The sequence below is a fragment of the Cricetulus griseus genome, chromosome 8 (genome assembly GCF_003668045.3).
Source record: "Cricetulus griseus strain 17A/GY chromosome 8, alternate assembly CriGri-PICRH-1.0, whole genome shotgun sequence".
NCBI classification, from domain to species: Eukaryota; Metazoa; Chordata; class Mammalia; order Rodentia; family Cricetidae; genus Cricetulus; species Cricetulus griseus.
Window position 1 is genome coordinate 64,034,892 of NC_048601.1, and position 139,049 is coordinate 64,173,940.

Consider the following 139,049-nt stretch of genomic DNA (forward strand, 5'->3'; position numbering starts at 1 on the left):
CTTCCAGTGGGTCACTTTACAGTCACGTGTCCAACTACTTGCTTTCATCGTGGGACTAGCTCCCACCCTGGCCACCCTGCACAGGAGCACTTCCCGAGGAGCCTCCTTAGGGAAAGGCATGACGGGAATCAGATAAGATCCTCCTCTAGTCCTGCTTTTTCTCTCTAGGACCCAGACAGTTGGGGACGATGGGGACACAGCCTTGGAGGACCACATGTCCTGAACTCAGCTGAGCCCTGTCTCAAAGCCAGGACAGGTGGCTAAGGGACATGAGTAACTGCTTCTAGATAAAGCTACCTGAGAGCCACAGGGACACAAGAAATCTCAGCCCCAGGTCCCTGCCTCAGCCTCACAGGACACTTTATCTTCTTTTGTCTAAATCCCTCCCCACTAGTACCAACTCTATAGCATGAGAGGGTTTTTAAAGTAAGGAGGGAGTGGGGGTTAAGTAGCCCCAGGAGCACCCTGGGTGTGCCCTTCCGGCACTTACCCTGCGTCAAGAGCCAGGCAGGAAACTCTCAAGAGCATTGATTGCCTAAGGATGGAGGGTTGAGAAGCCTGGGGTGTGGCTGGAGAGGTTCATTCTGACCCCACTCGAAGCTGACCCCTGCCTCAACATCCCTTGCCCAGAGAGCTGGGATTAAGCAAGACCCCCTTGAGGATGAGCAGAGAGACAGGGAGCTGGGGAAGAGGGCAAAGGAAAGGAACAGGAACCGATATCAGCCAGCACAGGGGAGGCGGCCGGTGTGGCCCTCCTGAGAAGACCTGGGATCAAACACCTGGAGGGCTCTCGAGACTCAGGCAAACACTGAGGTCAACTTGCTCCCACGAGGCCCAGCCCCAGGTCCTCTTCCCCACTATAAGAGCCTCTGTCTCAAGTAGGGTGCCAAGTAGGGGGCAGTTATGGCCAAGTCACGTCTACTGCAGTGGCTGCTGCTGCTGCCCACACTCTGCAACCCAGGTGCAGGTAAGTCTCCACTTACTGAGCCAGCTCTGTCCTAGAAGGACCCCGGGCTGCACATATTCCTGAATTTAAAGACGAGTTAGCTGAGGCCCAGAGAGGCCCTCGGGATTGTCCAAGGGCAGTTGGTGGAGGACTCAGAGATGCCTAGCATAAGCAATGGCCACCCATTTTTCAATGAAACTGGGTTGGTGGTGGGGTGAAGGCAGGGTGCCCAGTGTACCCTGGATCCTGACAAAGGCTGCTCTGACCCCAGCTGTAGCTGTCGGATCGGCCTCATCCCTGGATTGTGCACAGGGTCCTAAATTCTGGTGCCAAAGCGTGGAGCAAGCAGTGCAGTGCAGAGCCCTGGGGCACTGCCTACAGGAAGTCTGGGGGCATGTAGGAGCTGTGAGTAGCACCCACGGATGCACTAGGGATCTGGAAAGCAGGAATCAGGGTGGGCACAAGGGAAGCGGGGCTCCCACAGAGGCTGGGGTGGCGTGGAGGATGTATGATGTAGTATGAGATAAAATGATGGGTAGAGTTGAGTGGAATGAAATAGGTGTGAAGATGCAAAATGGGATGAATGAGGGGGGCAGGCTGACAAAATGTGGAGGAGAGTAGAGTGGGCTGGATGGATGGGTGGTAAGACGGTAAGATGGATGAGTTGGGATGAAGTGGATGGGATGGGACGGGATAAAATGAAATGGATCAAATGGGATGATGCAACAGAGGAGGCAGGGTAAAACGAGATGGGTCCAATGGGATGGGTGGGATGGGACAGAGTCTGCAGAACAGGATGATATGGGATGGTGGGTAGCCACTTACGTCTTAGAAGGAGGGACCTGTCCGCCTGAGTCTGAGAAAGCTGCACTCCCTGGAGCTAGGAGCATGCCCAACTCATTTGCCCCACTTGAGACCCTTTTTCCAGAATGACCTGTGCCAAGAGTGTGAGGATATTGTCCACCTCCTCATAAAGATGACCAAGGAAGACATTTTCCAGGTAATGGGAACCAGATCCTATATGAGTTTAGGGAACAAGGGATAAGGGGCAGAGCGAGGAGATGGAGCAAGCTCCCGAAAGGGGTATTTCCAGGCTGAGGTGAGGCCTCCACACTCATCCAGCCACCCAAGAGTAGATTCATAGAACTGAGCTTAGGGGATGGAAAGATTGCTCAGTGCTAAGAGCACAGACTGTTCTGGAAGACCTGAGTTTGGTTCCTAGCACCCACATCAGACAGCTTACAACTGCTTATCACTCCAGCATGATGGGATGCCTCTGGTCTTGGTGAGCAGATGCCCTCAGGCACACTCATGCACACTCTCCCACACATATCCAGTGTGTGCTGGTGGAGACCTTGCATCAAGGACTCTGGTAGGGGCAGACCTCACAAAGGCCAGGCTAGCCCTCCCTTCTCTGCCCTCCCAGGACACAATCCGGAAGTTCTTGGAGCAAGAATGTGAGATCCTTCCCTTGAAGCTGCTTGTGCCCCGGTGTCGCCAAGTGCTTGATGTCTACCTGCCTTTGGTTATGGACTACTTCCAGAGCCAGATAGTGAGGACCCCGACCTGCCTGCCACACCTGCCACACAGCTCATGTGCCTAAGTGGTCACTTTCCTATATAAGTGGTCCCAACACACACACACACACACACACACACACACACACACACACACACACACACAGTACAGCCACAGGAAACTCAGTTCCTTCATCTAGAAAACCAGATCAGAGTGTACCTACTCTACGACATACTACAGACATTCAGATATTCTCTCCATCCTCTCTCTCTCTCTCTCTCTCTCTCTCTCTCTCTCTCTCTCTCTCTCTCACACACACACACACACACACACACACACACACACACACACACACACGCACACACACATTCTTAGTTAATTCACACAATATGCTCACATGCAATCACACTTTCCCAGACCCCTACCCCAAGGCCCTCCACCACCCATCTCTGTCTTTGCCCCTTCCCTGGAATCCTAAGATGGAGCAACCCCCCCCCCTGCAGCCTGCTCCCCATAAAACCAAACCCAGGCTCAAAGACTGTGGTCCTTGTCCCTGAGCAGAGGCTGGGCAGTGAGAGTTCCCTCCTGATCCTAACAGCCCTTACTTTCCTGTGCCCTAGAACCCAAAGGCCATCTGCAATCATGTGGGCCTGTGCCCACTTGAACAGGCTAAGCCAGAACAGGAGCCAGGGATGAAGGATGCTACTCCAGACCCTCTGCTGAACAAGCTGGTCCTCCCAGTGCTGCCAGGGGCCCTTGTGGCAAGGCCTGGGCCTCACACACAGGTAAACCAGCCCTTCCCACCTCACCCCCCAACAGCCACTGAGACACATGAGCACCCAGAGGGGCAGAGCTGGGAAGAGATAAAAGGGACCAGGCAGAGCTTAAACTAGGAGGCAGAGAAGCCAAGTGGGGCAGGCAGGGCTTGGGAGGTACTTCCCAGCCTTAATCCCACTACACCATGTCCTTCCCCAGGATCTCTCTGAGCAACAGCTCCCCATCCCTCTGCCCTTCTGCTGGCTTTGCAGGACTCTGATCAAGCGGGTCCAAGCTGTGATTCCCAAGGTAAGGCCTCGGTGTGCAGAACCACACAGAGCTCAGGAGGGCCCCATAGCTGCACCTTCCCCACTTCAAACACACCAGAGAAGGCTGTGAGGAATTAGGTGAGGAGACACCCACACATTGCCCCTAGCCAAGGAACCTTGAGGCTTGGGTGTGGGAGAGTAGATCAGGGCCAGCCTTCTCTTCCAGCAGCTCGATATCCAAAGGCTGAGAAGCCCTGGTTGTCACTGTAGAAAAAAATGCATTAATTCCCCCAAAACAGAATGTCCACTAGTAATCTCCATCCCTTCTGTCACCCAATGGTCTCATCAGCTCAGGGTTGTCCTGCCCACAAATGGTCATGCCCTATCAACATTGCTCAAATGGGCAGAAATAGGTAGATCCTTGGAGCTTGCTGGCCAGTCAGCCTAGCCAAATGGATGAGCTCCAGGGTTAGTGAGAGACCTTGTCTCAAAATATGAGGTAGAAGGGCTGAAGATGTGGCTCAACAATTAAGAGCACTCGCTGCTTTTCCAGAGACCTGAGCTGGGTTCCCAGCACCCTGTCAGGTGGCTTCAACCAGCCATAGCTCCTGCTCTGAGGAATCCAGTGCCCTCTTCTGGCACCATGGGTAATTGCACATGCGTGGCATACACATACTCAGATACACACATATACATGAATAAAAATAAATCTTTTTTAAAAGCAATAAGGTGGGACTGACTAAGAAAGGCAGGTGCAGACAGCATCAGAAGAGCTGAGAGGGAACAGACAGCAAAGCAGGAGACTGAAGTATGTTGCCAGGGAAGCTAAGAGAGGAAAGGTGTCTGATTGATCAGAAAACTGCTGAACTACCAGGCAGGATGAGAGCTGGGCAGAGGATGCAGAGTGAAGTGTTCCAGAAAGAGGAGCACGGCGAGGCTTCCTAAGGTCAGAAGCAGTTTTAGCATCCTCTCCAGCCAGCAGGGATCAGAGAGAGGAGAAAGCCAGGGGAGGCATGGGGGGGAGATAGCCCAGAGATGGACTCACTCTCACCAGTGAACAGCTTGGTTACTGATTACAATGACTGTTGGCTTGTGCCACCATAACAGGAGGAGAGCCATGGGTGGGTCGATGCTCACAGGTGGGTGCCTTAAGTGAAGCGTCCCATTTGGGAGGCATCACACTCTGGGCCCTCTTCTTTCCTCAACCTCCTGGCACTTGGGCCAGCTTGCCACATCGACTGAATAAAGGAGTAAAGGAAAGAGCTACACATGTGTGGCCTCTGTTGCCCTTGCTTACAGGTTGTTTGGAATTGGAGAGAGGTGGGAGAATGCTGGCTTTCCCAGGGTTCTTAAAGCCAAGGTTTGGTCAGCTTTAAGGGCCAATGGAAGGAACTGTTTGTCTTCCTGATGGATGACCATGGGGAAGTACGGTGGCCCTGGGTCAGGAAATGGGCTTTAGTTCTAGCTTTGAGCCAGGCTATTAGAAGCCGTGGCCTTGATGCCCTTTTCAAGTGACTCTAAAGCAACTGAAGTCAGATCTTGCGTCAACTGCTGACTCTCTCAGTGACTCCAGGTGCACCCCCTGTGTCCCCTGTTGTCTTGGATGCTCAGTAGCCTGTGGACAGCACCGATCTCCTTCTAGAAGGGAGAAAGGGATGTGCCTGGGGTTCCCTCTCATATGGGCACAAATGAGAGCCTGCCAGAGGAAGGTCCCATGCTGTCCTTTTTTCACCTCCACCCCAGGGTGTGCTGGCCGTGGCTGTGGCCCAGGTGTGCCACGTGGTACCCCTGGTGGTGGGTGGCATCTGTCAGTGCCTGGCTGAGCGCTATACAGTCCTCCTGCTCGATGCACTGCTGGGCCGCGTGGTACCCCAGCTAGTCTGCGGCCTCGTCCTCCGATGTTCCAGTGAGGATGCCATTGGCCCAGGTAAGCCTGCTGTTACCTGCCCCACTATCCTCCTCCTTTGGTTCTCTTCCTGACTTATATCACTACAGTGCACATGTGGGGAAGGAGGGAACATGGACAAGGCGGGGGACAGGAACCAACATCGTTTTTTAACTATTTATCTATTATGTGGGCCTGGATGGTGGCCAGCTTCTACATCTATACACCACGTGTATACCATCTATATCCATGTGTGCCTGGTTCCCACAGAGGCCATAAAGCATGTTGAATCCTCTAGAATTAAGATAACTGACAGTTCTGAGCCACCATGTGGGTTCTGGGAATTGAACCCAGGTCCTCTGGAAGAGCAGCTGGTGCTTTTCATCGCTGAGCCACCTCTCCAGCCCCGAACCAACTGTTACACAAGACAGCTTTGGAAGAAGGATTAAAACAGAGTCTTATTACATAGCACAGGCTGGCCTTAAAGCTTGCTGTGATCGTCCTGCCTCAGCCTCTCAAGTGCCGACATGGCAAGGCATGTGCCACCATGCCCAGCCAGCAGGACAATTTTGACCATTTTCTCTTTAGCCCTCCCTGCTCTGGATCCCCTGGCAGAAGAATGGCCACTACAAGACACTGAGTGCCGTGTCTGCAAGTCTGTGATCACCCGGGCATGGAACACCAGTGAACAGGCTATGCCACAGGCAATGCCACAGGCAATGCGCCAGGCCTGCCTTCGATTCTGGCTGGACAGGCAAAAGGTACAGGGTGGGCACACGGGTAGGATTTATGACCTTTGTGTGATGGTGGCTGAGCCAGAAGAGACTTTGTAGCCAGAGACACACAGGACACTGGACTGGAGCCCAGCCAGGTAGACCAGATGTGGGTCAGACAATGATGGGATTGTCACAACTGTAACTGACTGAGAGACATTGCTGGGCCCAAGTGGAGCATTAGCAGGCCTTCTTCATGGGCTAAGTACAAAGAAAGTACAATTGGTCCCAGTAGAAAAGGGTCATACTGTCCTTTCTTGGTGTTTGCCACACTGTGTCCCTACGGGGGCCACATGTTACCCCCATGGCGGGTAGCATTCTACAGTGCCTCATAGGCACCAGAAAACAAGTAAAGACAAGGCCAACTGGAGCAGGGAAAGAATTTAGCCTTCTCCCAGGATCCTTCCTGTCCCACCCTGCTGACTCTGACTCAACAGGGAGAAGTCCACCTGCACAAGAGGGCTGGAAGCTGGGTATGGTAGTGCTGGTCTGTAATCCCAGCATTTGGAAGGCTAAGGAAGGACAATCAGAAGTTCAAAGGCAGCCTCAGCTATATAAATAGAGTTCAGGGTCAGCCTTGTCCGGAGAAAGGAGACAGACAGGAGATGGAAAAAGTGCTGGGGGGCGGGGCGTGGTGCTGAGTAAGATGGCTCACTGGCACTGCCACCAATCCTGACAAGCTAAGTTTGATCCCTGGGATCCAGATGGTAAAAGGAGAGAATCAACTTCTGTAAGATGTCCTTCTGAGCACACATGTGCCCCACACACATATAAACAAATAAAACACAATTTTAAAGCCAGGTGGTGGTAGTGCACACCTTTAGTCCCAGCATTCAGGAGACAGAAGCAGGCAGGTCTCTGAATTGGAAGTCAGCCTGGCCTACAGAGTGAGTTCCAGGACAGCCAGGGCTACACAGAGAGACCAATACACCAAAACCAAAACAAAACAATAAAATGACAAAAAAAGACTTTTTTTTTGCCAAGAGAACAAGACTTTATTGATCTTCAATGTGCAAAACCAAAATTGCCAACTGAACATGGGGATTAAAAATGACTTTAAACATTAGCATTAAAAATTGACCCTGGGGATTGGGCAGGTGGTTCAGTCTAACAGGACCCTGGTTCAATTCTCAGTCCCCATATCCAAGAGATGACATTCTAGATTCTGCATGGTCACTGCTGCAGACACCATACATTAGCAACTCAAATGATTAACTCTGGCTGAGACTGCCCAGGACCAGGTCTCAGGTATCCTCACTCAAACCCCAAGAAGCCTGGAGTTCCCACTGTAGCTGGTACTGGCATTAACTCTCCCCACCGGACAGTGAGTGAACACTCAGGTCTAGAACAGGAACTGAAGACTTTTCAGGGACAGGGGTCTGGGAGTGGTGCTTCCAGGGGGACATTTTTTTTTTTCAAGACAGGGTTTCAGGCTTTGGAGCCTGTCCTAGACTTCACTCTAGACCAGGCTGGCATGAAACTCACAGAGATCCACCTGCCTCTGCCTCCTGAGGCATGCACCACTATGCTCAGTTTCATGTGGTTCAGGAAGTTTAAACTGAAGGCTTCATGTGTGCTGGGCAAGCATGAACCAATGAGAGGCCAGGCCACTGGTCTCTCTTCCCAACAGCCAGCTCCAGTACCTTGCCTTTCCACAGAAACATGCTGCAGCCAGTCAGGCTTAGGAAAGGTCCTTTTTTTTATTTCATGTGTATGTGTTTTGTGTGCATGTATGTATGGGCACCATGTGTGTGCAGTGCCCAGGGAGGCCAGAAGATTCCCTGGAACTGGAGTTAAGGATGGTTATGAGCTGTTGTTCAGGTCCTCCAAAAGAGCAGCGAGTGCCTCATCCGCTGGGCCATCTGTCCAACCCTCAGGTAGAGTCTTAACAGTCAGCCAGGCACTGACAAGAGACACAAACCCACAGACAGAAGGAACTGAGTGGCCGAGGGAGGTAGAAAGAACTGCAGGATAGGTAGTCCTGTTGTAGACTGCCAACACATTGTGTCTTTCCTCAGTGTGAACAGTTTGTGGAACAGCATGCACCCCAGCTGCTGGCTATGGTGCCCAGGAGCAGGAATGCCCACGAAGCCTGCCAGGTATGCCTAACCCCTTCAGCTGGTCCCAGGACTTCCCTCTGCTCCTGGAGCCCCACCCTCCATGGTTCATGATCCTCAGGGACCCCCATCTCTTGGATCCAGGCAGCCTCGGGTACAGCAGCCTAGGACTAATTCTCCCTACAGAACAGGTTTTGGTCTCAGAAGCAAAGAACACATCCCAATAACGTAGAAGGGGAGGAAACTACATGTTGGGATAGATAGCTGAGGGCTGTGGTATGCTGCTCATTATGGGATGTGGTTGTGTTCTGTGACCAGTGTGCGTTTGGTGGTGGGGTTATAGTATAAGATGGGGTCCCACCTCCTCATCTTTAAGTCCCAGAGGCCAGGGCTTGGGGAGTAGCACAGGGGGTCTTCAAGATCATATCAAGAGTGGCCACTAGGCAGCAGGTCTGAGTGAGGGTTGTCTCCATACCCCCTGTGCTGTCTCTGGCAGGCCCTGGGAGTGTGTGAGGCCCCGGCCAGTCCTCTGCAATGCTTCCAAACCCCGCACCTCTGAGAACTTGGTCTCCAGGTAAGTCCCAGTCCCACTTGGGGAAAGGAGGGGGATTTTACTTGCTAAGGTTTGGGAACAGAGGTCCTCCTGCCCCCTTCTGTGGACTGTATCATCCTACCTCTCCCAGGCACAGCTCCAGGCTCCTAAGGGTCTCCAGTAGTTCCACCAGGAAAGGTTTGTTTGTTTTGTTGTTGTTCTTTTTGATCCAGTTACTCCTTACCCTTCTCAGCCCATTCAGCCCTCCACAGTTTCCATCCAAGACCTCCTCACATCTGGGCTGCTTGACCTTAAGGATATCACATGTTCGGGCAAAACCCAAAATTTCTTAGGCCTCAGGGAAGTCACAATTTCACTGTCTAGGCTGCCATCCCCTCAGATGCCAAAAGTACCATGGTCACCTGAGCTCACCTTCCTCAGGCCAATAGCTTTCCAGGTCACTGTTATCAAAGCCAGAAGTAGCTTTACCACCAGAGTCAGGAAATGACCTGGCAACAGTGATCTCTCAAGTGACCTTGGCAATTAAATTGGATCTAGGTCACAATGTACTCAAAGCCAGCCCCTCACTGTGTGGTCATTTACTATGTGTTCACACGTTTGTAAAACTCAGTCAGTGCCTGTGACAGGGCTCGGCTAGTGTGCAGCCAGCCCCACTTCTAATATGAGGAAGGACTCCAGCACTGTCACAGCCACTGTGGGCAAGGACATTTCAACTCAGTTAAGTCTCTCAGGGACCAATTTAATGTGCCCTTCCCTATCAAGTCTACCTGGAATGAGGGAGGTACACAAAGTAAGAGTCACCTTTCCCCCACCTCCCAGGGCTCCAGGCCTTGACTGCTGAAGCAGGAAAAATGAGAGGTGGCATGAGCTCTGGTCCCAACTCTGCCATCAACAGGCCATGGGGTCCCCAGACAAAATATGCTTTTGAGATATCACTAGTGTCTTAGCTGGGTTTCTATTGCTGTGAAGAGACACCATGACCACAGCAATGCTTACAAAGGAAAACATTTAATGGGGTGGCTCACAGTTCAGAGTTTAGTCCATTATCATCATTGTGGGACATGGCATGCAGCCAGACATGCTGCTGGAGCTGAGAGTCCTACATCTTGATCAGCAAGCAACAGGAAGTGAACTGAGATATTGGGTGTGGCTTGAGCACATAGGAGACCTCAAAGCCTGACTCCACAGTGACCACTTCCTCCAACAAGGCCACACCCACTCCAACAAAACCACATCTCCTAATAGTGCCACTCCCTTTGGGGGCCATTTTCTTTCAAACCACCATAACTAGTGTCGAAGCAAGTGGCCCAATGAGGGGGCTCTGGCTCTTCTGAACTGTTGCCATCACAAACAGTCCTACACTCCTCCAGCCACTCTCCCTGAAAAGGAGCCCTGCCTCCTATCCTAACCCTCGCACTTCCTTCCTCACAGCACCTTGCACCAGATGGCGACAAATCTCAGCCTGTGCCCTCAGCCCTGTGTCAGCCTATATGCCCCACTCTAGCCACAGCCCGACACCAAAGTGGTTTCTGCCTCCTTTGTGGATGAGGTGCAGCAGGCCCATGTCTTCTGGAAGCCTTCAGAGGGGCTTCAGGTCTTCATACCCACCAGAGTCAAGCCCAGCTCCAACAGCTCCTACAGCCCCCAGGGACTGAGAAGAAACTGTCATGGCTCCCAGAAGACAGCAAGGAGAAGCTGGGTCTGGCCACACCAACCCCTTGCTAACGCTTCTATGAAATTCAAGCTTCAGAAGAATAAAACATGGGAACATGAAATATTATAAGGGCTGTGGGTGAGGCTCAGTGGCAGGGCACTTTACTAGCATGCAGAAAACCTGGGCCGAATCTCCAGCACAAAAACCAAAACAGTTTGAAGGTGGTGTGGTAACCCTCACCTACAATCTCAGCACTTGAGAGACTACAGAGAGGATTGTGAGAGTTGAGGCCAGTCTGGGATACAGACTTTTCTTTTTTTAAGACAAACAAACAACAAAACAGTTTAAAAGATAAAGATAGACATTAAATCCTTTCCAAAAGAGAGGAAAAAAAGAAAAAAAAAAAAAACAGGAAGGGCTGGTGAGACACTCTGGTGAATAAAAGTTGATGCCCCAAGGCTGGAGACCTGAGCTTGATCCCCATGATCCACATGGTAGAAGGAGAGCACCAACTTCTAGTTGTCCTTTGACCCCCACATGTGCCCCGCACATTACATACATGCATGCACATTTAATTTAGAAATCAGGAACTTGGGCCAGTGACATGGTTCAGTGGGTAAAGATACTTGCTGCACAAGCCTGATGATCTAAATTTGATCCCTGGAACCCAAGATGGCGGTAGAGTTAACTCCCAAAAGTTATCCTCTAACCTCCACGTTTACACCATGGTGCACATGACCCCCCACCCCCGTTACAAACATACACATAATAATGATAATTTCCTCTTAAGTCAGGAAATCCCTGGCCTGGGTGAGGGTGTGCACTGCATGCTCTGAGCATTATGGTTCCATATTTGAGGAGTTCTGCGCTAACCAAGATAAAAAGGGGTTCTAGAGCTGAGGGTATAGCTTACTGGTAGAGCACAGGTTTAGCATGCTTTAGACCCTGGGTTTTAGCCCAGCACTGAAAACAAAAGGGCATGGAAAGAAGGGTAGATTCTCCTGACTTTTTTTAAGTTTACAAACCTGAGGGTGATTCCATGTCTGCCACAATTATCTAAGATCAGTTAGGACTGCGCATACCAAGGACTAGTTCCCATGTTGGCACAATGCCTGAGCCACAGCTAATAAAAGTCCTGTTCCCTTGTGCAAAATAAGAAAACAGTGTCTTCTAAGGAGCAGCAGGAATCACAGTTTCAGCCTGATGTCATCAGGGTCAGGGCCTACCTCTCTCTTCCTTACGGAGCAGAAGTCCACATCTGCTCCCCCCAGCCTGGTCCCCCTCCTGCTGCCTCCTCTCCCCCACAAGCTTACTTAAGGTGAGCTGAGGGTGCCAAACATCAAAGTAAGCAAGTAAGAGGCTGGAGAGATGGCTCAGCAGCCTAGAGAACTTTTATCTCACTGGGACCCGGGGTTTGATTCCCAGCACCCACAAGGCAGCTCACCACCATCTACAACTCTAGTTTCAGAGGATCTGATACCCTCTTCAGACATGACTATATACAACTGCGATCTTGGAGCCCAGGAAGCAGTCCAGCCTGGCCTGCATAGCAAGGCCTGTAATGTAGGGGGCTGTCTTCCCAGTTATACCTTCCTACATCTGTTTATAAGTCCTAATCCCTTCCTTAGAATCAATTTCAAGATGCATAACTGTGGGACAAAGGTCTGCACATCTGCACGTTTGTACTTTTAACACAGGCTTCCTGTTGAGTTGGTGCTCTGCCCGCATTTTACCAATTTCCAGCCCAATTGCAAATCCGAGGATTAGCAATCCTTCACATTTTACTGAAAGATAAATGAAAACTGACTTCCTGATTCGGCACTGTGTGGTTCATGCCTATAATCCCTACACTTTGGCCTGGGTTACATAATCAATTTTAGGAAAGACTGAGCTAGAGTAAGACCCTGTCTGGAAGAGGGAGACAGGGAGGCAACCTTGCTGGTTGGTTATGTAGTTCATTCTGTAGAGACTGCCAAACCCTGAGTTTAGCTCCCAGCACTGTATAAACCAGATGTGATGGCCTGTAGTCTCAACACTTGGGAGGAAGAGGGAGGATAAGAAGTTTAAGGTAACCCTCAACTCTGTTTGAGGTTAGTTTGAGGTGCACAAGGCCCTCTTGTAATTAACATTTTTTAATTAAAACTTTTTATTTTATATACAAGTGTTCTTTCTGCATGTATGTTGACTATACATGTGTCTGTCTGGTGCCTTCAAAGGCCTGAAAGGGCATTAGATGCCCTGGAAAAGGAATTATAGAAGGTTGTAAGCTGCCATTTAAGAGCTGAGAATGGAACCCTGACCCCCTGTAGAGCAGCAAACATTCTTAAATCAACAAGCCAGCTCTTTGGCTTTGATTACTGAATAAACATCTACATGCTTACAGGTTGTTCACATTTTATCCTTTGTGCAATGTTTGGGCATTCTGACGGATTTTGTTATTATTTTTAAAAAGTTATTTGGGCTGGAGAGATGGCTATGAGGTTAAGAGCATGCACTGAACTTCCAGAGAGCAATTCTAGAGTTCAATTCCCAGCACCTACATCAGGTGGCTTACTACTTACTGCCTGTAACTCCAGCTCCAGGGGTTCCGGATCCCTCAGGCCTATGAGGCTGCCTGCACTCACATGCTCAAACCCACATACAGATAGATACAAAAATAAGAGGAACAAATCTGTTTTTTTAAGTGGATCAAGTGTGTACTTGTGTGTAGGTGTGCATATGAAGCTCAGAGGACTCTGTGGAGGTAAGTTCTCTCCATACACCTTTATGTGGGGTCTAGGGACTAGACTTGGGACACCATGTGGTGCTGCAAGTGCCTTTACACAGTCATCTCTATGGCTCTTCCTATATTACTATCCTTTGTTACTTTTCCTGTCATGTATCTTCAGCGTAGGATGTTTTCCATGTATCTCAAGCTGGCTGTAGGGTCATGTTAAGAAAAATATGGCTTTCCCTTCCTCACCATGGTTCACACTCTGGGTCTGTGAACAAAGGAATTGCATGCTGGGATCATGATTGAAATACAAGTGGCATGTACTTGTTCAGACATCCATGGTTAGTAGCAAGCCACAACAGATCTTAGGCCAACGGTTCTCAACCTTCTTAACGCTGTGCCCCTTTAATACAGTTCATGTTGTGGTGACCCCAATCATACAATTGTTTTGCTGCTAATTCATAAATGTAACTATACTGTTATGTCTTAGGCGACTCCCGTGAAAGGGTCAACCCCCTAAAGGGATCAAGACACACTGCCTTAGACATTGAACAGCCAACTCTGAGAAGTGGGCCCCAAGTGCTTAGGTGATTCTTTCTATTGCCACCTTCTTGGGAAAGTAAGCAACAAAAATTACAGCACCAAGAATGTAGTACCAGTGAATGTGATCCAGAAACACTGAGTGCTTCCTAAGTGACAAGCCTCTCCCCAGGGCTGAGACAAAGGAAACATCTTATCTTCAGAACTTAAGTTTGTTGGAGGGCCAGGCATAGTGACACATGCCTGTAATCCCAGTACTCAGGAGGCTGGGGCAGAAGACTGCTGCAAATTTGAGGGTAGCCTCAACTATAAATATAGCATGTTCTGGGCCAGCCAGGGCTAAAAAGTAAGACCCTATCTCCCAAAATAAATAAATAAAAACAGGCACTCACCATCATTGCTTATCAACCCATGACATTTTGTGTCCTAAGGTCAGTGAGTCCAGAATTCAAAACAAGCATAAATGTCCTTGGAAGTGAGGCTAGCAGCAAAACCCTTCAATCTTTATCTTGGGAAGACAAAGAGCTGCCTGGGTGACGGTCAGTGAGAGGGAGGGATGACCTGCCGAGATCTGTTTTAAAGATCATTTCTGAGCTCAGCATGCAAAAGCTCAGGTTGCCAAGCCTGAAGACTTGATTTTGAACCCAAGGACCCACATAATAAGGAGAACAAATTCCTACAAATTGTCCTCTGACCCTCACACACATGCTGTGGGGCAAGTGCACACCAATACATACACCACCGCATAAATAAATGTAATTTGAAAATAGCTGGGTGGTAGTGGTGCATGACTTCAATCCCAGCACCCAGGAGTAGAGAAGAGGCAGACCTCTGAGTTTGAGGCCAGACTGGTCTACAATGTCAGTTCCAGATCAGAAACCCTGTCTTAAACCAAAACCAAAAAAAACTGAAAATAATATTCTGTGTAGGGGTGGGACAACTTGCAGGAGTCAGTTCTCTTCTTCCATGTAGGTCCCAAGAACTGAATTCAGGTCCTCTGGCTTGTCAACACGCACCTTTTCCCACCAAAACATTCACTAGCCCAAATGAGAGAGGGAGAGAGAGAGAGAGAGAGAGAGAAGAAAAGGAAGCGGGGAGGGGCAGTGATAGACACACACAAAAGAAAATAAACAGGACTTGGAGGGGAAAATGGATGACTCATGGTGCTAGGGAGATGCTCAGTGGGAAAGACTGCCTGGCCCACAAGCATCGAGACTGAGTTTCTGTGGACACAAGCTCACCTATAAAACCACTGATTCCAGGTGAAGGCAGGAGGATCAATGGGGCTTGCTGGTTCAAAGACTAGTTCCAGGTTCATTCTTGTCTCAGAGGTAGGACATCTGACATTCTTCTCTGGCTGGCAGGCAGGCAGGCAGGCAGGCGCACGTGTGCACGCACACACGTACACACACGTGTACACACACACACACACACACACACACACACACACACACACACACACACACACACACACACACACACACACACACAAAATGAAAGGATGACTCCTAAAAAAATCATCAGGGTTTTTTTGTTTGAGATGGGATCTCATGTAGCTAAGAATGACCTTGAACTCATTCTCCTGCCTACATCTTCCATGTTCTGGGATTACAGACACATGCCTCCACACCTGGTTTATGTGGTGGTAGAGATCAAACCCAGGGTTCCATGAATGCCAGCCAAGTATTCTAACTGAGCTACATTCCCAATTAAGTCTGAACTGATTTTAAGACATTCAAAAACAAATCAAATAGGCATGTGGCTTTAAGATCAAGAATTCAGGGATGTGTGGTGTTAGGACTTGCTTATGAGGCACCCCTCCCTAAGAGAGGCAAGCAGAGCCCCAGGCACAGCTAGAATGGCCTGGGGAAGAGATGAACAGTTGAGAGGAGGGGTACTAAAGTCTCAAGAATTTCCAACTTCTATCACCTGTAAAGCAATACACCAAAGCAAAACATATGGGCCACAGCTGCAGAAGCATCCGGGTTCAGACCTGCTGAGGGGGGTGGTGGCCTGTAATCCCAGCACTCCAGAGGTGGAGACAGGACGGTAAATTAGAGGCCATCTGGGCTACAGAGCAACAACCCATCGAAAGGGAGGGAAGAATGGAGGGAGGGAGGGATGGAGGGTAGGAGGGAGGGATGGAGGGTAGGAGGGAGGGAGATAAAAGAAGGGGGGGAAGAAACAGGTTCAAAGAGATGCTGCTGTAATCACCTGCCTCCTGTGGCAGGGCTGCTTTCCCACATCTAAGGCCTGTTTCAGTGCTCCTGCCAAGGCTCAAATCCTCAAGGCTATTGAATCAATGAGTGGCCCAATTCCCTGGCCATTCACCCTCTACTTTGGGCTCCAAATCAGTCTGGCTGAGACTTGCTCTTTCTAGTCCTTTCATTTCTCAGCCCTCCAAAGCAGCACTACAGTCTGAAATCACCTGCTTTTAGCCTTCTAGTTAGGCACAACAATTTATCATTTTTAGCAAAATAGTTTGTTACTTAGAGACAAATGTACTCCAAATGACAAACCACCTACAAGCTGACAGGAAGAGACAAGAAAGGTGCCTACAAGACGACAGACTGCAGGGCAGATAGTCTACAAGTTAAAAAGGAAAATAAACCTCTTAGCAAGTCTAAATGAGGTACATAAAACAAGAGGCTGGCTTAAAAACAGGAGGATATTTAATCCATTCCAAAAGTCCCATGGGAGAGAAAGGAACTATAGGAAAACCATCTACCTATGATAGACAGAAGGATGCTGTTAGCTTCATGTTTATTCCTAGAATCTCAAGACGATGTTTCCAAGGAATTATCTGCTCTTTGATACTTGCAACAATTCAAGAAGGTATCCATCTGTAGGAGCTCTGCCTGCTGATGCTGAAAGGAAGGAGTATCATTTGTAATGTGCTGATCAGAGAACATCTGGAGACAGCACAGGACACCAGGGCAGACAGGATCTTTGATGGTGATGCAGCCAGACCAATAAAAACTGGGCTGGGGCAGGAATCTTCCAGTCAGTCCAGTATCTGTATTTAACATCTTCAGCCAACTCCCTTGGCATTCAAGCCCCCTGCTGGTTGGTTTCATCATTATCCCGCCTCTTCCAAATCTGTCAGAAATGGAAACAGTGAGCTCTTCAGTCAGTCAGTCAAGTAACTATTCTTTGTCAGGAAGCAGAGAGCACGCCACCCCACTGGTACACGTGCTGCATTCACCGAAAATGATGCATACTCTTCCAGAATATTCCCTTTCATTCATTTACATTTTTCCACTTACCCTCAACTTTTCTTCCATTCCTTTTTTAAAATTCTTTTTCAGATTTATTTATTATTTAATGTGTTTTGCCTGCACATATGTATGTATGTACCATGTGCATGCCTGGTGTGCACAAAGGTCAAAAGACAGCTTTAGATCTGCTGGGACTAGAGTTACAGATCTCTGCTAAACTCACAAGGTCACAAACACACTTTGCTCACTTGCTGACTGACAGGCTTCTATACTTTTCCTTTCTGATAATCTGATTGCCTTCTGGGGCCACATAATCTGGTCCCCTCACACTCTTGAAGCACCCAGGCCTGTGAGCAAGACTACATCAATCCCACTTCCTACCTTGGCCCACACCCACCTGAATGTATGCCTCGGACAATGTGATCATCTGGGGCAGGATGTCAGTCACCTGAAGGTCTTGTAATTCATACCACTTGCCGGTGCCCTGCACAAAGACAAGGGTTCGGTTAACCTGCTCTCCAAAACCAGAGGTATAAAGACTTCACAGCGAGAGTCACAAGTATCAGATGGCTACTAAATATCAACAAGAGCCATAACCTTGGCTAGACCGAGTGAATAGTTCTGGCAACCTCAATTCCTGTCAAGGAGTCTTTGAAATAAAATAAGTCCCAAACAATCTGCTTTCTTCTTTGCCCTTTCTCCTCTTTCTCTCTCCCCCCCTCGCTCCTTGTGTGTAGGGATGTCCCCCACAAAGCCCAGTCTAACATCACACTTTCTCTTTAATCAAGGAAGGCCTTGAACTTCTGATTCTCCTGCTTCTACCTCAAGAGTGCTGGCATTACAGGTGTATGGCACCACACCCAATTCATTCAGTGTCTGGAATCAAACCTAAGGTTTTGTACAAGCTGGACACCCTATCACTTGAGCTAAATCCCCAAGACCCTCTTCTATACTTTTAAAGGGGAATTTATGTGGCCTCTCAAGAGGAAAAAGAGAAGTCCTTCCAGTCTCAAATGTTTTTTTTTTTTTCCTGTCAGAAATGCTAAATTAGACAAACCCTGTAGAAAGTACATGAAGCTGGCTGCTAAAAACCTCGAAGTGGGCCAGGTGGTAGTGGCACACACCTTTAGTCCCAGCACTCAGGAAACAGAGGCAAGAGGATCTCTTTGAGTTCAAGGCCAGCCTGATCTACAAAGCAAGTTCCAGGACAGGTTCCAAAGCTACACAGAGAAACCCTGACTCAAAAGAAAAACAAAAAAACCTCTAAGTGGACATTCTCCTCCTTCATACCCTCACCCCAGAAAAAGCAGCAAAGTAAGTCATCTTGGAGGACTCCGCCCATCATCTACACTGTTTTCCCTGGCCAGCAAACCAGTGATACCAACTCAGCCAAACTACCTCACCAAATGCTGGCATGAAATGTCTAATGCATGAAAAGAACTGCGGTGATAGGACACACATGTTGCATATATTGCAGATACTTTAAAGTCCAAAAATAGGGACTACAGAGAAAGTATGGACCTACACAAGCAAGTTCATTTCTGGTTCTAAGACCGGCTAAGCACATGGGCTTTGAGGCCAAGTATTTTGCCACAAAATCCCAACGTTACTGACTTCTGGTACGTTCTTAAACTCTAAGCCTAGGTTTCCTCATGTGTGAGGGATGTGCTTCAAGGACAGTAAACATTAGTCCCAGGGACACTAAGCTACATTACAACAACCTACACTGAAATTCTGTGTTTACAAACATATCCTGTGTGTGCTTTCATTTTCAGCTTTAGACACACTTTTAAAATGTTTTAGCTTAGCTAGGCATGGTGGTAATGCCTCTGATCCTAGAACTTGGGAGGCTAAGGGCAGGAGAACTGCCACAAGTACTCAGCTAGCCTGGGTTACACATACGTTCCAGGCCAGCCTGGGCTACAATGTGAGACCCCATCTCAAAAATAATCATGACAGACAAGGCAAAGAAAGTCTCTAACTTCTCAAACATTAATTTCAATGATTATCAAAGGGTCTTGTTAAATAACAAAGAGCTGACGAAACGTGTCCCAAGGGGTTGGTATTCTGACATTCTAAGGAGCCTGCAAGGGGCACCACAGTAGCTGAGCTGCTGGGGCTCTGACCCTGAATAGAGGTTCTCAATCCTGGCTCAATCAGAACCTCCCAGGGAACTTTAGAACACCTAACACTTCATTCTGCATCCACACACTCTAAGGCATCTCTTAGTTAACCCTGATGCTGATCACGGCTTGGGATAAGTAAGCATGCTACAGGGATGGGCTCAGCACTGTAGGGTCTGTGGCTGCATCCCTGGCCTCTACCCCAGTTGAAAACCAATGTCCACTGTCACAGGGCTAGGACAGAGCCAGCCATCGGTACTTCAGAAACCTCCCAGTGAAGCCAGCCATTACATACAGGGTTCTGAAGGCAGGCCCAGAAAGGGCAAACTCAGAAACCACAGGCACAACACCTGTTCTGCAGCTCTGTGCTATGCCAGCCAGGGGCCACTCACATGGTGAAGCACGTGGATCCTGTAGGAGCCCTCGGAGGGCTTGCCATCATGCACAATGTTGGCAATGAGATCATAAGTGGTGTTCTTGTGGACTGCTTGGACTTCTTCAGATAAGTATTCTCTCAGATCCACATTTCTGGAGATAAAGAGAAACAACAACAGAACATCAGACCATGGCTGTGAAGTTAGGGAAAGTCCCATACAAATGAACCACAGGGATGTTGACTGCTACTTTAGGGTCCTAGTACTGGAAAGGTTTGCAGTGCCACAAAAGTTCCAGTTGGAATTCACGTTTTCCAACAGTGACAACCTGTCACAAAAACACCCCTTAGAAGCATGTCTAGGAGCCAAAGGTGCATGTAGGGTCTCTGCCCATCATCCAGATTTGAATGGGAATTGTGAATTTAGGCTGTTTACACAAGAAATGTAGCTCCACTGTCTCCCCGGAGTGTGATGAGCTGGGGCAGTAGGAGCTTGCCCACAGACCTACCTATGAGTGTAATATGCAGCTCCAGGGTTCAGACAGCACCCTAAGAAAGAAGACTGACCACGTAACACAATCTGTGATCACTGTAACCACCTCAATCTGAAAACCAGGCAAACCATCAGCTTTCTTATTTTCAAGGCTCTTACTTTTCATTTTCTTTCAGTGAAGTAAGAGACAAAATCACTGCAAGTAACACAGCCCACATAGGTAACAAAGGCATGAAAAGGGAGTTTACTCAAGGTTTTTAGACTAGAAAACCAGTAGTGAAGAAAAAAAGTGGGCCCAGAGAGCTAGCTGCCATGTTTCTTTGTATGTGTGGTGTATGTCCTCGTGTACACATGCAGTACATGTGGCAGACGGCTGTGAACACTTGCAGAGGTGACAGGTCAATACCTGGTGCCTTCCTCAATTACTTTCTTCCTCATTTTTGAGGCGAGTCTTCACTGAATCTGGGGTTCAAAGACATTCTGGGCTACACTGTGATTTAGATGAACTTGGACCATACACTGACACCCTGTCTTTTTTTAAAAAAGCATTGGGGGCTGGAAAGAGACAGCTCAGCAGTTAAGAACACTGGCTGCTAGAGCACCAGGCTCAATACCCGGCACCCACAAGGTGGCTCACAACCATCTGTAACTTCAATTCTAGGGGATCCAACATCAACAACATCCTCTCATTTTGAAAGGTACCAGACACACATGTGATGCTTATGCACACATGCTGACAAAACACCTATACACATAAAATACATAAATTTTTTTTTTCTTTTTTTTTTTTTTTTTTTGGTTTGAAACAGGGTTTCTCTGTATTGTTTTGGAGTCTGTCCTGGAACTCGCTCTGTAGATGAGGCTGGCCTCGAACTCACAGAGATCCGCCTGCCTCCTGAGTGCTGGGATTAAAGGCGTGCGCCACCAGTGCCTGGCCAAAATAAATAAATCTTAAAAACAAAACAAAACAAAAAAGTTATGCCAGACATTGTGGCATACATCTTTAATTCCTCAGAAGACAGAGGCTGGAGGATCTCTGAGTTCAAAGCCAGCCTGGTCTACTTACTGAAATCCAGAACAGCTATATAGAGACGCTGTCTCAAACAAAACAAAACAAAAAGCTTTTTTTAAAAAAAATTAAAACATGGTTAGGGAAATTGATCAATTAGTAATGTGCTTACCATGCAAGCCTGGTGGCCTGAGTGTGACCCCTGAGACCATACAGTGGAAAGAGAAAACTGAATCCTGTAAGTCATCCCCAGACCTCCACATATGTGCTGAGGCTCATCCACACCCATGTATGAGTGCACACATATATACAAAATAAATAAAATACAATGTTTTTTAATGAAATAGACTTTGAGTCCTGATCTAATAGACCTCCTGTTTTCTAACTTCTCCAGAGCAAACTTTCCAAAAAGACAAGCTACTGAGGTCAGAACTGCCAAATGCAACTAGTAAGAGGATAAACACCTCCAGGTCCAAAAGCAAAGGCAGTGGGGTAAGAAGTTTCTGCAGCTACTGAGGAAGCACCATCCACACAGTGACCTCTTTCCTATCAGGAACACACTGGTGACTCACAAGAGACTAGCTCTGATATAAAACCTTGATTGGGGGGATTTCAAAGGCAGTGCTTCTGGAGTCCCATTCAAGAGAGCAGACAGGTGGCTTCTGTGTTCCCCACCTGGCACACAAACTAGACAGTGGTGAAAAGCAGGGAGAAAAGTCTGGGGAGGAAGGAGGAGCTGGAGAGATGGCCCAGAGGTTAAGAGCACTGGCTGCTCTTGCAGAAGACCCAGGTTCAGTTCTCTACACCTACACTGTTTGCAACCATCTCTAACTCCAGATCCAAGGATCTGATGCCCTCTTCTGACCTCCATGAGCTCTAAGTGAACACCGTAAACAGACACACATGCAGGTAAGACATTCATAAACATAAAAAAAAAAAAAATAAGAAATATTCTTTTAAAAAAGAAAGAAAAAAAGGAAATTCTCTTGTATTCCTCATTTAGAAATTCTCCTGTGTGGCATCTGCCAAATACTCATAATCCTAGATTCTGAGGACTGAGATGGGGGCCAAGTTCAGCAAAGGCCAGGCCTGAGTTTCATAGCAAGATCCTGTCTCCCAAATTTAGAAAAAAAAAAAAAAAAATTAGATAAAATTTAGATAAAGCTCAGTGATACAGTGTTTGCCAGAACCTAGGATGCCTGGTTCTGTCTCTAGTAATTAAGAGGAGAGGGAGAGGATTCCCCAGGACATCTCTCTCTTCACCATCTACTATAGCACAGATTCTCACGGAGGATGGACTCCATTAGAATAAGCCGGGTGGTGGTGGTGCACACCTTTAGTCCCAGCACTTGGGAGGCAGAGGCAGGTGGATTTCTGGGAGTTCAAGGCCAGCCTGGTCTACAGAGCGAGCTCCAGGACAGGCTCCAAAAGCTTCACAGAGAAACCCTATCTTGAAAAAACAAACAAGCAAAAACCCCTGCCCTACACTGGAACGAGCCTTAGGACTCATCCACTCTAAGTCCCACAGACCAGAGTGCACTTTACCCACTAAGCCATCTCCCCAGCTAATGCTCTCTTTAGACTCACACAGGATTCAGAACTGGAAATATTTTCAAAGGAGAGCAATGGCAATCCTGGTAGTCTGGAGGACTAGAAAGAGAAAGGAGATGAGAGGAAAAGGAGACCAAGAGGTAAGCATCTGGCCACCACAGTCCCAAACTCCTTCATTGTTTTAAATTAGAAAGACTGAAAGTATCAAATTCAAAGACTACCAAATACAGACAAAAACGTAAAACTTCACTTTCAATAGGAATACTGCACATACTCTAGACAGTTGAGCATCCAAAGCCGTCCCTCTGCCAGTCTTATTAGACAGTAGGCTTCCTCCAGCCTCAACACCAGCATGCTGACACACTTATCAGCCTACCATAAGGTTTCTCCACATTCTCAGGGAGGCCTTCAGAGCATGTAAAACACGTCTCTTGGTGCTGGGAGATGGCTCAGCAGCTAAAAGCTCTGACTGTTCTTCCAGAGGACTAGTTTGATTGCTGGAACCCAGGGCTCCCACGTGTTTTTAATTCCAGTTCCAGGGAATTTGATGCCCTCTTTTGGCTTCTGTGGGTACCAGGAGTGCACATGATACAGACACTGTACCCATATCCATTTAGAACATGGCTTTTCAGAGTTGTAAACCAATGGTCTGAATTACAGATCTTTCTAAAGACACTGAGATTTTTCTGACTTAGAAGGTAGCCAACTAAAAGCATCTGGTATCCTTTCAGTTCCTCCAAAATAACCATGAAAACTCAACTGCACAGTAAGTTAAAAGGTCCCACATTAAAATGTGTAATTTATGATAGTATGCTGTCATGCTTCTAATTACAGAACTTGGGAGGTAGAGACAGAAAAATCAAAAGTTCAAGGTCATCTTGGCTTACAAAATGACTTCAAAGCTAGTCTGGGTTACATGAGTCTGTATCTCAAATAAGTAAACAAACAAATAAATGACTACATCTTCGTGAGTAGCCACCTTTGGGTGGTGACATATGTACATCCTTCCAGCAAACCCTTTAATTTCTATAATGTAAGAAACTGTTTCTTGCAATGTCCAACCATAGGGAACAACATGGAATGATATCCAAACTCACAGCCAGATGTGGCACAGCTGCAGACTTGGGAGGTTGAGACAGGAGTTTTAGGAATTCAGGATCATTTGTCAAGTTCAAGGAAAGCCTGGGCTTCATAAGACCCTGCCTCAAAAAGAAAGAGGTGGGCCCCCCCCCACCACAGTGAAGCAGGGTGATACACACGTGATAGGGAAGTTGACAATTGTCGGATTCTTCTCCACGAAAAAGTTGTTCTTAGTAAATCTCTTGATGCAAAAGATTAGATATGGAGGCAGCTTGGTGAGCTGGAAGCGCTTCAGGAAGTTCTCCTTGTAAGTCTTGTATTCCTGGAAAGAGTTTGGTGACATCAGTGCCAGCATTCAACAGGGGCCTGAGCTTTGTTCTGGTTTTTAAACATAGCTCTGCATCACACCTAGAGATCAGAAGACACCTAGTCCCAGAAATCACCAAAGAGGCTAAGATCAGCAATGTGGCAAACACTGAGTAAGATATAATGGGTTGCTTCAGTATATGATCACATTGCTAGAACCAAGGCTACATAAAGAAACCCTGTTTCTGGGCTGGAGAGATGGCTCTGTGGTTAAGAGCACTGACTGTTCTTCCAGAGGTCCTGAGTTCAATTCCCCGCAACCACATGGTGGCTCACAACCACCTTGAATGAGATCTGGTGCCCTCTGCTGGCATGCAGGCAGAAGACTGTATAGGTAATAAATAAAATTAAAAAAAAAAAAAAGAAGTATGTAATTTAAAAAAAAAGAAACCCTGTCTCCAAAAAAAAAAAAAAAAAAAAAGAGTCCAGCATCATCATGATACTGCCCCAACAAATTGCTACTGAGACTGAATTAAGGGTAAGTGCCCATATTATTTAAAAGACAAAACAAAAACAAACAAACAAAAAGAGCAAACTAGACAAATTAAAAGTAATTGTTGGAGCTGGAAGTGGTGGCCCATACTTGTAAGCCAGCCCTTGGATGGAGGAAGGACAATCAAGAGCTCAAGGCTGGGGCTGGAGAAATGGCTCAGAGGTTAAGAGCACCGACTGCTCTTCCAGAGGTCCTGAGTTCAATTCCCAGCAACCACATGGTGGCTCACAACCATCCGTTATGAGATCTGGTACCCTCTTCTGGTGTGCAGATATACATGGAAGCAGAATGTTGTACACATAATAAATAAATAAAATCTTAAAAAAAAAAAAAAGAACTCAAGGCTGGTTCTGACCACACAGCAAGTTCTAAGCTAACTTGGCTAAATGAGACCTTATCTCAAAAAAAACAAAACAAAATATTTTTTTTTAAGATGAGATTTCTGTATATCTTGAGTTTCCAAACATCTAAATTTCCTACCTTTCTATACATTACTCAGAGGCAGGCAGGAGCCATGTAAGAAGGGGCTCTAAAGTTAAGAGTTAAAACACCAGAGAGGCTGGGAGAATTGAAAAAAGATTAGATTAAGTATATGATATTTATGTGGTGATTCTGAAATGTAAAAAGACAAAGAAACTGAGGAGTAACTAGTCTGTAGAGCACTTGCCTTCCACTTCCGAGGCCCTGTTGTCAACACTGAAAAGAAGGTAGGATGCTGGTGATGAGAAAGTTAAAATACAAACCAAGAGAAAAGGGCAAGGATGGTAATTTGGCTACCTTCTCGGTGATGCCGTTGAACTTGGCCAGGATGTTGAAGAGCGGCACCTGGGGGATAATGAGCTGCTCCTTCTCATCCTTGTAGAGTGGGGCAGTGGGAAGGTCCAGTGTCAGGTACATGAACGTGGACTCCACCATTGTCTCTTGGTACTCATCATTATGGAGCAGCTGCTCTTTCTCTTCCGCTGGCTAGAAATAAATGAGAAGACAAAAGAGGAGAGGATTGTGAACAGAATGAAGCAAACCCACAGAAGACACAATGCTCGCACACATCTTCCCTAGTCCAGAGCCCAGGCAGCTGTATTCAGAACCACTGCCTGACAGTATTAATTAAAAAAATGGCATGTGTGCACATGCCTGTGGTCATGCAACTACAAAGGAGGAGACCTTCAGGAGGGGAAAGAGGGTAATGGAATACATAGGACATGAAGCAAAAGGAGGAACTATTTGTGGAAAAGAAACCTGCCAGGAAGAGGGCACTGAGAACAGCAGAGGGCAATAAAAGAGGGTGATTGGGGCTGGAAAGATGGCTCAGTAGTTATGGACACTGGCTGCTCTTCAAGAGAACCTGGGCTTAATTCCCAGCATCTACATGGCAGCTCAACTGTCTGTAACTCCTGTTCCAGGAAATCTGATACCTTTACATCAATTCACATAAAGTTAAATAAATTATATCTTAAAAAAAAAAAAGAAAGAAAAAGAAGTGTAATGACACATGTGTTTGGAAACACCACTCTCAAACCCGTTACTTTATAGGCCAACTTTTAAAGAAAAAACGAATTGCTTTCCTCTTTGGAAGGAGTTTATTTATACACCATACTATTTAAAAAGTTCTCCAATTACACAAGAAGCTCAGCTGAGCCTTCGAAAAACACACCAGTACCACTCATCGGTCAACCTGTTTCAACCAACAGACTACCAACTACAAAGGCTGAAGCTCACAGTCCATGACCACTATGGGCACAGAACCAGCCCTCAGTAGGTGCTTTGTGAACTCCTTTGTGGGGTTCATTCTGTCTGTTCTCTAAGTTCCTGCTTCCCCAAGCCCCTCAGGAAACATGTATCAGGCTAAAATTCTGTCCTGGACACTCACCAGATCAGGATGAGGAAGCTTTTTGGTGAATATTCTCATTGACCCCTGGAAAACATCAGTCACAATAGCTGTGCAAACAAAAAAAAAGCAAAGTACAAAGTCTTTGAGGCCAGAAAGCATGTCAGAACATATTCCCAACCTGTAAATTTCTGGTATAAACCACAACACCCTAACAGTGTAAGACTCAAGCTCTGCCTAAGCACAGAAGCTTCGCTTGGTAACATATGTCATCATGGAACCTACATAATTATTTCTCTAAGTAATTACATTTTATCTCCTCTACAGGACACTCTTTCACCATTGGGCTGGGTCATGAAAGGGGAAAATGTACATTTGAAATGAATGACTTACACAGCTTAAAGACAGAATCATTTTAAAAAGAGAGAGACCTGGAGAGATGACTCAGAAGCTTAGAACGCTTGTTGCTCTTACGCAGAGAACTCAGGTTTCGTTCTCAGCACCCACATGGTGGCTCAAAACCATTCCAGAGGCTCAAACGCCATCTTTTGATCTTTGACCTCTGAGGGAACCAGGCACCTGTAGAAAGTTAAGGCCTACCAGGCCAAGAGATAAGCTAACCTGGAGCTCACCTGGTGCTGTCGGAGGTCCCTAGCCAATGAGAGATGACCACATGATGTCAACGGATCAGAATCCAGGTGCTCGGAGGGTATATAAGGTTCTCCCATTGCTAAATAAACAAGTCTGTTGTTTTTCCTCTCAACTGACTCCTAGTGTCTGTACAGTTGACTCCTCGCCTTCTCACCCCCTCCCACAGGAAGCCATTAGGACCCAGCAACAGGCACCCACATGGTGGCTTGCAACCGTTCCAGAGGCTCCAATGCCATCTTTCACCTCTGAGGGAACTAGGCACCCACATGGTACACATAGCAAAAAGCAGGCAAAACATTCATACTCATAAAATAAATAAATCTTTTTTTAAAATTCAGTCAAAACATCGAGTAGAAGTGGGTGTGGCAGTTCTCAGCAATAAACTTAGCACTTGGAAGGTGGAAGCAGGAGGATCAAGAGTTCAAATCCCACTTTAGCCACATGAGACCCTGCCTTAAAACAAACAATGGAAAAAAACAGGCACAGAGGGAAATGGCTTGACTGGTAAAGAGTTTTCCATCAGGTATAAAGACCTGAGTTTGAACCCTAGCACTCACATATATTAAAGATGGGTAAAGGTGGTCTTCACCTCTAATACCAGCACTGGGCCTCCACAGGTGTACACACACACACCTTCAAAAGCAGCTTTTTTTCTCATGTCCACATACTGCCTTCAAAATGCAGTAACCTACACTGGACACAAGAGAGAAATGACTAAGATGGTAAACAACAATAAAAGCTAAACAAAAACACAAAGCACACGGGTTCCAGTGGGACACAAGTTAGAGACCTGAGAGAATGTGCTTGGCTGAGTTTACCTCGTAGACAGGGCAGAGCTATCTACAGGAAAATACTAAACTTCATCACCAGCAAAGCCATCACAACACAGAAGACAAGAGAGCTAAGTGTGGTGGGACACACCTATTCTCAGGCAGTAGAAGCAGGAAGATTGGGGGTTTGAGGCTAGCCTAGACTACAAGCAAGACTTTATCTCAAAACAAGCAACACACATACAATCACACAATTAATCAAATAAAAAGAAGAAACCAGCAGGGCATGGTGTTGGCACGTCTTTAATACCAGCACTTGGGAGGCAGAAGCAGACAGATCTCTGTGAGTTCGAGGCCAGCCTGGTCTACAAAGCAAGTTCTAGGACAAACAGAAATGTTATACAGAAAAACCTTGTCTCAAAAAAACAAAAAAAAAAAGAAGAAAACTAAACTCCATTATGTCTCCAGAATGACTCACCTGACTCTGCAGTCTATAAACTACAAGCTATAACTGGAATTCAAAATAAACATCTAATGACCACTAAACCAATAGAAGGACAATAATAGGTCAGAGGGACTTGTAGTCTAGTTTTGTGCAGTCAAGGTCTGCTCTAACATTCAACTCAGTCCTTCCCTTCCATAGCTCTAGTATTGGCAGGAATCTACGAGTCTAGAACACAATGCCCCCACTCTCCATTTCAAACCAGGTCAGAATTTCTAGAGCATAATTAAACACATTCCTGAATTGTAAAAAAAAAAAAAAAAAAAAAAAAAAAAAAAAAAAAAAACATTGCTTTGACCAATATGTGGTAGTGCTTTTCTTTAATTCTAGCACTTGGGAGACAGAGGCAGGTGATCTCTGTGAGTTTGAGGCTAGTCTGATCTACAGGACAGCCAGGATTACATAGAAATCCTGTCTCAAAAACAAAAACAAGCTTTGATTTAGTCTGGAGAGATGCCCAGCAGTTAAGAACACATACTGCTCTTACCCAGGATTCAATTCCTAGAACCTGCATCAGACGGCTTACAATCTGTAACTCTAATTCCTGGGCTTCTGACACCCTCTGACCTCCAAGTGCTCATGTACACATGCGGTGCACATAAACTCATGCAGGCACAATAATAAGCACTTTAATCTGAGAAAAATGACACATGCCTGTAATCCCAACATTCAGAGGCGAGGGAGCTTTAACTGATACTCAAGACCTTATCTATTAAGGAACAGAGTGCTATTTCAATACACATATAGAGTACAATAATGGCCAGCTGAGGCTAATTGGCATATCCATTTCTACACATTTATCATTCCCTTGTACTCAAAACAATCACAATCCTCTCTAGCAACTACACTGAGGTATATATAGTTGGTGGCTATCAATCACTTTTACCTACTGTGTCAAAGAACACTGAAAGCTCCTCCTCCAGCTAACTCCTCTGTCTGAGTGAGCCAGGACTCTACTCTTGGCTGCTGGAAGATAACTTCTGGAGTGACAACACACAGCCATGTCTTCTGTCTGTCCTACTTAACCCAGTATCTTCCAGGCATGGCAGCTTAAAATGCCACTGGGGTCAGGCATGGCAGCATATATTTGTGATCTCAGTATATAGGAGGCTGAGTCACAAGGATCACAAATTCCAATCCAGTCTGGGCTAGGCAGCAGACTATTTTTTTAAAGATTAAAAAAAGAAAAAGATAAAACAACAAAACTAGGAAGGAAATAAACTGAGAATAATCATATTCTAACAAAAAACAGAGCAAGGTCTATTCGGGCCTAGTACAGCCTAATGGCACATGCCTATAATCCCAACATGTGGGGTGGAAACAGAGGATCAGGAGTTAGAAGTCATCCCAGTATGGAGACTGAGACAGGAAGAACCTGAGCTCTGGACTAACTTGGGCTCTAGCAAGACTTGATCTCAAAATGGAGGAAACAGTGTAACTGCAATTTTTTTTTCTAGAAAGAAAGAAAATAGGGCTCCCTTTTGACAAGCAGCATGACTTACTCTTCTTCTTCTTCTTGGTGCCGCCCAGAGCTGAGTGCAGAGCATTCAGAAACCAAGACAGGAAGTCAACTCCATCCCCTAGGAACAAAGGAAGAGAGGAACATGCTGAATCTCAGAGCCACGCACTAGCTGGCTCTCCTCATCCTCTCCAGGTACGCAACCCATCCCCTCTACCTGACCACAAACACCACACTCCTCAAGGTCAAACTTACTCTTTAGTCTCTCTCAAGGTACTTTGAGCCACAGCTGGACCCCGTGATTTTTTTTTTTCTGAGACAGGGTTTCTCTGTGGCTTTCCAGGCTGTCCTTTTATAGACCAGGCTGGTCTTGAACTCATGGAGATCTGCCTGCCTCTGCCTCCTGAGTGCTGGGATTAAAGGCGTGCGCCACCACCACCCAGCTGGACCCTGTCATTTTTGTTCCAGAAAGTATCTCATCACCAAAGGATAACAATGAATGACAACCCTGTAATATCCACGTCTTCAGAGTATCTCTGACTTCCTTCCTTCCTTCCTTCCTTCCTTCCTTCCTTCCTTCCTTCCTTCCTTCCTTCCTTCCTTCCTTCCTACCAAAGACTCTTGACCTTCAGGAAGGCAACTTCTAGTGCTATTATGAAGAAAGCATCTACACACATTGGAGAGCAAAGGATTCTGGAACAAGCAACATTAGGCCCATGGTAAGAGTGCCTAAGAAAAAAACTAGGTGGCGACATCTCAAGTCATGTCTGGGATAATGGCTAGTCTCTTACCACATGTCTGTCTCCATTTACTTCCCATCTGCTCATCTAATAAAATCTGTACGGCTGTGTAGTCTTCTTTAACTTCATCTCCCTGATTCCAAAAGCCTGACAGCTCTACAAAATTACTTTCCTCCACTCCCACACACAACGCTCTATTTAACTACAAATGACCAAACCAAGAACTTCTCCATACACCCCACACATCTAGGCAGCTGGTAATGCCCAGGTCGCAGACACTGGGGAATTGTACTTAACTGACAATACAAACTATGACTATGACACAAGAAATTAGGTTAAGTGTAAGTTTATTCTTTTTTTCTTCTTCTTTTTTTTGGTTTTTTGAGACAGGGTTTCTCTGTGGCTTTGGAGGCTGTCCTAGAACTTGCTCTGTAGACCAGGCTGGCCTCGAACCCACAAGAGATCCACCTGCTTCTGCCTCCCGAGTGCTGGGATAAACCCGACTGTGTAAGTTTATTCTTACAGTTAAGATTTTTCTGCAACTCTAACCAATCTTGCTTTAACTTCGCAAAACTGTTAAAAGCTAAAGGGAAGGCTATCAAATATACCCATCCATGGCACACAAAATAATTTTCTCTACAAAAATACTGGATCTTGTTGTAGCCTTAATAGAAAACCATAAGAAAGCTCACTGCTTGGGCAGGGGACCTGAGTTCAGTTCCCAGCACCTGCAGTGGATGGCTCACAACTACCTGTAACTCCAGCCTCCAGCTTTAGAAGATCTAGAATCCAGGGACATTCATACACACATACACACACACACACACACACACACACACACACACACACACACACACACACACACACACACACTCTCTCTCTCTCTCTCTCTCTCTCTCTCTCTCTCTCTCTCCATGGGCACTTGAACACAAATACACACAAGCATACAAACACACATACACACACACACTAGATAATAAATAATAAATAATAAATCTTAAATATCCAAACAAGCCAGGCGTTGGTGGCGCATGCCTTTAATCCCAGCACTCGGGAGGCAGAGGCAGGTGGATCTCTGTGAGTTCGAGGCCAGCCTGGTCTCCAGAGCGAGTGCCAGGATAGGCTCCAAAGTTACACAGAGAAACCCTGTCTTGAAAAACCAAAAAAAAAAAAAAAAAAAAAAATCCAAACAAAATTGAGATCTCACAGTTGGTCCAGAAACAAAATGACTTTATGAATGAATCTAGATGTTGGAAATCTGAAGGTTCATCTAGCACAGGAGGTAGATGTCCCTGTTCAGAAGTGTAAGATGTTACTGGCCTTCTCACAAACTATGAAACACCATGTTCAAATGTCTTTGTAACTTCTGCTCATTTGGGAATAAATCATGGGATTCTGGTCAACATTCAGTCTATTCCCAAGTGTATCTTACTCTGTTACCCTAAGCCCAAGAGTCCCAGCTCCTTATCTACTCATCTTATCATCCCCTAGTGCTCCTTTCCTAAGTACCTGAGAATCTGAAAGCTACAACTAAGCAAGCATGATGGCACATGCCTTTATTTCCAGCACATAGGCTGGAGAGGCAGGTGGATCTCTGCAAGACAGCTAGGGCTACACAGTGGGAACCTGCCTTTAAAAGAAATTAAAAAAAAAAAAAAAAAATGTGTTGGGGGGTGGAGATGGCAGGAGAGATGACTTAGCATTTTAGAGCACTTAACTGCTCTTTCAGAGGGACCCAGGTTTGATTCCCAGCACCCCCATGGCAGTTAACAACTGTCTATAACTCCAGTTTGAGGGGATCTAAAACCCTCTACAGGCATGCATATGGTGTGCATACATATACATACAGACAAAACACTTACACACATAAAATTAAAAAAAAAAAAATTTAAAGCAAGCCAGTGAACTATGTTAGTCATTTCTCAATCAGAATAATGGAGTTTTTATTTTGTTTTTGGATATTTGAGAAAAGACCTCATGTAGCTAAGGATGATCTTGAACTATTTCTACCTCCTAGGTGCTGGGATTATACACAGGCACCATCATGCCTAGCTCAGAATAGTGTGTGTGTGTGTCTGTGTCCATGTGTAGCCCTAACTGTCCTGGAACTCCCTCTGTAGACCAGGCTAGCCTCAAACTTAGAGATCTACCTGTCTCTGCCTCCCAGTGCTGGAATTAAAGGCGTGTACCACTCCTGCCCCACCCAGAATAACGCTTCTTAATCATAGATCTGTTGTCACACTTTTCTAAGTGCTAACTGATTTTCAACCTTAAAATATAACCCAAACTCCTTACAAAGACACAGGAACTGGAAAATCTTTCCTAGCTACTACCCTGGCTCTCCACTGACCTTGGAATCCAAGATGGAGTACTTACTCTGTGCCAGATACTTTTGTGTATCCCAAACTATACCCCCATGCCTGCCTCCCACCAACCAGCCTCCTCTTCTTCTACCTAGCACTCAGGACTCTTCTCGTGTGTTCACCTGAGTCTTTGTTCCATGCTCCCATGAGTAGGAGATCCTGCCTTCTCTTATGATAGCACTTAATACTCTCTGACTACCTTCCTATGCAGTTACTTCCCCCGTTAGCCTGGGAGCTCCTGGAAGAAAATGATCATATTTCTCAATCCATAGCTCTAAAACTCAGCAAGAAAAGTGTAAGATGACCCAACACTGGGAAGGCAGAGACGGATGGGCAGAACAAGAATACTCTGTGAGTTTGGGGCCAGTCTGGTCCATAGTGAGCTCCAGGCTAGTCAGGGCTACAGAGTGAGACTTTGCCTCAAAAGCAAAGGCAAAACGAGAATATGGGATGAACAAATGGATGTGATATGTCACTGCATAAGATCCAGCTACTAAGAGTAACTGGGGACTTCACTCACCGGCAGTTAGAATTGGGATCTGAGAGCTGAAGATGAGCAGAACAAAGTTCCCTAAGTCCCCACTAGGGAACATAACAAAGTGAGCAGCACAGGGGGCAGCTACTAAACAACACCAGGCACTTGCCCAGGTTCTCCCACAAGCAATACCATTCTTCTGACAAATAAAACAGGTTGTGTATTCATTCAGATGCAACCTCTTTGGTCCCTCTACACAGGGCCACTGATCAGAAAAGAATGAAGACCCTAACCCACTATCCATGGACAGTCCCTTCACTTCCCATCAGGGTCCACTGCAAAGTGGAAACTCATGTGATCATCAGCCTTGATATGCTGTCCTCAAGTCAGAGAGACGTGGGTCACTTGTTTCCCACCTTGTTTGGTGATCTGGAAAGTCTTCTTGCTGCAAAGCACAACAGCCTGAAGCATCTCATGAGGAGAAACATGTGCCTTGAAGTTTCGGGGGTTCCAGAGTTTTCTCATCAGCTCGCCAAAACGCTGGACCAACAGGAACATGATATCCCCTGGAGGGCGCTTGATGTTCTTATAATTGTCTTCCTCCAGAAAGTAGTTCCGAAGAGGAGGGACATTTGACAGAGCCTGAAAATCAAGCATTCCAGTTAGCACAAAACCCCTTGCAGGACCCCTTAAGATCAGGCTGTTCAGCTAAGATTCAGATAAAGCCTGTGACAGGCCTAGGATAGCCTTAAAACATCCAAAAGAAACTGACTCTCAGAAAATAATGCCAGAGCTCAGTGTAATGCCTTTCACTGAGTCACACAAAATAAAGGTTGACAAATACTTAGTGAATGTGCACACTATGAAGGACTTAAAAAGCCAAGCACAGAGTCTCAGGTCTATAATTCCAGTACTTGGGAGGCTGAGACAGGATAACTACCACAAGCTTGAAGCCAGCCTGGACTATGTAGTGAGGAGCCTGGGCTACAGAGCAAGATCCTAGCTAAAAAAACAAAAATAGAACAACAACAACAAAAAAAACCCCACAACAAAACACATGCAGAACAACCAACCAACCAAACAAACAAACAAACAAATAAATAAACAACAGCAACAAAAAGCAACAAAACCAAAAAAGTAATTTTTAAGAATACTCAGGGCTGGGCTGGAGAGATGGCTCAGCGGTTAAGAGTACTGACTGTTCTTCCAGAGGTCCTGAGTTCAATTCCCGGCAACCACATGGTGGCTCATAACCACCTTGAATGAGACCTGGTGCCCTCTGCTGGCATGCAGGCAGAAGACTGTATACATAATAAATAAATAAAATCTTTAAAATAAAAATAAAAAAAAAAAGAATACTCAGGACTAGAGAGATGGCTCAGCAGTTTATAGAGTGCATCCTGATATGCAGAGGACCCCCAGGACCCACGTGGCAGATCAGAACTGCCTTCGACTCCAGCTCCAAGGAATCCAACACCTTCCTCTGGACTCCATAAGTACCTGCACTCACACATGCACATGCATCTACATAGAAACAAAGAAAGAGCCAGGTGGAGGTGGTGCACACCTTTAATCCCAGCACTCAGGAGGAAGAGGCAGACGGATCTCTGTGACTTCCAGGCCAGCCTGATCTACACAGAAAGCTCAAGGACAGGTTCCAAAGCTACACAGAGAAACCCTGTCTCGGAAAAAACAAAAACAAAAACCAAACAAACAAACAAAAAACAAAACAAAAGAGAAAGGAAGAAAGGAGGGAGGGAGAGAGGGAGGAAAAGAAATAGAAATGCAACCATAGTGTTTCATTTTGGCACTGCTTAGCAACAGAGTCCACCTCTTATTACCTGGAAAAGTTCAGGAGCCATAAGCCTGGCAGCTGAAAAATCCCTCACCATGTAGTAGCCACCCCTTGACTAGAGAGGAATGTTCTGCTGGCTGCACAAGAAATGCTCAAGTAGAGTCCTCAGACAGACCTGGGGTCTAGCAATAACTTCGGGGGGAGGTGGTAAAAACAAAAAAGCAGTAACTTCTTGGCAATCTTCACACTGCTTCCAGTTACTCCCTCCTCCCCAGTGTTCTTTCTTGAGCCTACCTGCAGCACTGCATTTGCATAGTCGTTGGCTTTTATGTTGTTCAGCCCCACGATCCCTGGCAGGTAAGTGGTACCATCATATGCCCGGGATAATTTGGCTTGCTTGTCCAAGTTTGCAATTTGCTGCTTTGTGAAAGTAGGCTTCAACACGTACTGCCAAGCAAAAGAAAACTCTTAAGTTGTTGTAAACAGGGTATGTACAGAATAGCAATTCCTGCTAAAATTAAAATTTTCTGGTCATGAATACCCCACTACACACCCTAAAGCTCCTACAGACCAAGGTAATGGAATCCACAGTCCTCCACAGAGCTCATCTGCAAGGGGTTCTGTGTCTAATCCTGAATCACTCAAATTCAGATCTGTCTTCAGCCCTACAGCCTGATCAACTTCATAATCAGTGGCTGCCGGAAGCCAGGACCCTAATGACTGTGAAGACAGCCTAAGTCTCCAGTGGACTATATCACATGTATCTAGTACAACAATGGAGCACCTCTTTCCCTGGCAGCACCAGGGTTCTGAGACTCCCCAGGGCTGTGAAGACAGGGAGGGAATCTTACTGGTCACAGAATTATCATCATGAACTTATTGTGAAACTTGCCCTGGCCCTTGGGATAGCTCACAAAACATGCCCCATACCAGCAACCTGGAATACATACTGTGATATCCTCCAGTGAGGAATCGATGATCTCATAGTTGTCAGGAAGGCAGTAAAACTTGAGAGTATGGAGGTTGAGGAAGACGTGGTGGCTGAACTGGACGCTGTGGATGTAGGCATGAGACTTCAAGCCCCGGCCTGTGGGAAGGAGGAAGCGCTGTCAGAGAAAGACCTAGAAAGGCACAGATCAAGTCTGCTACTGTTTCAATTTTGTGTAAAACATGTTAAAAACAAAAACAAAGAAAGTCCTATGTCATTCATGAAATTAATCCCCACATAAACTTCTCACAAAGAGAACCAGAAGGAACATTAAAACATAAGTTAGGGAAATTAGTTTCAACATAAAGCACAAATATAACCCAACTTCATATGTATCAGAAACTAGAGTATTGAAAAATATATTATTCAATACGCAGGAACATAAATACGCACAAACTCACAGATAAACCTACCCTGGGGGCCTGCCTATCAGCTCTGTCTTCAAGTTCCACCTGTCCCAGTTCCGGACAGCCCTGCACCTAAGTCCTCTGTCCATGCTGCAGCTCTTTATGTTTTCTGCTGTTTAGTAGTACTAATGTGAACCCAGAGTTTTGTGCACACTTGGCAAACACTCTAGCACTAGGCTACTGTTGTGGAATATTATTTTAAGATGTATTACATTCATTTATGCTGTGGAATATTTGTTTAATGATGCAAATATATGGTGCATTCTTTTATGTTACATTTGTTTAACTCTGTAAAGCTGTGTTACTCTGCTGCCTAAAACACCTGATGGTCTAATAAAAAGCTGAACAGCCAAGAGGTAGGCAGGAGAGAGTAAAAGGCAGGGCTGCCAGGCAGGAGGAGATATCCAGGCTTGAGAGAAGTGAAGAGTGAGGAAGAGCGAGAAAAGGAGGAGAGGTGGGTGCCAGGGCCAGCCGCCCAGCCAACTACAGAGCGTAAGAAGGGAAGAAAGACACAGAATAAAGAAAGGTAAAAAGCCCAGAGGCAAAAGATAATTAAGGAGAAATGGGATAATTTAAGTTAGAAAAGCTAGCTAGAAACAAGCCAAACTAAAGCCAGGCTTAAGAGTAAGTCTCCATGTATTTATCTGGGAGCTGGGTGGTAGGCCCCTGAAGTGTTAAAAAAAAAAAAATACCAAATACAGGCTACCCTCCCAAGTTCTTTCATTTTGAGACACTGTCTTGCTAAGCTGCCTAAGCTGTCTTAAATTTCCACCTTCCCACCTCAGGCTCCCGAGAAGCCAGGATAACAGTCTGCACCACCCTTCCACCACTCCTCTACTTAGTATCACTCTCCTGGAACACATCCAAATCGGTTTACAAAGGAGTAGTCAGAGAAGACATAGGCTGGGTAGTGGTGGCATACACCTTTAATCCCAGCAGAGGCAGGCAGATACCGAGTTTGAGGCCAGCCTGGTATACAGAGAGTGAGTTCCAGGACAGCCAGGACTGTTTACACAGAGAAAGAGAAATACTGTCTCGAAAAACCAAAGAAAAAAAGAAAATGAAAACAAAGTATAACAACACATATGTATGAAGATGCATATGAAATTCATCAGTTCACATACTAATCTAAAATATTAAAAAAAAAAAAAAAAAAAGGTCGAGAGGAGTGATAATGTCGAATGCCTTTAATCCCAGCACTCAGGAGGAAAAGCCAGGTGGATCTTTGAGTTTGAGGACAGCCTGGTCTACAGAACTAGTTCTAGGACTGCTGGGGCTACACAAAGAAACCCTGTCTTGAAACACCATAACTAAAAAAAAAAAAAAGAAAAGAAAAAAGGCTGGGCATGGTGACACACACCTGTGATCCCAGCATTACATAACACCATAACACCATAACACCATAACACCATAACACCATAACACCATAACACACACACACACACACACACACCCCTTAGGAAGCTGGCAAGATAGTCCAGTAGGTAAAGGCATTTGCCACCAAACCTAATGACCTGAGTTCAATCCTTGGAACCCAGATGATGGAAAGAGAACTAACTCCCACAAGCTGTCTGCTGACTTTTTCACAAGCACACAAATGCAACCACAAATATCCAAATACATACTTAACAACAGTATCCTTAAAATGTAATAAATTTTTAGGAATTGACATTGGGGACAGACATAGTGACAGCACCTATATAATTCCAGCCCTTAGATGACAAGAGACAGGGAACTGTCTCAAGCCAGTCAGGCCAATTTAGTTAGTTGTAGGTCATTCAGGGCTACATACTGAGATAAAACTGACCTTCACATATTTGCCTACCTTCTGTTCTCAGTTTTATTCACTGCTATACAGTCTAGCAGAAATCATTATGGTCTTGTGGGATTTTCTGATCATTTTATGTTTGTTAACCTTGACTTCACATAAGCTCCCTATAAAAGCAAAAACTGTGGCTTTTCTTTTTACACTTCCCCAGCATATATACTATGTATGTACACATTACTCCTTTGGTCTAAATAAGTTAAAATAATACATTTTCAGATAAGAACTTGATAAGTATTCTCAGGAGACGGTGATGGGGAACACCTGCAAATCCCACAGGGGTTTTGGATAGGGGAGGAGGCTCAAGTTCAAGACAAGCCTGGCCTACATACTCAGACCCCATCTCAAAACAACAAAGATATAAATACATAAAACATTACACTCAGAAACCCAGCTCAGTGGTAGAGTACTTGCTAGCATGTTTGAGACCCTAGGTTCAATGCCCAATGCCAAAGGGGGGACAGGGGCTTAGAAACTCATTGCTTGGAGATCTAGTCTTTTTTCATAGAACTAGTTCTTTCTCCCTTTCAGATGTGCTCAACTCTGACAAAGGAGAAAACTTCCAATTTCCTGGGAACAAAGATAGGAATTATTAAACATGGTTCCCAAGAATAACTTAACTTTCAAAAAAAAAAAAAAAAAAAAGACAGCTTCATTTGTGCCATTTATTTACCTTGAAAGTACTTGCCACACACCAGACAGGCATATGCATTAATATGTGAGAGGGAAATAGAACAGAGTTTCTCAAAGTCGAAGTCCAGCACACTCCTGAAAAACAGAACGCAGGAAAAATGAACAGGGACAAGGAGGTGTTGGCTCTAGAAGCCACACATACCCTAAGAGAACAATTCAGCAACAACATAAAACCACATACCCAGCACACCCCACAGCAGGCTCAAAGTGTCTGCATCAAACACAAATGCCCACGACACACTCTTTCATTACATTCAACAACTGTGGATCAATATTTGGAAAAAATAAACATCGGCCCTAAACATAAACGGACTTTTTCCCCCTTTGGCTATTATTCCCTAAATGACAACTATTTTATGTAGCACTGACCCTGTATTTGGGATTTGTAATCTCAGATAAGTTAAAGCAACAGGATACTCAGAATATATGTAAATTTCAGCCCACTGTTCATAAAAACTTGAACAGCCCGATTCTGGCATGTATCAGGAATCTTGGTTCCACTCCTCCCATGGGTATAAGGGACAATCTTTTCAGAGTGGCTCACTCCTTTAATTCTGGCACTTCAGAGACTAAATCAGGAGGACTGCAAATCTGAGGACAGCTCCAGCTACATAAAGACTGCCAGATCAGCCTGTACTATACAGTAAGATGTCAAAAAAAAAAAAAAAAGAACCTTCCTTTATATTCACATTCTTTGCAGGGAAAGCATCAAATAAGACTAAAATAAGAGCCCAACAGCCCTGAGAGAATAAGAAGACATAAAGTGTAAATACATCCTTTTAAAAACAAAAATTTCTTCTGCCAGTCATGATGGCATATACCTATTATTCCAGCATTCATGAGGCAGAAGCAGGTGCATATGTACAGTTTGAGGCCAGTCTAGTCTGCACATTGCACTCCAGGCCAATTGGGGCTACTATTGAGACCCATTTTATTTTTGTTTAAAGAAATGGCCAGGCAGTGGTGGTACATGTCTTTAATCCCAGCACTCTGGAGGCAGAAGCAGGCGGATCTCTGTGAGTATGAGTCCAGGACAGCCAGAGCCGTAACCCAGAGAATCACTGTATCAAAAAATCAAACCAAACAAACAAACAAACAAACAAATAAATAAATAACGGTAAGTGGTTAGGGCTTTTGCTCAGTGGCAGAGCACTTGCCCAGCAAGCATAAGACCCTAACAGACATGCACCAAAAAAGACCTGGTCATTAAAGCACAAAGCAACAGTATGTGACTGCTGAGCAGAAAGGGACAAAAAACTATTATATCCACTGAATCCACAACTGTGAAAAAGATTTAACAGTAAATGTTAACAGATGCACTGTTAACCATGTAGACACAAATGGTTATTGATAACTAAGTTTTAAATTTAAAATGGACAGAAGTATAGCTCAATGGTAAAGCATGCCCAGCGTGAATGTCCTAGATTTGATTGCTGGTACCACAAAGAAACTAAGAAATCAGTGCTGCAACTGTTAAAGGCATATTTCAAATCCTCAAGAGCCCCGTGTAGCCTGTGCTTCCCACAATGGACAGCCCTTATGAAGAGTAATTACTGGTGGAATTGGTGGGACACACCTGTAACCCCAGCACTTAGGAGCTGAGGTAAGAGGATCGAGAATTCAAGGTCAGCCTGGACTATATATCAGGACCTTGTCTCAAAAAACAAAAACAAAACAAACATCTTAATGCAATTCTCAGTTTAGGAGAGTTCTATTGGACAGCCATCCTAGAAGATAGGTTGTGGACAACTGGAAATCAAAGAAAATACAAGATAAGAGGACTATCTCCACTATACAAAAAAAAAAAAAAGGGGGGGGGGGCTGGAGAGATGACTCAGTAGTTAAGAGCAACTGCTGCTGTTGCAGACAAATGAAGTTCACTTCCTAGCACCCACAGGAGGCGGCTCAAAACCACCCTTAAGTTCACTTCCAAGGGAACTATCACCCTCTTCTGGCCTCCACAGGCGCCTGCACACACATGATGCACATTAACTTATGAAGGAACACACATACACATAAATAAATCCTGAAAAAAGTCTTGGCAACTCTTCTTTGAAAATCCCACACTCATGCTCTTAGTTGTGTCTTATTTTCTTATGAGTACCTCTTTCCCTTAACCCTGTGCTTAAGCTGATATTAAAATATCCCAAACCCCAACTCTACTTCATTAACAAAGGAAAAAATTATATTTTGTTTAGTGGATTCTGAAAATCTAGAATAGCACCCAGTAAGTGCTATGGATTCAATAAATATCTCAATTTGCTACTGTTACTTCAGGTACACCATGTATCCCTTAGTTACAAAATACAAATTCAGAAATAGCTAAAAGCGCTTTTTTTTTTTTTTTTTTTTTTTTTTGGTTTTTCGAGATAGGGTTTCTCTGTGGCTTTGGAGGCTGTCCTGGAACTAGCTCTTGTAGACCAGGCTGGTCTCCAACTCAGAGATCCACCTGCCTCTGCCTCCCGAGTGTGGGACTAAAGGTGTGCACCACCACCGCCAGGCCTCTAAAAGCTCTTAATGTGTATGTGTGCTCACTCACCAGGAATTGGTGGCGTATGCCTTTGATCCCAGCACTCCACAGACAGAGACAGATGGATCTCTGAGTTCCAGGGCAGCCTGGTCACAAACTGAGGTCTAGGACAGCCAGAGATACACAATAAACAAACACCCTCACTTGGCCACTTTAAAGGGACAACATGAAAGAACGTGGCAAGAAGCACCATTTTCAAGACAGAAAGGCTAAAAAGGAGAAAAGTTTGAATGAATTGTTCACTGCTGAGTTTGGAGAATTTTCTACAACATTTTTACCATATTCTGTATCTCAAATCTACTGATTTGTTTGTATGGTAATGGGAATTAAACCTTGGATCTCTGACATGTCAGGCTAAGTACTCCACTGCTGAGATATGTTCCCAAGACTTTTCCTCATCCTCTCTGTATCACTGACCTGTTAATGGTATCCAGGTATGGGCAGTGACGACTCCTCCGGTCCTCAGAATCCACTCGGCCATTCTTTGCTGAGAAGAAATCCATCACAGACTTTAAAATGGAAAACTTGTGCTGGGATGTAACTCAGTGATAGAGCACTTAATTAGTAAGGGCAGGATTTGCTCTTACACAGCATCATAAATGGAGGACAGCAGACTACTCAAATCACAAGTACATTTTGTTTTGTTTGTTGCTATTTCCCATGGATATTTCCCATGGAAATGGGAAAATCTGATCAACTAAGATTAAGATGAGCTTTTAATTTTCTTGTAGTGACAACATTCCAAAAAAACTGCAAACTGAGATTAGATCTATTACACACATAACCAACAAGAGATTAATTCACATATTACATAATCTAAGCAAGTGAAGACTGCTTAGTAAAGGTATTTGCCACCAAATCTAATTACTAGAGTGCATGGGAGCAAGAGAGAAGAACTGACTCCCACAAATTGCCCTGTAACCTCCACATGTACACCATAGTACATGCACACGTATATATAAATAAATGTACTACACCTTTTTTTTTTCACCATGTGTGGTGGTGCACACACTACTAATCCTAGCCCTTGAGAGGGAAAGACAGGAGAAATCTGTGAGTTCAAGATCTACAGAGAAAGTTCCAGGCCAGCCAACACTACTTATTAAAACCCTGTAAATAGCCAGGCGGTATAGCTTCTATCGTCTTTAATCCCAGCACTCAGGAGGCAAAGGCAGGCAAGATCTTTGTGAGTTCCAGGCCAGCATGGTCTACAGAGAAGTTGCAGGACAGGCTCCAAAGCTACACAGAGAAACCCTTTGTCGAAAAACAAAGCAAATAGACCCTATAAATAAATAAATAAATAAATAAATAAATAAATAGGGGCTGAAGATATGGTTCAGGGGTTAAGAGCACTGACTGTTCTTCCAGAGGTTCTGAGTTCAATTCCCAGCAACCACATTGGTGGCTCACAGCCATCTGTAATGTGATCTGGTGTCCTCTTCTGGCATGTACTGTATACATGATAAATAAATAAATAAATAAATCTTTAAATAAATATCTAATGAGGTGCTGGGTAGTGGTGGCTCATGCCTTTAATGCCAGCACTCAGGAGGCAAAGGCAGGTGATCTCTGTGAGTCCAGAGGCCAGCCTGGTCTACAAGCTAGTTCCAGGACAGCCAAGGCTACACAAAGAAACCCTGTCTCAAAACAAACAAAAACAAAACATAACCCAATATATCACAAGTATTAAGATAAGTTGAACATCTTAAATCTACCATTTGTCTAAGAATTGTGATGGTTCTGAGAGTTAATCCTACTAGCAAGCTGATTTGTTAGCTTGCCACAGCTTCATGATCACTGATGGAAGGCATGTGATATCACTGACTAAAACCAAGAGTCTATTAAAGCAATAACAATAGCCAATGACATGACATCTTCACCAGTTCCTGGATTCAAGTCACACAAGAGAATAGAAAGAGCCAGTGCTCAAACTGGGTTGCCTTATTAAAAAACCCTGCCCTTAAAGAAGGGTATCCTATCTGCTTGTGAGTTTACGTCCCTTTAGCTCTATTATGGAATAATAATACAATCTGTCTCCCAAGGGTAGTCACTATATCAACATCCTTGACAAAACAATACAGAACCCCTACAACAACCTCCTGCAAAACCCAGGAGAAGCAGAATTGTCTCCAAACTACTGAACTAATAGTCAGTACTTTAATCGGGTGCAGAGAGATCCCGGCTGAACGAGCTTATTCCAGATATTACAACAGGACCCTGCATCTTAGGAATTTTGCAAAAACTGTAGAGGGGAATACCTGTAACGCTATCAGCAGAGCACCTAACTCACGTGGGCTATTCGACAAAGGGGAGCCGTGATGTATCGTGACAACGGTTAATATTAGAACTGTCTTCACCTGAAGACAGTCCAGTCTGGATTCAACCTTGGACAGGGAAGCGTAAGAAGCAAGGGAAAGTAAAAAGCAGGCGAAAACTGGCAGGAGGTGAAGGCGAGAGGAAGGTTATCTCTGGCTACAACAGCAAGTTCCTGAGACCCTGTCTCAAAAAAAGAAAGAAAAGGGAGAAAAGAAGAAAGCAGGCGAGGGTGGAGGGCGCACCCGGCCCGGCCCCGCGCACCTCGCACCTCCCGCTCGGGCTCCGAGTCCTCGTCGGCCTCGCGCTCCCGCTTCACCCTCACGGCCGGGGGCGCAGGCGCCGGGACCTCTCGCGCAGTCGGCTCGGCTTCCCGCTTCACGCGGACCGGACTGCCCCGAGAGCTCGCCGCCTCCGGCTCCCGCTCGCGGTCTCGCTCCTTCTTGATGCGACCCGAGCTACCCCGCGACTCGGACTCGCGCTTCCCGCGGGTGGAACCATGAGACTGCCGCTTAGACCGGCTAGACATCGCCGCCACCGGCTAGGAGCTTCCGCGCTGGCGCCGCGCACGCTGGAGGCACGCGGCCAATCAGGAACCGAGCTGGCCTCTGACGCGCAGCTCCCTACGAGTCGCTGAGAGGGACAATACAGACGGCTGGACCCTAATGGGCACTACTTGCCCAGTTGAGACAATTCTTTATCCATCATCTCTTCACAGATTAAAGAGATAGGAACCTTTCACAGGCTACAGTGATTGTAGAAGAAAGGAAGCTGGCATTCGACACAGTTTGTGTCTCGAAACGACAATCCAGAGAAGTCCTCTGATCCAGAGCTGATGACCTACACAGAAAAGAGAGTCAGTATTCCCAAATTTATCTCCTCCATTCAGGTTTGTACCTGGGAACTTCAATTAGTACCATATTTAGAGGGATCCTGAAATTAGAAAATTGCAAATACTCTGCCAAGGCTCACTTACTGTTTAGCTAATAAAACTCCAAATTCAGTTTTACCACTGAGGCATGCCTTAGTCCCTGCCTATTTGAACAGTTCCATTGAGGTATAATTGACATACAGAGTACCACATATTTGACGAGTGTAATTAGCTAAATTCTGAAGTGTGAACACTTGTGAATCCATTGCCATAATCAAGAGAAGAAACTTGTCTCACTCCAGAAATGTCCTTGTGCCCCTGTGGATTCCCACCCAAACCACTGGGTGACTGCATTTCCTAGAATTTTATACTCGAGAGTTATACAGTGTTAACTTTCTAACTTGGCCTCTTTTACACCTGACGTACAGACAATCTATTCCTTTACATTGCATTGCAATATTCCATCACACAGTTGTACTAGTACTAGTCTGTCACTGTTCTAATAATGAGTTCCTGATTTCCACATTTTGAAACAAGGACTTAAAAAAATATAGACTCAGGCTGAGGCAGAAAGATTCCCAAAGTTTAAGGCCAGCCTAAGCTACATAGTTAGGCTGAGACTATCCTGAGCTCCATAGCAGAAGGAAAGAAAGAAAGGAGAGATGGCTCAATATTATTAGACCCTCAAAAGCCTTGGCTCCTCCCATGGGCACAGTTAAGCAAGTGGTCTGGGCCGGGACAGTGAAGCCCCAATGTGGCTGGAATAGGGGCTGGGTATGGGTGGAGAAAACTTACCTACCTGAGCACTTGTCTGCCTCATTACCTATATGAGACAGGTGTTCTTAGTATGTCCACTTGAAAATAAGCAAGCAACTGGGAAGATGGCTCAGATGGCGAGAATGCTTACTGTACAAGCATGAGGACCTGAATTCAAATCCCAACACCCACGTACAAAGCCTACAGTAAGTAAACTGGGTGGCGCACGCCTTTAATCCCAGCACTTGGGAGGTATAGACAGGTGGGTCTTTGTGAGTTCAAGGCCAACCTGGTCTACAGAGTGAGTTCCAGGGCAGCCAGAGCTACAAAGACAAACTCTGCCTTGGCGTGTGGTGGGGGAGTCTACAGTAGGTATGGCCTGTACATGTCTATATCCTAGCCCTTTGGAGGTGGAGACAAGAGGACCATGGGCTTGACGGCAGCCAGCTTAATCACAGGCTCAATGAGAGACCCTATCTCAAAAGAACAAGTAGAGAATACAGACCAGAGCACCTGGTATCCTCTGGCCACACACACACACACACACACACACACACACACACACACACACACGTACACGTACATACACTGCACACCACAAACACACACAAAAATAAGGAAATTTAGGCACAGTTGGATCAGAGTCAACCAAGTGGCATATATAACATTTTCTTTTTTCTTCTGCCAAAAAGAATGGAATTATGTCATTTGCAGGGAAATGGTGAACCTAGAGATCATGTTAAGTGAATTCAGTAAGATTTGGAAAGATGAATCGCAAACATTGCACGTTTTCCCCATATGCAGAACCTAGATTTAATGCTGTGTGTGTGTGAAAGAACTGGAAGAGGTAAGTTGGAGGTTGAAAGGGAAAGAAGAGGGAGCAAAGGTGATGGGGATGACGAAATCTCACTTTCTCATGAACCGCATCTGCCCTTAAATATACGAATAAACAGATACACACATACATATATATTTGATCTCACAATGAAGCTCATCGTATTGTACACTGAAGAACTAACTTTAAAAGGCTAGAAAAGAAAGCCAACATCTCTAGAAATAGTTTTCAGTGTTCGTGGATGACTCGCATTTTTTTTAATTCCCTGGTACATCAGCTATAAAATCCTTCTCTCGTATTGGTGATACCACAAAGAAAGCGAAACTCCCGCCCTAACAGCGCTCCACTAGACCAGATCGTTCTGAAAGCATCAACGCTTTGCCTACTCCAACTGGAGCCTACGCACCCGGAAGAAGGGCGGGCGACGGAGCCGGAAGTCGCGGTCCGCAGCCGGAAGTCGGGCTTCGCAGCTGGCGGTTTCAGTTCCGCGGCCGTTGTGGCGGTTGCTGCACCTCTGCGCCCAATATCTGGATGGAGGCGGCACGGGATCCAGGCCCGGGGCTGTGCTGCAAGCCCGGCGGGCGTCTGGACATGAGCCACGGCTTCGTACATCACATCCGCCGGAACCAGATCGCTCGGTACCGCCCCGCCCCAGGCCCGGCCCGGCCCGATTCGGCCGGGTGACAAGCGCCTGACTCCCGCTCGGCTCCCCGCAGGGACGACTACGACAAGAAGGTGAAGCAGGCGGCCAAGGAGAAGGCGAGGAGGCGCCACACACCCGCACCCACGCGGCCCCGCAAGCCAGACCTGCAGGTGTACCTGCCTCGCCACCGAGGTGAGCAGCGGCCCACCCGCGGCCCCGCCCCCTGGGCAAGCTCCGCCCTCTGGGCAAGCCCCCCTCTTCTCCGTGTCAGGGGCCCCCTCTCGTCTCAGCCCTTAAAGAAGCCACTGCCTCAGCGCCCCCAGATCTCCGCTTCAGGGCTCGTGACCCCAGTTAAGCAACACTGTTACTGAAGTACATGGGACCCGGCCATGAATCACTGTCCACCCACCGGTGGTGGTCTGCCATGCTGAGTTTTAAGATTCCTGCCACTGGAAGAGAGGAAACCTAGCTGAGATTTAAAAAAACAAAAACAGCCAGTACATGCAATGAAGTGAACCCAGTAAATGGCCTTTCCCCGGTTTTCCTGTGACCATGAACTCACTTTAACAAACACATGACACTAAGTTTGTGTGATGTTACTAACTCATTGAGTCCATAGGACACCATGAGCTGAAAACTGTTACTTCTGTTTCACTGTCCAAAGAGGTAGAATGATAAGTTGTTCAACATCTCAGAGCTAGTAAATGGCAGAGCCTGGATTTGAACCCAGGCAGAGTTCCGCCAATCCATTGAGCAGCTCCCAGTGATATTTGCTGGAGGCATATGCATCTTGTACCTACTTTGTAACAGAACTGTACTAGAGGAGAGCTAGAAAGGGAAGTTAAAATCCTGACTGACAGTTCCCCAAACACACACACTGTGTTCACATACATGCATACATACCCAGAGTCTGTTGGAAGCTTGGAAGCTTTCTTGGTGTTCTTTTTCTGATCATTTCTGTGGGTATTGGTTTTAGCAGCATCCCCTTTTCCCTTTCATTGTGGTTTGCCCTTACAGATGGCTCTGCCCACCTAGTCAACCCAGACTGTGAGGAGTCCGGTGAAAGCAGCAGTAGTGGAAGCTCTGAGCTGGAGCCTCCTGGCCGCCAGCTCTTCTGTTTAGAATATGAGGCGGACAGTGGAGAGGTCACATCAGTTATTGTGTATCAGGTATGCCTTCTGGAAACAGCTGCAGCTTGAAGGTCCTGGGCCCTGATGGAAACTGCTGCCAGTCTCTGAGCCAGTGTATATCTCAGGGCCAGTGGGAAAATGTGTCTTCCACATGGGACTGCTGGGCATTGTCATCAGGTACAACTTTCTCAGCACACAGTGATTCTTAGTTGGGGGGGGACAAAGAGACCTTGTGACCTCAGTTGAGAACCACTATTACAAGGGACTCCTTTGGCCTTAAGCCAAAGAATTCTATGAGAATGCTGTCTAGGGACAGGGCAGGTCACTTTCTTGAAAGAGACCGGCTCTGAGTTTCCTGACTCTTCCTCTGTGTAGGATGATGATCCCAAAAGGGTGAGTGAGGAAATATCAGCACATACACCTCTGGATCCAGCCATGCAAGAGGCCCTCAGGGTGCGCATCCAGGAAGAGCTTGCAAAGCGCCAGAGCCGACACTGACCGGGTTGAAGGCATTCAGGCAGGATTTACTGCACTTGGCACAATTTCACCCAGGGAACTTACCTCTAGTTTGGGGGTATAGGACCAGTCTATTGATCTTCAGGGATCCTTGTCCTCCCTCTCCAGGCTGCTGTGTCCACAAGGGTGTTGCAGGACCACATCTGGCCTACCTCCCAGCAGCCATTCTTTTCTGTATATTGGCCCATTTGTCTGACCTAACATTCTGGAATTTTATGACAGTGTTGGCTAACTTGGCATTTTGGGACAGAGATTTCAGGGAGAATCAAGGCTTTTGAAGCCTTTGCCCACGTGCTGCTGTCTTGATGGGGTTATTTGCTAGGCCGTTTCATGAGCCATATTTGTTATTTTGTGGTTCCTTGATGTTTCTGCTTTCTTTCACCCATCTTCCCTTAGACCAGTTGTCACTTTTCCTTTCTCCTGTCTTTTTGCCATGGGTAGAATCCATTTCTCACCCTCCCAACATGACTGTTTCTCTACCACTCAGGAATTTGGAAGTGGGGGTTCTGGGAGCCTGCCTTCCTACCAAGTTCTCCGAGTAATTCTGATGCCAATAAAACAGGAGAACGTTGTTTTTGAGGCCTATTTGGAAACATATCTCCTTCCCCTTCGATGGCTTTCCCAAGCTGTTCGTATACCCCACTGCTTTGCACTATGTAGAAGACTGTGTAGGAGACCTAGGAAGAAGACGCTGAGCCAAGCTTCAATTATCTGTTGAAAAACCTGCCTGCTGGGAGTGGTGGCACACACCTTTAATCCCAGCACTCAAGAGGTAGAAGCAGGAAGCTCTCTGTGAGTTCAAGGCTAGCCTGGAACAAAGGAAGTTCCAGGACAGTCAGCCAGGGTTCTGTAGAGAGACCCTATCTCAAAAAAAAAAAAAAAAAAAAAAACAAGAAAAGAAAAGAAAAAGAAAAAGAAAAAGAAAGAAAAGAAAAAAAGAAGAAGGAGATAGGTTAAAAAAGAAAAGAAAAACCTGCCTTGGCTAGGCCTACCAAATTCATCCCCAGCTATAAACAGACTACCTTCTGCTCAGAGTAAAGGGAAATTATCAAAACAAACTTGAAACTAACTCTTGAGTTATGGTTTAACAGTCTTGAATTATTGAAGTTTGAAAAGTTGACAATAGCTATAATTGCCTCTTGGTGGGGGGGCTATAGTTGCAAAAAGGAGAGTCCTGAAGAACACCATAGACTAAGTGAAATGAACACTTCTCCACCCCATGCTTTCTTCTTTCCTGCCTGCCAAGATATGTCTGAGCATGGTTATGCACACTTGTAACCCCAGTATGCAGGAAGCCAAAGTAGGAGGATTGCTACAAGTTAAAGACCAACCTAAGTTGTTTCAAGAAAAAACTAAATAAATATAACTTAGGTCCTCTGAGTAAAGATACCCAGACATAGCATTTTTCCAACAGGGGACATGTTTTCCAACACAAGATTAGGCTAAGGTCTGAAGTCCACAACACATTCTGTGAACAGGAATTCAGAGGCACCTAGGATTTCCAGGAAATGAGCCTAACTTCAGCAACTTGAATTGTAAGTTGTAAAAGAGCCTAGCAGCACTGAGACTGCCTGCAACCAAACCCCCTGCCCCAGGGGGTTTGTCCTCTATATGAGGGTCTCAAGAGCATTCTGACTATATCAGCTCAGTTTTTTCCCTTCAAGGACACTTAAGGGCTCTGCTGGGTTTTATCCTACTCGCTGAAAACAGATATAATGGGGCTGGGCATCTACTTTATGCCATGCAAAGGAATTCTGGGGCAGTGAGTTAGGTGGTAAGTTAGAAGGGCCTGGTTGTGGGTGTGGCTGGGAACCTAAATGCTCTAGACCCAGAGAGCTGGTCCCAGGGTCAAGTGCCTTAAGCTTGTCAGGCCTAAGCCCAGTTCTGCTGTCAAAGGAAAAAGCCTTTACCCTGTACTAGTGCACAGGTGCTGTAAGTGCCTTTGGACTTACATGGTTAGATACCATGCAGAACCTCCAGGGTGAAAGAGGTTCTGCCAGACTCCACGCTCTTCATCCAGCAGGTCATTTTTAGCCTCCAGTTAATCAGTCCATTTTCTGACTTGAAACACAGGATTCACTGGAACTCTGGCTGCTTTGGGGGTCTGTGCTCTTAGAGCTTCATTTCCTATTTCCTGGTCCAGTTATTGAACCTAGAAAAAAAGACCCAAAGAGGAATCTTGAGGTGCTGGGGCACCTTAAAATGTGCCTCTATTCCCACTTCTTGAAAAAGGAAGAAATAGAAGAACACAGCATTCGGTATAGGCCTTTTATATGTTTATGCAATCCTCACCAAGACTTCCTCAGATAGGAGACTGATGGAAACTCCTCTAAGCCTTTTTTCCAGAAGCACTTTGCTCATCAGGTGTGTAAGAAAGATTTTTCCAGCCAAGAAAGCATTCTTGATTGTTTGCTAATTTGTCCTGAAGCTGCAAACCTGTACTTACATAAAGGGTGGTCGTTCTGAGCTGGCCTGCTGGAGCCGATGCTGATGTTTCTCCAGGCAGCCCTGAAATGCCCTTCGGGGCTGTGCCCTATGCCTTATGGCTGAGCTGCATTGCTCTGCTGTTCTCTGCTGGGGTCCATGACTGTACCGCTCAGTTTATTTGGCAGATCTGCTTCTAGATGTCTGTTAACCTGTTTCAAAACTCACAGTGGCACAGTAGAAGCAGTGTGCCACGGCCAGGACTTACAGCAAACTGCTTCAGAATCAACACTCATTTGAGGAGATACATTCTTGGCTGTCTTTTTTGATGGCGCGGGGGGGGGGGGGGGGATATAAAGGTAAGGGAGGCTGGGCCAGGTAGGAGGCACATGCCTGTAATCCCAGCTGAGATGAAAGGTTTGCCATATAGCCAGGCATAGTGGCACATACCGTTAATCATAGCACTTGGGAGGCAGAGTCAGGAAGGTCTCTGAGTTTGAGGCCAGCCTGGTCTACACAGCAAGTTCCATGACAGGCAGGACTACATAGAAATACCCTGTCTCAACTTCACTACCTTAACGCCTCCCCCCCCCAAAAAAAAGGCAGGAAGGTCTCCGAGTTTGAGGCCAGCTTGAGCTACATAGACCTTGTATCAAACAAAAAGTCTCATTTCTACTCTCTATGAAATATTTTCCCCTTAGTTCTTAACTAGAATTAAGCTTGTACTTCACAGTTTTATAATTCTTGGGGGGGAGAGAGACAGAGACGGGGAGGGAGAGAGAGAGAGAGACAGAGGGAGGGAGAGAGCGAGCAAGCATGAGTGCACTGGGGTGCACTAGTTTCGCAAGAGGGCTTGGGCTATGCAAGTATAAATGATAAAGCTGGAGTTGTGGCCCATTTGCAAGCATGAAAGTCTTTGTAGTGCAAAAAGGGAAAAGATAAAAGTGTACATGATGAGAGTGGTATAGGTACTGGCGACAGTGTCGCCAGCCAGTGGTCTATGAATGTGAAAGACATTCTGTCTCTGTCATCTGGGGTGCACTGCCAACTAGAGATCAACCCAGATTGAACCCCGTTGGGGTGGTAAGTATTCCAATCTGCAGTGTGTTTGACAAGGTCTGTGAATGTCAGGGTAGCGCTTCCCAGATAACACAAATGAGACCTATGTAAGGACAGATGATTTTCCTACCTCTGAACCTTTTGGGACAATCTCATGGAATGTTGACAGTTATTTGAAACCTAAACTAACTCCTTTGGATTCCTAGCCTATCCCTCGCAGCCCTAGGCATCCAGCCCAAATTTCTATAGGAGTTGGAGTGATGCTAGAAGTGAAAACCCTCCTAGTAAAAGGCTCGTCTCTTCCCAGAGCCAACAGAACAAGAGGCTGGGAATGGTGGTGAACAGTTCAAGAGACTGAGACAGGAGGAGCACTGTACATTCAAGAGCAGCCTAAATTATATAGCAACACCTTATCTCAAAAAAAAAAAAAATAGTATCGGTGTACAGGCTATGTCATGGTGCTAAATGTAGAAAAAGCCATACATACTCATTTCTGGTGTTTCTGTATAAATAAAAATGAATTATGCAAATTGTTTGAAAATCATGGAAGGTACTTTTTTTAACCAATAAACTATTTTTACAGCACTGTTTTTGCCAAGAGTTGTGAAATCACTTGTGTACTTGGGGAGGGAGGGTAAATGCCTGCCCTAAAGTCACTCCACTACTGAATCAGCACTGGAAATCTTACCTCTTGCTGTGCTAACGATTTTAAGAGCTGTTCTGGTCAGAGTATAACAGCTAGATTCACATAGCATAAAAGTTGAAACATCTGATCCTACTGTTGCCCCCCTTAGGCAGCTTCCCCCTTTAGGTGTCCATAAACAACCTTGTCCCCATCAGAACTTGTATCTTAAGAGTAATTCTGTTTATTTGGGTTGACATATTAAACCTAAAAGTGCCTCCAGTGGCACAGCTTCAGAGTTCAGGTAACCTTAACACCATGTCAGAATAGTCAGCAGTGCTTATGGGATCCTCCAAGACCCCCTGATGATGGGATAGAGACACAAATCCAGCTCAATAGGATACAGTGAGTGTTAGAAGTCCATGGCCATATGGTCCTGTAACAATGGTACTGAGACAGGCAGGGCAATAATCAAAATCTGGGCTGGGGCCGGGGGATATATATAAAATTTGGGGGCTAGAGAAATGGTTCAGTGGTTAAAAGCATTTGCTGCTCTTCCAGAGGACAAGGGTTCAATTCCCAGCACACAGCTCCTGACCCCAGCCCCAGAAGATCCACGACAAGCATGTGTACAGACTTCCAGGCAAGCAAAACACTATACATATAAAGAAAAACATAATTTTAAAAGTTCACCAGCCAGATAATAGGGAGTTCCAGCAGTGGGACTACATAGTCCCTACCTTGATGTGAAGAAAAGCTAACCAAGTGTGGTGCTACATGCCTGCAATCCTAGCACTCTGGAGGTTAAAGCCGGAAGGATCATTAAACTAGTCTGGATTACATAATAGGACACTGGGGGCGGAGGGCAGCTTTCAATGATAGTTCATAGTCCCATTTGAACATGTAAGAAAAACGGTGCCTGGTTAGGTTGGAATGTAATGGGACAGGAAGATACTATGTCTGTGTTACTGAGGGATGCACCTTTGTCCCTACAGTTAGAAGCTGGGCTGGATTTTATACCCACCTCCACCCCTGTGAATTCAGCCAAGCTAGTCTTGTCCAGTGATAATTGCATAGCCATATTTCTTGGCCCTGTTTTCACTAAGTCCCCGTGGCAAGACGGAAAGGGCCATTCAGCGGTTTCCTATACCATTTCTGTCCTCCATTTGGATCCCCAAAAGGTTTCTCCTCTTGAAGCCCCAATTCACAACTTGTTCTGTTCTATTTTCCGTCGGCACAAGGAACTTTGTCAAGCTAGCCTTGCTTTCACCAGTCTATCCCCCACTGCTACCAGCCTGGGATCATGCCCCCTTGGGATAATGATAATAATAATGATGATCTAAGTGTGGTCTCATGAGTCCCCACTGCTGGGGCACACCTATGGTGTGCGAGCAGAAGTAGCCACCCCCTTTCCATCATGAAGAGAATGTTGGGAGTGCACTCTCAATTGAAGGGAGACTAATGGATAATTTATTCCTACATAGTCCCGTTTCCTCTTCCCATACACCACCTGAGTCCCTCACCTTCCCCTCTAGTAGTGAGCACCTGGGGTGTGTTCATCATTACTAACCCTAAACAGGCACCTCTATGTATTTAGAATGGATATCCTTTAGTACCCTAAACCTTATTTAAGTGTTGAGTCGTTAGTCGGGAAACTTCTTGGACACGGTGACTTCTGGCCAGTACTCTGTGTAAATAAAAATAAAAATAAAAGCAGCCCTCTTCCAGAGTTTGCTAATGGGGCTGGCCAGAGGGTAGGGGGTGGGATGGGCAAAACCAAAACCAGCGTGCATTGGGTTTCCTAAGCCAGGTCCAGGATTGGTGCTTAATGTCTCATCCACCTGCCTCATGCCTGTCAAGACAGTGGCAGGCTTGGGGCGCCTCACTGAGGTAGGGGAGAGCCTCCCTAAAGCCTTAACAGTCCGCCGAGGCAGTGGAGGAAGGCTTCTTCCAGCCACGTGCACGATGACAGCCACAGGCAACAGTCACGGGCGGAGCTGCAGGGCTAGCCAGCCCGCACTCCCACCGCAGGAATGACAAACGCAACTGCCCACTAGATCTCGGTGTCAGAGGTGTCCGGGCCATCGCCCCGGGCGCCCAGGTCCCCTGGACTTGGGGCACCGCCCACGTTTCCCCCGTGACATTGCCGCGGGGGCTCGGGAGTTGTAGTCTCGGGCGGGGCGCAGGCACCGGGGCCGGGTCTACGCGGACTCCACGTCCCGGCGGGCGGCGCGGCGGGCCTGGGGCCGCCAGGGGCGGGGCCGCTCGGCCCTTTAAACCTTTCAGGGCTGCTCCGAGGGCCGCAGCTGGAGACGCAGCCACGAGGGGGCTGAGCAGGGAGCGGCGGCGGCGGCGGCGGCGGGGCGCTCCGGGGAGGTGCGTACTGGACTTCTTTTCTCTCTTGATTCCAAGGGCTCGCCTTGGGGAGCCGGGCTCTGGAGGGAGGGGGAGCTGTCGCAGGCTGCGGACTCCTACCCAAGCTGGGGTCCCTGTGCCCACGCGAGCAGGACCCGGTCCGGCTTCCCTCGAGAACCCGCCCCTTTGCCCGGGCGCGGTGGTCAGGTGGTTTGCCCGCACGCCAACGCCTCGTAGCCAGCCGCTCTCTCGGTCGGCTCACCCTCCCAGGCTTTCCTTGGCATGATCCCCTTGATTGTCCTAGCTCCAGCCTTCACCAAGCCGGTGTCCCTCAGGCCGGGGAGCGTGGCTCTCTTTCCAGATGTTACAGCCCTGCCTGAAGCTCTCAGCGCGCCGGTGGCATTTGAGTAGACTGCAGAGGCCCCAGATGGATAGCCAGAGGGTGCCACGTTCCAGCTGGGGCTCAGCCCAAAGTCTGGACTCTCCAACGCCCAGGGGGAGCTCTGGATGAAGTGTTGCCCACCCTTCCCCTCCCCCCTCCCCCGCCCTGGCCAGTCACCAGACCCTGGACCTTGATCTCTCTCCCCCACCAGGCCAGGGCAGCTGATGATTGTGGCTGAAATATCTCAAGGTAGCTGGGCCTGCCCCCTCTTCCCTACCTACCTGTTGTCCTTACCCCCAAACTACCACCACCCTGGCTCCACTCCCTCATGACCGCCTGGATCCTCCTTCCTGTCAGCCTGTCAGCATTCTCCATCACGGGCATATGGACAGTGTGAGTAAGAGGGTGTGGGTTGAGGGGGGCCTAACAGGAGCTTGGTGGCACACAAAGTCTGTTGACCTGTTTGTAGGCTCCAGAATGGTAGGTACCCAGGGTCATTCTGCCCGTCTCCAAAGCTTGGCCTGATTCCTGGGCACACAGCCTCTTGAGACAAGCTGGCACCACTGCAGTCCAGCAAGACAGGCTCCAACATATACTTCTAGGCAGGGCAACTTGCGGAGGGTCTTTGGTTGGAAGCAATTGTGCAGGGTCTGCTATAGCATCGATACCCACCTCCTCACCCCATTGAATGACAACATGGACAGTGAGGCTGAAGTAGGCCAAAAGTCAAAGAGCCAGTAGGGGGTGGCTGGGCCTGAAGAGACATGGGGACAAGGTGACAGTCTGCTTTCACAGGTATGCCATGGCCGTGATGAACCGCCACGTGTGTCCAGTGGAGAATTGGTATGGAGTTCTCTGCAGATGGCCTCGCTCTAAAGCTCCCTTTATCTGTCCCTCTCTGATCCCACAAGCTAGATGGAGCCCATAGGCTTCGTTGCTGTTCTCTGACATTGATCTCCACGCATGATGTCCTGTCCAACCACCCACTTCCCATCATCCCTTCATCCTCTTTGCTTCTGCTTCATGAAGGCCTGGGGAGGTCTGAAAGATTTCTCTTTGAAACCTTAAGGCTACAGGCCAAGGTTTTGAGATACTCCTTCCCCCAATCTACCCATATCCTACCTGCCAGGTCCTACAATGAGTCCTGCTCTCCTGACCCTGCTGAACAAGGGGGCCCCAAGACCTGCTGTACCCTTGATGATGTTCCCCTCATCAGGTAGGTCCTGGAAACTGGGCAGACCCAGGTCCCTCCAGATTTCCAGAAACCCTCTCAAAGCAAAAGACTGTCCCTGGATCTCAAGAAGAAACATACTGAGCCAGTTAATACTGCCAAGGCTAGTGGCAAAAGCTATAATCCTAGCACTTGGGAAACAGAAGTAGGAAGATGAATTCAAGGTCTGCCTGTGCTATGTGAGTGAGACCCTGTCTCAGTGAAGAAAAGAGATGGGGGAGCCTGGGCATTGGGCATGTAGCTCAGTTGGCAGAATACTTGTATGGCACACACAAAGCCCAGTAACACATAAAACTAAATGTGGTAGCACATGCCTGCAATCCCAGCACTCTAGAGAATGAGGCAAGAGATCAGAAGTTCAAGGTCATCCCCAGCTAGTTTTGGCTGGCCTGAGCAATGCAAGACCCTATTTCAAAGAAATAAATGCACTACTTGCCATTTCTAGGAGCTGGGCATCCTGCTGAGTTTTATATGCCAGTAGTGCCTTTTAATCCTTCCTTCAGGTTAGCTTCTGTTCCTTTCACCACTTTTGATGTGGAAACAGGCTTGGGGATACTCACTTAAGTCACACAGCCAGCCAATGAAAGTACCCAGATTTAAAGTCAGCACTTCTGAGTGCCCAACACAAGTTCAAGGAAATCCAGACCAGCTGCAGGCCTCAGCAAGGTGCCTCAGATCTGTTGGGCACTGTAGGGAACCTCTTTATCTCTCTTATACATGAGCTCTATTTAAATCAGAAGCTTGCCTACTGAAGGACCAAGCACAGATAGGGCCCCCAGGGGGGCTGGAGGGGTATAGAGGGCCACAGGTTACCTCTGCCTCACTGTCCTCACCCCTCCCCTCAGCAAGTGTGGAACATATCCCCCAGAGAGCTGCCTCTTCAGCCTCATTGGCAACATGGGTGCTTTTATGGGTGAGTGACACCATCAGACCCTCCCCTCATCTCCAGAGAAGCCCAGAAACGTTTACTCTGCACAGCCTGCCCCATCACTAAGGGCTGGTAAGAGGGGCAGCTTCTCTCCAGTTCATTGACGGGCAGATGCTAACTAATCTTCACACAGCTGCCCTGGGTGAAAGCCTGGGACTTTGGGGAATGACACAAAAACAGTTCTACCTACTCCACAACCTTGTAGCTCTCAGAAAGAGGCTGGAGTGCCTGAGCATGCAGGAAGCTGGAGGGCAGGCTGGGAAGGCAAAGTTGGAGGAAGGCAGAGAACTGGCCCCAGCATGACTGTCTTCCCCTAGTGGCCCTGATCTGCCTTCTTCGGTATGGGCAACTCCTGGAGCAGAGCCGGCACTCCTGGATCAACACCACAGCACTCATCACAGGCTGCACCAATGCTGCTGGCCTTGTGGTGGTTGGCAACTTTCAGGTGCCTCCCACCCACCTCCCCTTAACAGGGTCTGACTGCCTGTAGGGGCAATTCCTGGAGACTGATCAAGGAAGGGAGGGCTGAGGAGGGAGAGAGAAGTGATGGATTGGGCAGAAAGGTGGGGCTACTTTATGGAATAGCCCCTGTCTGGACCAGGTGGACCATGCCAAGTCTCTACACTACATCGGAGCTGGTGTGGCCTTCCCCGCTGGGCTGCTCTTTGTGTGCCTGCAATGTGTTCTCTTCTACCACGGGGCCACCACAACCCTGGACCTGGCTATGGCCTACCTTCGGAGTGTGCTGGCTGTCATCGCCTTCATCACCCTGGTCCTTAGTATCCTTCTGGAACAGGGTAGCCAGGAACTCATCCCCTAGCTCAGCCCCCCCCCCCCACTCCCAGGTTGGGGTTAGGGGTGGGATCTTGAGCCCAGTGACTATTGCCCTAGTAGTCTTCTCGTTATGAGGTCTGATCCTTTACCTCAGTCCCCACATCCACTGAACCTTTCCTTAACCCTACTCCAGGTGGAGTCTTCTTCCTCCATGAGAGCTCTCAGCTACAGCATGGGGCTGCCCTGTGTGAATGGGTGTTTGTCCTCGATATCCTCATTTTCTACGGCACCTTCAGCTATGAGTTTGGGGCAGTCTCCTCAGACACACTGGTGGCTGCACTGCAGCCTGCCCCTGGCAGGGCCTGTAAGTCCTCTGGGAGCAGCAGCACCTCTACCCACCTCAACTGTGCTCCTGAGAGTATTGCCATGATCTGAGTCTGGAGGGTGGCTGGCCCAGCCTCCGAAGCACCCACACCTTTTACCTTCTTTGCATTTATTTTGTACCAAAAACAGTTTTTAGAGAGTATTGTTGGGATCTAGGCTTCCTAACTCCTGGAGAAGTGGCCATCCAACATCCACCTGTGCCATAGAGGACGGTCTTGCCAGCTGCCTCTGCTACATGTCCTGTTCCCCCAGACCAGAGTAGTATTTTGTGTTAAAGGTCACCGGTCCTCACTTGCCCTGCCAGCCCTTCAGGTGCCTTCTACTCCCAGTGCCAGAGCCAGACCACTGGGGTTTCCTGCTGCAGGAATTGGGGGCTGGGGCAGCAGGGACCCTTAAGTCTGGATGATGGGAGGAGCATGCCTTAGCCTAAGGGAAAGCCCACCCAGCTGCATTTGGGTTCTTCACTCTGCCCCTCACTTCCTTTAGGGCAAATAACACAGCAGAACCACATGAGTATTTTAGTACTTTTTTATATCTATTAAAAGAATTCTAATTTGCATGTTTGCAGTCTGTTCTGGAGAATCAGAGAGGGTCTGATCCAGTAGGTAGGGATGAAAAGAAGCCCTTTCGTCCAGGAAAGATTCTTGAGGGTGTCAGGTGCCATCTAAATACATCAATAGGGTCTGGAAATGATAGTACATACCAGTAATCCCAGCACTGGGGAGGTACAGACAGGAGGATCTCTTAGTTTTGTATAGACCAGGAGCAGCCTGGTGTCTACACAGCGAGTTCCAAGCCAGCCAGGGTCACATAGAGAAACCCACTCTCAAAACCCCCACCAAGGCTTGGTCCCCTTTATGAGTCTCTAAAAAGGCTAAAGAACTGGATTGGCTTTATAGTCTCATTTCTTTCCCCTACCCAGTCTGGCTTGAACTTTGATTCCTTGATATGGGGGCCTACAGGGACAGGATGCAGAGAGCAACTTTTACAATGTTAAAAGTTTTCTCAGAGGAACTAAAGAACACCCCCAGGATTCCAATGTTAACTAAAGGTTCCAAGGTTAACTAGAGTCTTCCGGAAGGGGGGTGGTGCAAGTTAGTTTATCAGTTTTAAACAGCTACAAAGGGCCAGGCCGACACAGTCTGACTTCTAACTGAGAATACTCAGACCCAAGCCCTGGCTATTCCCAGGGCCCCACCACCCAGAGTCTAGAGGCAAGCAGAGAGAAAGGCAGTCTGGCACCTTGTGCCATTTGACACCTTTGCCATCTTTTTCATTAGCAGCAGGGTTGAGGATGCAGAGCCCTGTTCCAGCGTGTGAGCAGTGCAGCTGCAGGGCGGGTAAAGAAACCTTTAATGAAGATCAAAGTGCAAAGGGGAAGATGTCACAGAGGCTGAGCTCTCAGCCCTAACCGCTGCCTCACGTGTACATGGCTCCGTGGAGATTCTCCAGACGGTGCTGCTGCTGCTGCCTCCGAGCCTGGAAGAAAGACAACAGGCTAGGCAGGGTCAGGCCTGAATTCTCATGGATAGGGCCACTGAGCAACTGTCATAGGGCCTGTTTTCAGGCTCCTAGCATCAACAATGCTAAGCACTTTGCCCCTCACCAAACTAACTTGGAAGGGAGCCAAAGTGAGGAGGTCAAGAGACCTGTCCAAGCCTGCTGAAGTGGAGGGATGGGGTGACCAAGCCCATTGTACCCCCTCCACAAATCCCTAGCCCCTACCTTGTCTTTCTTGTGCTCTTCATAACTGTCATCATCAGTGGGCAGCTCATGGCGGCACAGGGGGCAGGAATTTGTCTAGGAAAATCAGAGCAGTATCCAGCCCTTTCCTGCTCCTGATTCCCACCCCTGCTCTCACCCTTTCTTGAGTCTCATCTCAGTCCATTCCAAAAAACAAAAACAGAAAAACAAAACAGGAGCTGGTATTGAGGCAGGGTCAAGGCTGGAAGAAGTACCTTACTTAGCCAGGGCAGAATGCAGCTGGAATGGAAGAGGTGACGGCAGGGCATCTCAATGACAGTCTCCTCCTCCTCAAATTCCAAAAGGCACACAGGGCACTTGAGCTCTTGAAGAGGAAGTGCTGATCAGGAGAACTGTTAAGGCCCCACCCCAACCTCCCACTCAGACCCAGACTTGGCCTAGAAAACTAACAGGCCAGATTGCGGTAGTGTGGGGGAGATGGCAGGTCTTGCTTATCTGCCCTAAACAGCAAAAAAGAACTTGTATTCTCACCAGCCTTGGAGCTACCGATGACTGTTCTGGGGAGGCTCTCCACCACAGCCTTGGCAGCTGGTGGAGGCAGGTGATGTTCCCAATCCACCAATCCCAAGTCCTCAAAGTCCATCCTATTAAAGAGTGATCTGAGGAAGAGGGTGTGAAATCAGAACTAAGGAAACCACACATTTTTGACTCCATAGTCCACTAGACACTTAACAGACAGAAACACCTGCCCTGGCTAATAGTAATAATGACTAGTACATAACTACTCAGCAGAAAAGAAAAAAAAAAGTGGTGTGGAGGCCTGACGAGGTGTCCCTCCCCCTTAATCACAACACTTGGGAGGCTGCGGGATCGAGGCCAGCCTTGTCTACGTACTAAGTTCCAGGCCAGTCAGGAATACATAGCGAGACTGTCTCAAAACACAACACAAGAAAAACACTAGCACGGCGATGTGATCAGACAACCCTAGCTCGCTGCTCATTTCCATTTTTCTTGAAGTAGCAGTCGCAAGGAAGTCGTTCAGCAATGACCCTGTAAAGCCAAGTTAATTCTAGGGAGGCAGTGAGCTTCTGTGCTAGCTTTGTTCTAGCAAAAATACTATCCATTTTCAGCACATGGGCACAGGCCGTGTCTGCCCCCATGACAAGCTTCTCCGGTGCCTCCCTCTGCGACTCCCACCCTTTCCAGCTCAGTCCTTCCCACGATCCTCCTGCGGGCCTTGCTCATTAATGGCCCAAATTAACGACTCTGAATAATCGCGTCGCTCAGACTAACATTCCATATTATTCATCCCATCTCCTAGGTTACCCGCCCTCTCCGCCAAGCCCCAGCCCAGAAACCTGCTGCCCGGGGCCCAGCTCCAAGCCCCGCGCACTCTCCTCGCGAGCTCCAGCAACATGTTGTTGCGGGCCTCGCGCTCAGGGTTCAACGGCTCGCAGTCGTGCTCATCAAAATAAGACGCCATGGCTGCCGAGTTGCTAGGCTTGTCTGACACAGTTCTAGGTTGCCGCTGCATAGCCGGGTCCGCCCTGGCCAATAAGCGGGAGAGCTTCGAGGGGAGAGCCAATCAGAGTATTCGTGGGGTGGGCACAGTGGCTCGCTGACCGCACACAGAGGCGGAAGTACTGATTCAGCCGCCTCTCGTTGGTCGGATGAGTCAGGTGACCAAAGGAGCCCGAGGAAATTCCGGGGACTTTCCTGCGCCAGCTCAGGGAGCCCTCGCAGTGCAAGTGCAAGTGCAACCGCGAGTCCTTGCATTGAGTCTTGTTGGTTGAATTTACCCTCATGCCCCACCTACTTTTCGAGAGGAAAATTCCCACGCACCTGTTATATTTTAGGCATAAAAATAAGGGATGGAAGGGCTGAAAAGATAGCTGAGCTGACCCAAATTCTAGTTACAGCACCCACAGGGTGGCGCTCAACCGTCCGTGGCACAATTTCCAGGGGGTCCAACGCTCTTTGCGGGTACCAGGGAACCAGGCACCCAAGTGAAGACAGACAGACCTGCAGCAAAACACCCACACACATTCAAAACAAAACAAACAAAAAAACCGTGGTGCTTCATGCCTTTAATCCAAGAACTCAAGGAAGCAGAGGCAGGCGAATTTCTGTGAATGGGAGGGCAACCAAGGCTACAAAGTGTGACCCTGTCTTAATCAATCAATGTAATAAAATAAATATAAACAAAGAACGAAAGGGGAAGAAACACAAAACCATTCATGGTTAGGAAGGATCTCAAGTCGGGCAGTTTATAACCTTTAACTCCAGCTCCAGGTAGCCCCTCTTTCCCCCTTCTCCTGGCTACCTACATTCGACTGGCAAAAGCACACATACACATAGCTATAAAAGTAAGTCCTAAAAAAAAAAAAAAAAAAAAAAAAGAGGTGACAGCCAGAGGATTTCAAGTTCAAGACCAGCATGGGCTGCATAATAAGATCCTGTTTTAAATAGGATAAAAAGAGACATGCAGAAAAAGAAAAGCCCACCTTTAATCCCAGCGCTCGGGAGGCAGAGGCAGGCAGATTTCTGTGAGTTTCAAGGCCAGCCTGGTCTACAGAGCGAATGCCAGCTACACAGAGAAGCTCTGTCTCAGAAAGAGAGAGAGAGAGAAGAGAGAGAGAGAGAGAGAGAGAGAGAGAGAGAGAGAGAGAGAGAGAGAGAGCCTATATCTGATCGCTGTAATTGTGTCATACTGTAGTGAGGTACCTTTGCTTTTCTTTTTTCTCATGGGGGCTTAGTCACAGAGCCTTGAGTCTGTGCTAAGCACCTGCTCTACCCGAGCTGCACCCCTATTACTTTGGGCCCTTTTATATATATGAAACCTGAGTCCCAGAAACTGCTTTTCCAAAGTGAGTGTTGTTGACCTCCTTAACAGGGCAAAGTGCTACATTCCATCTTTCTCAGAAGAGGAAGGTGATAAATCCAGAGAAGGAAACAAATTCCTAGAGCAGGCATGTTGGTATACACCTGTAATCTAAGAATTTCAGAGGACAACTTGGGGGTCTTAGGGAGACACTGCCTCTGACAGTGAGTAATAAGCCTGTCTGACCCTTACTTGAATAAGCTTGGGTCTTCTGGGAAGAAGGACCCTCAACTGAGAAAATTCCTCCATCACTTGAGCCTGGAGACAAAGTCATTTTCTTGATTAATGATTGATGTGGAAGGGCCCAGCCCACTGTAGGCATTGTCATCCCAGGACTCTGTAAGAAAGCCAGCTGAGAAGGGCAGTCAGCAGGGTTCTTCCATGGCCTCTGTTTCCGTTCCTGCCTCAGTTCCTCCCCTGATTTTCTGCCCTGACTTCCCTTCATAATGGACTACAATTATAAGTTGAAACAAACCCTTTTCTCAACCAATTGCTTTTGGTCATGGTATTGTATCACAATAGAAAGCAAACAATGCCAGATGGTGGTGACACAAGCCTTTAATCCCAGCCCTCCAGAGGAGGCAGAGGTAGAGTGGATCTCTTTGAGTTCGAGGCCAGCCTGTTCTACAGAGCAAGTTCCTGGGCTACACAGAGAAACCTTGTCTAGAAAAACAAAGAAAATAAAAATAACAAATAAAAATAAATAAAGCAAACAAGACAGAAGTTGGCACTAGGCCTTAGGTATTTCTGTGACAGATCTGAACATATTATTCTGGGGAAGATTGGTAAGGCTGTCGGAATGCTGGGCTGGAAAAGTTATTAAAGTCTTAGAACTTAATGAACTTGTGGGAATTTGAAAGATAGTTCTGACAGCCATGCAGATGATGGAGACTTGGCTTATGATGTTTCGGAGGGAAATTTGAGAGCCTGTTAAAGACTCTGTTGGGGCTCTTTGTGAGACATATTTGAATTAAGAATCTGTAGCCTGCTGGCAGTAGTGGTGGTGAAAGACCCCACAGAGGCTCAGGCCCCCAGGATCTTGGCCCAGGACCTCAACAACCTCAATCACCAGGTGGAGGCAAAAGCTTGATGCAAACAGCAAGAGGTTTTATTGCAGTTGTTTAATGAGCTAACCTCATGTTAGCTCAGGCCTTTCATCCATCCACCATGGTGGATGGCTGGGAAAAGAAGCTGCAAAGCCACGGCATAGAGATCTTATAGGGCAGTGTAAGGGGAGTGTTTAGGGGTACGCACAGGCTCAGGATTGGTGTGCCTCCAGGCTTGGAGGGTTTGCCCTGTGTTGATAGGTCAACTGGTTGTTATGGCCCAATAGGCCCTCCTAGGGCCGTTGTTATGCTCTGCGTGTCATTGCTGTGCACTTGTCCATAAAGCACACCCAGAGCCATAAAGCACAGCACTACCAGCTAACTTCTGATTGGTTCCTTGCCACAAGGCAGGCATCTGACCTCCTAGTGACCAAGACAAGGTCAGGCAAGCACGTGCTAGGCTGTTATGGCTACTGAAACGGGGAGCTATCTGGGTGTGCTTTACGGACAAGCACACAGCAATGACGCGCAGAGAACCACCCTGGGAGGGCCTATGGGCCATAACAACCAGTTGGCCAATCAACACAGGGCAAGCCCTCCAAGCCTGGAGGCATGCCAATCCTAAGCCTGTGCGTACCCCTAGACACTCCCCTTACACTGCCCTACAAGATCTCTATGCAGCCCGTTCAAGCTGTCTTTCTAGCCATCCGCCATGGTGGGTAGATGAAAGACCTGAGCTAACATGGGGTTAGCTCGTTAAACAACTATAATAAAGCCTCGTGCAGTTTGCATCAAGCTTTCACCTCCACCTGATGATTGGGGTGAGCGAGGTCCTGGGCTGAGATCCTGGAAGCCTGAGCTTTCCGAGGGTCTTACAGAGCTGGTCCCTTCAGTGGCAGTGGCATTGGTGGGCATCGCTGCACACCTTTAATCCCAGCACTTCAGAGGCAGGGGCAACAGAGCGAGTTCCCGGACAGCCAGGAATACCTGAGAAAAACAAACAAAGCAGGAATCTGTGGCTCTGGTCAGCTAGGGCTACAGAATCAGCAGTGATTAACAAGAGACTGACCTGCACCACTGTAGTGAAACCTTAGCTCTACTAGGACAATCCATGCTGGTTAGCTGGAGCTGAGAAACTAGCAGTGATTAAGAAGAGACAAGCATTATTATCATGTTTTGGTTTTTCCAGACAGGGTTTCTCTGTGTAATAATTCTGGCTGTCCTGGAACTTACCCTGTAGACCAGGCTGGCCTTGAACTCACAGAGATCCACTTGCCTTTGCCTCCCAAGTGCTGAGATTCAAGGCCTGTACCAGCATACCAGCCCAGCCCCAACTCCACACTCTTCTTTTTAAATAATTCATTTTTATGTGTATTGATATTTTGTTTGCAAGTGTGTCTATGTGAGGGTGTCAGATCTTGAAGTTACAAGACAGTTGTGAGCTGCCGTGTGGGTGCTGGAAATGGAAACCCAGGTCCTCTGAAAGAACCATCAATGCTCTTAACTGCTGAGCCACCTCTCCAGTCCCCCAATTCCACTGTCTTTACTCAACAGCTCACATTGTTTTTTAAAACAGCATCTCTTATTGGCCTGGAGCTCACAAATTGGGATCTGCTTATCTCTACCTTCCCAGCTCTGGATGTACAACAAAGCGACAATATTGGGTTTTTTGTATGTTTATATGTTTTATTGAGAAAGGGTCTCAGTATGTAGACCAGGCTAACCTCAGTCTCACGGAGATCTGCCTGTCCCTACTTCCCCAGTGCTTAGATCAAGGCTAATGCTATCACACTGGACTATACACCTGGCTTTTTAAAATGGGTCCTGGGGATGTAACTCAGGTCCCTGTGTTTTCAAGGCAAACACTTTATGGGGTTATCTTTCTGCATGTTTCTTGTTTGTTCTTTGTTTTTGAGTCAGGTTTTTTTGTTTGTTTGTTTTAGTTTTTCCAGGCAGGGTTTCTCTGTGTAGCCCCAACTGCCCTGGAACTCACTGTGTAGACCAGGCTGGCCTCAAACTCACAAAGATCTGCCTGCCTCTGCCTCCCAAATACTGGGATTAAAGGTATGCACCACCACCACCTGGCTTTTTTGTATGTTTCTTATTTTTCTAAATGTATTGTGTGTGTGTGTGTGTGTGTGTGTGTGTGTGTGTACACTTAAGTGCAGGTTCCCACAGAGGATGTTTTCCCTGAACCTGGATTTATAGGTGGTTATGAAGTGCCTGGCTTGAGAGATGGGAACTGAACTTGCAAATTTGGGTCCTCTGCAAGAGCACTATGCCTTCTTAACCACTGAGTCATCTCTCCAGTCAACTTTTTGCTTTTGAGACCAGGTCTCATATAGCCCAGACTGGCTTCAAACTAACTGTAGCCTAGGATGACCTTGACCTTGTAATCCTCCTGCCTCTGCCTCCTGAGTGCCGAGACTAAAGATCTCCCGTGCCATCATCAAACCCAGGACTTTGTTCATACTAGGCAAGCACTCTGAAAACTGAGCTGGACTCCCAGCAAGCCCTTTCTTCTTAATTCTCCCATCTAGAGTCTCATTGGTCCTCTAAGAATCCTCAAAATGTCAGAAATGATGGATTTCATTTGAATGGAAATAGGTGCAAAGGTCTGTTTTGTGAGCTGCTGCCTATGTAACATAAAGGTCTGTCTGTGTAGGGCAAGATCAAGGAGGAAAAGTAAAGGAAGGGACTATCTCCTTCGGTGATAGGGCAACAGGTGTTCTTTTCTTTTCTTTTCTTTTCTTTTTTTCTATTTATTTATTTTGGTTTTTTTAGAGAAAGGGTTTCTCTGTGGCTTTGGAGGCTGTCCTGGAACTAGCTCTTGTAGACCAGGCTGGTCTCGAACTCACAGAGATCCACCTGCCTCTGCCTCCCAAGTGCTAGGATTAAAGATGTGTGCCACCACCGCCCAGCCTCTTTTCTTTTTAAGGTTACATTAATTTAGTGTATATAGTATGCAATATCTTTCTGTGTCTGTGGGATGTGTCTGGTATATTTCTGTGTCTGAAGTGTGTGTGTGTGTGTGTGTGTGTGTGTGTGTGTGTGTGTGTGATGTTTCTGTGTCTAGAGTGTGTGTGTGTGTGTGTGTGTGTGTGTGTGTGTGTTGATGTGTGTGTGTGTGTGTGTGTGTGTGGTGTGTGTGTGTGATGTTTCTGTGTCTAGAGTGTGTGTGTGTGTGTGTGTGTGTGTGTGGTGTGTGTGTGTGATGTTTCTGTGTCTAGAGTGTGTGTGTGTGTGTTATAGTTCTGTCTGTGGTGTGTGGCGTGTACAGGTGCATGTGCATGCACATGAGAGAGAGAGAGAAGAGGACGAGAGGGGGCGCACTTTTAACCAAACAGCAGCTTTTACTGAGCTCCAGGGGTGTCGCTGATGGGCCAGTGCAGCAGGCTGCCCTCAAGGGCCAGTCTATGGCATGATGGGAGACAGATGTGCACATATCCAGGATGCCCTTCAGCGCTCACTCGGGTGACCTAGGCAGAAGCAAACGCCAGGATTCTCTGTCCAGAACAGGCCAGTGCAGCCATTCAGCCTCTCCTCCAGGCCTGGCTGGGTCAGTTCTCAGTCCCTAAGGCTGTGCTTGCATACTAGGCCTATGGTTTACTACTGTCCCCATTGCTCGTTGGAAGAAAGACAACCAGCAGCACAATCAGGATGATGAGCAGGCCACCAGCCACTGCCAGCCCCAAGTATATCCGGCACCGAATATTCTCCCAGCGCTTCTTCTGGGCTAGAGTCTTGGTTGTCTTGCTGAAGGCCGAACTCTGTGGACACCCAGAGACACCAAGAGAAAGAGAGTTAATGATTCCCACAGCCAGCTCTCCATCCCTATGCCTTCATCCTCCCTATCCTGCTGCCTCTCCACTCATTGTACTCTGGGACCCTTCCAGCCTGGCTCCTGACCTCAAACACTACTGTAACACTTGACTCTCAACCCTGCTAGCTTACACCCACTTAGCCCATGACCACTAGGAATGCACACAGCTCCAAAGACTTCGTAAGTTTATTTGTTTGTAACACAGGGTCTCATATAGCTCCTGCTTGTACTTAGTGTGTGACCAAGAATGAGCTTCTGATGCTCTGGATTCCCTGAGTGCCAGCATCACAGATGGACCATGGATGGATGTTTCATGCTGTGGTGGAGAGTGAACTCAGGGCCATGTGTGCTAGGGAAACGTTCCAACAGCTGAGCTACAGCCCCAACCCAAGTGTATCTTTGTGAAACCCACTAGCAGGAAACCAGAAGTACCACACTGGTAAGCAAGCAGGCCCCAGACCCCATCTACAACCTCCCGACCAAAACCTAAGAGCTCCCTCTAAGGGTCAAACTTGTCCTGTCCCTCCCCATCCCCAGTGGCCACACACCATGTCCAGGAGCTGGTCCGAGCGCTGCTCCAGCTCTGCCAGCTTGCCGTCACGCTCCAGGACCTTGTCGAAATTGGTGAGCATGATTTCCGTCACTTCGTCCGCCTGCCGCTGGCATCGTTCCAATTCTTTCCCTGCCTGAGCACCAAGCCCAAGGTCAAGGATGCAAGAGTTCCCCACCCAGCCCTGCTCCAGTACCAAAGACCTATACTCCCCACTCCTCTACAATGTCTGGGTATGGCAGATGAATAATAGCGTCCTTTGTGTGTAAAGGCATGAGCTATTCAGGTTAAAGGGCTGCCTTCTGAGCAGTTGACTTCCAGGCTCCTTGTCCATCTGCTCTGGATTTCAGCATCTTAGCTTCTACCTCAAACTGGGAGCTTCCTGGATCTCCACCTTCCCACAAAGCAGACACTTTGCTCACCTGCTACAAGATGGCATCTATCCAGTGGTCATCTGTCCTATGGCTTCCCACTGACCCCAAGAAGTGGCAAAGAGCAGGGAGCCAAGCAAGAAAAAAATCCACTCTGCAGGACTAGAAAGATCATTTGAGACCAGATCACATCAGCATCTCTGCCTAGAACCCCACCTCTCCCAAACAGAGCAGCTCACCTCTCCCTCTTTGGACCTCTGACCAGTCAGGCCAGTTCTGCCTCTGAGCTAACCAGCTCTCCACCTCAGTGACCACCTTCTATTTCCTCTTCTCCTGGGAACCTGAGACCCTCTGGCCTCCAGCCTTTTGGTCAGCCAGATCCATAGTTTGAGATCCATAGTTTTCAATGGGATCCAAGTGACAATCTTTGACTTCTGAGCCTGGGCAGCACAGTTTCACCTAACCAAAAAACCCATTTTGTTTTGGAGGGTTGGGATGAGAAGGGCACAAGTTTCAATCTGGGGGATATGAAAGGGAAAGAGGGGGAGGGGAAGGAAGTGAGGCAAAAGCCCTGCTAGATGCCATGTGCTATGATCATGGGCAGGTCTATTCAGGAAGGCGAATACCAGAGGATTAGCAAACCACCAATTCCTCTCCTCAGCCTAGTCCTTTCCAGCCCATCCCTATTCTATCTCCTTTTCACAGTGTCAGCCCCCGCCCCTTCCTGCCAACCCATATCTCCCATTGTTCACTGCAGACATTCTGGCACTTGACAGAATTCCACTTAAAAGCAGAGAACGAGTGTTGGAAAAGACCTGGTAGTCACAGAGGATAACCTCCTCCACAGGCAAGAATCCTCATCCAGGATCATCACAGCTGCCCTGCACACCACCTCAGGGCATTCCCAAGGCATGAGTCCTCCCTCTCTCCACAGCTAGATCACAAGCTCCCAGAGTGAGGGCAGGGGGCAGCACCCTCCTCCTGCATCCAGAAGCCTGGGAGGCCATCAGGATGCTGATCACTGCAAGGACCTAGTAAAGGGGTCGGTTGCTTTTTTGCCTATCCAAAAGGAACTCAGTCTCAAGAGAGGTTCTCCTGATTTGCTTATCTAGCCCAGCAGAAGTTTCGAGGGACAGGCATCTGAAACCCAAACAGGTCAATATTTACACAAGAGCTAGAAAAACAGCTTGTTTTTAGAGTGGGGCAGGCCAACCAAGAAGGTAGAAGGTGCTGAGAGGCAGGGACACAGGGCAGCGGTGAAGAGAGCAGGGAGCTCATGCTTCCTCCCATTCCTGAGTCACTTGTCATCCCCACCATGACTACTGTATTGTTGGACAAGGCTCCATTGTTTGAACTTCCCCACATCCCAGCACTCTAAACCACAGATTTGGGAATAGACAAAGATTTGAAAATGAGAATCACCACCGGAGGTTGGTGGGATGCTGGGTGTATTTTTGTTTTTATTATTGTAGGGGGACACAGATGTAAGGGTCAGAGGACAACTTACCCACTTTCCCATAGATTTTGGGGATTAGACTCAGGTCAGCAGACTTGTGTGGAAAGTGCTTTACCTGCTGAGCCATCTCAGGGTGTTGTCTGTCTGTCTGTCTGTCCCTTGCCCCACTGTGCAGCCTATGAATGTGTTGTAAGTAGTTTTGCTAATGCACCCAGAGGCCAGAGGCCAGAGGCCGATGCCAGTGCCCTGCTCTGTCACCATCAGTCTTACTCCCTTGAGAGTTGGTCTCTCACTGAACCTGGAAGAGTCTGGCAGCCAGAAAGCCCCACCAATTCTCATGCTTTAGTGACAAGTGCTGTTAGCTACTGAGCCATTGCCCCAGAATCTTCTGCCTTTCTTTATATTTTCTTTTATCTTTTTTTTGGACAAGGTCTTGTATAGCCCAGGTTGGCCTCCAACACACTGTACAGCCAAAAGTGAGCTTGCACTTCTGCTCCTATTAGCCTTATTTCCCAGTACTAGTAGTACAGGGGTGCTCTACCATGCCCAGTTTATGTGGTGCTGGTGATGAAAGCCCAGGGTTTCATTCATGCCCATTCATTCACTCTACCTACTGAACTATATCTCCAGCCCTGCTCTTTTGTTCTGGATGCTGTTATCTTATTCCCACACAAGGGCAACACGGTCTCATATTCTATGGAGAGCTGGCTGTGCCTCCAGCTACAGTCTAGAGCCTTTCCCTGCTACAGCGAAGCCAGGCCTACTGTGTATTGGGAGCCAAGATGGGCTCCAGGTTTAAAAGATCATATATGTTCCAGGGAACACAAAAGTCCCTACCCATTTTGCCCCCCCCCCCAGCCAGAGGTAAAAGGACCCTAACTATGTACATAGGTCTCTGCTGGCAGCATGAAAGATAAATTGCTAGGGAAAGTGTCAGGGAAGAACTGAGCAAACAGAGGACAAGGACTATGCTACCCTGTGCCACCTGTAACTCAGCCAAGGTCCTGGCAGCTGGTAGACACATGACAGATACTTTCTGAATGAATTGTACCTGTTTTCAGGGAGATCTCTCTCCAGCTGAGGAAAAGAAACATGCAATACTATCAAAGGACAGACATACTTTTTACACACTAAGATATAAAGTGCCCTAGCCACCCATGGAGTGAATAGATTACATGGTCAGAATTGTAACCAAAAGGGCAGGTGTTGGAATGGAGCTGGGACATTCTGGCAGAGAGACGGGGACACAGCCCACTAGTGAAGGAACCTGACAGAGGGCGGAGAGGCTGGGTGGGGCTAGGGAAAGCAGCAGAAGTCAAGGGGTGGAAACTAGTGTGCAGGAAGTGATAAAGCACAACCAAGTCAGGTGTGGTGGCATGCATAACTGGGGAATCTCCAGTCCCAGGCCAACATGGGCTACGTAGTGAGATCTGTCTCAAAAACAAGACAAAAGCATTGTCTGTAATCCCAACATTCCAGAGGCAGAGGCAAGAGAACTGGAAGCTCAAGGTCATCTTTGGTCTGGACTACATGAGGCCTCCCCAGGTAGAGGCTGGGGGAGCCCACACACACAGGCTGGAGAGATGGCTCAGTGGGTAAGAGTGCTTGCTGTGCATATATAAGCTCCTGAGTTCGGATCCCAAGCACCCATGTAAAAAGCCAGTTATGGCTGCATACACCCCAATACCCCCAGCTCTGGTAGAGAGCACAGAGTGAAACATTGGTTTTACAGGCTACCATTGTAGCTCCAGGTTTGGTGAGAGACCTTGTTTCAAGGGAATGTGGCAGGATAGAGCAGGATCACAGATACACACACACACACACACACACACACACACACACACACACACACACACACGGAGAGCTTCAGACTTTCAGTCTCTCGTTGATCTATTGGTGAGCCCTCCTCCCTCCCCCCATTTTGTTTTACATACCTGTAGCTGGCATGGAATTCAATATATAGACCAACTAGGCTGCTTGAACTCACAGCTATCTGTCTGCCTCTGTCTGAGACCATGCCTCTTAAAAACAAGAAGAAGGGTGGGGCCAGGCATGTACATAATAACCCCAGCACATGGGGGAGGGCAGAGCACATGACATGGTAGAGGAAGATTCCCAGAACGTACTAGCTCACACCCATATAAAAAACTGTGTGTTCTGGTGCGCACACATAACCTCATTGCTCAGGAGCAATTGCTCATTGCACAGGAGACAGGAGGATCCTATCTCAAAAACAAAGTGTGCTGCCTCGTTCGCCTCAAATTCTGCCTGCCTCTGTTACATCACTCACCAGCTGATGAACCAACACTGAATATGTGACCTTTGTGACCAACTACTTCCTCTTTTGTAAAGTGGTGATAACAATGCTTACCTCATAAATCTCATATTAGCTCAGATTATGTGATATAAACAAAAGCCTAAACAATGCCTGACTGATACTGAATGCTAACTAACATCAATTAGTATTAATGGAGACCAAATTTTCATCTTTTTCTTTTTATTAAAGACTTCCTTTTTTAAACATATGAATTTTTTAGATTTACTTTATGCGAATGAGTGTTTTTCCTGCATGTGTGCCTGGTACACCATGTGTGTGCCTGATGCCCAAGAAAGTCAGAAGAGGAGTCAGACTTCGATGGACCTGGAATTAGGGATTATTGTAGGCTACCATGTGGGTTCCAGGAATCAAATTCAGATCTTCTGTAAGAACAACCAGTGCTCTTAACCACTGACTCATCTCTTGAGCCCTAAGAATTATGTTTAAAAAATATTTATGGAGAATGGAAAGATGTCTCAGTGATTAGAAGCAGTGGCTGGTCTTCCTGTAGACCTTGGTTTGATTCCCAACACCCCTGTGATGGGTACAACCACCTGTAACTCCAGTTCCAGGGGATCTCACAACCTACTCTGGTCTCTTCAGTCACTGGCCATACAAACCACCCCGAATGGATACCGAGGTGGACTCAGGTCCTCCGTAGAAGCAGTAATTGCTCTGGTTAGGCATCTCCCCAGCCCATTTTCTTTTTCTTTCCAGGCCTAATGCAGTCCAGGATGGCCTTGAACTCGTTCCTCGTATACCATCATACACACTTGGCTCCTCCTGCTCCCCACTTTTTGAAGATTTATTTCTTTTTATTTCTGTGTATATGAATGTATTGTCTGCATGTTTGCCTGTGCACCAGGTGCAGGTAGTAACTGAAGAATCAAAAAATAAATAAATAAATAAATAAATAAATAAATAAATAAATAAAAGGTCCGGCGGTGGTGGCGCACACCTTTATTCCCAGCACTCAGGAGGCAGAGGCAGGTGGATATCTGTGAGTTCAAGGTCAGTCTGGTCTTCCAAGTGAATTCCAGGATAGACACAGCTACACAGAGAAATTCCGTTTCAAAAAACAAACAATAAAAAGGTGTCTGACCCCCTGGAACTGGACTTACAGACAGCTGTTAGTTGCCATATGGGTGATGGGAATCAAACCTGGGTCCCCTGTAAGATCTGCCAGTATTTTGTTTTGTTTTTAAGATTTTTTTCCACCGGGTGGTGGTGGCGCACGCCTTTAATCCCAGCACTCGGGAGGCAGAGGCAGGCAGATCTCTTTGAGTTTGAGACTTGCCTGGTCTACAAGAGTTAGTTCCAGGACAGCCTCCAAAGCCACAGAGAAACCCTGTCTCGAAAAAAAACAAAAAAAAAATGTTTTTATTTTTTATTTATTATTATTATTTTTTTTTTGGTTTTTTTCAACCAACGCCCGGCCTATTTTTATTTTTTTAAAGATTTTATTTATTATGTATACAACATTCTGCTTCCATGTATATCTGCATACCAGAAGAGGACACCAGATCTCATAATGGTTGGTTATGAGCCATCTCTCCAGCCCCTATTTTATTTTTAATCTGTGAGTATTTTGGCTGCTTGTTTGTATGTGCTCTTGTGCATGCCTGAGGGAATTAGGTTCCTTGGAACTTGGATCTACAGAGGGGTGGTTGTGAATTTAATCTGGGTGCTGGGAATTTAAACCAGGTCCCTGGAAGAAAAACAAATACTCTTAACTGCTGAGTCCCCATTCCAGCCAACACCACCCCCTCTTATGAAAAAATGTTGGGGGCCTTAGTAAGGACATCTTAGGAGTGGGTGTAGATTCCTCAAGACAGCTGCCTTTTTGTTGTCTTTCTTTGCTTACAAGATGCACAACCAGCCAAGGTCTTCCCTGTTGCACACTTATGCATTGATTTGCTTCTTATCTAAGTGAGGAAACTTCTGTGGATCTTTGAGAACCCCTGCTCTAGACCCAGTATCTGCATTCTTTTCTTTTCATCAGGTGCTACAGGCTATTGAGATCTTTGTTTATTTGTGTGGTACTGGAAATTGAACCAAGGATGTCACACATTGCAGCCCTTTCAGAAATTTAAATAATAAAAAAAAGACATGCAAGAGACTTTCAATAAACTGTCCAGCCTGGCCTGAGACTTGGGGGTCCTCCTGTCTCTGCCCCCAAGTTTTGGAATTACAGGCCTTAAGTCCTGAGCAATAGTTACAGCCACCTTTCAGTGAGCACATAACTTGCCCAGCACTGAGCTAGCTGTGCATGTGGGCATCTGGCTAAATCTTCATAAGAACCCACTCAAGACAATATTATTGTCCCTGTTTTACAGCCCAGAGGTGTTAAGTTGTCCAGAGCCAGTAGGTAACCAATCTGAGGGTAGAATGGTCAGAGACCCAGGGGCCACAAGTCTAAACCCTGTGCTAAACCAGATATGGAGAGAGAGGGGAGTATGAAGCTCCAGCTGATTGGCTGAAGACTGCCAGCCACTTGATGCTGCCAACTCAGCTTGCGACTACACACACCAATTCTGCCAGATGAATGGCTTCAAGAATTATTTTCAGCTAAGCATAGTTGTGGACCTATTTAATTCCAAAACTCAGTAGGCTGAGTTCAAGGCCAGCTGAGTCTACAGAGTGGGATCTTGTCTCAAGAAAAAACAAAAACAAAAAAGAATTATTCTATAGCTGTCCATGGTGTCAGATAATTGTAATCCCAGCACTTGGGAGGTAGAAGCAAGAGCATTGCTGCAACTTCAAGGACAGCTTTGTCTATACAGGCAGTTTAAGGGCTTTATAGCAAAAGAGTTCATTCCAATCAGGCATGGTGGCTCAGCTTTATAAGATGTTGTCTCCCAAAAAACAAACAAGCAAGATAGTAATTTTTAAAAGTATTTATAGTGGGGCTGGAGAGATGGCTTAGTGGTTAAGAGTACTTGCTGTTTTTCCACAGGACCTAGGTTCAGTTCCCAGCTCACAGCCATCTACAATTACAGTATGAGGTGATCTAACACCCTCTTCTGGATTCCATAGGCACTCACGTACATGGTGCACATTCATACATGTGAGCAAACATTCATACACATACAATAAAATCTTTGGTTGCTTTTTTTGTTTTTCGAGACAGGGTTTCTTGTTTCTTTGTAGCTTTGGAGCCTGTCCTGGCACTCATTCTGTAGCCCAGGCTGGCCTCGAACTCACAGAGATCTGCCTGCCTCTGCCTCTGGAGTGCTGGGATTAAAGGTATGCTCCACCACCACCTAGCACAATAAAATCTTTTTAAAAAAACGATATATGGTGCTAGGGAGATGGCTCCATAAATAAAGCTCCCACTGCACTAGCATGAGAACCAGAATTTGAATCCTGAGCACCCACACAAAATCCAAGCAGTTTGTTTGTTATCCTAGTGCTCAAGATGCCAAAAACAGGGGCTCCCAAGGACTAGCTGGTCAGCTAGACTAGACAAGCTGGTGAGCTCCAGGTTCAGCCAGAGACCCTGTCTCCATAAATAAATCCGAGAGCTATTAAATAAGACACTGGACATCAACCTCGGACTTCCATGTGCACCTAAACATGTGTGTGCCCACACATGTGAATAAGCATGCACAGAACACGTGTACACGTGCCAAAAATGATTGCTCACTTTCCATCTTCCCTATCACTGCTTTGTCCTGTGCTAGTGGCACAAAAGAAATGCTGTGTCCTTTTTGTCCCAATGAGTCACAGAGAAGAGAAGGAAGGGGAAAGGGGTGGGAGTAATTAGGTAGTCAGAGGGGTGGATGACGGAAGGGAAAGAGCTGGAGATAGAAAAGGGGACAAGAAGGGAGGAAGAGTTAGCTGATGGAGCTGGAGGAACAATGTATCCCCCAGGCTCGGAACCCCCTTTGACTGGAATGCACCTGTGAGCATCCCAAGGTTCTGTACAGTCAGATAACTAGCCTAGCTCGCCTTCATTTCAGAACTTCTCCCCAGGAGCTGAGGGCCAGCTGGAAGTCCACCCCCTATCTCCTCCCAGCTCTTACCCTGCACTCTCGGAAGTGGGCTCTTAACTCCAGCCCATTCTCAGAGCCTCCCTCAGTTTCCTGGTGTGGCCTCACAGCTTAGGGCTACCTTCCTGTCCCATTTCCCTTTCCTGCCTCTAGTTCCCTAGAGATGAAGCCATCCAGACATTGGCATCTCTAGCCAAGCCACATCCATCCAGCCTTAGAGTACTAAACTTGCTTTCAGTCTGGTCCATCTCCCCAGGAGTCCCAGGGGAGGGGGATCCTGGCATCAGAGGTCTCAGACACCTTTGCCTTAGAAATGGCAGGTCTGCAGCAGGAGTATAGGTGACTCAAGCCAGGATTATGTCATTAGGTAGAGGTTAGGAAAGAGTCAGCCTGTGTCACACTGATAATTTCATGAAACTTTTATAGTAAACAACTTATTTTCTCTTTCCCCGGGGAAAGTGTTTATCTTTCAGCACCCAGCCTAGAGAGGCCTCCACTAGGCATCTACTCAGGTTTCCAACCCTTGGGCCAGCTCTGGCTTCTCTCAGCCCCCGGGGAAGAGCCCGCAGAGGTCATCGCATTACCTGCTACTTCTTAGCAAAGGGTTCTGAGTGCCTGGCAGCAGCAACCATAAACATCTCCTCTAACCTCTCAAGGACCCACTAAGGTAGGTATTGCTGCCCCTACTTTATGGCACGGAAAAGGAAGCTCATGGAGGTTAAGTGACTTGCCCGGGATGGCCGGGAGCTGCTAACTGCCGCACGAGCGTGGGAAGCGCAGCTCGGCTCACTCCGCACCGACGGGGCGCACTCTGATTCTCCTTTCCCGGCTGCCTGCAAAGTTGGGGTCTGGCTCATGCGACCAGCGTGACCCGCACCCCTGGGGTTCGGGCTCCTACATCACACCCCTGCATAATCGCCCTCTGCCCCTGCCCGTCTCACCATCGCCTCCGCAGCCACCGCCACCTCCTGCTTGCCGGCTCCGGCTCCTCTGCCCGGCGTGGCCTCAGTGCCCGCGGCCCTGGAGGAAGCCGCGGGGCGGGGCGGGCCCGCGGGCCAAGGGGGCGGAGGGGGGGCGCCTTCTCAGAGAGGTGCCCGACCCAGACAAACCGAAAGCAGCAACAGGGTCCGTGGGGCGCCTCCTACCGGGCCACCAGCGTCCGATTTCCGATGACACCCCAGCCTGGTAAATTGGGGACCGATGTCTCTTGGATCTGGGACTGCAACAGGAGTTAGCGAGGGAGGCGTCATTCTGTCATACGACAAGCATCTGTGAGTGCTAAGTGCTCCGGATGTCATGAACATGCCAGGATGGGTGCTTGCCACCTTGGTGAGTGCATGCCACCCAAAACTGAAAACACATCAACCACTCCAAAGTTCTGGTTGTTTTCAGACGGAGCAGGCAGTATTCTGAATACATCACATGTCGCCAAGTTGTACACTTAAAAAAGACAAATTGAGGTCTGGCAAGATGGTTCAGTGGATAAAGGCACTTGAAGCCAAATCTATTGCATTATCAGAGTTCCATCCCTGGGACTCACATTGTGGAGAGAACCAACTCCTGCAAGTTGTCTATCTGACCTCCATACACCGGGGTGGGAGGAGGTGGGGGGGCGATTTTTTAAATGCTAAAATTCTGCCGACATTCCTGTGAGCTAAAAGTCTCAGTGGTGTGTGGATGCATGAGCCTCTAAAGTTGCTGGGATGGATCCCAGCCTGAAATAAAAGATGACAACAGCAGCCAGACCAAGTTTTGAACCAGCAAGAGGCAGAGGAAGAAAAAGAGAAGATTTGAGCCAGCCTCCAGAGCAGTACTCAAGCAAAGAATGACTCCCTTTCCCAGAGAATAAAACACAGACAAACTACATGGCAGGCCCTGAAGAGCCTCATAGTGTGAGTTTAGGAGTCAGTCGGAAAACAAACAGGGATTATCCAGCCTGAGAACATACAATTTCCCCTTAGATTCCTGATGCCGGCCATGGGGACTTCTCCCCCGGTCAGAAAGATGGAGATTTTGAAGCAGAGTGATGATGAGGATACTGCAGCTTTTCTTGCATAACTGGGAAAAATTAAAGAGGAGCCAACAAACAGTCCTCTTTCTTAATCTCACTGGCCCATCGCCCAGTGCTTAATCAAAGACTAGAATGTGGGACCGGAGAGCTAGCTGAGTAGTTAAAAGCACTGGCTGCTCCTCCAGAGGACCCAGATTGAATTCTCATCACCCTCATTTCTGCTCACTGCTGTCTATAATTCAGCTCCAGGGGATCTAATGCCTATTCTAGCCTCCAAGGGCACCAATCATGAATGTGGTACATAGTCACATATTCAAGTGATGCATTTCTGCACATAAAAGAAAAAAAATAATTTAAAGAAAAAGTAATTTAAAAAAAATTACTGCCGGGTGTTGGGCCGTTAATCCCAGCACTCGGGAGGCAGAGGCAGGTGGATCTCTGTGAGTTCGAGGCCAGCCTGGTCTCCAGAGCGAGTGCCAGGATAGGCTCCAAAGCTACACAGAGAAACCCTGTCTCGGAAAACCAAAATAAATAAAAATAAATAAATAATTACTTATTTTACATCCTGACCTCAGTTTCCCCTCCTTCCATCCTCCTGGTCCCTCTGCTCCCTTGCCCCTCCCTGTCAATCCAGTCCTCTTCTGTTTCTATTCAGAAAAGGGCAGGCTTCCCATAGATATCAACAACGCATGGCATACCAAGTTGTAATAAGACTAAGCATCTCGCCTTGCATTAAAGCTGGGCAAGGCAACCCAGTAAGGGGAATAGGAACCCAAAATCCAGTGAAGGAGTCAGAGACAGCACTTGCTCCCACTGTTACAAGTCACACAAGAAGATCAAGCTACTAAACTGTCACATACATGCAGAGGGCCTAGGTCAGTCCCATGCAGGCTCCCCAGTTGTTAGCTCAGTTGTTGTGAGTTATGAACCCAGGTTAGTTGTTTCTGTGAGGTTTTTTGTGATGTCCTTTGACCCCTCTGGCTCCTTCCTCCCTCTCTTCAGCAGGATTCCCAGAACTTGGCCTAATGTTTGGCTGTGGTTCTCTGCATCTGTTTCCATCAGTTGCTGAGTGAAGGCTCTCTGATGACAATTGAGCTAGGCACCAGTCTGGAGTTCAGGATGCTGGTCTGGCCTCTCGAAAAAGTAATTTTTTTAAAAGACTGAAGTATTAAGGAAAAAATTAAATTGTTAATTGTGGCTGGGCATATGCTTACCTCTCATGCTGCAAGCTTTGGGTTTGATCTCCAGCATTATATAAGCCAGATCTGCTGGTAGATGCCTGAAATCCCAGCACTGGGGAGCCAGGGACAGAAGGATCAAAAGTTCAAAGTCCTGGTCTGATATATAGTGATTTTTTTTGTTTTGGTTTGTTTGTTTGTTTTGGCTTTTTGAGACAGGGCTTCTCTGTGTAACAGCCCTGGCTGTCCTGGAACTCACTCTGTAGACCAAGCTGGTCTCAAAGTCAGAGATCTGCCTTGCCTCTGCCTCCTGAGGGCTGGGATTAAGGGTGTGTGCCATCACTGTCCAGCTACTATATAGTGAATTTAATGCCAGTGTTACTACACAAGACCCTGTCTAAAAACAAAACAGACAAACTGAGCTGGCACTGTGGCTTATGGCTGTGATCCTAATACTTAAGAGGATGAGGCAGTAGGATTGACTGACTTTGAGACAAGCCTGGGGCTACATAGTAAATTCCAGAACAACCTACTCTTGGCTACAAAGTGAGACTTGGTCTCAAAAAAAAAAGTTTGTCATATGAATTTAACTCCAGTATAAAAAGAAAGCAGCGTCTTGTGGGCAGTGCTAGCTCTCTGGCTTTTCTCTGTTCTAAACTCATCATGAGAAACTTGCAGGCCTGTTCCTATGCTGCAGATGCTGGTGTGCTTTCTGAATTGTGTAGTCTCCTGAGCTCTGTGGAGAAATCACAAAACCAATCTTCCAACTTCCAGACTGCCCTTGACATCCCAAATGAAGCCTCTTAACCAAAGAGTCAGGGACTTTCTTCCCTGGGGTTGAGCCACTGGAAAGAAAGACCACTGGTTTCCAAGCTTGGACGTAGCACCTCAGAACAGGCTCTGTGAAAGAGGGTAGGAGCAGTCATGGCAAAGCAGATCAAGAGGGACTATTTGGTATTTTCCCTGCCCTCCCTGGAATCAGGAGCACGATTCCAGAATCTGGCCTCTGTTTAGTCTGAAACATTTGTCTCTTAACCCTGCCCTTACCTCACATCCTCCCAGCAACAGGTTGTTTCTAATTCTGGAAAGGCTGTGGAGGAAACAGGCAGAGGTAGCCAAGAACCCTTCCCACAAACCAATGCACGCAGGGCCCTGGAAAGAACAGTGGTGACGAAGAACCTGGTGGGGAGGAGGGATCCAGAAGACAGAAAGCTCATTGTGCTTCAGGCCCTGTCCTGTGACATTGACTGTGACTAGCATGGGACTCTGGGGAGAGATGCTCACACCTACCCCCTCAGAACACCAACAGCTGAGATCCAGGACCCTATAAAGACCCAGAAAAGCAAGGGAAGACAAAAGACAAACAACACACAGAATGGCCAACAAAGGAAAAGTAGTTCCTTCTACTTTTGGCTCTGAGTTATACCAAGGCCACAGAAGAGACATGACAGAAGAGGCTCTTGAACCAGGTCCTAAATGACACATCATATCTGCAAACACCCAGGAGGATAGTTAAAGGACATGACAAGATCCAAGGAAGACACTGAATCCTGCACCTTACCCTAAAGTGCTGTGGAGGTTTTAATTCTCCCTGTGATAATATTCCTAGGAAATCCTTCTTCCTATGGCCTGTGACAATGAACAGGAGGGATTGGGAGACAGCTCGGTAGGGAAAGCACTTGCTGTGCAAGCATGGGGGCCTGAGTTAGGATTCCTGTACCCGTGTAAAAGTTTGACACATTCTTCTGTAACCTCAGTACTATGGAGACAGGTAGATCCCTGGAGCTCGGTGGCCAGCCATCCTAGCCAAATTGATGAGCTCCAGGTTCAGTGAGTGATCCCCTCTCAAAAAGTAGTGAGGCCTGGAGACGTAACTCAGTGGTAGAGTGCTTATCTCACATACACGATGCTGTAGTTTCAATCTCCAGTATCGTCAGGAAGAAAAGCAGGCCCGCTAGATAGTAAGGTAGAAAGCAATCAAGACATCTGACATTGACCTCTGGCCTCCTCACACATGCACCCATAGGTACACATGCATTCACCCACACAGATGAGCACACACGCATACATATATATATAAGATGGAAGGGAGGGAGGAAGATGGAGAGACGGCTCTTTGGTTAAGAGTGCAAACTGGCTGGGTGGTGGTGCACACCTTTAGTCCCAGCACTCAGGAGGCAGAGGCAAGTGGATCTCTGAGTTTGAGGTCAGCCTTCTGGTCTTCAGAATGAGTTCCAGGACAGCCAGGGCTACACAAAGAAACCCTGTCTTGAAAACAAAACAAACAAATAAACAAACAAAAGTGCATATTGTTCAACAATTTAGCTGCCTAAAGAAGAACTGAACAAGGACAACATCAATAGTCATGCTAACATGGAAGGGGGGGGGGTCTCTCAAGAGGCCCCATCCCTGGACAAAGAACTAGAGGCACTTGAGGAATTACTGAGAGGGAAAATCGATCTTCCCCAGAGATGAGCTCCTTATTTGGTTATCCAATACTAAGTGGTCAGCCCTGCAAGCATATGCAAGCAAGCAACAGCAAACAGACTCAGCAAGCTGTATCTATGTGTGTGTATAAAACAATAAATAAAAAGAGGCCATGAATTAGAGAGGGAGTAAAGGGAGCATGGGGAGGTTGAAGAGAGTAAATGAAAGGGCAACATAGTATAATTATATTTTAATTAATAAACTAAATTTTTGCCTGGCAGTGGTGGCCCACGCCTTTAATTCCAGCATTCAAGAAGCAGAGGCAAGCGGATCTCTGTGAGGTCGAGGCCAGCCTGGTCTACAAAGGAAGTTCCAGGACAGCCAGGGCTACACAGAGAAACCTTGTCTCAAAAAACCTAATAATAATAATAATGTCTTTTTCTTGTCCAAGGAGAGGGGAAAAAAAAGAGCACAAACTATTCTTGTAGATGACCCAAGTTTGGTTCCAAGCACCCAAGTTGGGCAGCTCACAGCTGCCTATAACTCCAGTTCTAGGGAGATCAAGGGGGACCAAGATCCTCTGGAAGCACCTGCATTCACATACCCATACTTTTTAAAAATCAAAAGTAAGTCCATATAATAGATACACACACACACACACACACATACATACACACACACACACACACACACACACACACACACACGTGTGTGTGTGTGTGCCAGACAGAACTATTGATTCTAGCTGGGTACGATGACTCACATCTGCAGTCCAGGTGTGCAAATCCTCTGAACTGCCATCTTTCTTCTATAAAGTTGTGCTTTCTAGCTTTGCACCATCTTGGTTCTAGATTGGGAGAAACCAATCCAAAGGGGACCCTCAGGAAGAGAGAAACACACAAGGGCAAAGGGTGAAAGAGAAAGGAGGAAAGCGCCTCATACACTTAGCGACAGTGAAAGGTCTTTATTGCCCACCAGCCACCAGCAGTTTCCCAGCCACAAGCAGGGTCCTCTGGGTCTCTCTAACCCACTCTCCGGACCCATGAGATGCAGCCACAGTCCAGCTCTCTCCTCCCAGGGGATCAAGGTGCTTCTGGATTATATGATGTAGCAGAAGGCCCTCACAGGGACAGAGCAGCGTTTCTGTGGAGGAGGACAGGAGAGGGCCCCTCTTGGCACACATGAGGGAGGGTTACCCTGAAGAGGAGGGTGGGATGAACGGGGCTCTTAAGTGGGGATGGTGCCAGTGGCAAAGAGCACAATGAGGATGATGATGACAAAAACAATCACACAGATGATGACAATCATCTTCACATTCTTCCACCAGAACTTCCGGGCCACCTTCTGCGATGTTGTCTTGAAGTGTTCAGACTGTTAGGGACAAGATAAAGTAGTGACCCAATGGCTCTTTCCCTCAGGACAAGAGTACAAATGGAGGCCCACAAGTCATAGGGTAGATGTTTACATCTATACTGAAACAAAGTTGCGGGAGCTAGGGCATAGCTACCCCAAAATTAATTAATTAAGCAATTAATTAATCTTTCCTGTTACAATGGGAATGGAAAGTTTGTTTGTTTGATTTGAAACAAGAGTTTTTCTCTGTAACAGCCCTGGCTGTCCTGGAACTCACTTTATAGACCCGGCTGACCTCAAATTCTCACAGATCTGCTTAACTCTGCCTTCTGAGTGCAGGGATTAAAGGTGTATGCCACCACAACCAGTTATGGGAAAGGGAAAGTTTTTTTAAATATTTTTATAACATTTATTTGTGTCTGTGTGTGTTGCCGTATGCAGCACACTACCCATGTGGTGGACAGAGGGCAACATGCAGGAGCTGGTTCTCTTTTTCCACTCTGTGAGTCCCGGGGATTGAACTCGTGTAATCAGCCATGGTGACAAGAGTCTTTACCCCTTGAGCTATCTCTCTGGGTTTTGTTTGTTTGTTTGTTTTTAACTTTTTGTTTTGTTTTTCAAGACAGGATTTCTCTGTGCAGCTTTGGAGTCTATCCTGGCACTCGCTCTGTAGACCAGGCTGGCCTTGAACTCACAGCGATCTGCCTGCCTCTGCCACCAAAGTCTGGCCATTATTAACTTTTGAGACAGGGACTCACTATGTATCCCTGACTGGTCTGGGACTTCAGAGACCTGTCTATCTCTGCTTGCTGGGTGCTACAATGTATTACCCTCCTACCTTGATAAATCCCTTTCCACAACAATCTGTAAGCTAAGTTCTGGGTTAGAATGCTTGAGCTCATGGAGATTCTCTCTGAGCATGGCAGGGGCCAGGACTTCCCTTCCATTCCTTTTTCTTTCTTTCTAGTCAAGATCTCATATAGCAAAGACTGGCCTCCATTCCTGTGTAGAGAAGGATGACCTTGAACTTTTAAAAATTATATTTTTTATTTATGTTTGTGTGTGTAGTGTGCACATACCAGAGTGGAGGTCAGAGGTTATTTTGTAGGAATTGAGTCTGTCCTTCCACCAAACATGTGCATTCCAGGTACAGTACTCAAGTCCTTAGGCTTGTCAGCAAGTGCCTTTACCCTTTGAGCCATCTTGATGGCCTGGTTTTGAACTTCTGATCCTCTGGCTGCTACCTTCCAAGAGCTGGGGTTACAGGCATGCACCACAATCCTCTGTTTATATGGTGTCAGGGACTGAACCCAGGGTTTCATGAATTCTAGTCAAGAACTCTTACCACCTGAGCCGTGTCTCCAACCTCCCTTCTTTTTCTTGCCCTCCTCCCCCAACTGGCCTGCGCACTGAGGGGTCTTTTACCTATGCTCACAATCTAGGTTTGTTTGATTGGCAGAGCAATCTGGCCTTTGGAGCAGACCCTCAGGCTGGGGTGGGAGGGGGTTACAAGAATGTGCTCCAGATGTGCACATCTCCTGGCTCTATAACACTTTGTCTTCTAGGGACTGTGGAAGCTGGAGGAAGAAGCAGGGCACAACAAAGGTTGGAAGAATAAGAAAATACCTCCTGCTCCCCAAGGTAACTTAGAGTCACTAAGTCTCCATGTACCCAGCTTACGTTTGGGACTCACAGCATGTGGAAACTGAGGCTCCAGCCTTGGCTGAGCAGCTGGTCTGAGCCCATGGCTGCAAAGAGGAGATGGTCTAAGCAAGATGTGTAGGAGATATTATTCTGGCCTTTGGCAGGCAGAGGGATCCTAGGATCAAAGAATTTCACTGCTCTTTCCAGTTGTGTTTTAAAGCAGACTCAGCAGAACTCTATTTTTACAGTCCCAGCCTAATCATGCCTCAAAGAAGCCTAAGAATGCAGCAGTGGACTGAGCTGTCTCAGAAACGGCTCTGCGGGTGGACCCCCCACCCAAGCCCAAATGGACCCACTTACCAGGCTCTGTACTAACCAGTCAAGTAGCAAGGAACCAGAAGTGGGGGCTCAACAATCCCCTCAATAGGCAAGAGGCCAGTAGACATGGCAGTCTGCCATCTCTTCTGCTCATCAGCCTCCACCCCACAGCCTCCCCTCTTGAGATCTCTCCTTCTAATCCCAGTTTGCTCCCCATCTCACCGTGGCTTCCAAGTCCTCAGTCTTGTTTCGGAGATGGTCCAAGTTTTCCCCTCGGGCCAAGATTCTTTCCACATTCTGGGTCATGATATTCTTGACTCCCTCCACCTCACTCTGCAGGTTCCTAACTCGGTCATTTCCGGCACCCCCACTGGCCTCCTCCTGGGTGTCAATACAGGGGTTAATTAGGCCAAGCAGCAGAGGATCCAAGAGGCCACAGGAGGTTGGAAGAACTAAAGTAGATTTTAGCCATTTCCAATACTTTAACTGTTTACAAAGAGAATGTTATTTGTCTATGATCACATGGGTGCACGCACATGTGTGTATCGAGGCATGGAAGGCCAGAGATCAGCGGTGGGTGGTCAGGTGTCACTCGGCAGGTGCCTTCCACCTCAGAGGCTGGGTCTCCCATTGGCCTGGAGCTCTCAGATTAGGCTGACCAGCAAGCCCCAGGGATCAGCCTATCTCTACCATCCTAATGCTAGGAGCCATCACACCTAGTGCTTGTACCATCACACCTGATTTTTTTTTTTTTTTTTTAAACGTGGGTCTGGGGATCCAACTCAAATCTCCATTCTTATGTGACAAAAACTTCACCCACTGAGCCACCTCCCCAGCTTTATTATTTACTTATTTATTTGAGACTGGGTCTCGTATAGCCTAAGAAGGCCTCAAGCTTCCTAAGTAGGATGACCTCCTGTCTCTACCCACCCTGTGCTGAGATTACAGGTGTGCACCACCATCCCTGATTTATGAGATGCTGGGAATCAAACCCAGAGCTTCATGCATTCCAGGCAAGCACTCTACCAACTGAGCCACATTCTCAGTCCTGCAATATATATGCACACACATACATACCTCTGTGTGTGTGTGTGTGTGTGTGTGTGTGTGTGTGTGTGTGTGTGTACCTATCAGTGGGGGTGGCGTGGGGACATGCATGCACACCACAGCACTCATGTGGAGGTCAGAGGAAAATGTTCACGAGTGGGTTATCTTCTACAGTCGGATGGATAGAAGTAGGTGGGATACTGAACTTAGGCTAACATGCTTGCACTGCCTGTCAAGCCATCTTGGCTGCCACATAAGTGCACATAAGTCCCAGAAGATGAGATTTGATTCTGGACTGTCATTCGCCTTCTTTTTGGGATTTACAGGGTCCCTGACAAGGAAAAACAGCGCACACCTCTCCCTACTTCCACTCTCCACAAAGAGGGTCAAGGGGATGACACAGCTGGCATTTCAGTTTTCCTCAGCAGTGCACAGCCAAGCCACCCTCTTCCCAATCCTAGTGGTTCTTACTAGAAAGGTGAGGGCTGGCCAACAGAGCACCCTTGTCTGACCCAACCCAAGTGCCTGTCCAGACAGCTGTTGGTGAGTTGCTCTGGTTCCTGCCTGCTGGGCAGTGTAACTGCGGTTCGGTGGCTGTGGCCCCCAGAAAGTATCATGTGCCGTGCCGTTGGACCACACACTTCTGCTTTCCCCAGAAATGAACGACTGGTATAGGCCACACACCACTGCCTGCTTATGTAGATATCAAACGTCCTCCCTGTTGCGGTCTCTCTATCCAGGAGGCCTCAAGATAAGGCTTTTGAACTAAGAGGGAAAAGGCATGGACTCCTCCCTTAGTGACCCAGAGGCCTCAGGTACCAGCCACCGGTGTGAGCTGAACCTGGATTGTCAGGGAGACCCGGCTTTACAAACCGGGTCTCTCTTGCTAATGTTTCCAGAGGAGCGGCTGCTTTTGGTGGCCGGGCAAGTCCTTCGGGTGGCTGCCTATACACAGTGCGAGGCTAAAGGGGAGAATTCCAGCCTGCTGGGCTGGAATCTGAGCCCCTAAGAGCAGGGGCGCTTGTGGCCCGGTAATGTCACAACACCGGGCTCAGGCCCAGCTGGAGGAGGCGGAGGAGGGGGAGGGCGCGGGCGCAGCAGCTTGGCTTGGAATTCGGGTCCCCCAGCCCCCACCGAAACTCTGATACGAGCCAGCACCGAGGTCACCGTAGGAAGGCAGTGGAGAAGTGTCAGGAACCCCTGGCCCGGAGTGCCGAGCTATTTGTGGACGAGTTGTCAAAAGTAAGGAGACTCAGGCAGCGCTGGCCCAGTAGGGCCAGCCCTCAGACTGCCGCCAACTTAACCTATCTCGACACAGTCAATCCCCAGCCCCGATCTCCCTCTAGCAGCCCCCCTAAATCTCTCTTTTCCTAGTCCCCACGCCACTCACCATGTCTCGGAGCACTTGGGCCTCTCAAAGCAGTACTCGCCTAGTCTGTTTCCACTCAAGGCAGCCACAGCTTCACTTCCTGCTTACTCCAACTTTCTGCCCGCCTCCTGCCCATCCCGCGACTCCAGCCTCTCCAGCTCCTCCTGCCACACCTAACTGCAGGTTTCTCCAGGTAGGCGGCCGCCCTCTGCTGCCCTCCCAGTCTCCTCCCAAACAAAAGCTTAAGCTTAAAGCAACAAGGCACTCCGGACCGGGGCGGGGTGGGGGTTGGGGTGGGGGTGGGGGAGCATCTAAGTTGTCCAGAAGGAGAAAGAAAGGATCAACTAACCCTCCTCAGTTTCCAGAAACCCGTGGCCTCTCCTTTTTACGCTTCAAAGAAGTAACTCTAGTTTTCAGGAATTTAGATTAGCCTTGTTCGGATAGAAACGAATATTCGGGTGAAAAATACCTCGCTGAGCAACCTTTGTCCCCTAGGGCAGTCCTGAGTGAGAAGAAAGCACTAAAATTCCCAGAAAACAGGGCTGGAGAGATGGGTCAGCAGTTAAGAGCACCTGCTGCTCTTGCAGAGAACCAGAGCAGCCAGATGTGGGTACAGGAAACTGTACCCACATCTGGCTGCTCACAAACGCCTGTAACTGCAGCTGGGGGGGGGGATGGGGGATGGCTGGATGCATGCCCTCTTCTGGCCTCTGTGGATATGAGAACACATGTGCATACACACATATACACATATTTGAAATCTTTAAAATTTCTTGGAAAGTTCCAACTTGGCCCTGAGGGAATCTTTGTGGTCTTCTCAGCGTTTTTCAGGTGCTAAGGCTGACCTTAGGCAGTGAGGAGGAGTGCAAACAGCAAGGGCAGGGCACCTTAGCAGTGTCCACCCGGCAGAAGACAGTCGGGAAATGGTGGCTCGCTCAGCCCCTCCTTTCCTTCTAGAGGTCAGCAGTCCTACATTTCCCTCCAAAGGTCACCATGGGGGTTGGTGACCCTGGTCAGTAGTCAGAGGATTGTCCAATGGATTAGGAGGGGGCCTGGGGTAAAGGGTTTTTCCACCACATGTGGCCCTCAGCCAGAAAAAATCTGCTCTTCTCCGGATGGAGTTTGTCAAGACAGAACAATAACAGGGCACCAAGAGAACAGACCTTCTTTCCCACCCCAGAAGAAATAACAGCGCCAAGGAGGAAATCTTAGCTCTCTGACAAATAAGAGCCAAAAAAAAAAAAAAAAAAAAAGGCCTTAATAAATTTAGAATCCCTGTACCATTTTGAGACACTTTGGTGTTTTCCCTTGTGCGTGCTCAGGGACTCATGGCTGCATCCCAAACACTGCACACTTAGTTTTACAGAAGTAAATCAAAGCAACTAGTAAAACTTTAAAAAAAAAATAGATCGTTTTTAAAAGATTGTTTTCCTTATTTTTAATTATGTGTATGTGTGTATGCCTGAGGGCAGAGGTGTCAAGTTCCCTGGTCAGTTACAGGCAGCTGTGAGCCGCATGCTGCGGGTGCTGGGAACTGAACACTCTCTGCAAGAGTCTGCTGTGGGATATTTGTACACTGTGTGAAGATGCTTCAATTGTTGCAATTAAAAGCTGAACAGCCAATAGCTAGGTAGGAAGTATAAGCAGGATTTCAGGGGAGGGGGGAGGAAGAGGAGGAGAAATCTAGGCACGAAGGGAAAAAAGCCAGGAGATACGGAGAGGTAACAGGGGGTGCAAGATGGAAGAGACGTAAGGCCACACAATAGAACGTAGATTAATATAAATGGGTTAATTTAAGTTATAAGAGCTAGTAACAAATAAACCTAAGCTATAGGCCAAACTTCCATAAATAATAACAAGTCTCAGAGCCATTATTTGGGAACTGTCAGGCAGGACAGAAAGAGTAATACCTGCTGAGCTATCTCTCCAGCCCCCTAGTAATATCTTAAAACTGCACAACCCCTTCCTTTCCCAGTAAAGCAAAAGAAAAATCTAGAGTAAACAGGAATGAGATTACAACAGAGAATGTCAGTTCTACACCTGATCTTAGCCATAAGGCCCAGAGGTGACGAGAATGTCAGTTCTAAGGGATTCGATGCCCTCTTCTAGCCTCAGCAGACCCTGTACTCATGTACACAAACACACACAGATATGCACACTTAAAACATAATAATAATAATAGCTGGGTGGATCTCTGTGAGTCTGAGACCAGCCTGGTTTTCTTAACCAGTTCCAGGCCAGCTAGGGCCATGTGATGAGACTGCCAAAAAAAATAATAAAAATTAAATTAAATTAAAATATTTTTAGGTAGGGCGTTGGTGGCACAAGCCTTTATTCCCAGCAGTTGGGAGGCAGAGGCAGGTGGATCTCTGTGAGTTCAAGGCCAGCCTGGTCTCCAGAGCGAGTGCCAGGATAGGCTCCAAAGCTACACAGAGAAACCCTGTCTGGAAAAAAAAAATTAAAAAAGAGTTGTATTTTAAAAGAGTCACCTTAAACTGCAAGGAGGTCTACAAGACCTAACCCTCCTAGGCTGGGTGTGGTTGTAAACGCCTTTAATCCCATCACTTGGGAAGCAGAGACAGGAGGATGTCCATGAGTTTGAGGCTGGCTGGCTGGTCTACATAGTGAGTTCCAGAACAGCCAGGACTGGATAGAGAGACCCTGTCTCAAAAAAAAAAAAAAAAAAGTGGGGATGGGTCTCTCAGCAGCAGAGATTTGCCTAGAATGTTTGGAGTTCTAGGTTCTGTCCTAAGACTTCCCACCCTTCTCTACTTGTGTTGTCCAATACAACCCTGATCACATGTGGTCATTGAGAATTCACAGTGTGGCTGGTGAGAATCGAGGCTATAAAATGCATGTCAACTTTCAAAAACAGCACAAAAATGCTACTTTCATAAATTTCATTAATATTTTATAGCCTGGTGTGGTGTTCCATACCTGTAATCCCAGAACTCAGGAATCTGGGGCCGGGACAAACACAGTCAAGCCTACCTTGGGCTACATAGCCAGACCTTCAATCAGTCAATCAGTCAGTCCACCAATAGAGCAACCAGCGGATGGCATGTTGAAATGACCTTTTGGATGGGTTACACCTGTACTGCCATGCTTGCTGGGTTTGACTCTAATGCTTCCTGCGATGCCAGATGAGGACTCTACCAGCTGAGCTACACCTCCAGCCTCTTTTACAGTTTTGTTTGACAGCAGAAAAAATTGAACTGCACAGCTAATGAAAGCTTTATTATATTTTCTTTGGAGATGGATGCTGGGAATTGAACCCAGGGCCAGTCACGTGCTTGTTAGGCAAGACCCTACTGTCCAGTCATAGCTTCTGTCTCATTTCATTATTTCTAGAGACTTAGAGGGCGTTGGAATCCCTGGAAGTGTTGTGAGCCACCTGATGTGGGTGTGGCCACCTGAACTTAGGGCAGTTTGTACTCTCAATGCCGAGCAACATCTCCAGTTCTCTCTTTTGGATTTATTATTTTTTATTTTATATTTTGAGACAGAATCTCATAATGTAGCTCAGGTGGCCTGAAACTCAGTGATCTTCTCTCCTCAGATTCCTAAATTTGGGGATTATTTGGGGCCAAATGCCCAGGTGTTCCTTTTCCTCCCTCCCTCCCTCCCTCCCTCCCTCCTTCCCTCCGGCTTTCCTCCCTCCATTCTTCTGTCCCTTTCCCTTGCCTTTCACCCCCCTTGCCTCCCACTGAACCGAGAACTCCCCAGACTCTGTTGAGATTGTTTTCCATAGGCTTTTCGTTTCTGGAAAGAAGAGGGCTCTCTGCTTCAGAAGAAATGAAAATCTCAGTAAGTTTTCTGTGCTTTGTGTTCTAACTTTAGTGTGATTTTTTTCCCCCTTGAGACAAGGTCTTATGAAGCTGGGACTGGCCTGGAGCTCACTATGCAGCTGAGAATGATCCTGCTGTGATCCATTAGTACTGGAATTATGGGCTCACAATACAAACCCAGGACTGGGAACTCACCACTTTGTGAGGAATGAGGACAGTAGGTCGAGGCTAGAGAAGCCGAGGCAGTGTTTTAAGGATGCTCTCAGTCTCTAGTGAAGGGGCTCATGAAGGAAACAGACTGCCCCACTGGCCAATGTGTCAATCATTAACAATTAAGGGTCCCTGTGAAACAAAGAGATAGCTACCATTAGTTATCACATCCTGAGGTCTGCAGGTTTTACAACTGGTGGGATCAGGAGGCTATCTGATTCCCAGGCCTCCCCTCAAGACAAAGGGCTTCCTAGGAACCCATGACTCTGGTCACATATTCAACAGACTGAGAGTCAAGGTCCCACTCTAAGCTTATGGTTTTTGCCTTTAAAAACGCCTGGGGGACGGGGCTGCTCTCTAGCCTGCATGCTGAGAGAGCCTGTTTGTACAAACGTCTACCTTTCATTAAAGCCTCTTGCTGTTTGCATCAAGTTTCGGCCTCCTCATGATGATTGGGGTGGCCGCAGTCCTGGGAAAAGATTCTGGAGGCCTGAGCTTCCGGGGGTCTTACACTATAGCCAGAGTCCGCCTAGAAACAAAGCAGAACAAGAGAGAGAAAAAGAAGAGAGATGAAATGAGAAAGTAGGGAAGAGGAGTATTACAGCCACAAAAGGCAACTAGTTTTAGGCTGGTGGAGTTACAAATCAAGATCTCATTTCATAAACAAACAAGCAAAAGGTGGGCATGACAGTTCATGCATGTAATTCTAGCAATGGAGCAACAGGGATAGGGGGATCATGGAGTTGAAGGCCAGCCTAGGCTACATAGTGAGTTCCAGGCTGGACTGGGCTAAAGAGTGAGAGAGTCTCAAAAACAAACAAATTCAACCAAACAATCGTACTTCAGCCTAGAAGCTGGGTCTGGAGAGAGCCAGGGAGTTTAGTTTCCTTTGGATGACAAGCTAAATTCCCCACGTGATGGGATTTTGGTGCTGGAAGGCCTTTTGTTCAGGAGAAATGTGTGGTGGGTCTGTCACATCTAGTACCACTTTCCTGTTTTAAAGGTTTCCTCTGTAGAGCTGTTTTGTAGGAGAGCCTTGTTTTTTGTTCGATATTTAAAAATAAAACTATCTTGGGAAAAACAATCATACAAAATAAAAAAAGGAGGCTGGTGCCAGGCATGGTGACACAGGCCTGTAAAGCCCATATTGGAGGATGGGGTGGGCTACAGTGTGAGCCAACAAACAAAATGAAGCAAACATAAACGCAAGGGCTTGGGGGTAGCTCTGTGATTGTTTTTCTAGCCCATGTGAAGTCCTGGGTTTGATCCCAGCATCACACCCCGGGGTAATGCTCATTCCTTCTTGGACATTTTATATGTTCACTTTCTTCTTTCTACCAGCTCCAGCTGCCCAGTGGATGCCAAAATGGTCTCTGCTCTAGACAACTCTTATCCATTTCCAAACACACCTTTCCAGTCCTATCCATTCCTTTAGAGACTACTTGCTGTGTTCCCCAAACAGACTTTAACCCCCTGGTTAAAGGCAGATTTCTGGGCAGGCATTCCAGGTGTCCGACCACTTTCCGAAGCTTTCAGGAGCCCGCCTTCTCAGCCCCACCCATGCCTGTCCTCTAACACCCATTTTTGCTGAAGGGTTTCTTCACTCCTTGGGCCTGTGGAAATTCTTCTCATACTTCTTTATTTCTGGAATTCCCCACAGAATTGAATTTGCCTCTTCCGCCCTCATCTCTATCAATTTCCTTTTTCACATACATGCTTTTGTATCTGCATGCACATTCTTCGTCTCCAAGACTTACATTTTTTATTTATTGTTGAGATTCTATTATTTTGCTATAGAATCTTAGTTAGCCTTGAATTTATGATAATCCACCTGCCTCAACCTTGCTAGTCCTGGGTTTACCAGCATGGGACACCACGCCCAGTGTATATTTAAATTCTGAAACACAGCACTACTTTTTTTTTTATTCTTTTTTTTTTCTTTTCACAGTACTACTTTAATTTTTTTTTTTAAACCATATATAGAGCCTGGCGTTGGTGAAGCACGCCTTTAATCCCAGCACTCAGGAGGCAGAGGCAGGCTGATCTCTGTGAGTTCGAGGCCAGCCTGGTCTCCAGAGTGAGTGCCAGGATATGCTCTAAAGCTACACAGAGAAACCCTGTCTCGAAAAACCATATATATATATATATATATATATATTTTTTTTTGTTATTTTGGTTTTTTTGTTTTTGTTTTTCGAGGCAGGGTTTCTCTGTGTAGCTTTAGAGCATATCCTGGCACTCGCTCTGGAGACCAGGCTGGCCTCGAACTCACAGAGAACTGCCTGCCTCTGCCTTCCAAGTTCTGGGATTAAAGGTGTGCGCCACCAACACCCGGCAATAATTTATATTTTTATTTTATGTGCATTGATGTTTTGTCTGCTTGTATGTCTGTGTGAGGGTGTCGGGTCCCCTGGCACTGGACAGTTGTGAGCAGCCATGTGGGCACCATAAATTGAACCCAGGTCCTCTGGAAGAAAAGTCAGTGCTCTTAACCTCTGAGCCATCTTCCCAGCCCCAACACTGCACTACTTTTAAAAAAAAATTTTAAATGTATCTCTGACTTTGAGGCCAGCCTGGTCTGCATAGTATGCTCCTGGCAAGCCAAGGCTACATACTGAGACCATATCAAAAGCCAAAACAAAATGGACAAACACAGAACCCCACAAAACACTGAAGCAGCGGTCAGTGGTGCTGCGTGCCTTTAATTCCGGCACTCAGTAGGCAGAGGCAGGCAGGTCTCTGTGCATTCGAGGCCAGCCTGGTCTACAGAGCGAGTTCCAGGAAAGCCTCCAAAGACACCTTGTCTCGAAAAACCAAAACCAAAACAAAACAAAACACTGAATCCAGGAAGGATTTATCTAGGAGCTGTTTGGACATACTGAACCAGAGCACCCTAAAAAAATTCATGAGGCAAAGACAGGGGCTTCTTTTGTTTTGCTTTTTGTTGGGAATTTCCAGAATAGTTTTTTGGAGGCAGTCATTGCTTGGGCAGACATCCTAAATTGTAAACCTTCCTGTTAATTATTGAGGGTACCCCTGCTGAGAAATGTTGAAGGCCAGCAGATACTGACTTCAATTGTTTACCCAAGCCTATTGGAACATTCTGTGGTTTAACCTTTAGCAGGTTTGAGTGCAGGCCTTTTGCAACCTCCCAACTCCACTTTAAAAAAAAAAAAAAAACCTTAATTGCTAGAAGTGTGTATCGGCATGGCACTTATCACTCTAGCCACTTGGAAGCTGAAGTCAGCCTGGGCAACATAGAAAGAAGACCACATCTCAAACTTAAAATGAGAAAAATGCCTAGCACAAGAGTGATGTCACATACTTGTGATTTCAGCTCTCAGGAGCCTCAAGTGGAAAGATAAATAAGTTCCAGGCTAGCCTGGGCTGCAAAGTGAGGTGCTGTCTGAAAATTTTTTAGTTTTATTTATTTGTTTATTTATTTATTTATTGTTTTTCGAGACAGGGTTTCTCTGTGTAGCTTTGGAGCCTATCCTGGCACTGACTCTGGAGACCAGGCTGGCCTTGAACTCACAGAGATCCAATTGCCTCTGCCTCCCGAGTGTTGGGATTAAAGGCATGTGCCACCAACACCTGGCAACTATTAGTTTTAATGATTTAATTTTCCTTGGTAGAGAGCAGGGCTTGTGTCCTCACTTAGTATTATATAACATAGCCTCCCCTTAAGGCAACTTATTCAATGTTTTGGATGTTAAAGTTAGAGCTAAATAAGGTGGTTTTGTTGTTTTTTTCTTCACAATGCAGACAGAATGACATTTTTATTAGAAAAAGACCCATGAAGAGATTTATTACACAACCTTTAGACTATTTCATGAGACACGATGCTGAAGGCTTTGTATATGAAACTAACAACTCCCTGAGCCAAAGCAGGCCACTAGGCAAAGGCCACTGAATTAGCACCACCCGTTAATTGTTTGTTTGGGAGGGGGTATTTTCTTTGATTTTTAATTTAATTTTTTATTTTATGTGCACTGGTGTTTTGCCTGCACATATGTTGTGTGAGGGTGTTGGATCTTTGAGTTACAGACCAGTGTGAGCTGCCATGTGGATGCTGGGAATTCAGGTATAAACCGGGAGGTGGTGGCGGCGGCGGCGGCACATGCCTTTAATGCCAGCACTCTGGAGGCAGAGGCAAGTGGATCTCTGTGTGTTTGAGGCCAGCCTGGTCTACAAAGCTAAACAGAGAAATCTTGTCTCTAAAATAACCAAAAATAAAAGACAGGTGTATTTCTTGTATCCAAAAGCTCTAGGTGAATGTTGCAACCCTACCTAGCTCACCCAGAACTTTTGATTTCTCAAAGGACGTTGTACTTAACTTTAAAATCATTTTCCCTTTTGTTTTATTAGGTGTTTTGCACTCATGTATGCTTGTGCACCCTGTGGTGGTAGTCAGAGGCCAGAGAGGATATCAATCACCTAGGACTAGAGCTATTGCCAGTTGTGGTGAGCTGCAATGTGGGTGCTGGGACTTGAACTCAGATCCTCTGGGAGAGCATCCAGTGCTCATAACTGAAGAACCATCTCTCCAACCCAAATTGTACTTATATTTTAAAGCAAGTTCAAATGCTACTGCTGTGTGTGTGCATGGGTGTGCAGGTACATTTGGGAGGCAAGGTCGGAGGACAATCTGGGTATGATTCCTTTCAAGCAATGTCCACTTTTTTTTTTTTTTTAAGACATGGTCTATCATAGGCCTGGAATTCACCAAATAGACAACACTGGCTGTCCAAAAGCCCAAGGGAATGACCTATCTCCATCTCCCCACCCCTGAGATTATAAGTACACTGCAAATCTTTGTTTGGCTGCAGTCAGAGTTAGGGTCTTGTGCATGTTATTGAAGCCCTCTAGCTGCTGAGCTGCACCACCAACCCAAACTCAGAACAAACAAATAAAAACAGTCTTGATTTTTCTACTCCTAATTAATTTCCTTCAGTGCTCCCATAGAATTTATTTAATATTTATGACATTCTATGTCATAATAGCAGTACTGCTAGGGTTCTTAGGGTCAAACCCTGGGCTCCAAAAGCCCCAACAAGCTAGGCTTGGCCACCAATCCCCAATACACCAATTGAAGAGACAAGTAACAGAAACAGAAAAAGGAGATTGGTCCAATGTGTCCACATTGGAGAGAGGGACAGAGAAAGAGGTCAAATGGCCGAAATCCACCTTTAGGGTATTGACACGAGGTTTAGAGTCAAATAGAGGGCAAGAGGCATGCATGACTGAGCAGTCTTGGTCAGTATGCACTCGCCCTCATCATGGACCCCTCATTGCCTCTCCTCAAGTCTGGCCTGCAGTGTAGTCTGATAAGGAGTCAGAATTCTGTGAAATCTCTCCTGGGAGGCAACTTCTTCCCAGATGACACCAGACTTGCCTTTGCCTTACTCTAGCTTGGGAATCTGGAGAAATTTTAATTCTTTGGAACCAATAGGCTGATAACTTAGGGAGGGGCACAAATGTCTCTCTTTAGCAATCTTCAATCCTATTAGATAGATGGTTACAGAAGTTGCCTAATGTTTCCATATCATTAATTTTATTTTTTACTTTTTCGTGTGTGTGTGTGTGTGTGTGTGTGTGTGTGTGTGTGTGTGTGTGTGTGTGTTCAAGTGGAGGTCAGAGGACAATTTGCAGAAATTGATTGTCACCTTCCACCAAATTAGTCCCAAGGATTAAAATCAGGTCATTAGGCTTGGTAGCAGTCACTGAGTCATCCTGCCAACCTGTGCTATTGTGTTAGTCAGTGTTCTATTGCTGTGAAGAGACATCATGACCACAGCAACTCTTATAAAGGAAAGCACTTAATTGGGGAATTGCTACAGCTTCAGAGGTTTAGTCCATTGTCATGGTGGTAGTAAGTCCTCATGGTGGCAGGCAGGCTTGGTGCTGGAAAGGTAGTGAGAGCTTTACATACTGATCCTCAAGTCGCAGGTAGAGACACTGGGCATGGCATGGGCTTTTGAACTCACCTCCTCCAACAAGGACACACCTCTTAATCCTTGCCAACAGTCCACCAACTGGGACCACACAGCCTATAGGGGTCATTCTTAATCAAACCACAACAGTTATTATTATTATTATTCCTGTGGATTGAACTCGGGACTTCATACTTGCTAAGTACACACTTAGACTCAACTCCACACTCCATCCCTCCATTCTACAGACATTGCTACTGCCCTCTCTCTCCCCACTTTGTGTTTTAGACAGAGTCTCATATAGTCCAGGCTGGTCTCCATTTCAATATGTAGCCAAGGACGGCCTTGAACTCCTTATCCTCCTGCCTCTACTTGCCAAGTGTGATTACAAGAGTGAGCCACTTTTATATAACTTGATGGAATTAACTTGGGCAGTTGGATACGTTTGAGGATCTAACTCAGAGCCTCATGCCTGTTAGGCAAGTACTTTATCACTGAGCTACACAGCCCAGAGCCATCATTGTGGATGGTCCTAGGAGAGGCAATACAAACTTTCCAAGCTGCACTGAGTCCCTTTGGACCACAGGTTTTTATTTTTTTTTTATTTCCTGTGTATGGACGTTTTGCCTGCTGGGCCACAGTTTGATAGTGATTGAGAGATTCATCTCGTATAGGTCTGTAGCTCCCAAAGGGATGTGACCTGCCTTGCCTGTTGGGATAACCTAGCAGTGGACATGTCCTAGCAGCAGGAACTCTATTGGCCTAGTGATTCCAGCTGCCAAACACATCTGGCCCCAATAACCCTTGCTTTTATGTCAACATCTGCCAGCAGCGGTGCTCAGTGTGGCTCAGAACTCCTGGGGACTTCAAGGACAACAGCTACAATAACATTGCCATGTTGACATTTGCACTCTGATGCTGGCAACATAGCAAGAAGATAGAGGCAGCAAATTGGAATGGTGCCCATTTGTATTCCTTCCTGTCACATATTTCTAATATATTTTCTTATTTGTTCATTTATTCATTTTATGGTTTTTTGTTTGGTTGGTTTGTTTTTTGGAGACAGTGTCACATGTAGCCTAGGCTGGCTCCAAAGTTTCTATTCAGCTAAGAATGGCCTTGAATTCTTCATCTCCTGCTTCTACCTCCCTCCCAAGTACTGGGATTATAGGCATGCTCCAACATGCCTAGTTTGAAATTTTTTGTTTGTTTTGCTTATTTTACATTTATTTATTAAAAATTTTAAATGATTTATTTTAAAGCCAAGACTGGTGGCATTTAAATCCCAGTACTTGGGAGGCAGATGTAGGTGGCCCACTGTGAATTCAAGGCCAGCCTGGACTATGTAGTTAATGTATTCCAAGCAGGTCAGAGCTACAAAGTGAGATTTTGTTTGCATGCCTATGTGGTACTCTTGGAGACCAGAAGGGGGCATCAGATCCCTAAGAGCTGAAGACGCTCTTAACTACTAAATTATATTTCCAGCCTTTCTTTTCTGTTTCCCGCTGTCCCTCCGTTCCTCCGTCCCTCCCTCTTTCCCTCCCTTCCTTTTAAATTTGTGTATCTATGTGTGTCTCTGATACCCACAGAGGCCAGACACACCGGATCACCCTAGAACCAGAGTAACACTGGTTGTGAAACCACTCAATGTGGGTGCTAGGAATCAGATTTGAGACCTCTGAAAGAGAAGCAAGCACTCTTAAATGATGAGACATAGCTCTAGCCATCCTGTTGATTTTTTTTTTTCTGACACAGGGTTTCTCTGTGTAGCCTTGGCTTTCCTGGAACTCACTCTAGACCAGGCTGGCTTCAAACTCATAGAGACCCACCTGCCTCTGCCTCCCGAGTGCTGGAACTATAGGCGTGCGCCACCACTGCTCAGCCATATTGATTTTTTAAAAAATACTTTATTTTCATTTACTTTAAATTTTTAACTGTGTGCATTTTGTCTGAATGTATATCTGTGCAACATATGCAGCCTGGTGTCCATAGAGGCCAGAAATGGGTCTTGGGTCCCCTAGAACTGGAGTTACAGATGGTTGTGAGCTTCCAAGTGGTTGCTAGGAATTGAACCCCAATCCTCTAGAAGAGTAGTCAGTGCTCTTAACTGCTGAACCATCTCTGTAGTCCCCTTTATTTTATTTTATTTTATTTTTTGGTTTTTCGAGACAGGGTTTCTCTGTATAACAGCCCTGACTGTCCTAGAACTTACTCTATTTATTTTTAATTAGTGTGTGTGTGTGTGTGTGTGTGTGTGTGTGTGTGTGTGATGTGTAGATTTGTGCATATGAGTGCAAGTGTCCATGGAGACCAGAAGCATCAGAGTTGGTGTTATAGGAAGTGGTGAGCTGTATGTGCTGTGCTCTTCTCTCTCTCTCTCTCTCTCTCTCTCTCTCTCTCTCTCTCTCTCTCTCTCTCTCTCTCTCTCTCTCTCTCTCTCTAAGACAGGGTTTCTCTGTGTAGCTTTGGAGCCTATCCTGGCAATCGCTCTGGAGACCAGGCTGTCCTCGAACTCACAGAGATCCGCCTGCCTCTGCCTCCTGAGTGCTGGGATTAAAGGCGTGCGCCACCAACGCCCGGCCTGAGCCATTTTCTATGGCCTTATTTATTCTTGAAATGGTGCTATGTCCCCCAGGCTGTTTCACTAAGTAACCCAGGATGATTGTGAACTTTTAATTCTCCTGCCTCCACCTCCTGGGATTACAAATGTGGACCACCACACCTTATTTTATGCAGTGCTGGGGACTGTACCCAGGGTTTCATTCATGTTAAGCAAGCTTTCTACCAACTGAGCTACATCCCCAGCTCCCCAGATTGCAATGTGGGTGCATAGTTGTGTGTGTTCATGTGTGTGAGGGTGTGCACATGCCATGGTGTGCATGTGGCGGTCAAGGGACAATATCAGATGTTGTTCTTTTTTTTTTTTTTTTTAAGTTTTTAAAAGATTTTATTTATTATGTATACAGTCTTCTGTCTGCATGCCAGCAGAGGGCACCAGATCTCTCTTAAAGGTGGTTGTGAGCCACCATGTGGTTGCCGAGAATTGAACTCAGGAGCTCTAGAACAGTCAGTGCTCTTAACCACTGAGCCACCTCTCCAGCCCGGAATTAATTTTTTTTTTTTTCAAGACAGGGTTTCTCTGTGTAGCTTTAGAGCCTATCCCGGCACTCACTCTGGAGATCAGGCTGGCCTCGAACTCACAGAGATCTGCCTGCCTCTGCCTCCCGAGTGCTGGGATTAAAGGCGTGTGCCACCAACGCCCGGCTCAAATCACTCTTATCACCTTTGTCTTTGGTGTTCCTACTGGTATTGCCCATTAAGCAGCACTTAAAGCATTCCATTGCTTTCCTAACCCAAACTCAACAAAAGCACGGCTAGGTCTATCATAGCAATAACCCAGTCCCTGGTTCCAACGTCTGTCTTAGTTAGGATTTCTATTGCTGTGAAGAAACACCATGATCGTGCTCGCTTCGGCAGCACATATACTAAAATTGGAATGAACAGAAAAGATTAGCATGGCCCCTGTGGAAGGATGATATACAAATTCGTGAAGTGTTCCATATTTAAAAAAAAAAAAGAAAAGAAACACCATGATCATGGTAATTCTTATAAAGGAAAACATTTAATTAAAACTCCATTTTAGTTCAGAGGTTCAGTCCCTTATCATCTTGACTGGACACGGTAGCATGCAGGCTGATATGGTGCTGAAGAGCTAGCTAAGTGTCCAACATCTCGGCTTGCAGGCCACAGGAAGTACTTTGTCTCACTGGATATAGCTTGAGCATAGGAAGCCTCAAAGCCCACCCTACAGTGACACACTTCCTCCAACAAGACCATACTTATGCCAAGGTCACACCTCCCGTTAGTGCCACTCCCTTTGGGGGCATTTTCTTTCAAACCACCACAAGGACCTTATGGTTGGGCCCAAATTTTCCACAAAAACTTGTAGGACTTGCTGGATCAAACACAAGGCATCACACATACTAGACCAGTGATCTATTATGTTATAGATGTAATTTAGCTAAATATGTAATAGCTTTTTAATTGTATTTGAATGAGTCAGCATATATGTGTATATGTGTATGCTATATAATTTTGTTTTTTGTTTGCCTGTTTGTTTTTTGTATTTTCTTTTTATATAGGTGATTCTGAAACTTACTACATACCTGAGGACAACCTTCAACTCCCAATACTGCTGCCTCCACCTTCTGAATGTTCGAATTATAGGCTTGCACCACCACATTTAACACTGATGTATAGTTTTTGAAATTTGTTTTTATTATTTTTAGTTATGTGTATAAGTCTGTGTGTAGGGAAAAAGGGCCAGCCAAAGAAACATACCCTGAGCAGGGCCAAAGAAACACACTTTGTTTGGCCCTGCAACCAGAACTAAAGAAATGCACCCTGACTGTGAAGCTAGTGCCAAAGAAACACACTTTGTCCCTAGAATCAGAGCCAATGAAAGAAATGCACCCTGGCCCTAAAATTAGAACCAAGAGGCTAGAAAAGGACTAGTGAAAGAAACACACTTTGGCCCTGAAACCAGAGTCAAATCTGACCCTAAACCTGAGCAGAAAACCAACCAATTCCTGAATATGAGATCTAGCCAATCTAAACCCAAGGGACTGAAATCTGACCAATCCCCACCCTGGAAATCTCCCTGGAAAAACTCTGCCCCTAAGAAGCCCTGTATAAACCCTGTACCTGTTCAACTTGTGACTGTCAGACTGTCTGGTTGTCCTCTGCCACCCTGCCAGAGGGCAGCCACTCTCCTGGATTCTTCCCTCCTGATAAATCTCTTGAATGAGGTTTGGGTGAATCCTTCCTTCTCTGGAATGGAGCTGAGAAGTAACAACTTTTCACTGGAGCTCCTCCCACAGTGATGGGAGGAGTGCAGCAGGGTTATAACACTTTCTCTGTGGAAACCTTCCCCTAGCTAAGTGGAGTTGTCATACTACACTGTATGGGACTGGAGCTGAACTGTAACAACTTCACTGGGGAAGCCTTCCCCTGCTGGAGCAGAGCTGATACACCGGGGAAGCCTTTCCCCGGAGCAGGGGTGTAAGCTGCTGGGCTTACTGTGATCTGTGGTATTCTTTGGCTCCCGAGTGCCAGAATACTTTTCCATCTGAGCTGTAATACTTAGTATTCTGTTGATCCCAAGTGCCAGAATCCCTGTCCATTCTATCTGTCCTAATGCTCACGATGTGCACATGATTGCAGGTGCCCTCAGAGGCCAGAGGCATAGAATCTCCCAGGCATTGGAGTTAAAGACAGTCCTGAGCTACCTAATGGGGATACCGGGAACCAAAATCAGTTTCTCTACAAGAGCAAGACCATACATAGGCTCCAAAGCTACACAGAGAAACCCTGTCTTGAAAAACCAAAAACCAAAAAAAAAAAAAAAAAAAAAATCCTCTATTTCCAACAGTGTAAAAATGTCCTGAGGCCATAATGTTGGTGAATCGTTCTGTTCTGGGATGCTTTTCCTTATTCTGTGGGCAATTGCAGTAGTGAATTGGATATCACAACTGTGTTCAAGACCCTCTGACTGATGGCTGGACTCACAGCTTGCTCCTGATCTCTCCTTTGTTTACCTTCTTGCTGTTTGCAAGTCTAGTTCTTTTAGGTACAGGAAGGATTGACACACTAGGCTTAAAGTGCATCTGTAACTCTCAGTCCACGTCTGTGGAAAAATCTGCCCTTTTGCACCACCTCTTCTCTTCTCTTCTCTTCTCTTCTCTCTTCTTTCCTTTTCTTTTTTTAAATGCCAGGTAGCACTTTAGGGACGTTCAAACTCAGAGACACCCGGGAAGGACATAAGGAGAGTAGGAAAGTATTGCAATAGTCTTGCAATCCAAGCATTTGGAAGACAGAAGCAGGAGGATCGCTGCGAGTTCCAGGCTAGTTCTGTCTCAAAAGATGGCATGCAGGGCATGGTGGTGAATGCCTTTAGTCCCAGCACTCTGGAGGTAGAGGCAGATCGATCTCTGTAAGTTTGAGGCCAGTCTAGTCTACCTACACAAGCGAGCTCCAGAACTGCGAGAGCTACAAAGACCCTGTCTCAAAACAGAGGCGTCGGGGATTGAAACTCAAGTATGTGATGGGTGGCTAGCATAGAGACACTTGTTCCGGGATGGTCACTCCTCCTTCACAATGCCAAGCTGTGCTGCCTGTCCTCCAACCCCTTACCCTGTCTGCTTGCTCCCCGCCCCCCCCCCCCCGCTCTCCGCCCCCCTCCCCCTCCCTCTCCCCCCTCCCCCCCCCCCCCCCCCCGCTCTGGGCTCTGGACTCCACGCTCGGTCAGGATCTCTTCGCCCGCCCTCGCCCCGCCCCCTCGCCCCCGCCCACACACCTAGCCTCTACCGCGGGTTCCGGACTTCACGACAGTGCGGGCGCTTTCCGGCCTGCCGCGCGAGTGTTGACGTGTCGAGGAGGCGGAGCCTAAGACTGCCAAGTCTTGGGGTTCCACTTGCTCAGTCCCAGCTGCAGAGGCGCGTCTCTTCCTGTAGTCATGGGCGTGCACCGTGGCTCTGCACGGGCCGCTGCCGCCTCAGGTAGGCTGGCTGACGGTTGGCGAGAGGCATGTGGTCCTAGTGAGGAAGGGACACACTGAGAGAGTTGGAGGGCCTGCAACCCAGAAGCTTGCAGTAGTCTGATCAGTGGGAGGAGCCAGCGGGTGGAGACCCTGACGTTGTGGGGACTTTGGTTTTCTTACGCACACATTTCCCCCATTTCTTTTTTTTCTTTTTCTTTCTTTCTTTTTTTTTTTTTTGGTTTTTCTGGACAGGGTTTCTCTGTGTAGCTTTGGAGCCTATACTGGCACTCGCTCTGGAGACCAGGCTGGCCTTGAACTCACAGCGATCCGCCTGTCTCTGCCTCCCGAGTGCTGGGATTAAAGGCATGCGCCACCAACGCCCGGCTTCCCCCATTTCTTGGTTGTAGATAAAGTACAGAAAAACAAGTCCGCACGGACATCAGGGCTCAGCCAGGGAAGCCGCATGGAGAAACTTTTGGGGTTTGAATGGACAGACTTATCTAGCTGGCGGAGATTCGTGACCCTACTTAACCGACCAACAGACCCCGCAAACCTGGCGGTCTTTCGTTTTCTCTTTGGTAAGTCCATTTTCTGGATGGGGGCAGTTGGGTTGGGCTTGGGAAAATGACATCCTATTCCTTTTTAAGATTTCTTATTATTTTGTTTATGTGCGTGTGTTAGTTTGCTTTCTATTACTGTGATAAAACACCATGACAAAAAGCAAATGGAAAAGGAAGGGTTTATTTCAGCTTGCAGTTGTAGTTCATCATGAAGGGATGTGAGGGCAGAACTGAAGAGGGGGCCATGGAAGAACGTTGCTGTTGAGCCTTGCTCCTCACTGCTTGCTCAGCCTGCTGTCTTCTACCACCCAGGATCACCTGTCCACATAGAAGGTTGTGCCCTCCCACGTCAGTGCTCACAGGCCGATCTGAACGAGGCATTTTCTCAATTGAGGTTTCTCTAGATTGTTTTAAATGGACAAAGAGTAACCAGGACAGTCTCTGTGTGAATGTATGCTCCGTCAGTGCTTGCTAGTAGAAGCCGGAAGAGGGTGTTGGATCCCTGGAACTAGAGTTAAAGGCAGTTGTAAGCTGCTTCATATGAGTGCTGGGAACTGAACTGTGGTACATTAGAAGATCAGTGCATACTCGTAACTGCTGAGCCATTCTCTCCAACCCAGTCACCTGTTTCTTGGTTACTTCTTAGATGTCTTCTTTTTCTGAGAGCTGAAAGTATTAGATAATGGAAGTATTTCTTGAGAGTTTAGAATCATACCTGCCCTTGTCATTTCTAGTTAGGGTTTAGTGTTCAGAAATGCTTTGATATGAGGCTATATAGAATACATAGATTAGAGGAATGCGTGTGCACTTGTAGACCAGAGGGCAATGGCAGGTGTCTTCTTTAATCATTTCTCCACCTTATTTTTTGAGACAGGGTCTCTCCTGAACCTGGAGCTCACCCATTGACTGGCTGGCCAGCAAACCCCAGGGGTCATCCTGTCTCCCTGCCTCCACAGCACAGCTACTATGCCAGGCTTTTTGCATGAGCACTAGTGATCTGAACTCAGGCTCTCATGCTTGCAGCAAGCGGTTTTATTTTTACTGACTGAGCAATCTCCCCAGCTCTCTTTGTCGTTTGAAATGGTCTTACTCTGTAGACCAGGCTTGTCTGGCTTCTTGAGTGCTCTTCTTGCCATTTTTTGTTTGTTTCTTTGTTTTGAGACAGGGTTTCTCTGTATTGCTTTGGAGCCTGTCATGGAACTTGCTCTGTAGACCAGGCTGGCCTCAAACTCACAGAAATCCACCTGCCTCTGCCTTCCAAGTGCTGGGACTAAAGGCTTGCGCCACCAACGCCTATCCTCTTCTTGCTTCTTGAGTGCTGGGATTACAAACACCATCACACCTGGCAAGGGACCCATTTTGTTAATGTCAGGAAGCTGCTTAGGAGCTGTGTTAAACACTCAGAGAAACAATCATAACAGCTCACAGAGTTAAGATGTGCTGAGAAGCTGCAAGCCCCAGAGGCTTTAAGTCCAGTAGTTTCACTCCTTTAAGTCCAGTAGTTTCCAGATGGAGGCCATTTTGCTCCCTGAAGACCTTTTTAGTTGTCAGAACTTTTGGAGAAGAGGAATAAGTCACTCTTGCTGGCATTGGTGCTGGTACCAGGATACACTAGATGTCTTGTAATAAGTGGGTAAATATCTCTACAGATAATTAACCAGACTGGCTAATGCAACTGCTTCTGGGATTGAGAAACCCTGCCTGAACCCAAACTGGCTTCCTGATCTGAGTGTCCCTTATTTATCTTAGTGTGTTAACCAAATACCACTTCTTTCCTGAGTGTCAGGGGCAAAAAAAAAAAAAAAAAAAAAAAAAAATGTTCAGAAGGTCCCCCTAGAGCACTTTTTATGGCTCAGTAGGGGGTATCTTTGTAGATGTTAAGTCCTTCAACCCTAATAGTTTCTATAGTGTTTTGTACATAGCTCTTACTTAATCCTGCCTATAACCCTGTGATATTTTGCTATTGTTTGTCTTGTTTGTTGCTTGTTTTTATTTCTTGAGACAGGGTCTCACTGTCCTGGATGGCCTGCAACTCACTATGTAAGTCAGGCTGGCCTAGAACTCACAGAGATCTGCTTGTCTCTGCTTCCCCAGTGCTGGGATTAAAGGTGTGTTCTAGGCTTGTGAAATATTTTTTAGAGATTTATTTTGTTGATGTATATGTATGCACACACTCCCACATGTGTGCACAGGTGAGAGCTCCTGTGCATGAACACAGAGGCCGGAAGATGATCTCTGTCACACTTCACTCACTAATTCCTTTGAGGCAGAATCTCTCCCTGAGCCTCTGGGGCTTGCAGCTTCTCAGCAGTCTGGAAGCCGGTAAGCCAGCAAGCCTCCTTTTTCTACCCCTTTCACAGCTGGAATTACATATGCTCATAGAATCCCAGCTTGTTATGTGAGTGCTGGGGTGTGAGCTCCAGCCCTTATCGACTGTTCAGTTGGGCCATCTCTCCAGTTTCCCTACCCCTGTACAAAGTATGAGCATGGTTGTTAGAGGTGGGAAACGGCTCACAGAGCTTGAGGATTTGTCAAGCCACACAACTAGAATAATTCCTGCACAGGATAGGCTCAGAACTAATAGTAGTAACTGTTGTTTTGTTTTGTTTTTTTTGAGACAGGATTTTTCTGTCTATCTCAGGCTTTAATTGAACTCACTGTGTAGCCCAGGCTGGGCAAGCTTAGAGCTAAGTCTTGCCTCCTTAGTTGATGCCTGACAGCTGCCTTCCCCCACTTGCCTTTGTAGCGTTCTTGATGCTACTGGACATTCCCCAGGAACGGGGCCTTAGCTCCCTGGACCGAAAATACTTGGACGGGCTGGATGTGTGCCGCTTCCCCTTGCTGGATGCCTTGCGCCCACTGCCACTTGACTGGATGTATCTTGTCTACACCATCATGTTTCTGGGTGAGGGGAACTGGGTGCTGGGGATGCGAACCAGGGAGAATTGACTGGCCTGTCAGAAACTCACCAGAAGCATGCTGGTGAACCAAGTCATTGGATGTCTGTCGCTTCTGTGATTCAGCTTCGTGCTGCTCCTCTGTTGTCATGTGAGCTGTCCTGACCCCATAACTCTTCTTTCATTTAGTTCTCTGCCTCATTATAAAATGCCTGCTGACTTTTCTTAATTTCAGTCCCAGGGAAGCTGGGCCTGTGGTGACACTTTGACCTTGAATCCTCTCCTCACAAACCCCCAGGGGCACTGGGCATGATGCTGGGCCTGTGCTACCGGCTGAGCTGTGTGTTATTCCTGCTACCGTACTGGTACGTTTTTCTCCTGGACAAGACGTCGTGGAACAACCACTCCTATCTCTATGGTTTGTTGGCCTTTCAGTTGACATTCATGGATGCAAACCACTACTGGTATGTGCCTTGGGAAATGATAGGGGTAAGGTGTGTCTGGTGTGTCTGGGTCAGGATGCTTACAAGAGAGAGGTGGGGGCCCAGTGAAGTCCTAAACATTGTTGCGTAGGCACAATTTTTATTGGTGTTTTGGTCTTTTGGGAGGGGGTGGTTGCTGTGAGATTTGTATTGCTGTATGTCTAGACTGACCTTGAACTAGCTGTTCTCCTGTCCTAGCCTGAGTGCTGGAATTACAGGTGTGAGCCACCATGCTGGCTCAAAGACATTTTTTTAACCAAGTTTTGCAAAGTGTGGTCTGAGATCATACTTTGACTTGGATGGATTTGGGGGAGCCTGTTCTCTCCTTCTTCTATGTGGGTTCTGGGGATCCAGCTGACGTAGGCTTGATGGTGAGGGCCCTTATTTGTTCAGCTGTATTGTTTGCCTGAATTGGATAGATTTGGGAAGGGGAAGGACCAGCAAATTGGGTGACTGCAGTGACATAAGTGACATGGGAAAATGGCTCCATCCCACCTCTTCACTTTTTCCATATCTCTCCAGGTACCTTGATATATCTACTCCTGTATCCCTCTTAGAAGAAGAGAAGACTAAAGCCAGACATAGCTGTTTTCAGATACTCCAGGGGTGCAGACTTTACTTTCTGTGTGTGAGCCCAGAGAGGCAGAGTTATAGTCAAACGTAGAAGTTGCTGTGAGGTGGAAATGATAGCAGATACCAAGAGGAGAGGGGCCACCAGGGCTGCCCAGCAATGCTGTCCTAGGAGAAAGTAACCCACTCCATCTCTGGCCTAGGTGACCATCTATCAGGGGAGGTGGGGAAAGCTCTGGAGCCAGGGTGGTGGGGCAGGAGACCTTGAGGAGATGTTTCCCATTGTAGAGCGAGAAGTAGCTGTGGAACCTCTTTGGGCCTCTAGATGGAGATGGGTCTCCACTGATGCAGGAGTACATATTTCCCTCCTGTAAAGCTTTGTGTGTGTGCATATGTCCTGGGGATTGCCCTGGCCTCCTGCATGCTGTGGTGTGACCACCAGGCTTCGTCCCCAACTCCTAGTCCCCACCTTTGTCAAACTTGAAACCGATTCAGGATGTCTAGCTTTCGTCATAGAAGAATTAAGACATCATTTTGATAGATAGCTCCTACTTCCAAGTTCCATTTTTGTTATTTTTAGACATTTTGAAAACAATTACCTATCACATACTCAGGGATTTCTATGTGGCAGGCATATTTAAATCTTTTTCCTCATTAAAGCCTTGTGAAGAGGCGGGGTGTTGGTGGCGCACACCTTTAATCCCAGCACTCTGGAGGCTGAGGCAGGTGGATCTCTGTCTCTGTGAGTTTGAGGCCAGCCTGGTCTACAGAGCAAATGCCAGGATAGGCTCCAAAGCTACACAGAGAAACCCTGTCTTGAAAAACCAAACAACCAAAAAACCCTATGAAGAATCAGGGTTAGTTGCTCCTCCCCAGCACTTTGGGATGCCGAGACAGGAGGATTGCTTTGAATTAGAGGCCAGCTTGGGCTGTATATATAGTGAGACCTTGCCTCAAAACAAGCAAATATGAGGTCCATAGAGTTGGACAAATTTTGTAGATGAATAAGTCTTGGGAAAATAAAGAATCTGCCTAAGTTTACACAACAGGGAAGAAATAAATGAGACTTGGTTGTCCTTGGCTAGGTCTAGTGCCTTTGACCACAGAGTAAGCCGAGTTCTCCCTAACTTCTTCAAAACCTGCTTGACCTCCTCTTCGGAATAAATCTGGTGTTAATATCCTAGCTTTTTCAGTTCTCTCTTGGGATAAAATTTAAAACTGGGAGTCAGTCCTTTAGCACTGGATCCTGACATCCAGTTTTACAAATGCTTATTTATGCTCTGCGTTATTTTGCTGGGGAGTGTTTTGAATTTATTTTGGGCCTTGTGCGTGCTAGGCAAGTGCTTAGTCTCTGGACTATCCCCATCACCCTCCCCCCCATTGCCCCTCTCACCCCTCTATAAGATAATATACAGTATAGCTGAATGTGGTGATACACACCTTTATTCCCAGCATTGAAGAGGCAGAGGCATGAGGATTATAGCTTGGGCTACACGGTGGCTTCTAGGCCAGCCTGGGCTACAAAGTAAGACCTTGTCTCAAAACACCCAAAACAAAATAAAAAAGATACTGCACTGCATATCTATATTTGTGTGTGTGCATGTGTTTATGCACCTTCATGTCTGTTTTGATTTTAGTTCATGTGAATGTATATTTAGCCTATGTGTATGTATGTGCACCATGTGTGTTCCTGGTGCCCATGGAGGTCAGAATATGCCATTGGGTTTCTTGAAATTGGAATTACAGGCAGTTGTGAGTGCCGTGTGGGTGCTGGGAGCTGAACCCAGGTCCTCTAGAAGAGCAGTCAGTGCTTTTAACCATCTCTCTAGTACCCCATTTTGTGATTTTATTGTTTATTTATTTACTTTCTTTTTTGAGACATAGTCTTACTGTGGAGTCCTAGAACTTGCTATGTAGATCAGGCTGGCCTCAAACTCATGGAGATCTGTTGGCCTCTGTCTCCTGAGTGCTGGGACTAAAGTTGTATGCCACTGTGCCCAGCCAGTTTATTTGTTTATTTGTTTGTTTTTTGAGACAGGGTTTCTCTGTGGCTTTGGAGGCTGTCCTGGAACTAGCTCTTGTAGACCAGGCTGGTCTCAAATGCACAGAGATCTGCCTGCCTCTGCCTCCTGAGTGCTGGGATTAAAGGCGTGCGCCACCAACGCCAGGCCCCAGCTAGTTTTTATTCTTATGATTTACTATAGACAGTCTCTGACTTATGGTTCAACTTCAGTGTTTTTAGGCATGGTGGCAGAGTAAGGTGACACTGTGTCCAATAAAATATTCAACCCTGTATTATAAAACAGGCTTTGTTTTTGCCCTACTGTAGATTATTGCAAGTGTTCTGAGCACATTTAACACAGTGTATAGGCCGTGCTGTGATATCCAGTAAGTCATGTATATCAAATTAAGGCTATTTTCAGCATATAGGGGATTTATTGGGATACTGCTTTATAAGCTATGGAACATCTATGGTAGTGTGCTTTCATGATCTTAATAGTAATTACCATCTCATTTTACTCATATTGCCAAGCATGGTGGCACACTCTTGCAATTTTAGCACTTGGGAAGTGGAATCAGGAAGATTAGGAGTTTAAGAGCAGTTTCAGTTACCTAGTGAATTTGAGGCCAGTCTGTGATAAGAGACTGCGTGTCAACATTATGTCCCAGGAAGATTTACTCATGTGTTTCCTGAGGGCCTCCGGATAGTCCAGAGAATCAGGGAGGGCATGAGAGCTTGATTGCTTTCTTTTTTTGTTTTTTGTTTTTGTTTGTTTTTTGCGTTTTTGTTTGTTTTTTTGAGGCAGGCTTTTCCTGTGTAGCCCTGGCTGTCCTGAACTTGCTCTGTAGACCAGGTTGGCCTCAAACTGAGTTATTGGGATTAAAGGTGTGTGCCACCACTTCCCAGCTTGAGAGCTATTTCTGAGGTAGATAGGACTGGCCTAATTGGAGGGTGGGAATGTAGCTTGACTAAGAGGCCTTCCTTGATGTTTTCACCTCCTTCCTGTAGGTCTGTGGATGGCCTGCTGAATGCCCAAAAGAAAAATGCCCACGTGCCCCTTTGGAATTACACAGTCCTGAGAGGCCAGGTATGGAATCTTGTCCACCTGGATCGAGCCCAGAATCTTCATTTCTTTGTTGTTTGATGCTGCCTATGCCAGGCAAGCTGGCCTGTGAGTGTCCAGTGATTCCCTGTCTCCATCTCCCGTCTTACTGTAGGATTGCTGTAAAGACAGATTCACAATACTATGCCTTACTTTATGTGGGTTCTGGGGATTCAAACTTGGACTCTCATGCATTTGTGGAGAGTGCTCTACTCACCGTGCACCTCCCAGCCAGGGCATAGGGTTTCAAGATGGGGAAGGGGCTCCTTGTGAGCTGTTGATAGTCAGCAGTGGTCAGAGGCCCTGTCTTCTGCCTCCCTAGAGTATTTCTTGTTTTTAAAAATATTTATTTATATAGCCAGGCATGGTTGTACATACTTTTAATCCCAGCACCCAAGAGGCAGAGGCAGAGGCAGAGGATATCTATGTGTTTAAGGCCAGCCAGAACATACTGAGTTCTGGGCCAGCCAGGACTATACAATGAGACCTAATCTCAAAAAAAAAATTTTTTTTTTCATTAATGTATTGTGTGTGTACGTGTGCAGACATGTACTGTGCCATGCATGTGGAACTCAGAGGATAACTTTTGGGGTTGGGTCCCTCCTTCCACTGTGTTGAGACGAGATGTCTCTTGCCGTTTCTGCCCTGCTGCATACTCCAGGCTTGCTGGCCCATGAGCTTCTAGGTGATTCTCCTATCTGTAGCAGTGATTGTAGATATACCCTACTGCATCATTTTTACATTGGGAATTGAACTCAAGGTGTTAGCCTGTATAACCATATACCCCTACACCATCTGGTTGGCCCTGGTGTTTCTTTATTCCTTTTGCTAGAAAGCTAGCTGGGCCCTTCATTTTTTTCCAGTTCCCCAATCCCTGGGTTCTCACCCCATCATGAAATGAATAGTACCTTGTCTATTGGATTAGAATCCTCATGAGCTAATCACTTCTGTGTTTTTATTACTTTTTCCTTTGTACCTAATGTGCCTGGCATAGGTAGGGTTTGTTTGTTTGTTTGTATTTTTAGAGCTTGTTAGATGGATGATATGAGATGAAAGGTTACAGTCGTGGATATGTTCTTTCTTGGGTACTGGCTGAGATGAGAACTTTTATTCTTTACACTTTTTAAAAAATCAGTTATTTAACTTTATTTTATATGCATTGGTGTGAAGGTATCAGGTTTCATTTATTTTTATTTATGTGTGAATGTGTGCCTGCTTATCTATGAATATACCAAGTGCATGCAGTGCTTACAGAGACTAGAAGAAGGTGCCGTACAACTGGAGTTATAGGTGGTTGTGAGCTGCTCGACTTGGGTGCTGGGAACCAAACCCAGGTCCTCTGTCAGAGCAGCAAGGCTTTTTTTTTTTTTTTTTTTTTTTTTTTTTTTTGGCTTTTTGAGACAGGGTTTCTCTGTTGCTTTGGGGCTGTCCTGGAACTGGCTCTGTAGACCAGGCTGGCCTCAAACTCACAGAGATTCGCCTGCCTCTGCCTCCCAATTGCTGGGGTTAAAGGTGTGCGCCACCACCTCCTGGCTTGCAGAGCTTTCAGCAGAAGAACAGGGGTTCTTTGTTTGCTTAAGCATTCATGCTACATTTTGTGTTTACAGATCTTCATTGTGTATTTCATTGCGGGTGTGAAAAAGCTGGATGCTGACTGGGTTGAGGGCTACTCCATGGAACACTTGTCCCGGCATTGGCTCTTTAGTCCCTTCAAGTGAGTAAAGGTAGAGGCCTTTTTGGGTTACAGGTACTGAGTGGGCGGTTCAGGTCTATGTAACAGATGCCTGACATTTGCCTTAGTTCCCTATTCAGCCAAATGCAGAGTCAATGACATTCAAAGATGGGGGCCTAGCTGCATCTGGTAGACTCTATGCTACCGATTGTTGAAACAAGAAAAGAGTCAGAATTAGATGCTGCGGTGTCCTACTTTGTTTTTGGTTGCTGTGGTAAGAGCATGCCCAAAACAGCTTGGGGAGAAAAAGGTTTATTTGGCTCACACATCTAGTCCATCCTCATCATCAGCCATCATTGATAGAAGCCAAGGCAGGAGCTGAGAAGAGCAGGAACCTGGAAGCAGGAACAGAAGCCGAGACTGTTGAATGCTGCCCACTGGTGTGTTTCTCATGGCTTGTTCACTTTTTCTCTTTTAAAAGAAATATTTAACTTTTTTGTTTGTTTGTTTGTTTTGTTTTGTTTTTGGAGGCAGGGTTTCTCTGTGTAGCTTTGGAGACTGTCCTGGAACTAGCTCTTGTAGACCAGGCTGGTCTGAACTCACAGAGATCCTCCTGCCTCTGCCTCCCAAGTGCTGGGATTAAAGGCGTGTGCCACCAACGCCCAATGGAAAATTTAATTTTATTTATGTGTTTATCTGTTTTGCCTGCATACATGTATGTGTACCACATGGGTGCTGGTGTTGAAGGAACCTAGAAGAGGGCATCATATCCCCTGGGACTGGAGTTACAGTTGTGAGCCACCATGTGGGTGCTGGGACTCAAGCCTGGGTCCTCTAGAAGAGCAGCCAGTATTAACCATTCACTTATCTCTCCAGGCCTGTTAACTTGCTTTCTTATACCACCCAGGGCCAGAAGTGCCACTGCCCATGGGTGACTGGGCCCTCCCACATCAATCATTAATCAAGAAAATGCTCTGAAAGACTTTGCTCTAGGCAGACTGATAGAGGCAATTCCTCAGTTGAGGTTTCCTCTTCCCAGGTGACTCCAGCATGTGCAAGTTGACACTAAACCAAGCGGCACACTTGGTAAATGAGCCAGTACCCACCAGTAACCTTGGGTAGCAGTGGGAGTTGCTTGCATCCTTGCCTTGTCAACTCCAGTTTCTTTTTAAATTTTTATTACATTTTGGTGGTGCTGGAAATTGAATTTATGGCCTTATGCATGTAAGACAAGCACCCCAGCCCTTACCACGCTCTTCTTACTGTATTTTTTTAAAAAATATTTTGGAGACAGGGTCTCACTGTGCTGGGATTAAAGGCATACACCACCAATGCCCGGCTCAGCAGTCAATGTTTTAAAACAAGTTTGTTCTTTTTCTTTCTTTCTTTTTTCTTTTTTTTTTTTTAAAGATTATTTATTTATTTATTTATTTATTTATTTATTTATTTATCTGACCTGCAAGCCAGAAGAGGGCACCAGATCTTATTATAGATGGTTGTGAGCCACTGTGTGGTTGCTGGGAATTGAAGCTCTGGAAGAGTAGCCAGTGTTCTTAACCGCTGAGCCATCTCCCCAGCCCCTAGTTTGTTTTTTTTTTTCTTTTGAGAAGATACCATCTATTCTAGGCTGACTTCTAGCTCTCTGAGGGTGGCCTTGAACTTCCTGATCTTCCTGCTCTGCCTCCCAAGTGTTAGGATTACAGGTGTGCACTGCCACATTTAGTTTTATGACATGCTGGGGACCAGCCCCAGCACTTACCTTTTTCTTTCATTCTCAGTTTAACTTTTTAAATGGATTCTTTGTGGATTTCACATCATACATCTCAATCCTACTCATCTCCCTGTCCTTTCCCATCCACCCTCTACCTTGCAACCATGATAAAGCAAAATAAAAATTAAAAGAGAAAAAGAAGAAAAAAAGTCTCTTTGTGGATGCTGTAGTGTGACACAGTGAGCCACATAGTAAACCCTTGAGTCCATATATCATTACTTGCAAGTGTTCATTGAAGTGAGTCATTGGTTTGAGGCCTCTGGTTTTTTCTATATCATAGATACTGGACTATCACTGGGGGTCCTCTTGGATATGCTGTTGTTGCCCTGTGTCATGGTAACCCTGCCACTTTGGGCCTGCAGGGCTATCCCCTTCACGTCCAGAACTCATCTTTTAATGCTTCTCATTTATGATTTCCACAAGGAACTGGCTCCCTGCAGTATACTTTTCCATCAAATTTTATCCTAGGAGATTGGGCTTTACTTATTGCACAGGAAATATTAAAAAAAAAAAAAAAAAAGAAAAGAAAAGAAAAGAAAGGAAAAAAAGGACACCTGAGAATGTCAAGGGGTTGGTAAGCTCCAATGTAGAACATTGTTATGAGCGCATTTCAGGCTTAGCTGTTAGACCCCACTGGTGGGACATTCCTTCATTGGGGACAGGTTGCTGAGGCACCGAGAGCTTCGGTTGTGCTGTGGTTGCTGGGTGACCCAGCTGGCTGGGCCTGGACTTTTGTCCCTGTGTCTGCAGGCTGGTGTTGTCTGAGGAGCTCACAAGCCTGCTGGTGGTACACTGGTGTGGTCTTCTGCTTGACCTCTCAGCTGGCTTCCTGCTGTTTTTTGATGCCTCAAGACCCATTGGCCTCGTCTTTGTGTCTTACTTCCACTGCATGAATTCGCAGCTCTTCAGCATAGGTCAGTGCCTGCCGCTTGGTGGGGAGAACCTAGAGGCGCTGTCTGTAGGTGGGTGGTGGTGGTGGGTACAGGAGCTAAGTTGAACCCTGTGTAATCACTGTGAAGTAAGAAGAAGTAAGGATGAGAGGATTGGCACCTCTGAGTACAACAGAGGTCTGTGAGAGGAACAAGTCAGACACTTTCCTCAGGGCCAGGGATGCAGCTCAGCTGCTCCAGGGCTTCCCTAATATTCACAGAGTCCTGGGTTCCATCCCAAGCACAACACAAAACCATCTGTGATGGTTTGTACCTCCTGTCCCAGCACCTGGGAAATAGAGTGAGAAGGACTAAGTCAGGATCATCCTCAGGTACATACTGAGTTCTAGGCCAATGTAGGCTTTATGAGACTTTGTCTCAAGAAAACAAAGACAGAACCTTGGAGGTACTTCATAAGGGAAGGTGCTACAAGGAGCCTGACCATATTGACGTTTCTCCCTGCTTTCCTAGGTATGTTTCCCTACGTCATGTTGGCCAGCAGCCCCCTCTTCTGCTCAACTGAATGGCCTCGGAAGCTGGTAGCCCGGTGCCCCAAAAGGCTGCAAGAGCTGCTGCCCACCAAAGATGCTCCTCGGCCCAGTGCTTCCTGTGTATATAAGAGGGCCCGGGCCAAAGCTGGTCAAAAGCTGGGGCTGCGCCACCAGCTGGGAGCTGTCTTCACCCTGCTCTACCTTCTGGAGCAGCTCTTCCTGCCGTATTCCCATTTCCTCACTCAGGTTTGTAGGACCCTTGTACATGCCACAGAGGCTGGGCTTGGACTGTGGTGGATGTGGCATGTAGGGAAGGAAGGGTTTGGCTTTTTAGCTCTTCCTTGCTGGAGGATGGGGTTGGGTTGAAAGACATTAAGCTGATGCTGTCTGCTCTGCCTTTCCAGGGTTACAACAACTGGACAAACGGGCTGTATGGCTATTCTTGGGACATGATGGTACACTCCCGCTCCCACCAGCATGTAAAGATCACCTACCGTGATGGCCTCACTGGCGAGCTTGGCTACCTTAACCCTGGGGTGAGACATCTGATGCTGCCAGTTCTTCAGAGCCCCTTGGGCTTTAGGATTTTATTTGGTCCTATACATATCATAAAGTAAAAAAAAAAAAATCTCCAAAACTAAACAGAACCTTATTTTCTTTTCTCTTTTCTTTTTTGGTGCTAGACCCAGAGCCTGACACATGTTAAAGTGTATACTCTGCCATTGAGTTACATCCTCATCCCTGAACCTTTTGTAGTTTTAAAAAAATTTAGAGCCGGGCGTTGGTGGCGCACGCCTTTAATCCCAGCACTCGGGAGGCAGAGGCAGGCGGATCTCTGTGAGTTCGAGCCAGCCTGGTCTCCAGAGGGAGTGCCAGGATAGGCTCCAAAGCTACACAGAGAAACCCTGTCTCGTAAAACAAACAAAAAAAAACAGACAAAATATTTAGAGTTTGTTGAGAGACAGACACGTGCATGTGGAGACAACTTTGTGGAGTCAGTTATTTCTACCACTTTGTGAGTTCTGGTAACTTAAGTCATCAGGGTTTTGTGGCAAATGTTTCTAACATGCTGAACCATCTCACCAGACCATATTTTTAATTAAGCAAGGGTCTTTCTGTGTAGCGCAGGCCGGTTCCTTTTCAGCCATTATGTCTGATGCTGTGCTTTTTTAAAATGTGGATAGATGTGAGATAGTCTGTCATTGTTTTGAATTAAGATTTTGTTTTAGAAAGGTAAGTAAATACCAACAATGAAAAATTCACACTGAAGACAAGTTCCTTTTTTTCCCTCCTGCTCAAATTAGGCAGCAGGTGGAGATGGTTGTGTTATTGGCAGTGCATGTCTTGGAGGTTGCCAGTGACAACGTGGGACTAATATGGGGGTTTGGGGCAGGTATTCACACAGAGCCGGCGATGGAAGGATCACGCAGACATGCTGAAGCAATATGCCACTTGCCTGAGCCTCCTGCTTCCCAAGTACAATGTCACTGAGCCCCAGATCTACTTTGATATTTGGGTCTCCATCAATGACCGCTTCCAGCAGAGGTGGGCAAGGGGAGCAGAGACAGGGAAAGATGAAGCACAGCTCATTTTGTCAAGATGAAAAGCTGATGTCTCCTCATGGTGTCTTGCTTTTTACAAGGCTGTCTCTCTCTGTCTAGTGCATGTCGGGGTTGATCTGGTTGTGGGTATAGCTGGTTGTGTCCAGCAGGGGGCACCATCATCCAGGAGAAAAGTGACCCGACTGTTCTTTCTGACACTGTTAACACAATGCCTTTTCCTCAGGTGGCCACTAACTCACATTCTTTCCCCTCCTGCCACGGACTGGCATTAACATGCTGACAGTAGGCATTTCTCCTGTTGGGAAATCCTATTCACTCTCCATGGGTCTAATGATGAAAGGAACAGAACTGGAGATCTGGTGGGTGGGGGGCCACTGCCTCCTCAGAACATGGTTTCCTTTTTTAAGGCTTTTTGACCCTCGTGTGGACATCGTGCAGGCTGTCTGGTCCCCCTTCCAGCGCACACCTTGGGTACAACCACTCTTGATGGACTTATCTCCCTGGAGGACCAAGTTACAGGACATTAAGAGCAGTCTGGACAACCACACTGAGGTGGTCTTCATTGCAGATTTCCCTGGTATGGAGGAAAGTGAGGGGAGATTCTGCTGTCTTTTCTTGGCTTCCTTGACCAGAGACATTGCACATGATGGGGTAGGGAGGGGACTCTCTGGAGGTGATGGTGGTGAAAGTCTGTTCTGGTGGGGTGGGATGGTGAACTCTCTTGCCCCTGGCAGGGCTTCACCTGGAGAATTTTGTGAGTGAAGACCTGGGCAACACTAGCATCCAGCTGCTGCAGGGAGAGGTCACTGTGGAATTGGTGGCAGAACAGAAAAATCAGACTCTTCAGGAGGGAGAAAAAATGCAGGTATTTGCTGGGGTTAACAGTGACAGGCTGGGGATTTACTACTACAAAACAAAGCTCTAGAAGTGGTATGAAGTTTAGGGAAGCAGGGTTCATTTATTACAAAAAAAAAAAAAAAAAAAAAAAAAAAAAACTTTACCAGTGCAGTAGTATAGTGGTGGCTCAGAAAGCAAGGGCTTCATGGGGGCATGGAATCACATACCTGTCAATTTCAGGGCTTTAGAGGCTGAGGCAGGGAGACTGAGAATTCTAGGCCAGCCTGGACTACACAGTGAGACCTAACACAACACTGGGAGGAAAAAGAGAGACCCTGGAGGCTGTGAACAACTATCCAGATTCTAGAGAACATTATTTCGGACTCCAAGACACAGGGAAAGAAAGTGCCAGCAGGATTAGAGTAGTGAGGCCATGGGCTTGCTTGCTAGGGAAGTTAGAATTGAATGTTTCTTTTATTCCCCTATCAGTTGCCTGCTGGAGAGTACCATAAAGTCTACACTATATCATCTAGTCCTTCCTGCTATATGTACGTCTATGTCAACACTACAGAGGTCGCATTGGAGCAAGACTTGGCATATCTGCAAGAATTAAAGGAAAAGGTGGAGAACGGAAGTGGTGAGTGCATGAAGGGTTGGCAGAGCACCTGGTATCAGGAAGTCAGGGTTATAGGATCTAACCATGAAGGAGAGTGCCTGAAGTCTCTCATCAGAGTCATCCATCTCATTGGTTCCTCTTTCCTGTCTCCTGGACAGAAACAGGGCCCCTGCCTCCAGAACTTCAGCCTCTTTTGGAAGGGGAAGTAAAAGGGGGCCCTGAGCCAACACCTCTGGTCCAGACCTTTCTAAGACGGCAGCGGAAACTCCAAGAGATTGAACGCCGGCGAAATAGCCCTTTTCATGAGCGATTCCTCCGCTTCTTGATGCGAAAGCTGTATGTCTTTCGACGCAGGTAAGTTTCACTCACAGAAGCATTTGTCATTGCTATCAGGAGTTTACAGGTTTGGTCACTTTCCCCTAGTGAGGATAACAGTAGACATTCCTAGGTATCTTTCTTCTCCTCACCCTGCCCTGTTCTTTTATCTCAAACCTTTCCATCTTTCCATGATTATCCCTATTCTACCCTAGAATATTTGTCAGGCTTTGGAGGGAGTAGGGTCCTTGAATTTGGGATGTGGAAGGTCAATGAGGTGACCCCAGGTGAGTGGGTCTAAGACCAAGTGTTTCCTGAGAGCTTTGGTTGGAGTTATGTAGAATCATACATTTGGACTGTTTAACTTTTTTTCAGCTTCCTGATGACTCGAATTTCACTCCGAAATCTGCTATTAGGCCGTCCTTCCCTAGAGCAGCTAGCCCAAGAGGTGACATATGCAAACTTGCGACCATTCGAACCAGTTGATGAGTCAAGTGCTTCAAACACCGATTCTTCAAACCCTAATCCTCCAGAGCCAGATTCTGAGCATGTTCACTCTGAGTTCTGAGGGAAGTCCAGATGTTCTGCGCAGATGTGGGGACAGCCTGTTACAAGTTTACTGTCTATGCAAAGGATATTGGAGAAAAACTATTTTGAGACAGGCTTTCACAGTACAGCCCAGGCTGGCCTCAAACTCATGGTAGTCCCTCTATTTCAAGCCTGAGTGTTTTGTGGTTACATGTTTATCACCAAATCTAGTTTTCCTTTTGTCCATCCCGCCCCTCCCCAATAAGTTCTTTATCATAGCTTACAGAATCCGAAGCAACGTGAACTGTCATCTTAAAGGAATTTTTTTTCCCTCTCAAGACTGTGTCCCTGGCTGTCTTGGAACTGTCTGTAGACCAGGCTGGGCTCTCGAACTCAGAAGATTCATCTGCCTCTGCTTCTCAAGTGCTGGGATTAAAGGTGTGCACCACCACTGTCTGGTTTATAAGTCATTTTTAAGCTGGTTCTTTAGGAAAAGGATTCTTTTGTTGTTCTGTTTTTCGAGACAGGGTTTCTCTGTGTAGCTTTGGAGCTTATCCTGGCACTCGCTCTGGAGACCAGGCCTGCCTCCTGAGTGCTGGGATTAAAGGCATGCGCCACCAACGCCTGGCAGGAAAAGGAATTTATCACAATGAAAATACCTGAAATTGTGTGCTGAATATACTTAGTACTTTAAGAAGCACTGACCTTATTTTACCTTTGAAGAAAGGAAAGCAGGTAAAATTTACCCAAAGGCATCCATGAGTTGGTTGACAATTTGAGCTGAAATCTGTTGGAGCTAGGATCTTCTATGTTGCTTAATTTTCAGAACCATTGACAGTAGAGCTGAAGCAGTATAGCTTAAAACTTGTGTTAATTCCAAGTGATTAGGATGGTCAGGTATTAGATACACAAAACTTTTTATTTGTAATTTCTTTTTGTATCCAACAAGTTTTTCAGTAGCAGTGGTATCAGAATAGCACTACTAAATAGGGAAGCCAGATGGCTTGCTTTAGTATAAATCAGCTTAGTGAATGGCAGCTCTCTAAGCCATGACTGAGTCATAAGCCTTGAGGTTCCCCTTTTCCTTACATGTCAAGCCCCATCTTCTATTCATCTTATTTTTATCTCTATTGGCCTATTCCTTCATCCTGTATAGTGCAAGGCAGGCCCACTACTTTTTTCACAGGTTGGGCCCAAGAATGGAGATTAAAAAAAAAAGCCCCTCTTGATGCATACAAACCATTGTTTATAGGCTACTGATGGCCATGTGCAAGAACACTAGGTTTGCATTCCTTAAGTTTTTCAAGTCAGGGTTTCTTTGGGCTTTGGAGGCTTTCCTGGAACTAGCTCTTGTAGACCAGGTTTGCCTCTGCCTATCCTGGGATTAAGGGCATGCACCATTTCCACCCTGCTTTATCAACTTTGGTTTTTACAATAATGCTACAGATAGATACATATTGGCACTGTGTCCTTTCCAAGTTCCAAGATGTAAGAGTGTCTTTCAAAAATGCTGGGAAATTTCTTAAGTTTGTACAAAGATGCTTCTCCCATGTCAATTTACTAGGTTGGGATGAATCAAATATAGGTGAGGGCATTACTGGTTAAGATGTTTGGGGCTAGAGATGGAACTCAGAGGTTTAATCTACCATGCATGAAGCCCTGGGTTTGATCCTCCATGTAAATGGGGCTCTATGGCACACATCTGTAAGCATGGGATAGGTTAAAAGTTGTATTAGTATTGCTACATTTGCTCTGGGAATGGATTGTCTTTTTGAAAGCCAAGGGGCCTAACGGTCATACATCCAGTGAAATAAATGTCATCTAAGACTATCTATCTTGGGCAATGGGTGGCAGATGCAGGAAGGGAAAGCAACAAATGGACACAAGTTTGGGTAGAACCTAGCATTTTATTTAGATCTTCATTTAACTGTTGGAATTGAGAACCAGACATACGTAATAAACCTCCAAAAATAGATCCTGAAAGGCACTTTCTTGCTTAGGGCAAGCAGTCATGGAATAAGCATGTAAACAAGCTGGCTTCTCTGTACCACACCAGCCAAGTCAGCTTTCTCCATGGCCAGCTGCACCAGCTCTGCCCTCCCTTCTGTTAACACCAGCCAGACCCCCTGTAGGTCTAACCCAAGGTTTTTCTGTAGGACACCTTGGCCTACCTGGGAATGCTGGAAACATGTTAAAGGAATCATGGTGTTGAGGAAAAAAAAAAAATCTTTTGAAAGCTGCCATCTGAGGTGATGGCTTCTCTGTACTTACGCCATACCCCAGAATACAATAAATAAGCAATTAGAAAATGTTCAAGTATGAAGGGATTTTCTCCTCCCCGCCAAAAAGCACTGCTCTCTGAAGGAAGCTGGTTTCTCTGTAGCTACACCAGCTGTTCAGAAAGCTCATTGGACCTGGTTTTGAAAATAAAACAAAGTTAAAACCCTGGGAGGAGCTATTGTGCAGTGTGGAGTACTGTCTTTCTTATAAAGAAAAAAAAGTTACCTGGTACCAAAGTGTGCAACCTACAGACCCTCAGGTACTGCCCTGTGACTTCTCTGTATGACATCACAAGGGTGCCAAGTGCCTGTTTTTCTAGACTAGAAGTTGGTGAGGTTTGGCTAGTGCTGAAACCATGCATAGGGTTGGTTTACTAAATAAAACCTTATTACGTACGTCCTCCAAAGACAGCTGAAAAGTGGAGAGATTTTGATTCGGTGCTGTTTAAGAGGTGGCAATTAATAGCATAAGCACCAGGGAGATGGTTTAATTGTAACTGCCTTTTTTTTTTAAAGTCAGGCTAGAGCTCCAACTGAAACTTGCGTTTCATGCAAGATTGATTGGATAGGGAACACTCCCTGACAAACAACTACATAATTAGAAACGACTGAGTTACAGGGAGGATGAGGGAAGGGGCTTCACATTCAATAAATAGAGCTCAAGACATTACAAATTCATGCTGACAGGGCTATGGCATTGCCAAAGTCTATAGTCAAACTACAAGTACTTTACGTGCACATTACAAGGACATTTTCAGCATCCGGTGGGAAAATAATTGCAATTAGGACTTTGGAGGATTAGGTGATAGGGCACAAAGGTTCGATTTCAAAGCATTATTCACTACAGTGTTTGTTTCTAGGCAGTTACATGGATCACCTATGCTCACTATATCCATTATAATGGTGAACAAAACACCTAGGGACAGAATAGCAAGCCCAACTTACAGTCCCCCACAAAAGCTAAAATTCATGTCATTGATTAGAGTGACTGCAACTGATCAGGAGCTGAAAGAGGACAGAAAAATTTAGGAAGAAGGGCCCTTTCCCTCAGAGCTTGAAGGCTTCTCTGTAGCCTACGCCATCAAGTCTGGGGAAAAAAGGCTAACACTTTCAATATTTAAGCTTTTTGGGCACTTCCCATGGGAAGCTGTCCCTACCAAAGTGGCCATAGGCTGCAGTCCTCTGATAAATTGGCTTCTTCAGATCCAGATCCCTGGAATATACAAGTCCATAACTTAATATGTAGCATTAAATTAAAACAAAGCAAAACAATCAGCAAGACTCATTTCAAGAGCTCTGGCAAATGAGTTCAGTTCTCCCTGGGGTTTGCTAGGAAAAAAGTTCATGGCAAAAGTGTTTGTTACTTCCCTGGTGTCCAAACTCCTTGCACAGTTCTTTATTAGTAACTACAGTCCTTGTTTTCCAGGCCTGGCTTGACAAATAGGAAAACTTATCATTCTCAGGAATTCCAATTAAATACTTACCAAGGTCCAATCAATGCCCACTATGGTTATTTTCTTTGTAACTTTGAACATCCCACCTTATTAATTCTTAAGGTAGCACCCTTAGTTAAGGTAAGCACAAAGCTTAGTATCAAAGATGGAGAACTTTAGGATGTTACTGAGTCACAGAACACTGTATCAGCTAGGTCATCTCCAGGCATATTCTAGGAATTAAAATTTATTTCCCTACATGAGGAGTCTACCTTCATCTCCTCAGATTTTCATATATACATGCCCACCCCACCCCCTATTTCTCACTAGCAATAGGCTTTACCATCTTTACCTGACAATGACCCCAGGGCGAAGATCAAAATTCTTCTTTACAATTTCTAATAGCTCTCTCTCACTCTTCTGAGAAGTACCATAATGGAAAATGGAGATCGACAATGGATGAGAGACTCCAATAGCATAAGAGACCTAAAAGTCAGTAATATATTGTTATAAAATAAGTATATAAACTATTTTACTAAATGCCCTTCTCCCATTTACCTGTTCATTACATACCTGAACAAGAACCCTCCTGCACAGACCTCCTTTAACAAGGGATTTTGCTACCCAACGAGCAGCATAAGCAGCTGAGCGGTCCACTTTGGTATAATCCTTTCCTGAAAAGGCCCCTCCTCCATGAGCTCCCCAACCGCCGTAAGTGTCCACAATGATTTTTCGGCCAGTCAAACCAGCATCACCCTGAAATTACAGGATTTAACTCATGTAATCTTTTCTAGTGAGTGGTTCTTGACTAGGCTATTAGGAATCATTCAAGACCTAGCAAGCAACAGCTCACATGTATAATCCCAGTGCTTGGAAGGCTGAGGCAGGACAAGGTGTTGAAGGCTAGCTGCACACAGCCATTAACATCAGGTACACAGTGAGAATTTTGTGGTAGCCTGGGCTTGTGTACAAGACATGGTGTATATGTGTGGATGGGGCAGCTAGAAAAAAAGATGGTGGCAGCCAAAAATAATCAAATGTAATCAAAACATTTTATACAATCATTACCTGAGGCCCACCAATAACAAATCTGCCACTTGGCTGTAGGTGGTAAATTGTATCTTCATCAAGGTATTTTGCAGGCACAACAGCTTTGATCACCTTCTCCTTTAGAGCATCCCTCATCTCATCAAGACAAACTTCTTCATCATGTTGCACCGATATAACAATTGTATGGACTCTGATAGGGAGCACAGCACCTCGATCTTGCATATATTGCACAGTCACCTTGAATGCAAAATAGACCAGAACACTTGTCTAACCAGCTTTGTTCTCTATTGTAAATTTAAATACAGCAAAAAGACAAGTATTATTCTCCCCAGCCAGCGATGACTAAGTAACTCAGGAATCTTAATATGAACGTAGGTTTAAAATTACCACTTACTTGAGTTTTAGAATCTGGGCGTAACCAAGGCAATGTGCCATTGCGGCGTAGTTCAGCCAGTTTGGCATTTAGTTTGTGGGCCAACACAATGGTTAAAGGCATACACTCTTCAGTTTCATCAGTGGCATAACCAAACATCAAGCCCTAAGAAATGGGAAAAGTGAAATGGGAAGTGAAATCTATGTTTCAGAACTTAATCATAAGAGATGTCAACAAACTATCACAATACCTGGTCTCCTGCACCAATGTCTTCTTCATTCCGATCAAGATGAACACCTTGGGCAATATCTGGTGACTGTTGTTCCAAGGCAACCAACACATTACAAGTCTTGTAGTCAAACCCTACAAACAACAAAGTATTCCAATAACCCTCTTTTTAAAAAATTTTTTTAAAAGATTTTATTTATTTATTATGTATACAGTCTATAAAGTCTTCTGCGAGCATGCCAGCAGAGGGCACCAGATCTCATTTAAGGTGGTTATGAGTCACCATGTGGTTGCTGGGAATTGAACTCAGGACCTCTGGAAGAACAGTCAGTGCTCTTAACCACTGAGCCATCTCTCCAACCCGGAATTAATTTTTTTTTTCAAGACAGGGTTTCTCTGTGTAGCTTTAGAGCCTATCCCGGCACTCACAGAAATCCGCCTGCCTCTGCCTCCCGAGTGCTGGGATTAAACGCGTGTGCCACCAACACCCGGCTCAAATCACTCTTATCACCTTTGTCTTCGGTGTTCCTACTGGTATTGCCCATTAAGCAGCACTTAAAGTGATAACTCGCTAAAGTGAAGTGATCAAGCACCTCTACTTCTTTGAAGAAAAGGGGTAGCCAGGCAGTGGTAGTGCACACATGTCATTAATCCCGGCACTTGGGAGGCAGAGGTAAGGCAGATCTGAGTTCCTGGGCTACACAGAGAAACCATGTCTTGGAGGGAAGGAAAACAAACAAATGGGTAAGGGTTAAGAGGCAAAAAAAATTTGATGGCAGCAAACTCTACATTATGGTTTGAAACAAGGTCTTTAACTTGGTTGGCCTCAAACTAAGTAGCTAACTCCTGCCTGACCTCCAAAAGTTGAATTTACAGGTGGATCATCATGTCTGGCCACTCTTTTTGATGTGAATCTATATTTTGTTTGTAGGATAGATAATAATTGCTTTTGCACTAAATGTCACACTTTAAAGGACAAAATAGGCTGGATCAGAAAGCTGAGAGGATGTGGTAAAACTATACAAATCAGTTAATGATTACTGGTATATTCTAGAAGCTTCTCCCACCAGTGTCATATTCTATGCCCGCAAAAAAACCCAAAAAACAAAAACAAAAAAAAACAAAAAAAAAAAGTTTGCAGAAAAATATTTAAAACAAACCTTTGGAAGAATCATCATATCCAATGTGTTTAATGGCTTCACGAACCACTTTCTGGTAATCAATGGCAGCTCTGGATGTAATTTCCCCAGCAAGAAGGATCATTCCAGTTTTAGCAACAGTTTCTAATAAAACAGAAATTTATACCTAAAATGTTAGTTGGGGGTGGGTGCTTGTTGGAGAACTCAATCCATGCTGTACATGCTATATCCCTGGGATTAACCTCCAGCCTCAACCTCCCAAGTTGAGCATCACAGACCAGACATTGCTTCAAATGCCCCCCTTTCCATTCATAAGCAAGTGTTGGGTACCCACCACAAGCCACTTTGGCATCGGGGTCCTGCTGAAGGTGAGCATCCAAAACAGCATCACTGATTTGGTCACAGATCTTATCTGGAAAATAAAAAATTACTGATTCAATTTAACTACTATTGTTAACTTTACCTATCATATAGCTAGCAGTTGGTGTCCAACATGAGTCAAGAAGAGCTGTGAATTTGTAATGACAAAAATCTTGGCATGCTGTCAAGATTATATAGATTTTATCTGCAGCAGAAAAATATCTGGAATCCAAGTTTTTCGAAATAGGATTTCTCTGTGTAGCTTTGGAGCCTATCCTGGCACTCGCTCTACTCGAGACCAGGCTGGCCTCGAACTCAGAGATACACCTGCCTCTGCCTCCCGCGTGCTGGGATTAAAGGCATGCACCACCAACACCCGGCTTGATTTTTTGAGATAGGATTTCAGCATATTACCCAGTCTTGAGCTCACGGCAATCCTGACTCAGTCTCCAGAATGTTGCTGGAACTAAAGCATGTATTGTCATTTTAGGCTCAAACTTTTTATGGTAAAAACAAATTAAAAACAGCATTATTTGTACATGCATGTTCCATGGTGTTCATGTTAATATCGGAAGACACATTAAAAGGAGTTGGTTCTCCATTATGTATCCCAGATCCCCGGGATTGAAGTCTGATCACAACAGGCTTGGCAACAAGTACTCTTAACCCAGTGAACCTTCTCGCTGGCCTCACCCACGTAATTCTTTAGTAAGCAATTCTCCATTGCATTAAGTATGGAGACCTTAACTGTTAATAAAAGCACTGCTTTACCACAAGCCATCTGCCAGAATAAAAATTACTGTATATGGGGTTGCATGCTACTTGAAAAGTTGGTATTTCAGCCTTAATATATAGTTACATAAGCTCATCAAAAGCCAGAACTTTCAGCACACTTAACCCATCCCAGACCATTATATAGTTCACACCTTGTAATGAATTCAGTTCTACCTCAAAGTACTTTATTTTGAAAATCGAAGTTCCCAAATAATTTTCTATGTTAAATAAACAGAATGGCCACATAAACTCAGATTAATCAAGTCAAAGTAGAATCACTGATTATCTTGAAATCCCAAAGCCTACCACAGTAAATAACTTTGTAGTATATTTTAAAGACCAATTGTTACTCCCATTTAAAATTCCTTACAAATTTAAGCCACTAAAAGGGCCAACTGTCAGGCTACTAATTTCTTAGAACAGTCCATTTCCCTATCATTAGAAACACTCAGTTCCTCAAGTTGTAACTAGTACCAAATCTTGTCTATACCTGGGGTTCTGAATAATCCAAGACCGAATGCAAACCAACCACTCGAACCTTAAAGAACACTAACCAATCAAGGAAGCTAGAACTTTTTTTTAAAGCATGAAAATAAATTTTAAAGAAAACAATACAGGAAACTGTCCAAATGTGTTCTATATAGCACATTCAATTTCTCCCGGCTTTATCATCAATTTAGAAAAGGACAGCATACTGGATTGGAATATGTATTGTTCAGAAAAGTGTTGCCTGCAGCCCAAATCTCCTGCCTCTACACTCTCTCCCAAAAATGTGTATTGCAGCCATACAGCCTTAAGACCTAACCTATCAACTGTAATAAGGAGCGCCTCAATCGACGTGGAGGCACTTTCTTTGAAGAAAAACCCACCACAGCAACGGTTGATTTTTATCCATTACTCATCAAGATCCCCCTGGGTTTGTACATTAATTGGGCCACTAACTAAAAGCAGATCCTTCCAACAGACCAAGCTGTTAGTTGGTGTGGACCCCCTTTAACACACACACACACAAAAAAAGCATACTGTTTGCTAGACTGTTATGTTCAGTCTTGAGACCCAAAGTTCCCGAAAACGGCTTCATTGTAACCCATCTCATCATGGCGGTTCAGTGCACAAAGCCAAAGTGAAGTCCTCCTTTCTTCGTAGGAAATCGCCAAAGGAAAGCCTTTAAAAGGAAACCTAATGCGAAGGGAAGTTGTACTTAAATCCACGCTCCCCAACCTTTTTACGCAGCCTCCAAATAAGGGATGCCCTCTCTAACTCGAGCTATATTTAGGCGGCGGCTGTCTGTCACCTTCAAGGCCTAAGGACATGTCCACCCAGAGTCTTAAGCATTTTCAGTGGCCGGAAGCCATGGATAATATGTAGATAGGCCGTTTGGAGGCATCAGCCCCCGCTTCAAACCCAGCGGGGTCGGGTAGCTAGAGGCCGCCAGCTCCGCTTCGCCCCGCCGCCGCCGCCACATGCGGTGAACACGTGGTCGCCGCTGCAATGCGGGGCGCGCGCTCCCGACGGCCGGACGCGAGCACGCGGGGCGGGGTCGCCCACTTGAGGTTTTTCCAGACGTCGGGACCAAAGAGGAGGAAACAGTGCCCTCCCCGCGCGGATCGCAAGCGGCCGCGGGCGGGTCCCCGCCCTTCTCGCTTTCTGGAACCTTCCGCATGCCGGGGCGCGCCGCCGGATGGGGATGGGAGAAAGGGGGAGGGGAGCAGCGGCTACACACCGCACACTCGCGGCGCCACGAGGGGGACGCGCGGCCGCCACAGTGCTCACCGAGCCGGACGGCCTCGACCCCCCCCACCCCCCAGCGCCACGGCCTCCGCCCTTGCCTCCTCCCGAGTCCCCGGTCGGCTCACCTGGGTGACCTTCCCCACAGACTCTGAGGTGAAGAGGAACGTGCCCTCCTCAATGAACGCCTCGTGGAAGCCGTTGAGCTGTCCGTTCATGGCTGCGGCGGCGGCGGCGGCGGCGGGAGAACGCGGCTCTGAGGAGACCGGCGGCGGCGAGGCAGGGACTGCGGAGCGCGCAAAGGCAGGCTTGCTTCAGCTCTGGCCGCACTGGAGACTCGGAGCGAACGAAGCGGCGGGCGAAGCGGGCCCGTATTTATAGAGCGGCGTCCGCGCGCGCCCGGCCCGGGCCCCGCCCTCGGCGTCGCGCGCCAATGCGCCACCGGCGGGCGGATGGGGGTTGGCAGGGTGTGCGCCTGGCCGAGCGCGGGCTAGACCATTCTGCCGGCGGGGGGGGGGAGAGAGGGCGGAGTTAACCGCGCCTCCTGCCGGCAGTTAGTCTTGTTGGTGGCGTGAGGTAAAATGGAGATGTGAGAACGCGAGGAGACTGGGGTTTTATGCCCCTTCCCACGTTGGAAGTCGGAGGGAAGACGGCTTGGATTCGAGCGACGGTCTCCCCTGTGCGGGGACATGGCACCGTCCCGCCGACCGTTGCCCGCGGGGGATCCGCTGGCGCGCGCGCCCCCCAGTGGCGGCTGTGGGGATGGCGGCCGTTTTGTGCTGTGACTCTAGCCGAGGGTCTCTCCTGCCACCCGCGCAGTTCCCCCACCTCGTGCGCCGGCGCCGGTGGCCCTCTGCCACGTGAAGGTGGCCATGATGGCTGGCGGCGGAGGCCGCTGTGCACCGCCCTTATTCATCCTAAGCGGTTCCCTCAGGGGGACGAGAGATTCCGAGGGGCTTAGGCCCAGCTGTTAGTAGTCATTGCTCGAGTAGCTGCTCTGGTGAAAACGGCTGTAAAACCAACTAACGGGAATGCTGTTTTTTTTTTTTTTTTAAACAATTGCTGCTTGTCAGTCTCCCCTCCCCCCATCGCCGGGCTTCGCGAACCCTTGGAGTCCGAGCCCTCTCTCTAGAGCCTCTTCTGTCCCTAGTCTGACCTTGCACGGCTTGGTTTTCCATGCTTCCGAGTGAGAAGTGGATGCTGAATCAATGTTTTCGGGACAATATCGGACGAGAGAGATTGAGACAGAGAGAGATGGGGAAGGCGCTATCCAAGCCTTCGAATATGCTTCAGATCGCTTGTCAAGGTCAAATGGCCTCGATTTCATGACCTGTTCTCTTTCAAACCTTTGCAATTGTCTCAGTTTTGCCCACGAAAGGATTAAGAGAAAAAAGATGAAATAAAACATGTGCCGACAAAGAGCGGAGTAGGGAGCTGATTGCATGCAGAGAGGGAGGCCAATGTCACACAGATCTGCTCCCACCAGCCTTAGGGCAAGCCTGGAGCTGGTGCCCTTGGTGGCTTCTGAGATCTCTCATTTGTGAAGAACGTAAGGTTTTTTGTGATGTTAGGGAACAGCGAGCTCCTACCATAGGATGCCCTTGATGCTGTGAAGCTAGCTGCATGTCAGCCTCCAGCGGCTGGCGGCTCAGAAAATCAGGGACTTTCCCTCTAGGGTGTGTGTGCCAGTGGAAAGGTGGGAGTTTGAGAAAGGCACCGTGGGAAACAAAGGCAGCTCTTGGACTGTGCTAGGAGCCTCAACAAAGAAGACAGGAGAAACAGGCTCATCTCCACGTCCACGACCACATCCCTGCAGGCAGCCTGGGGTTAAGTCACAAAAGATAGTATTTTGTTCTTATTTGTTGTTTTTATTTTTCAAGCTAGCCCTTCATGGGAAAGTAGTCAAGACTTTCATAATATTTAATTGTTTTAGGGACTAGAGAGATGGATTAGTCGTTTAAGAGTAGCTTACTCAGACTGGTCAGTGCATTATCTTCCCGCAGAAGAATGTATATGGAAGCCAGAATATAATTAAAAACTTTATTAGTAGGGAGGCAGAGGAAGGGGATTAAATTCAATGATTAGATCATTAAATTCTGATACTCCTTTGCTCCCAGCTCCACAGCTGGCTCATCCTGCCAAAGAATTAGACTCAATTGTATATTAGTAACTTCTCTCTTGCTCATAGATATAGGAGCCTTCCAGCCGTAGCTTTGGGTCATGCTTCTGCTGTTTACTAACAGAACAAACATCTGTACCTCATCTTTGGCCTGTAAAGTTGAGATAATAGTAGGAAATTTTTTCCGAGAAATTCTTAGCATAGTGTCTAACTTATAACCGAATTTTGTTGGCTGGTTGGTTGTTTTGTTTGAGACAGGGTTTCTCTCTCTTTTTTGGGGGGGGTTCAAGACAAGGTTTCTCTGTGTAGCTTTGGAGCCTATCCTGGCACTCACTCTGGAGACCAGGCTGGACTCGAACTCACAAAGCTCCACCTGCCTCTACCTCCGGGGATTAAAGGCATGGCTACCAATGCCCAGCAAGACAGGGTTACTCTTTGTAACAGCCCTGGAATTCTCTGTAGACCAGGCTGGCCTGGAGATCTGCCTGGCTCAGCCTCCTGAGTGCTGGAGGTAAAATAAAAGCATGTGTCATCACTGGCCGACTTCTACCAGGACGTTTTAAAGCAGTGAATGATCTTTTACAGGTATCCATTTGCCCGTGGGACAAAGACTAAAATTCTCGACATATTTTGCTTTGTTATTTTTTTGAGACAGGGTCTCACTTCTGTAGCCCATGTTGGCCTGGAACTCATTGTGTAGCCTAGACTGGCCTAGAATTCACAAGAAGCCTGTAGAGAGCTAAGATTTCTGGTGTGTTCCACCATGCTTGGCTGAGCCGAGCATACTCTCTTTAAAGGATGGAGTACGTTGTTCCTGCTACCACTTCACACCTTATTGTGTATTACATTCCCCTTGGTCTTCTACTTTTGAGTCTCTCTTGCTAACAGTTCAAGTTACGGATTGATTCACATCAAAACAAGGACACATTTTCATTCATTTTATATTATTCACATTGTCCATTCCTTGCTTCTGTAAATATGAGAACAACTGTTAAGACTGGCAGGTACTGATATGACAACAGTCCTGGTTCTCTCCCTATGGCAGACACTTAAAAGTCACGCTACTGGGCCCATACTGCCTTTCCTCCCAGCTCAGCTGCTACTTCCTAGATGAAGCCTTCACCTCTAGAGATTTCTCACAGCGTTCAATTATTTTTTCCTCATGCTGCTAAGTGCTATTTGAAATTGCAGATTTGATGATGAGTTGATGGATGTCTCCAGTTCTCAGTTTGGTACATAACCTCCATGATAATAAGGCGGTCTGTTTTGCTGAAGCTTTGTTCTGAATGCACGTAACAAAGTGCTGGAGAGTGTCTAAGAGGGAGGGAGGAAGGAACATCATGAAGGATTCAAGAGACAAGTGGGGAAATAGACCTTGGAGATACAACAGGACCAATGAAAAGAGTCCTGCCTTGGCTTTGTGACCAGCTACGCAATTAATAAAATCAAGAGCTCTGTACTAACAGAGAGGCACATGGCCATCCTGTTCTGGAGGGTGGATGAGATTTCTGATTTCATAATTAGTGCCCCGAGAGCAAAAAAGCCAGAAGTTATTAGCTTAAGTCATATTTAGCATTAATGAGATGTGTTGAATTTGAGTTGTTATAAAGCACACGGGGAACATTGGAACAACTGCCTGAAGGCTCCAGATTTCTCAACCCAGAGACTCTTAATGTATCAGTGAGATCTATGAACACTCTCAAAGACAGGTCTGGAAAAGCTGAGGTTGGTTACCCATTCAGCAAATAAAAAACTGCAGGTCTCATGAATCTTATCAGAGCTTCTGGGAGAGAGTTCTGGCAAGTGAAAGAAGACATTTACATGACATATGTATGCCTGTGAGCTGGGCACTGGCACAGGCCTGTAGCATGTAGTTCCTGCACTCTAGGGCTGAAGCAGGAAGATTGCTTCAGGTTTAAGGCTAACCAGTGCCACAGAACAAGATACTGTCTGTATTAGGGTTCGATAGAGAAAAGAACAGAATGAATATTATATATATGGAATCTAATAGAGTGGCTTACAGGCTGTGGTTCAACTCTTCCAGCCATGGCTGTCTACTGAGGGAAAGCCCAAGAATTGAATAGTTGTTTGGTCCATGATGTTGGATGTCTCAATATGTGTTGGAATCCCAAAGAAGCAGGCTCTAAAGCCAGTGAGAGTGAGGGCAAGCAGGCAAGGAGCAAGAGCTCCTTCTTCTGTGTCCCTTATATAGGCTGCTACCAAAAGGTGTAGTCTAGCAGGCCAAGGAGCAAGAGCTTCCTTCTTCTATGTCCCTTATATAGGATGCCACCAGAAGGAGTGACCCAGATTTAAGGTTGATCTTCCCACCTCAAATGGTCGAATCAAGAAAAAAAAAAATATCCTGCTCAGGTATACCTAGCAGCTTGAGTTTTAGTTAATTCCAGATGTAGTCAAATTGATAACCAAGAATAATCATCACACCATCTCACCAAAAGGGAGGAAAAAAATGAATCAAAGGGCACATACCTGTAATTCTGGCACTTGGGATGGAGGCAGAGGCAGAATAATCAAGAGTTCAAGGCCAGCCTTCAACTACATGGCGAGTTTGAGATGAGCCTGGCCTGCAAGAGACTTTGTTTCAAACAAACAACAAAACCCAGCTTGGCTGTTACTCAGCACAAGAGAAGAGGGTGCTTACTCGCAGCAGAAGGCAAGAATAATAGTGTATGGTGCTCACCAGGTGATAGACCAGGGCAGCTGAAGTCCGAGGCTGTGAGCCTTCCACGTAAAGACACATCAGGGAGAAAAAAATAGATGTCAGATATCTTCAAAAGTGTGCCAGCCTTTTAGTCAGGCAGTTTCAGAAGCAAGCTAGCTCTAATACGATCAGAAACAGGAACTACATAAATTCCCTCCCACTTTAAAAACTCTTTAGTGTGGGTGCATGTGTGTCCACTTGTGGGTATGTGTAGGAGGTCAGGACAACTTTTGGGAGTTCTATCTCTACGAGGGATCCAATGCAGATCTTAAGACTTGACAACAAGCACCTTTACTTACTGGACCGACTGCCTTACTTTTAAAGTCACTTTGTGTTTTTCACTATTTTGGCCCTTGATTCTTAATGTGAAGGATAGAAAAATGCACATGGTCAGTGAGAAGACACTGAAGGAGATAATGAGGACAGTATCTACAGTTGACTTGGACAAGCCCTGCTCTAATGTCTGCACCTTACAACAGCTCTAATGGGCAGTAGCTATTTGTTTCTCTTCCTGTTTTATCGATTAAAAAATTGCCATGTAATCCATCCAAGTCATACATCAACTCAGTGGTAGATCACAAACTTGAGCCTGGGTCAAAGACCTGATGTCTAGTTTGATGAGATTTCTTTTATAGCCAAACAATAAATACGCCATATTCTCAGAAATAGTAATATTTCATCCTCCCATAACTTTTCCATGAACTTTACTGGTGAGAGAAATGTGTCCTGGTTTCTCTCCCTTCCTCTTCAACACTGGAGGATTGTACATGCCAGGCTAATGCTCTCCCACTGAGCTGAAGGCCCAGTTCTTTTGGAGCAGTTGTTGTCTGTGTTCTAGCCCAGCACTGAACCTGCTCTGTAGCCCTAGGAGGCCCTGAGTTTTTCTGTCCTCCTGACCCTCCCCGACTCCTGAGTAACTGAGATACCAGGCTTGAGCTGCCAGGCCTGGCTGTTTTCTCTTAGCAATTTTTTTAGTGACATTTTTCTCTAGACAAAACCCAGAGACATTCCTCTCTCTCTCCCTTCCCTCTCTCTCCACCTCCATCTTCTCTCTGTCTGTGTATGTCTTTGTGCTTAGACAGGGTTCTCATGTAACCCAGGCTTGCCTCAAATTCCTAATCCTCTTATTCCCACCTCCCAAGTACTGGGATCACAGGTGTGTGCTACCCAGCCTTGTTCCTCATTTTCTTTTAGAAAAATATACCAGCTACTATTTTGTGGGGAGAAGTCTACTCCCTCTTGAATATACACTGAAATCAACTCCCTCTCCTCCTCTTACTTGGTTCCATCTTTGACAAGAACCTGGGAACACCAGGTATGGTATCAATCTGCTCTTTATCTCTTAGGTTTCTCCCTAACACCTAATGCAGTGAGGTAGGAACCAGGTAATAGACGAGAAAACTGAAGCCCAAAAATGGTGGTGGGAGTTGGGCAGTTATGATGACTCCCAGTACTTAGAGGAGGAGGAGCTATTTGGCTATAGAGAACTTTTTTTCTTTTCTTTTGGTTTTTCGAGACAGGGTTTCTCTGTGTAGCTTTGGAGCCTATCCTGGGCACTCGCTCTGGAGACAAGGCTGGCCTCAAACTCACAGAAATCCGCCTGCCTCTGCCTCCCGAGTGCTGGGATTAAAGGTGTGCACCACCAACGCCTGGCTGAGAACATGATTTTTTAAAAAATCAGATGTTTTAAAACGTTTTGTTCCTTACCCACTGATAACTGTTAAGAGCTAAAAATGGGTACCCTTGAAATCCATATGTTCAAGTCCTAACCTAAACCCCTAGTGGCTCAGAATATACTTTTGTGATTATTATTGAGACAGGATCTTACCATGTAGATCAGCCGGCCTGTGAATGCATGATCTTTCTGTCTAGGCTTCCCAAGTGCTGGAATTACAGACTTGTGTCATCATACCCAATTTAGAATCAACCTATCTCTCTCCCACCCCTTCTCACCCTGCCTCACTCTTATGCTTATTTTATTCTAGGAATGAATCCTGTGTCTGAAGAATGCTAGACAAACTTTCTAGTACTGGTATCTATCTAATCCTTCAGATAGATAGATAGATAGATAGATAGATAGATAGATAGATAGATAGAGCAATGGCAGTGCCAAGAAGCTCTGGTTTGAGTGGCTTTTTCTGTGATCAAAGGCTACCTTTCACCACCCAGTAAATCTTACAAATACCATGACACCATTTTGGTTACTGTTTAGTTTAGCTGTTTGTCAATTGTCTAGAGCCATGATCTTTTCATTTGATCCGTTGATATGAGTGTTGGGACAGGATGAAATTCTGTCTATCTAAAATTTTACTATCTTCTGGAGTTACCCTTCTCAGCCTTAGCTCTCATAGCTGTCTATCCCTGGCCGTAGGCAACAGTATGTATCTCCAGGCTGCTGTTGGACATGCCTATTTAGATGTTAAGAAAACAAATGACTCTGATAAATAACAGCTTTTATAGGTTGAAGCTTGTCTAGGTATTCTCTGATCATGGTGGCAATGAAGCAAAAATACTGGCCTGCATGCTTATACTTTAATTCCTGCCTTGAGCTTAACAATGTCCCTACCAGGGGCTGGGGGCAGAGGGCCACTTCATACAACCTTGACTGTCAGGAAAAATATCTTATATTCTTTTATCAGTGAGCAGCAGTTCATGCGGACAGTGTCACTCATGAGCAAAGACTAGAAAGATGCAGGTTATAAAGACTTCTGCACTGATGGTTGTTGGCTGCTTCTTCAAAGAGACTGAAAAGGCAGACCCTCGGCACTTGTAGCAAACATGCTGCTTAATTGTGTCCATGGACTGGAGTTAGGGATTTCTGCAGATGTGGGAAATCAAACCTCCTCAGGTTTCCCTGGGAGTTTGGCATGCCACCATATTGCTGCCTTACCCTCTGCTGTCTGGGAAGGGGTCAGCTAAAATGTGGCCAAACACTTGGCAGATGGCTACATATCATTGACCCTGAGTAAGACTGGCAGAAGCACTGTGTGCCCCTGTGGGTGGCCTCCATGTATACCCAGCCCTTTCATGAGCTCCAGTGCCCAGAACGCCCAACAGTGTTGTAGTTACTGGAGAGATTGTGCACACACTTATGATTGTCCGAAAAATGAAAGCTTTAATAGCTTCCTTGCTCATTTTAATGACATGTGACAAGTTAGCCCTCAAAGCTTTGATTCAGAGTAAGTGTGTAACTGCCGTCATCCAGGAGCTCCTGGGCAAGCAGGGCCATCCCTGAATGCAAAGGGAGAGGTCATTTAAGTGTGCAAATGACCCTTTCAGATTAGTCTGGACTACAGAGGAGAAGCCTGCAGGAGACTAGAGAACCTGCTCTCTTGTCCTCATGATTCCTTTTCTGGGTCAGGGAATGGCCTGTAAGTTTGCCAACTTCATCACACAGCTCCTTCCTATGAAAAGGGAACTTGGGCCCTGTGAATAGACTGCAGACTCCAAAACTTAAATCCCACAGGCACTGTCTCCTATGGCTAGAAAAAAACAATCTTTTTTTTTTTTTTTTTTTTTTTTTTTTTTACTTAGGCTGACAAGATGGCTCAGCAGGTAAAGGTGCTTGCCACCAAGTCTGACGACCTGAGTTCAATCCCCAGCACCTGCAAGGTGGAAGAAATAACAGATTCCTGCAGTTGTCCTCTAACCTCTATACGTGTGCTGTGGCATGCACATGCCCCCCACTCCACACAAAATAAATACAAAATTTAAATAAAAAATAACTGACTATAGCCAGCGCATGACTTTTATTTATTTATTTTTTTAAGATTCAAGACAGGGTTTCTCTGTGTAGCTTTGGAGCCTGTCCTGGAACTCACTCTCCTTAGACCAGGCTGGCCTCGAACTCACAAGAGATCTGGTTGTCTCTGCCTCCCCAGTGCTGGGATTAAATGTATGTGCCACCAACACCTGGCCCTTACAACATGTGACTTTAA

General features: G+C 46.5%; 9 protein-coding genes, 1 long non-coding RNA gene and 1 other non-coding gene across 19 annotated transcripts; 6 read left to right on the forward strand and 5 right to left on the reverse strand.

Annotated features, from left to right (window-relative positions):
* Positions 1-903: 903 nt before the first annotated feature.
* On the forward strand, positions 904-8,763 carry Sftpb (surfactant protein B). Of its 2 annotated transcripts, none has more exons than XM_035448868.1 (10): positions 904-967; positions 1,224-1,351; positions 1,875-1,946; positions 2,373-2,498; positions 3,085-3,249; positions 3,440-3,529; positions 5,233-5,416; positions 5,963-6,135; positions 8,166-8,246; positions 8,701-8,763. In XM_035448868.1, exons 1-10 carry the CDS (start codon positions 904-906, stop codon positions 8,761-8,763), a joined length of 1,146 nt encoding a protein of 381 aa, XP_035304759.1. The 2 variants fall into 2 exon arrangements, with proteins under 2 accessions (XP_035304759.1, XP_035304760.1); XM_035448869.1 differs by having other exon boundaries at positions 5,302-5,416.
* A 7,551-nt stretch (positions 8,764-16,314) lies between these two features.
* On the reverse strand, positions 16,315-44,271 carry Usp39 (ubiquitin specific peptidase 39). Its single transcript, XM_027429491.2, has 13 exons — positions 43,974-44,271; positions 41,814-41,883; positions 38,847-38,941; positions 35,904-36,040; positions 35,248-35,400; positions 33,575-33,800; positions 29,624-29,701; positions 26,241-26,308; positions 25,148-25,336; positions 23,691-23,833; positions 19,398-19,533; positions 17,280-17,366; positions 16,315-16,763 (listed from the first exon to the last, which is right to left on the reverse strand). The coding sequence occupies exons 1-13, from the start codon at positions 44,236-44,238 to the stop codon at positions 16,716-16,718; spliced, it is 1,695 nt and encodes a 564-aa protein (XP_027285292.1). The 5' UTR covers positions 44,239-44,271; the 3' UTR covers positions 16,315-16,715.
* Positions 44,272-46,670: 2,399 nt separating this feature from the next.
* CUNH2orf68 (chromosome unknown C2orf68 homolog) lies at positions 46,671-49,045 on the forward strand. The gene is made up of 4 exons (XM_027429492.2): positions 46,671-46,809; positions 46,888-47,006; positions 47,832-47,983; positions 48,320-49,045. The coding sequence occupies exons 1-4, from the start codon at positions 46,703-46,705 to the stop codon at positions 48,440-48,442; spliced, it is 501 nt and encodes a 166-aa protein (XP_027285293.1). The 5' UTR covers positions 46,671-46,702; the 3' UTR covers positions 48,443-49,045.
* Positions 49,046-54,832: 5,787 nt separating this feature from the next.
* Tmem150a (transmembrane protein 150A) lies at positions 54,833-59,176 on the forward strand. The gene is made up of 8 exons (XM_027429488.2): positions 54,833-54,941; positions 55,514-55,695; positions 56,098-56,145; positions 56,432-56,518; positions 57,379-57,446; positions 57,779-57,906; positions 58,063-58,240; positions 58,429-59,176. The coding sequence occupies exons 2-8, from the start codon at positions 55,631-55,633 to the stop codon at positions 58,668-58,670; spliced, it is 816 nt and encodes a 271-aa protein (XP_027285289.1). The 5' UTR covers positions 54,833-54,941; positions 55,514-55,630; the 3' UTR covers positions 58,671-59,176.
* On the reverse strand, positions 59,134-61,849 carry Rnf181 (ring finger protein 181). 2 transcript variants are annotated; one of them, XM_027429489.2, is made up of 5 exons: positions 61,682-61,849; positions 60,855-60,982; positions 60,578-60,687; positions 60,345-60,419; positions 59,134-60,117 (listed from the first exon to the last, which is right to left on the reverse strand). In XM_027429489.2, exons 1-5 carry the CDS (start codon positions 61,804-61,806, stop codon positions 60,004-60,006), a joined length of 552 nt encoding a protein of 183 aa, XP_027285290.1. In that variant the 5' UTR covers positions 61,807-61,849; the 3' UTR covers positions 59,134-60,003. The 2 variants fall into 2 exon arrangements, with proteins under 2 accessions (XP_027285290.1, XP_027285291.1); XM_027429490.1 differs by having other exon boundaries at positions 59,134-60,098; positions 61,682-61,848.
* Positions 61,850-67,580: 5,731 nt separating this feature from the next.
* Positions 67,581-77,846, reverse strand: Vamp5 (vesicle associated membrane protein 5). 2 transcript variants are annotated; one of them, XM_027429484.2, is made up of 3 exons: positions 77,701-77,846; positions 68,622-68,759; positions 67,581-68,020 (listed from the first exon to the last, which is right to left on the reverse strand). In XM_027429484.2, exons 1-3 carry the CDS (start codon positions 77,701-77,703, stop codon positions 67,850-67,852), a joined length of 312 nt encoding a protein of 103 aa, XP_027285285.1. In that variant the 5' UTR covers positions 77,704-77,846; the 3' UTR covers positions 67,581-67,849. The 2 variants fall into 2 exon arrangements, with proteins under 2 accessions (XP_027285285.1, XP_027285286.1); XM_027429485.2 differs by lacking the exon at positions 77,701-77,846 and adding an exon at positions 69,046-69,603.
* Positions 77,847-83,324: 5,478 nt separating this feature from the next.
* On the reverse strand, positions 83,325-88,266 carry Vamp8 (vesicle associated membrane protein 8). Its single transcript, XM_027429487.2, has 3 exons — positions 88,128-88,266; positions 85,913-86,071; positions 83,325-83,746 (listed from the first exon to the last, which is right to left on the reverse strand). The coding sequence occupies exons 1-3, from the start codon at positions 88,128-88,130 to the stop codon at positions 83,603-83,605; spliced, it is 306 nt and encodes a 101-aa protein (XP_027285288.1). The 5' UTR covers positions 88,131-88,266; the 3' UTR covers positions 83,325-83,602.
* Positions 88,175-102,304, forward strand: LOC113837071. Its single transcript, XR_003487691.2, has 3 exons — positions 88,175-88,299; positions 91,858-91,913; positions 102,180-102,304. It is a non-coding gene; the product is annotated as an uncharacterized LOC113837071 (long non-coding RNA).
* LOC113837082 lies at positions 101,499-101,604 on the forward strand. The gene has a single exon (XR_003487698.1). It is a non-coding gene; the product is annotated as a U6 spliceosomal RNA (small nuclear RNA).
* A 2,129-nt stretch (positions 102,305-104,433) lies between the features above and the next one.
* On the forward strand, positions 104,434-121,567 carry Ggcx (gamma-glutamyl carboxylase). Of its 6 annotated transcripts, XM_027429479.2 has the most exons (15): positions 104,434-104,594; positions 104,983-105,153; positions 107,882-108,040; positions 108,331-108,496; positions 112,095-112,173; positions 113,796-113,902; positions 116,382-116,545; positions 117,032-117,297; positions 117,456-117,587; positions 118,445-118,596; positions 119,021-119,190; positions 119,348-119,478; positions 119,940-120,087; positions 120,225-120,420; positions 120,757-121,567. In XM_027429479.2, exons 1-15 carry the CDS (start codon positions 104,552-104,554, stop codon positions 120,947-120,949), a joined length of 2,277 nt encoding a protein of 758 aa, XP_027285280.1. In that variant the 5' UTR covers positions 104,434-104,551; the 3' UTR covers positions 120,950-121,567. The 6 variants fall into 6 exon arrangements, 5 of the variants coding, with proteins under 5 accessions (XP_027285280.1, XP_027285281.1, XP_035304299.1 ...); XM_027429480.2 differs by lacking the exon at positions 107,882-108,040; XM_027429481.2 differs by lacking the exons at positions 104,434-104,594; positions 104,983-105,153 and having other exon boundaries at positions 107,900-108,040; positions 108,268-108,496.
* Positions 121,568-122,796: 1,229 nt separating this feature from the next.
* Mat2a (methionine adenosyltransferase 2A) lies at positions 122,797-130,626 on the reverse strand. Its single transcript, XM_027429483.2, is given in 10 exon segments — positions 122,797-124,401; positions 124,974-125,107; positions 125,195-125,377; positions 125,690-125,908; positions 126,066-126,209; positions 126,295-126,407; positions 127,433-127,555; positions 127,746-127,823; positions 130,402-130,419; positions 130,422-130,626. Coding segments are annotated over 10 exon segments (1,185 nt in total). The 5' UTR covers positions 130,492-130,626; the 3' UTR covers positions 122,797-124,298.
* Positions 130,627-139,049: the final 8,423 nt, after the last annotated feature.

What these genes read in the sequence shown, in the direction of transcription:
- Sftpb (XM_035448868.1), top strand. Translation starts at nt 904, where the DNA reads ATGGCCAAGTCACGTCTACTGCAGTGGCTGCTGCTGCTGCCCACACTC. An exon ending in CCAAGGAAGACATTTTCCAG is followed by an intron (nt 1,947 to 2,372) that starts GTAATGGGAACC and finishes CTGCCCTCCCAG; the next exon opens with GACACAATCCGGAAGTTCTT. An exon ending in GGCCTGGGCCTCACACACAG is followed by an intron (nt 3,250 to 3,439) that starts GTAAACCAGCCC and finishes GTCCTTCCCCAG; the next exon opens with GATCTCTCTGAGCAACAGCT.
- Usp39 (XM_027429491.2), bottom strand. Translation starts at nt 44,238, where the DNA reads ATGTCTAGCCGGTCTAAGCGGCAGTCTCATGGTTCCACCCGCGGGAAG. An exon ending in AGCTTCCTCATCCTGATCTG is followed by an intron (nt 25,337 to 26,240) that starts GTGAGTGTCCAG and finishes ATTTATTTCTAG; the next exon opens with CCAGCGGAAGAGAAAGAGCA. An exon ending in TCAACGGCATCACCGAGAAG is followed by an intron (nt 23,834 to 25,147) that starts GTAGCCAAATTA and finishes AACTCTTTCCAG; the next exon opens with GAATACAAGACTTACAAGGA.
- CUNH2orf68 (XM_027429492.2), top strand. Translation starts at nt 46,703, where the DNA reads ATGGAGGCGGCACGGGATCCAGGCCCGGGGCTGTGCTGCAAGCCCGGC. An exon ending in CGCCGGAACCAGATCGCTCG is followed by an intron (nt 46,810 to 46,887) that starts GTACCGCCCCGC and finishes GGCTCCCCGCAG; the next exon opens with GGACGACTACGACAAGAAGG. An exon ending in CATCAGTTATTGTGTATCAG is followed by an intron (nt 47,984 to 48,319) that starts GTATGCCTTCTG and finishes TCCTCTGTGTAG; the next exon opens with GATGATGATCCCAAAAGGGT.
- Tmem150a (XM_027429488.2), top strand. Translation starts at nt 55,631, where the DNA reads ATGACCGCCTGGATCCTCCTTCCTGTCAGCCTGTCAGCATTCTCCATC. An exon ending in GATGATGTTCCCCTCATCAG is followed by an intron (nt 56,519 to 57,378) that starts GTAGGTCCTGGA and finishes CCCTCCCCTCAG; the next exon opens with CAAGTGTGGAACATATCCCC. An exon ending in TGGTGGTTGGCAACTTTCAG is followed by an intron (nt 57,907 to 58,062) that starts GTGCCTCCCACC and finishes TGTCTGGACCAG; the next exon opens with GTGGACCATGCCAAGTCTCT.
- Rnf181 (XM_027429489.2), bottom strand. Translation starts at nt 61,806, where the DNA reads ATGGCGTCTTATTTTGATGAGCACGACTGCGAGCCGTTGAACCCTGAG. An exon ending in CATCGGTAGCTCCAAGGCTG is followed by an intron (nt 60,688 to 60,854) that starts GTGAGAATACAA and finishes TTCCTCTTCAAG; the next exon opens with AGCTCAAGTGCCCTGTGTGC. An exon ending in AAGAGCACAAGAAAGACAAG is followed by an intron (nt 60,118 to 60,344) that starts GTAGGGGCTAGG and finishes GACCCTGCCTAG; the next exon opens with CCTGTTGTCTTTCTTCCAGG.
- Vamp5 (XM_027429484.2), bottom strand. An exon ending in CGGACCAGCTCCTGGACATG is followed by an intron (nt 68,021 to 68,621) that starts GTGTGTGGCCAC and finishes GGGTGTCCACAG; the next exon opens with AGTTCGGCCTTCAGCAAGAC.
- Vamp8 (XM_027429487.2), bottom strand. An exon ending in CTGAGGACTTGGAAGCCACG is followed by an intron (nt 83,747 to 85,912) that starts GTGAGATGGGGA and finishes TGTCCCTAACAG; the next exon opens with TCTGAACACTTCAAGACAAC.
- Ggcx (XM_027429479.2), top strand. Translation starts at nt 104,552, where the DNA reads ATGGGCGTGCACCGTGGCTCTGCACGGGCCGCTGCCGCCTCAG. An exon ending in ATTCCCATTTCCTCACTCAG is followed by an intron (nt 117,298 to 117,455) that starts GTTTGTAGGACC and finishes CTGCCTTTCCAG; the next exon opens with GGTTACAACAACTGGACAAA. An exon ending in CTTCATTGCAGATTTCCCTG is followed by an intron (nt 119,191 to 119,347) that starts GTATGGAGGAAA and finishes TGCCCCTGGCAG; the next exon opens with GGCTTCACCTGGAGAATTTT.